This window comes from Myotis lucifugus, unplaced genomic scaffold (genome assembly GCF_000147115.1).
Source record: "Myotis lucifugus unplaced genomic scaffold, Myoluc2.0 scaffold_99, whole genome shotgun sequence".
In the NCBI taxonomy this organism is placed as follows: domain Eukaryota; kingdom Metazoa; phylum Chordata; class Mammalia; order Chiroptera; family Vespertilionidae; genus Myotis; species Myotis lucifugus.
In genome coordinates, this window is record NW_005871147.1 from 1,933,148 (window position 1) to 2,076,950 (window position 143,803).

The following is a 143,803-nucleotide window of genomic DNA, read 5'->3' on the forward strand; positions in this document are numbered from 1 at the left end:
GAAACAGCATAAGCAAAGGAGTGATGGGGGCAGACCACAGAGGGGCAGGCCTGGTTGGAAGGCCTCGTGGGGCCTCTTAAGGAGGTTGTTTTGAAGAAATACATCTGGCTGCGGGGTAGAGGAAGGGTTGGAAGCAGGGAGGTCAGTTCGGTGTTGCTTACTCTGGGCAAGAGATGTTGGTGGCTCCGACCAGGTGGTAGCAACAGAGACAGACAAATATATAGTGAAGTCGAGCTCACAGGACCTGCTGATGGATTGGAGTGGGGGTGAGGGAAAGGACGCTGTAATCATGTCAAATGCTACGAAAGGTTGAATAAGATGAGCCGATAAAAGTGACCTTGCTCATTGTAGTAGTATTGTCCATGTGGCAATAGTGGGAACATGAGGTTGGAGAAAGAGGATGGTGGAAAAGAATGGCTATAAAGACTTTGGGAATGAATGAACCTGGCCTCACACAGAGGACACAAGGGTACTGAGCCACTGACAAAGCCAGGCTGATAACCTGTGAGGCCAGGTACCTCTCAGAATGTTACTGCCAAGGGTTTTAAAAAAAGAGGCCTTCAGCTAAATATGAACAGTCTGTCTCTCTCTCCCTCCCCCCACCCTTTCTCTCTCTCTCTCTCCTTTCCCCTCTCTCCCTCTCTCTTTCCTTCCCTGCCCCTCTCAGGAAGAGATAGAGAAATAAACATCAATTGGTTGCCTCCCACATGCATCCCGACTGGGGACCAGCAACCAGGGTATGTGGAATTGAACATCACCACCTTTTGCTGTATGGAACAACACTCCAACCAATTGAGCCACACCAGCCAGGGCTCTTCATCTCTTTTTTGCCTTGTAGGGTAAATATCTGCCTGTTCTCACACACTCTCCATTAGCCTCAGCCTCTCCTCTCTGTAGATTATTCAGATGTGTACTATCATCCAAGTCAAGCAGGAAATTCTGCACTTAACCGGCTTGAGTAAATGTGTACTGAGGGGCAATTAGAGGGCTTGCTTTCAGAGAGGGAAGAAGAAACACTTTTGCTACTTTGTTTCACCCAAGACTTTGTTTTACTCTCACTTAACAACTCGGGATGTTTGACTCCTTTTTGACTGGGACGGGACATTATCAGGCTTTTTAAATATTTTGTGTTGACTGGCTGGCTAGTTCAATTGTCTCCTGATCCTACAGTCCCCTGCATACCCACATCAGGCCTGTAGGGGTCCTCAGACCTCTCTCTGAACCACTACACCAGGCTTGTCCTCTTTAGCTAACATTATCTTTTATTTAAACAGAAACAGTAGCCACCAATCTTGTTACATAACATACCAATATCCTAGGGTGTTACACTAATGTAATATCTACTGTTAGGGAGTGGTAATCTGTCAACACAAATATTCACTAGGAGAATATTTTGGAAACATTGTATTAGGTTTGACTTTCTGGCCCTACTTAGGATTTTGGAGCCGGAAGGAACTTTAGAGATCATCCTATTTCATTCTGCCTTTTATATGGTGAAAACCAAGGCCCAGAGAGACAAAAACATTTGCCCAAGAGGTGGCCCAAAAGGCTAGATAGAAATTAAGCTTTTGATAATCCAAAGAATCCATCACACATTCTTAGATTCAGGGTTTAAGTGTTAAACCTTTCTTTTTCATGATTTTTATCTCAAAAGCCTTTTTTTCTGTTTAAGACTTTGAAATTTTGTCAATTGTGAATAGTGACATGGTGCTCCTGCTTTTACTGAAGCTGCATAGTTGAGACTGATAAATATGTACAATACCGATGTATTTAAGGTAGCTTTGTTGTTTTTACTAACACTAGGGCTGGATTCACACCCAACCATGCAACTTATATTAACTGAATACAATTTGAATGCAATGTATATTAACTGAATCAAATAGATTTTAAACACAGCTGGGTGAAGTTTGAACCACCAGGGGAGCCACCCCTGTACCATTCTCATTTCTGGTCTCTGAGGAATTGCAGGAACCTCAGTGGCCAAGTGAAAAGGCTGGGCCGCTCTCTTCCCCTGACCCCTGCCAGCATTCTTTTTCAAACGGACCTGTTTTCCTGCTGGGAGGCTGCCCCACTCCACCCACCTGGTGCCTCCCCGAATTTCCTGACTGCCCTGGGCTTATTTTTTAACCTTCTGTTCCTTGAAAAGCACCACCCCACTGACCCAGAATGTGGGCTCCTCCCCTCTGGTCACTGACCCACCTACTCTCCCGGGGTTACCATCCCCGTCTCCCTCTAAAAGTCTTGGAAAATCAGCAGCAGTAGGCGGCTGAGCGCCAACCAATTTCCCTAAAGGCTCCTTCCTACTTGGAGCTCACCGAAATGGCCAGCAGAGAAGAGGGAGAACGGCTTGCTTCTGAGTAGGGCCTGGTTGGGCCGGGCTGGCACTGTCTTATTCAGCAGCCCCAGGATCTGAGGGCTCCTCAGTTACCTTCGGCTCTGGGTTAGGCATGGCTAAGGTGTAAGGAGAAAGTTACCATCTTCGGACCTCTAAGCAGAAGCACCGTAACACCTCCCTTCTCCCTACCCCAGGTTCTGGAAATCCCAGTTTTGACCTGGGGACAAATCCCAAACCCAAATAAAAGATCTCCTCCCAGGCGCTGAGAGCCCTCCCATTCTCATCACCCTCTCTCCCCGTTCCTCCGGCCAGTCGCCCGGGTTAGCCGAGTGCAGCCGCCTGAGCCTCGCGGGGCCAGACCCGTCAATCGCAACACTCCCCGCACCCAAGCCCGGCCAGGGCAGAGGGGTGGGGGGTGGGAGGTAGGGGAAGCGGGGGGCGGAGTTCCGTCCTTTCCTGATTGGCTCGGGGTGGGTGGCTGCGGCCGTGCCGAGCCAACCCGAGGCGTGTTGCTATGTGCTGAGCTGAGGGGATAGGCGCGGGGGCGCGTCCGTCATAGGGCAGCCCCCAGCCCCGACCCGGAGGGATGCAGAGTGGCGGCGGCGGCAGTGGCGGAGACTGTGGCTTTAAGAGAGCGCCCGGAGCCCGGGATCCGGCCGGGCGGTCCTTTGCTGCGGCGCATCCCCGTGGAGCCAAGCCTGGCGCGGGCCGGACGGTGCAGCTTGCAGCCGGGTAAGCAAATCGGGAGCGCGGCGCAGACCGAGCGCGCGTGGGCATGGGGCGCGCTGACAGCGTGAGCGCCGGGCACCCAGCACTGGGCACCGGTCCCGCGGCCCCTCCGGCCCCATCTCGCGGGGCGCGGCGCTCTCTGCCCAGCACGGCCGAGTCAGAATCCGGCGTGGGGTCTCCGTGGGGGCCACGGGCGCAGGGGGCGGGGAGCTGGCTGCCGGGGCCACGTGACCGGTTTGTTTACAAACACTGGCGGGCCCGCGGTGGCCCGAGGAGGGAGCCGAGGTGGCGCGGGGTCCTCGGGTCCGGGTCCGGGACGTATTCGGCGAACTGGGCATGTCTGGGGTGGCGATTGGGCCGAGGGAACCAGGAGACCCGATCGCTGCTTCTTTCTTAGCATAGTTCCGTGGGTTCGGGCTCCGTGGGGGCCAGGGCGGGGGCTTTGGACATTTCTGTCCCGGGAGAAGCTGACTGACTGCTGGAGACTCTGGGTCCTGGAGCGCCGTCCTCGGGGCCCCCGCCTTTGGGAGACTGGCCGCCTTCAAAACTCCCGGGAGGGAGCGCTCGGCCGGCCCGAGCCGAAGTGACCGCAGCCGAGTTCCTGCCTGGCCGCTTCCCGGCGCCTCCCCAGTGCCCTTGCCAAGGGGGTGGGCGCGAGTTCGCTCCTGCCCGACAGAATGTAGGGGCCTCTGCAGCGATTACCTCCCAGGAACTCCCTGCTTCAAGTTCACCCGCTGACCTCCTGTGGGTGTCTTTACCCAAGTGGTGGCTTTTCTCCTGTTGGGGGCTGGGGGAACCACCTGTTCTTTTGGACCCAGCCCAGGAGACTGCCACCTCCGACTGCACTCTCAGTTTACAATTGTTTCGAAAGGCAAGTGAGTGAGTGTCCTCTGTTTTTCTCGGGCTCTGCACGGGCTCCTGTGAATGGCAGGTGAAACTGCTTCAGGGCTCTGCTGGAGGGGGAGGGCGCTGCTTTCCGGCCTGCTGTTGGATTTGCTCTTCTGGAGTCTTAAGGCTCTTTTAAGTGAGCCCTTGCTTCGTCAGTCTGAAGGCTAACAAGACAGCTAGCTACTCGTCCTTTTTCCTTACCTTGCCTCCCTTTTTCTTCTCTTCAGATCCAGCAAGATATGCACGATGGGGCTCCCTGTCCTAGAGCAGTGGGCAAAAAGAGGAACTGCTACCCTGTACCCCACTTGCTCACAGGACATTAGCGGTTCAAGGAACCTGGGGTGGGGGTGGGGGTTGAGAAGTTAAGCGACTTGCCCAAGATAAACATGCCACTGGCTTGGGTGGGACTTGACCTCACATGCTTGATGCTAAGTGCTCTTGATTTTGAGAACTTGACCTTGTGATCAGTAGGATTGGATTCAACTTTCCCTGGCTTTCCTTTGACTTCATCACCAACACAGGACTTGCAGATGTGGGCTGAACCTGAATTGACTTCTTTCCATCGCAGTGGTTCTCAATCTTCCTAATGCCGCGACCCTTTAATACAGTTCCTCATGTTGTGGTGACCCCCAACCATAAAATTATTTTCGTTGCTACTTCATAACTGTAATTTTGCTACTGTTATGAATCGTAATGTAAATATCTGATATGCAGGATGTATTTTCATTGTTACAAATTGAACATAATTAAAGCATAGTTATTAATCACAAAAACAATATGTAATTATATATGTGTTTTCTGATGGTCTTAGGCGACCCCTGTGAAAGGGTCGTTTGACCCTCAAAGGGGTCTCGACCCACAGGTTGAGAACTGCTGGTCCATCGCTTCCCTCATTGCCTTAGCCCTTCATACTAACACTGAGTCTTGCCTTGGTGAGGAATATGTTAATTCTTCTGGACGGTGATATGAGTGGCTACAAGTTTTGTTCTTATCAAGGAACAGGCCCAGCCTGAGGAGAGTTGTGCCAACTTCCCTTTGACATTGTCCCTTGTCCCCAAGTCCATGATAAGGGTGTCCGATCTGAGTAGAAAGGGGCCTGGGCTCATCCCCCTCCCCAGTTCGGTTTTGCCTTGTCAGTTTAAGATTTGATAACGGCATTTCTGGGATCTGCCTTGGTATCTTGTCCTTGACCTGAAGTCACGCTTGGAGTTAGCGGTGGAAAATAGAAAATTAAACACCATGCACAAGAAGACCCTTTTCCTTCTAGGAGAGCGGTTTTCAAACTTTGAGTGGGGTCCACATTTTCTACATCCCAGGCTGTGATAAGTTCCAGGAAACAGTTGCCCTTACTACCTGCAGTGTACTCTACTTACAATTTTTGTCTCCTTTTTAAAAAACACACACACAAAACTGCTGGTCATGACCCATTAATTTGATTTCTTGACCAAATAGCTCAAGGCCCACAGTTTAAGAAACATTGCCCTATGGCAGAGGTCCTTAAACTTGATGTGCATAAAGATGACCTTGGTCATGTTTAAAAATGCAGTTGTCAGTCCACTCTGGTGATGTTTATTTTCAGCGGGGCACATTTTTAATAAGCGGGCCATGCGATTGTGATGCAGGTGGTTGATAAGAAACTCTGACCTAGTGGGGATTGCGGGCAGTGAACAATGAAAGGCATTAACTTGGGTGTGAAGTGTGCAACGCCTGAGTCAGAAATGTGACCCAGACTATGCAAACCTTAGTCTCTCATCTGCCTGTCTCAGAAGCCTATAGTGTTGTTTGCTTTCAGCCGCCATGAAACTTGGCCATAAGAGAAGAGATAGATGCCCCTTCCCTTCCCTTCTATCGCCACCCCACCCCATATGAGGGCTGCTGTTCTCTGTTCTGGGCCACTGGATGTTTTTAGATGCCTGGCGTTGGAGTCATGAGTAGTGAGGAGGACTTAGCTCTGCTATTCACAGATTGTGTTAAAATCATCACTGTTTTAATGGTTTTGAGTTAGCAACACAGTCATTGTGCCTTGGATGTGAACAAATGGCCGGCAGAAGAGGTTGATTTTGTTTAATATCTGGGTATTCCAGGCTCTGTAGTCTGGGGGAAGGGCAGGCTGATGGTTTTGTTTTTGTTTGGAGGTGGGGGGGTCGTGTCCCAGGCTTGTCTGTCAACAGTTGTTAATAAGAGGCACAGTTCCCCACCTCCTTGCCTTCCTTGGTCCTGGCTCTTTCCTGTGGTGACAGCTCAGGCTCCTGTCTGCATGTGGATTTGTTAGTCATTCAGTTTCTGATGCTGTGACCTCTATCTCTACCTTCGAGCACAAACATACACAGATCTGATGCATTCACATGTTGGCTGTTTCCCTCTTAGTTACTGTATCCAAACATGTTGGTAAAAGAAATTTCCTTGAATTAAAGCTGCCATTTAGCTTCAAAAAGAACTAAATTATCCAAATTTAAATTCAACTGTGGTCCTTCCTGCCAAAGGTATGCCTTATATGGGATTGCTAACTGTAGGATTGTTGACATTAATAATGCTCAGTTTTGGTCAAGCAGGCCACACTGAGAATGTTTTGAGCCAATGGAAAAACAGAAAGCAACAAAAGGCTGGCAGTGGATAGGATAGGATATCCTAGGCGAGGAAAAGCAGAGGGGAGAGATGTTCAGGTGCCATTCAAATGGAGGATCAGGATCAGTTTCCTTTCTATATCATCTTGGCACTTCCCTAGGGTCTGTGGACCAAAGCACTGGATGCTCTGAAAATTGCATTCTTAGCCAAGTGAGTATTAAGCTCTGTATTTTTGAACTTGCACCTTCAGTGATGGAAAGCCAGGGCCTGCAGGCTAAAGGTGTTTTGTTAGAGTTGATAGAGTGATATTATCCTTAACAAAATAAGGTGATGGTACTTGACTTTCATCCTAAAGAACCAAACCTACCTGAATTTCACTGGGAGTGGTGAATGTAACTTTGGGAGGTTGGGGGTGGGGGGAGGGGAGGTAAAAGTAAATTGGATTATGCTCCTCCCCTGTTTACAACTTTTCAATCGTAATCCAACTACTTTCTCTGAGGCCCTCCTCTCTCCCCTAACCTCTCCCACCTTATCTCCTACCAGCCCTCACCTGGTCGCCTCTGCTTCACTCTGGTCCAGCTGCAGGTGGTTTGTTTTTGTCATTGGGCCTTTCCTACTGGCAGTGCCTCTTTCCAGAATGCCTTTCATCCAAATTTCTGCATGATTGGCTTCTCTCCCCTGGGTCTCGGAGAGCCCTACCCTGACCAGTTATCTAGAACAGCTCCTCTCCTCCCTGCCCTTTAGCCTTTCTTAAACCCCTGGTATGGAGTAGCACTGGCTAAAATCATCTGTGTTGTTGGAGTGAATGAATGAATGACGAAAGAGCCAAGGTTGAGTCTCTAAGAGTAGGAAATAGTACTTTATTTTCAAGAGAAGAAGATATAAAACAACACAAGCATTTCTACCAGTAATCACATTTCATTGATACTAAGAGACATTATAAGTAGGGTTAAGAAGCCTGGGCTTTGGAACCAGAAAAATCTGAATAATTATCACTGTGATCTTGGGGCAGTTTGCTAAAATTCTCTAAATCTCTGTCCCTTATTTGTAAAATGGGACTAATAATAGTTACTATCACACAGGATTGAGGGGAGGATTAAATGAGAGAATGCATGGAAACCAGCTGCAGAGCCAGCCCCCTGAGCACCTGGTGTTAATAGCTAGATTCTCCCTCTCTGACTGGCAGGAGTTCCCAAAACATTGATTTGAGAATGGGCAGTAAGAGGTAAAAACTACAAAATTATCGACATAAGAATGCGTCAACCTAAGAGTTTATGTGAGCCAATCTAAGGAAGATTGCACGAAGGTGGGAGAAAGCAAGGCTGGGATTCGATTACAGGGCAGTTAACAAGATTATGTGCTCTCTTGAGGGTGGTTTTTCCAAGGTATGTTGACCTAGATGCTCAAGAACAAGGGGGCTAGGGTTTGCTTAAGGCAAACATAAACCTTTTACTAAAAAAGGTACCTGTCTGAGGTGTGACTACCTTCCATGACCTGTTAGAAATTTAAGATGAGATCACCCTGTGAGGTTACTTTTCAGAGAACCCCTTTTTCATCCACAAAAATCTTTAATCAGTGTAAGTAAATGAAGACAAAGTGTCACTTGGATCTTTCAGAACTGGAATGGAATTTAGAAATGCATAACTGTAAATAAATACCCATATGGAAGAAGTAACTTTTATAGAAGTTTTTGGAAGGAAATGTTGTCTACTTGTTCTTCTTTTATCCTTGGATTAAGGTGGGGCAACTGACAGCTGTGTTACTGGGGCCATTGATCCTCTCCCCCTTGTTTTCGCTGCGATGAGGTGTCCTCCTCTTTGCTTTGTGGAGGGACACTGTCTGAAGTAGCTGTGTATACCATGATGCTACATTTCTTATAAGGGTTTATATTGTTGATAACTTAAGCTGCAACTTTAAAAAGTTAATTGGAGAAACTTCTTTCAGAATCAAGTTCTCCGAAAAGCTTTGTCTCTTCCGAGGAACTGTTATGATTTTTTCTTTGGACAATTGGAAATTTATAGCTGATCATGTTTCTCTTTTTGCTTTGGCTGCCAGGAAGCACAAAGGCAAATTTGTGGCTTGAATTTAGTAACTAGGGGGCCCTGCATCCTAACTTTTTCTGGTGTGAAACTTGTAATTTTTATTTTCTCTACCTTCTAGTTAATGACTTAATAACTTTTTATTAATGAGGTATATACTGGATTGGGCATTAACATCTATTTTATGTATTACGTTGTAGAGATATAAATGCTGAGGCTCCAACAGGGGAGAAGGGCTTACTTAAGACACAGAGCTAATTAGGGCAAAGCACAGACTGGAAACCATACCTTTTGTTTATTAGGCCCAGGGCTCTTCCTACTCCTGTACATTCTGGAAAAACACCAGCTCCTGACTAAAACCCTAATAGCCCAGGATGTCTCAACACTAGGCAAAGCCGACGTCCTCTCTGATTGGGCCAAGGAGCATTCTGCCATTGAGGTGCTACCATGCCACCCACATTCCTATTTCCTGGTTGAGTCAGCAACGTGTTGTGTGCTCTCCCGTCTCCTGAGCTCCAGGGCCGCCAGCCCTCCCCTGAGGTCTTGAGAATGTGGTGTGTCCAGATCTGAAACTAGATTGCCAGCTCAGAGTGAAGACACCCTCTGGTGTCTGGAGCTCTATTTGTTCATCTCCAGGAAGGAAAGCTTGATGTTCCGGTGGCCCGTGGGTGCCCCCGAGGCTCAGACAGGGTCTTCTGGGTGCCAGCAGTGGCTGAGTTTGGTTGGACTGAAGAAAGTGCTTTAATTTGATCTGATACGAAATTTAGTTATAGGAAATACTGATTTTGTTTTGTTTTCCCATGGTGTTCTGGTTGGGAGTACCTGGGCAAGAGGGCGCAGACTTGGAACACATCCTGCCTGATTTCTATTTTGGGTGAGAGAAGAGAACCTCTGGCCTGGGGCTGAAACTCAACCTTGGGTTTTGTTTTATTTTCCTGGGTGATAATCATTGAACAGATATAAGACCTTGGGGAGATAAGGATGAGTTAAACGTGGCCTCTGCCCCTAAGAGCAATTAAGGCATATGTATTAGTAACTAGAGTACAAAACAAGGTAGACTTTTAAAGTCATCACAGAGATACAGCGAAAAGGGTAGGCATATTGAAGACGAGGTGGTGAAGAATAAAGAGGACTTAAACGTGTAGAAACACTCCAGGGGAAACTGTGGGTGCAAAGCCACAGAGGTGTGATCATAAGAGGCAGCGTATGGGCAACGTTCCGTAGGCGCAGGAGATGTGGAAAGGAGACTGCTGGGATATTGCCACAGTTTAGAATAACTCCATGGAAGTGAACTGTGATTTCCATTCACAGTAGCACTCGTGAGCCTGCAGCCTGTGCACAATGGCTAGTTGACATAGATAATAGGCTTCCTCAAAAGTGAGACTATCCTTAGGGCTCCTCCCTCCTGGCTGCCATTAAGAATTCCCAGCCCAGCCCTGACCGGTTTGGCTCAGTGGATACAGCCTGCGGACTGAGGGGTCCCAGGTTTGATTCCAGTCAAGGGCATGTACCTTGGTTGCAGGCACATCCCCAGTAGGGAGTGTGCAGGAGGCAGCTGAACAATGTTTCTCTCTCATTGATGTTTCTAACTCTATCCTTCTCCCTTCCTCTCTGTAAAAAAATCAATAAAATATATTTAAAAAAAAGAAAGAAAGAAAGAAATAGTTCCCAGGTTTCTCCAATGCAGCCATCCCACACATGTCTGAGGTCTGGAAATCACTAAGGCAGTTGCTCTTCCTGGCAGAAACCAGCCACCTAATTAATATCTTTGACCTTTGGCCTCCTCTCCCACTTCCCTTTCTTTTCTTTTGTTTGTATGACTCCTGTGAATGTCATCCATTCTTTCACCACTTCGGTCCCTGTCTGTTGAAAGGATTCCTCCCTAAATTGACCCACTACCAAATGGACCATAAGGTAGAAATGAATTCTCTTTCAGTATTTGCTGCTTTAATGGTATAAACGGGTACCATGTAAATGTAAATAGGGCTTTTGGTAAGTTTTGCTTATGTGGTTTTGAACTTGTTTCCTTCAGGATTTGAGGAAAGAAGTGTCCCACACATGACTGCAGCCTCAGCCAAACAGCCCATTAGCAGGAAGATACTGAAAACTAGCTTTTCTTGTGCCTAATCTCTTGATTCACCTTCTGGTTCAGGTTATTCCCTACCCTCGTATGTTTTCTCAGGTTTCTGTAATTAAAAGTTGTAGCATTGAGCCAACCCTGAGAGTCTGAAAATGTTTTAAAGAGAACTTAACATCTTTGTCTTGCATTATAATTACTTGATTTCAACTCTCCCTCTGGGAGATATTCTGCTTAGTGCTCTAGAGGCCTCAAGAGCCTAGGAGGAAAAAAAAAAAAAAAAAAGAACCTATGAGGCACAATCCCAGACCCGGCTCTGGCTTGTCTTAAGTTGAAGAATCCATGAGGGGTGGGAGGGTGAGGGCCCAGGACTCAAATGTTGGTTCTGGTACTTTCAAACAGGTAATCTTAATAATGCCCGCCTCCCTGGGTTGTTGTGAGGATTAACTGAGAAAATGCATACCAAGTGCCCCCTCCGGGGCCCACAATAGGAAATTAATAAATTGTAGAGTCCTGGAGGCTGACTGACTTGTTGCTGCAGAGCCTCAGGTGACTCCTCCCTCCCGCCTCCCCACACTTCCACCTTTTCCACCAAGGCCTTTTTGAGCTCTTACTGCCAGCCAGACTTTGGGCTGGGTATGAGGGATGATTAACCAGTCCTGGCCTCTGGCCAGCAATGGCTCACAACCCAGTAGGAAGACTGACCCGTCAACAACCAGCTTGGTGGAGGTTTCTCCAATTATATGAAAGGCTGTGCTGGCACAGTGCTCGTCCCCCCTTGATGTGCCAGGCACGAAAGAGAAAAGAGGCTGTAATTCTTACTAAAACCTGTCTGCCGTCCCCATAACAGGAGAAATCCAGAAATTTGTTCTACATGAGTCCCTCTCTTCCTCCTGACTCCGTTTCCTTTCCTTCAAGAAATGGCAACACTAGGTGACAGTTTAATAATCCTTAGAACAAAATATGACCCTCTGTGTCCTGGTGAAGGCTGGGACTTTAGACATACAGGCGTTCTTGTGAAAGTGCCTCTGCCCTTTCTTTCTCTTGAGTTTTCAGTTTAATTTCCAAATTCCAATTGTGGAAAGGCAGGGAAGGGAGCCCAGCCACAGATGTCAGAGTCTAGAGTTGTGGATTTATTTGAATTGGGAGATTAAAGTCGGGGAGCCAAAGGCATGCTGACAGCTGAACAATGAAATTGTATTGGCAGATTGGGGATGGATGGTTTGTAACTAATTGGGGCCCCAGCTGTGCCCTGGGGGAGCAGCAGTTAAAGAGGAATCGGGGTCACACAGTGCCCATAGTCCAAAGGACATTTGTTTATTTAGTAAATAATAGTTGATATTTGAGTGTGTGAGACACAGATGGCAATCAAATAATGACTTTAATAAAAAATACAACTGTGCAAAGTGCTATGCATGTGGAATAGGGGACCTGACTTGATCGGGCTTGGAGGATGCTCTGCAGAGGGCTTCCTGGGCAAGGAACTTCTGAAGATTGGCCGCATCTCTTGCCCTATTTTTAAAGATGTTTTCTTGGCAGATCTTCTACACGGTTGTCTTAGATCAGGGGTGGGAAACCTTTTGCCTGCCAAGGGCCATTTGGATATTTATAACATCATTCTCAGGTCACAGAATTATCAACTTAAAAATTAGCCTGCTATCTTTGGTCAAACATTTAATTAACTCACCCCTAATTCCTTGGCAGGGCCAGACCAAGGATTTTATAGGCCTTATATGGCCCTCAGGCTGGACGTTCCCCACCCCTGTTTTTTTTAATTACTATTTTTTAATATATATATTTTTATTGATTTCAGAGAGGAAGGGAGAGGGAGAGAGTGATAGAAACATCAATGATGAGAGAGAATCATCAATCGGCTGCCTCCTGTTTCTGCACACCCTGCACTGGGGATTAAGCTCGCAACCTGGGCATGTGCCCTGACCCAGAATTGAACTGTGGCCTCCTGGTTCATAGGTCGATGTTCAACCACCGAGCCACGCTGGCCCGGCGTTCCCCACCCCTGTTTTATAGATTATAATTCAAGGTTAGCTGTGTCTGGTCCCTCTCTGGGTCCCAGACCATGGAGAAAATGTATTTGTTTTGTTTTCACCAGGAGTGTCATCTCTGAGCATGGCCAAATACAAAACAAAGGACTAATGCTGAGGGTGGCAGTCTCCGGGGGTTGGAAGAAAAGGGCAGGTCTGGCCCTCTTTTGCATGTGGAGTAGCGAGGCAAGCTTCATGGACCCCTTTCCTTCTCGGCCTGAACCAAGCCTGACACCTCATTTTTTCCTAACTCAGTCATTTAACGCAGTAGCTCAGACCGCCCTAAGGAATTTATGGGCACCACCCCAGGAGAAAGAAGGTTCCTGTGTTGACAGTCTAAGGGTTTTTCTAGGGGTCCAGAAGCTGCCCCAGGTGATGCTAAGAGATGGTGTGAAGGGCCAGGGGAGGTGGAATGGGAAATGTTTCTGCCATCAGACAACAGCCAGTGAAACCACCAGTGGTCCCATATGGTGGGGTGGATGGGAGACATGGCTCCACAGCCCTGAGTCTTAGACTCCTGCCAGCCCGAGTGAGTTGAGGTCACAAGAGTGACCTTTTGAACTTTGTGGCATATAAATGGTGTGTGAATCCAGTCATGTCCAGCATTAGATTGATTTTTTTTAAATTGACTTGAGAGAGAGAGAGAGAGAGGGGAAGGGAGAGAGAGAAACATTGATTTGTTGATTCATTTATTTATGCATCCATTGGTTGCCTTCTGCATGTGCCCTGACCAGGGATCGAACACACAGCCTTGGGAAGACACTCTAACCCTCTGAGCTACCCGGCTAAGGCCAGAATTAGATATTTTAAATGTTCTGCATAGGGGCAAAGGTAAGGAGATTTTAAAAATATCAGCGTTATAGGGCAGCATGGTTTCATGGGTGGTCATTCATTTACTCAACACTTATCAGGAATCTCCAATGTGCTGGACACTAGGTAGGAGTCCTGGGCAAACCATGGCTCTGGGGAGGGGCTGGGTACAGACTGGACTTATGACTTCAGTAAGTTCCCCGTCTGGTGGGGAGACAGACACAGGAACGGTGTGATAAAGGGCCATGGTGGGGGTGCATGCTGAAGAAGGGGCCACCAGCTGTGCTCAGCGTCTCATTTGAGCTGGGTATTAAGGGATGAGAGACATCGGCCAGCAGAGAAGCTAGGCTCAGGCATTGCAGGAGGCTGAAACAACTTGAGAAAAGGCAGTGAGTGAGCTTGGTCTGCTGGGGAAACAGGTTTGGAGTGAGGTGGGGAGGTGATGAGAAGATAAGGCACCAGGTTCTTGGTGCCACCTGAGGTGTCGGGCTGAGTCCTGCAGGCTGCTGGGAAACTTGAGAGAGATGTGATCAGATTGTGTTGTATAAATAGAATTCTAGAATGGGCTGGCGAGGTAAGCGCTGAGTCAGGGAGCCCAGTTAGGAAGCTCTCACAGTGGTTCAGGATGAGAGAGGACAGGACTCGCTCAGCGCTGCGACTGGGAGGGTGGCTTTCAGAGGCCGCGCCAGCCATCTAGGGGACAGATAAAGAAGGAAGAGAAGAAGATCAAGAGTGTTTTCTGGCCCTAACTGGTTTGGCTCAGTGGATAGAGCGTCAGACTGCAGACTGAAGGGTCCCAGGTTCGATTCCGGTCAAGGGCATGTACCTTGGTTGCCGGCACATCCCCAGTAGGGGGTGAGCAGGAGGCAGCTGATTGATGTTTCTCTCTCATCAATGTTTCTAACTCTCTATCCCTCTCCCTTGCTCTCTTTAAAAATCAATGAAATATATTAAAAAAAAAAAAGAGTGTTTTCTGTTTGGGCAACTGGGCTTCCAGGAGGAAGGAATAGAATTTGGGATGAAGGTGATAGGAGCCAAAGGGAAGGAGAAAGATGGTGTAGTTTGAAGTGCCATCCGAGGCGCCAGATAGAGGCATCCTTTTGAAAGGGACCCAGGTTGCTGAAGACTTGAGGGTGTGGATGAGAACAGTCAGTCAGGCACATAGGGGGAGCACCTCCAAGGAGGAGGAGGATGGAAGAAGAGCAGCCAGGGAGACCTGAGAGGGGCACCATGAGGCCCAGCAGGGAGAGTTTTAGGGAAAAGCAGCCCATGAGAGAGCTGAATGCAGCAGCAGGGCCAAATAGTGTTAGCATTCAAACGTGTTAGTGTTTGGGCTTGGCACATTGGAGCTGCCCATATTTTTGTTACTCAAAAGCCTGGTTGTGATAAATGATATTCGTGGAGCATTGCCAGAAGGCGTGGCAGCTCTTCCATTCCACTGAGAGTCTGCATCGCTGAGTCCAGCCAGACCATCCGAGAGCCATGCTCTTAGGCTGCCCTGACGTGACCCTATTAGAGTCCGTTTTACTGCATTGCCCTTTGGTGTTTGTTCTGATGTCTATTTTCATGGAGGGACAGTCTTGCAAGAGGGTTACATGGTAGGAACTTTTGGGGTGCGCTGAGGTCCTTGTCCACTGGGTTACTCATCATCTCCTACTCATAGAATGTCTCTGAGAAAAATCTGTATCCTGAACAACCAAGATTCTTTTGTTTTATAGGAACTATAAACTTGTATAACTGCTATTTTCTTTTCTGCCTTGGTTACTGGGGAGCTCAAAGCCAAATTTGCAATTGAAATTCAGTAAATATTTAGCAATTTAATAACATGCATTTCTATATCCTAACTCTCCTTTTTTCTTTTATTCCTCCTACCCTAATTTCTTTACCTATTTTAATAGTATTGTATTGTTTATATTTTTGTAAGTCACTATAAATCCTTTTTGGAACTAGGAGTTGTATAAGAAAGAGAAGGAAGCCATCAATGAGTTACCTATGTCCTTGGCATCCTATCTTCAGACAAGTAAACCAGGCTTTTTACATTATTATTATTATTATTATTATTATTATTATTTTTCAATAGGAAAGTTTATTTAGAAAGCCACAGAGATAGAATAAGTGAGCTGTAGAAGAATGGGCTCAGGAACCAAGTTACAGGCAAAAGAAGGGTCCTGAGAGAGAAGGATTAAAGGTAACATCCCTGGGGGGGGGGGGGAGGACAAAAAAGGTGCAGGTGTGCTCCCAAGAGGGAGAGCACCACATTATTTTTTTATTGAATTTGTAGAAACAACCCAAAGAGATTTCTGATCTCTTCATAGCCAGCTAATAACAACAGCTATTTTTATCTGGTATCTAGTAAATTACATGCAAGTTTCAGGATTTTCTAGGGGCACTGCCTTTTCTCTATGCAGATGTTCAAACAGATGCAAGCTTCCCGTGGGGCCTCCCGGGCAAAATGCTGACCTAAGGGCCATGTGGTAAACGCATTGCTGTGTGAACAGATGTTGCAAAGGCACATCCAGCAGCCGTCTCTGAGCAGGCTCTGCGAGGCTGGCGTGTTCTGCAGTCTCGTTGAAGTCAGGGTCTTAGTAGGACGAAGGTTGGTGGGTGGATACTCTGCTCTGGGGCAGGACTCAGCTGGTAGAGACGTCATTACAACATGGAATCAGGGCTTTGAAAGCTGAAGAAATCCTAGAGATCATGGAGGATTATCATCTGACAGATAATCCCCATGAAACCAAGACTAGGCCTGGTATCCAGGATAGAGATGAATGGTTGGTTTTGTTTGTGAAAGAGAGTGGTTTCTTGAATATCCAGGCTGGTTTTTATTATCCACTGGATGGATTTGAAGTACCACCTGGGTCCAGTGCCATAAAATGGGAAACCGTGAAACACGATGACATGATTTTCCTGTGCGTCTTGCATGTCAGCTTCACGGCAGTTTTAAATGACCACAGCCCTTTCTCAACAGTGTGAAGATTGTATTTTTAAAAAAAGATTTCTTAAAATTTATTTTTAGAGGGAGGGGAAGGGAGAGGGAGAGATAGAGAGAGAAACATCCATGTGAGAGCAAGACATTGATTGGCTGCCTCCTGCACATCCCATTGGGGATTGAACCCACAACCCCAGGCATGTGCCCTGACTGGGAATCGAACCAGCAACCTTTCGATGCAGGGGACAACGTCTAACCAACTGAGCCACACCAGCCAGGGCTCATGGCAGTTTTAATAGGGGCATTTCAGCAGAGTTCTCACTAGTGGTTCCATCCTGGGATTAGTAGAGACAGCGCCGATCGCAGAGGTACCTTGTCCTCTGCACTAAGTGATGGAGTGGTCTGTTGTTTGTAACGACATAGCAATAATACCAGATCCCCAGCTAAGCCACAAAAACCCACTTAAACCACAGTGTACCTTTAAGTGGATTAAGTTAGGTCCTAACCCTCTAACCACCATGAGTCAACTCGGAGACAGGAACGCTGCTCCGAAGGGTCCTGTGAATCAGCAGTTCCTGTGCTTTTTCATGCTTGCTGGCCAGGATGGTGACAGCTAATCAAGGTGAATGAGTGCTAACCACCCAAGTGTGCTGAATGCTTCACTTGCATGATCTCATTTGATTCTTTTGTCTCCTCCATGAGGTAGGCACTGTTGTTACTCCCTTTTAGGCACCTTGTCTAATGGTGGTGCAGCTAGTGAGAGGAACCAAGACTGAATCCCAGTCCCTCTGCCTTAGATCCTGCGCTCACCACTGGACTACACTGCCACCCACTCTTCTTGCTTGGCAGCCCAGGGAGACTGGGTCTCTCTGCTTCGTGGCCTGGGTTCAGGATTCTGGTGACATTGGGAATGGGGAAGGAGATCAGTTCTCCTGGGATAAAGGCCATCCATAGCCTTTCTATTTCTCTATCTTTATTGTCTCCCAGTTCCAGAAATGGCTGGTCTGTTCCCTTCCCCTGCTGTCACCTGTTGATTGCCTCCAATCAAGGCTTCCTCACCTATGGTGGAACAGAACGGGTCTACTGGTCCTGCTCCCACACTCCTGTCCTCAAAGCTAGCAGAAAGCCTTCCTTGGGCTTTCTAAGAGTTATATATATGCTGTACATGCAAAGAATGGGCATACTAGTAGATGCCAATGACAGGCCTTTATGGGTTTTATGGAGTCTGGAGACCGAGAGTAACTTTGCCCCCTATCTCATTACTTGGGAGAAGGGAGGGGCCTCAGTCATGCCTGCTACCTACATGGGTGGGTGGACTGGTCCAGTCAGCAGCCCAGTGAGAAGCAGGGGGAGCTCAATGACGGCCTCCCCGGTGTGCTCTGCACTGCTGAGTTCAAAGGTTCAAAAATGACTGAAACATGGCCCCTGCCCTTGGAGCTTACCTCTCGGAGAGGAAACAGGCAGGAAAGGGTAATTTCACTTTCAGTGGGGTGTTAACTAGAGGTGAGCGCAGAGGAGGGGCCAATAAGCCCAACGCTGAGGTGACATTTGAGCTCAGTCTTCATGGTGAACAGTGGTGAGAAAGAACCGTGTGTCAGGCTGAGGGAATGGCATCAATGAAACTTTCCAGAGTGAAATGCAAAGGTGTATTAGGAGGGACCACAGAGAGTTTGGTTGGCAAACCTGAACACATAGGAGAGTTCCTGAGACATGACCCTTAAATGTCAGTCCAATTAGTGGAGTATAGAGTATGAGGTGGTGATGAGTCTGAAGCCATTTATGGGTGTGTGTATAAGAAAACAGAGGTAGATGGTGGTCAGTGGTCATAAACACTTAGAATTTATCGTATACTAACGACATGCCAGGCACCTATGCTGAGTACTTTATATGGATTAATTTAGTTAATCCTCACAAGAGTCCTATGAGGAAGATACTCCTATTCCTTGATGAGGAAAGTGAGGTCCAAGATCTCACAGCTTGTCAGAGATAGAACTGGGATTTGAACTATCTGAGTCTGGTTCCAGAACCTGCCTTAACTGTTGCCCCGAATTGCCTGTCTGAAGGCTGTGAAAGTGGTGACACGGTCAAGCCTGCTTTTAAAGTAGACCGTGCTGGCTGAAATGCGGAGAGTGGATATAAAGGGGAAAGGAGGCTCATGGGCCTGCTGGGGCTGTGTGCCAGCATTGTGTAGATGCACTTACATCATCTCATTTAATCCTCCTAACCCTCTGTAGGTTGGTATTATTCGAGTTGGGGAAGCTGAAGGTCAGAGTAGTTGAATAACTTGCCCCAGATCACTCAGCTAGAAAGGAGTAGAACTGGTTTGAGTCCAGAGCCCACGTCTTCTGCAGGCAGTCTTCGCCTGCCCTCTACCAAAACACCCCACAGAAACAACAAAGCACCCCACAGAAACGACAACACACCGAGGCCGTCCTGTGGTCGGAGGTGTTACTTCCCCTCTGAGTTCCACCTTCTCAGTTTCTGTGGCGCTGAGTGTGTGTCAGTAGAGCTTTGCTCCCCACGTCCTTCGAGTTCCTTCCTGGCTCACCTGAAGCATTCATCCCCCTCACCCTCCATCCTGGGGACACGCAGAAGGCTCTGTGTTGAGTCCCAGCTGCAGTCGTGGCCCCTTGGGGAGCAGGCCTGTCCGTCAGGTGGACCAGCCCATTTCGGCCTGAGCTCGCTTTCCTATGCATTTGGCTCTCAGAGTGCTGTATCGAAGGTCTTTGTTTTTAATCATAATAACAGTTCACCTATTTTCTTTCCGTGCTGATCAGCGGGAGCCAGCTGGGGGTGGTAGCAAATCTTCCTTTAATTTCAACTGTGATGGATTATCACTTCCCATAAAACGGTGTTTAATTAGTACCTGTGCACAAAGGTTTTTAACTATTGAGCTCATTTGATTATTATTGGGAATCAGTATGTTGGCGTTAGGAAGCTCCATGGAGCCTGTAGCCCCATACCCTTAATTTCTTCCTTAAAAAAACAACAACACGCACCTCAACTATGTTATATTCCTTCCTACAAACCAGCTAAAAGAAGCTTTAAAATTTTTCCCACAAGAGGGAAGAAGGTAGTTATTTTCCCGTCCCTGACCGGCATCTGTTTTCCTCTTGTTCGGCCTCTTCTTTCTTCTCAGGCACAAGGACCTTTCTTGATGCTGCTTCCTTCACCTTGCTTTGCACTCACCCCCCTCATCCCTTCTAGTTTGCCTTGTACCACTTGAACAAGATTCATATTGCAGCACCATACTTTTTCTTTCCTTCCTTCTTGGGGCAGGATTCAGCTTTCAGGTGCTGTGCCTTCTGGTGCAGGAGCGAGAAGGCAGGGACTGGAGCAGCGCAGACCAGCGGCTGCTGTCTGGGCTCCCCAGGGCCTTTCCTAGCACCGGGCAGCCTGGGACATTGCCTACATGGCTGGCTTTTCTCTTGTCTTTTCAAGTTCAGAGCTGTGGTGTGCAGTGAATGTGTGTGCGTGGGTATGTGTTTGTATGGGACATAGGTTTAATACAGGCTGTGTAAATGCCTATTGCTCAGAAGGTGGCTTTGAATACAATACGTTTTGCGATTCAGATTTAAAGCAGAGCAAAACCAGAAACCCCTGCCTACAAACTTTTTTTTTTGGTTTCCTGCAGAAGAGAAGTGAGAGAAGAAATAATTCTACTCTGGGGAAATGCATAATTTAGAAGCCGGCTGCGTGTATAAGAAAACAGACCCTGTGGCTGCTCTATAAACCCAGACTGGCAGCCTGGGCTCTTTGTTTCCTTTTCGTCCCTCAGTGTTTGTCTAAGACTGAGGAGCCCCGTGCTCTCCGTGCTCCCCACTGGGCAGCGAAGGCATGGCCTCGGGGGCGGCCGGCCCTGAGCAAGCCTCCTGTTCGCTTCTGTTCCTACCCTGCAAACACTCGAATACTCGGACTCTTCCTTTCCTGGGAATGCTGTTCTTCCTGAGAGAGGGAGAGGAGCATTGGGAAGCGCAAGGGCATTTCAGGAAACCAAGTACCCTGTGGTACTTGAACACAGAAGAGCCTTGCTATCCCATGGGCTTTGGTTCTACCCACTCCCAGAGTGGGCCCAGCGGGAGGTGAATGGGACCTGCAGCCAAGGGCCATGTCTCTTCCTGCCGCATCTCCCGCTGTGGCCAGGCCCAACACTGAGTCAATCAGTTGTCACCTCCATAGTCTTCAAGTTATTTTATAATGTTCAGTTTAACCAGATTTCACAGCTTTCAAAAGAGACTGTGCAGGGAAGACTGGGCCCCCACAGGCCTGAATTCCTTCAACAATGGGACATCTCATGGATGTGGACCCTGCTTGTCTCGGGGGTGCACAAGGGACAGGCAGGATAAGGGTAGTGACCACTGTTGTCCTTCAGGCCAGTGCCGGCGGTGGGATTGACCACTCAGGAAGATGGAGTTCCGGGTTGCAGTGGCCTTCAGTGGCTGCTGGGGCGGGGGGGGCGGGGGGGGGTGTGGTGGTGGGGTGATGATGTCAGGGGGGAGGGCAGCCTCCCTTGGGAAGATTTGATTCCAGTGAGGTTTAGAGGAAAAAGAACTATGATTTGCAGACTTTCTCTAGATAGCCAGATGGATTCCAGACATAATCCAGCCAGGAAGATTGGTTTTGTTTATCTTCCTCACCGTCTCTCTAAATAATTTTATCTTCAAAGCCTGACACAGGTGGTAATTAACACTCTGGTTCTCCTTGGAGGGAGGCAAGTGGGAACACCACCCCCGGTAGTGAAGCTCAGGGACTAGGCGGGTCCAGAAGCCTCAGGCAGGTGAGCCTGAGCAGGCAGAGGGAGGCTTAGACCTAGGGGCCCTCTGACCTTTACTTGGACACACCCTGGGAGCCATCCCACAGTCTGTGTCCTTGGTCCCCAATAGAACAAAGGAGCCGAGGTTCTGATAGAGAGATTTGGCACCGTGGGATGAGTAAGGGGAAGGTTGAGGGTTGAGGAGGAATTCTGGTACAATTCACTATCATTGTGAATTTTAGGTGCAGGAGTTTATTTCATTGGTTTCATTTATTCACTTGAGGGTTTTTTGTTTGCTTGCTGGCTTGCTTGTTTTTAATATACTAAGCATCTACTTCTGGGCAAGATAGGGCAAAGGGAATTACTTCTCCCAACAATGCTGGCCAGCCATGAGGGCCCTGGCTGGTTGGGAACTTGGTCCTTTGTATCCCATGCTTAGTGTGGGGCGTATTGGAGTTCACGTGTTGGAAATGGATGAGAAATCCAGATGTGACTGTTGATGTAGTGACTCTCTGGAGGCTGCATTTCTCCTTTCACTCCTGCCATTTATCTTAGTTGGCTTAGGAGAGGGGGGCCCTAGGAGCCCTCTCCCAGGGGCTACAGGTAGCACATTTACGCCTGGCCTGTTGCAGGGCTCCCTAGAATGGTGATCATGCCAGTTTGCTGTATGTCGGTGGAGGGACTGCTGAGAGCCCTGAACGTCCAACTCGAGGAAAGCAGCAGTTCTGGGATCTCCGGTGGCTTCTTTCTCCTTCATGGGGCATCTTGACACAGTGCAAGAAGCAGAAGGGGGTCATTTCATCCTATAACTGTTGCCCTCCTGGTGGCAGTTGGACTCACTTGCTTTGCAGGAAGCTCAGCTCCATCAGCTAATGATATTCCCTTATCTTGGTACTGCAGGCTGCTGAGCACCGGCCGGAGACCTCTGCTTGAGGGTCCTTCCTCTGAAGACATCGCCAGTGTGTGGAGCCCGCCCCACACCCACTCCCTGCCACACCACGGCCTTTACCTGTGTCTTCCGGTGTTTCCCCTGCGACCCGTCCTGTGGGAGTGCCTCGTGGGCTGCCCCAGAGTTCACCCCACGCTCAGCGGCGCCAATGGTGAAGATGACAAGATCCAAGACTTTCCAGGCCTATCTGCCTTCCTGCCACCGGACCTACAGCTGCATTCACTGCAGAGCCCACTTGGCCAATCATGATGAACTCATTTCCAAGGTACACGGTTCCCTGCAGGCCTGCCTTGCCTTCCCCGGGGGAGGGCACGTCCTGCCCCTAAAGGTGCAGAAGGTTACAAGCTCTCCAAGAGCCTGGGTATTGGTGCTGCATCTTCCATACCAGGGGAGGAGGTGTGGGAGTTAGGGAGGGGCTGACCCACATGGCTGTCTCATCCAACTGAGAAATAACTGAGTTGGGGAGGGCGTGTGCTAGTTTGTTATTTTGGAAATTGGATGCCATCCCTGTTGGAGGCTGTGGGGAATGGTGGCTCGCAGGCCAGAGGGGAAAGGGGCTAAGGAGGGATTGGAGTCTTTGGCTTGGCTTGCTTGGCGTAGGTTGGCAGACGAACATGGTCTAGAATGCTGCCTGCCTGGAAAGCAAGTTGGAAGAAAGTTGGTGGGGCCAGGATGTCTTGTAGTGGGTTCTTAGCTGAGATGAGTTGAGGATACTGCCTTTCAAGGTCATGAGACTGTTGACTTTGGGGAGGACCAGAGTGACTTGGTGAAGAGCTGACTCACTGGCCTGTGGGGACCATTAGGACCTTAACATGGCATTTGATCCCAATTAGAAGAGAAAATGGAACCCTATTTTCCAGAGGAGCCTTGGCAACTGCTTCTTAAAGTTGGGGTGGGGGTAGGAGGATATGAAAAAATAAATAAACCCAACAGCTCCATTGTACAGTCTAGGAACTGGCGCCTTCAAGCAGCACTCCCAGGGGAGCTGCTTCCCTCCTGGCCCTGAATTCCTACGGGAGGAGAAACAGGTTTTACGAGGCTACATAAAAAGGAGAAAGAGATCACGGAGGACTTTTCCCTTAAAAAAAAAACAAAAACTCCTTCCTCTGAACCTGTACTACATGCCAAAAAAAAAAAAAACTCCTTCCTCTGAACCTGTACTACATGCCATTCAAGCAAAAAAAAAGAGAAAGAAAAAAGATAAAAAGAAACAAACAAGCCTTTATGCAGACCCAGACTAAGTTTTAAAAAAAATGCTAGAAAAGGTGGCATCGTTTTCCCTGCCCCGGGCCTGGGAGCCCCAGCCAGACAGGGAGGAAGGAGCAGCAGTTCTACAACAGTCGTGTCCAGCTGGCTGACCCACCAGGACATGAGGAAGGCTGCTGAACAACCACGTGTGGTGGAGGGATTCTTAAGTCAGGACCCGGGTTGGACCTCCTCCTCCTAGGCCTATTCCAGGGTCTAGGGTTACCACAGACCTTGAACCCTGGAGCCCTCTGAGTCCTGGCACCTGGCCCACTTCCCTTCTCTGGGTTTCTTCCAGTTACTCTCCTTCCTGCTGTTTCTGCTTCAGCCAGCCCATAGCTTCCTCCTCTGTCACCTAACTCGTGTTGTCTCAGATGCCTTGGATCTTACGGGAACCCCTTGAGTGTGGAAGTTTGGATGGGGGAGGCTGTGTCAGCGAGGGAAGACAGGATTCAGTCCTTTTTGCTTTGGAAGAGTGCCTGCAAGCTTGAAGGGAAAATGTGAGTTGTCCTATTTCTGAAAACCTCCAGAGAAAGTGGAAGCCAAGACATTTTTTTTTTAATACCAGGAAGAAGTGCTCTGTATCATAAGAAATTGAGGGACCAGTGAAATGTATTTTAGCGCCTTCTCTGTCCTAAAGTCCTGCTACTTGACACTTTGTTATCTCACTTAACCTTCATAAGAAGCCTTTAAAGTAGGTGACATTATTCATATTTCATTTTTTAAAATACCTTCAGGCTTCTTTTTCCCCCTTTAAATATGTTTTTTTTTATTGATATTTTTTTTTAGGGAGAGAGAGAGAGAGAGAGGAAGGGGGGAGGGAGAGAGAGATAGACACATCAATGAGAGAGAAACATCAACATCGATCCACTGCCTCCTGCACACTCCCTGCTAGGGATTGAGCCTACAACCCAGGCATGTGTCCCAATTGGAAATCAAACCACAGACCTCTTGATGTATGGTTTGATACTCAACCACTGAGCCACACCGGTTGGGCGATACTAGTCATATTTTATGTGGATGGAGAAGTTGAGAGTTATAAATGTTGCCCAAGAACTTAAATTGGAGGCTCAAAAAAGAGAGCAATTACTTTGAGCATGTTTAAGAAGGATTTCTGGAAGAAGTAGGCCCTGTAGGATAGGCTGAAGTGACTATGGGGAGATGGCAATCAAAGTCACTCTCATCTCTGGCCTGGTATACGGGGTCTTGGATGATCTGGCAGAGCCAACCTTTTGAGTTAGGGCTCCCGCCAGTTCCTTGCTTTATGTTCCAACCACTTGGAACTAAGCAGCAATCCCTAAATATACAGACAGGATTTCAGGCTGCTGTGCCTCAGCCAAGGGCAGCCCTTTCCCCTCACCTTCCTCTCTCCCAGGAGCCCCTACACAGTCTTCTCCACCTGGGACCATTGCCTACTAGCTTTGTATCCTCTGGGTCAGAATCCCACCCAAGGCAAGAGCTCAATAAATGATCAAATACATGGATGGATGGAGCCTGACCTTTGGGAGAAGACAAGTGACGAGCAAGAGAGACTTTGTTGGCCTCATGCCCTCTCTCCTGGGCCTTCTGGGGCAAAAAGGCTCATTCACAAATCCAGGCCAAAGTCAGCACAGGCTTTAGTTTCATTGGCCACAACCGGTGCACAGATGGGGTGCATTAGAGCTTGATGATTTAAAGAGTTGGGTTAAATGCCTGGCTGTGGGTTAGGACTGAGGGAACTGTGGCTGGCACCACACAAAGTTTCCTTTATTTCACTCCCCAGCCACCCCCGGCGTTAAGTAATCTATAGATTCTTCTGCAGGTCCGCTTAACAGGAAGATCATTGCCCCAGCCCCCTCCTTGGAAAATGGGCCTTTCTTTTCATTTTGTTTCTCCCTTCCATCTAAGAAAGTCCAGGGAGAGAATGTTTCTCCTGTTCTCCCCCCTTGAGGTAATCTGTGTGGTTTCAGGGTCAGCCCCGTGGGAGTTAGGCACTGGGAAGCAGATAACTGGGGCAGCCGTGTAATTAAACGATACGTTGTGCTTGTAATAGAGCCTTTGATCTGGAAGCTTGACATTCCATTGTTTGGTCTGAAAAAAGAAAAGATGACAGAAAGGTCCAGAGAACTGCAGCCCTGAGTGTTTGGCCAGCAGAGAACAGGGGATGGTACCAAGACTTTGGGCTCCCTTCCTCCCAGTGTGACTAAGCCCACATGGAAATGCATAGTTGTCAAAGGATTTGAACAATTAGGGCCATATTGGCATGTGGGGTAAAGAATCCTGCACCGAGTGGTCCACCTTCCCAGCTTGCTCTAGATCCCCAGACGCCTGGCATCAACTGTCCAGCCTCTGATTCCCAGCCCCTCACTAATCAGAGGGGTGAGATGATATTTGTTTCTAATGCCTAGTAGCTGGCACTGTGCTCACTGTGTGCTCTCTTCCTGACAGTGCTGAGTGGTAAGTGTACCTTACTGTGGTGGAGGGGGAGCAGGTTTACCTCACTGGGTTGCTATGAGGCTGGATGAGATCATAGATGTGTGGGTGGTTTGTAAATCAAAGAAAGCTCTATGCAAGTATAAAGTGGTTCCTCTGCTTCTCTTGGCCTTGCTGTCCAAAAAAAAAAAAAAAAAAAAGAAAAGAAAAAGAAGAAAGAAAAAAGGAAAGACAAGGGGTGGGGTGGAGGGGATTGTTCCTGCTGACACCAAGCAAATTTCCATGAGCCAAGATAGTTTCCCTTTAGACCATGGAGCACAGGAGTTAGACAAGGAGGAAAAGGAAATAGAAGAAATCGACAGCAAAGATGCACGTGTCTGCAGAAAGGTAACAGCTTTCGCTCGGTGGGATGATGGCTGGGGGTGGGTAGGTGAGTCGATGAGAGAACTATCTGGGGAATGTGCTGAGGCATCATCCTACAGCTTCTTTCTTGGGGGTGTTGTGCTCTGAGTGTTTGCCTGCAGAGGTGTTTTGAGTTGGCATGAGGAATTGCTCACACTGTAGTTTCTTACTTAATGGTGCAAGCCCCAGGATAAAGTTATACCTGGGTTATAAATAATAATGGTTTCCATTGGACCCGTTAGTTGCCCTGAGTAAGAACCATCCAACGCTCATTTCAGTGGGGACTATTATGGGAACCTGGATCTTCACAAAGCTTTTCCCTGAAAACTTCCTCTGTCGTCGTCATTCCCTTCCCTCCCACCTGCTAACCCTACCGTGGCATCCTGGAGTAGGCCATTTGGGAATAGTGAGTTGGGTTCATCTATCACAATCCCACTCTAAGGACAGTGGCTTCATTTGGAGACACTGGCTGCTTTAGTTACTGCTCTGGGTCCTTGGAGGGAAGGTGTAGGAGGCTCTGGAGTGTGGGGGGTGGGGAGTCCAGTGAAGGCAACAGGAAGAAATCTTTTGCTCACTCTCTCAAACTATTTTTACTATGTCAAACCTTTAGGTCAGTTATCTTCTGGTGACAGATACAAAATTCCCAGAGTTGCAGGTCACTGATGAGCTCAGCCCCTCTTCATGAGGAAACAGGCCATGGGCCACTCAGTGACCAACTGAGGTTCCATAGCCTCAAAACCGCACCCCTCAGCTGCACTCCGTGGGAAGAGTCTGCCTCAGCTGCTTCCTTCTCAGCTGGGGAGCTCCTAGGAGGCAGGTTCTTTTTGTTCCCTCTGGGGTTCCATCAGGCTTACCGTGGTAGCATTTGGGTTTTCCCTTCGTGCCTAGACATTAGACGAAGTGTTTCTGTCATCATTCAGAGCAAGACCTTCTAAAGGCTTGTGTGGATTTGTTCCCATTTTGTTTTTTTACTTCAAAATAAGATATTTGCAGTGTGCATAGAAATTTGTTCATAGTTTTTTTTTAAACTATAGTCCGGCCCTCCAGCGGTCTGAGGGACAGTGAACTGGCCCCCTGTTTAAAAAGTTTGAGGACCTCTGCATTAGACCAAGTGTTTCTGTCATCATTCAGAGCAAGACCTTCTGAAGGCTTGTGTGGATCTCACAGTTGCTGAGAGGCCACTCTACCTCAGTTTCCCAGCTCTGCTTCTGAGCCTAGTGCTTGATACCTGTGATTCTCGAAAGACTTGTACCCCCAACACCATGGCTTAGAGGTAGTGGCATGGAGGAGGTGTCAGTCTGGAAGTACCGAGATCCGACCCATTCTGTCTATCTCGATAAGTCATCATATCCTTTCTCAATTCCCAACCTCTACCAGCTTGAACGAACTCTCCAGAATATTAATGCCATTTTTTATGTCCCGAAAATCTCACGTAGAAAACCACACAGGAACAGAATTTGTAAAAGTCTACTCATTTCATTTTCTCTAAGTACCCTGGAAAATGTTATAGTCTGCATTGGATTGTACTAGTAGTGTTAGTGACTTCTATGCCATATCAAGCAGAATAAGCCATAAAGAACATGCACAATAAGATGTGTCACTTAGATAATTCTTGCAAATTATATTTTCAATTCTAATTTTATCAATTAAGAGGTTTTTGGTATCTAGTGGGGTATATGCCAGTGATTTTTACAAAAACCATGATTCAATAAAATTAGTATTTCTATTCTAGCAAGATGATGTTATGCAAATCTGTAAATGTTTACCTCAAAAAAGTGAACTTTTTGTTTCTGAAATAGTAGGACTCAGGCTTTTCCCAGAGTGACCGATGAGCTGTCAGCAACAAAAGGCTGAGAGCAACCCCATACAATAAAGTGCCTTTGTTGCTTTTGCAGTGTTTGCAGATCATTGTTGAATGTTTGTCAGTGTTTCCTAAAGAGCATTTCTGAGGTACAGCAAAGGCAAGAGTGACAAATTATGGAAGAGTTCCAACGTAAGCCAAGAAGCCCAGTTTCAAAACAGTCCATCAGTTTAGCTTCTGTAGAGAAAATCATATATCTAACCTAAATTACTTCTTTACTTCTTTTCTACAACTACTTGACCTTTGCAAGTCCCAATCTCCTATCCAGGAAGTATCAGTTCTGGAAGAGTGCAAACAAGATGACCTGTCGACCACCGAGGAAGGAGTAGCAGGTGAACCAAGTTTATACAGAAAATCTCCCAACAGAGAGATGTCATTAGATTACAGTGTTTCTTGGTGAAAAGAAACCATGTGGAGCTTATAAGATATAGCATCTTCCCCCATCCAGACAGAGGTTGATTCAAATTCTGGGTGAGATCAGCCATAAATTAGGCTGGGATGTTTGCATGGCGTAATTGTTTCAGGACAGGACCTCCACAGCAGGATCTCAGAGGCCTCTGGCGTGTGGGGGTGATGGCAGCGGGGACTGTGCCCATACTTGCTCTTTTGTCTCATTGTCTCTGTTCTGTCACTACACAAATGCTAAACATGTACTCTGTGTGTGTATGTGTGTGTAGCCCTGTTCTAGATACCCTGCTACTACCCTTAAGGATTTTATCTTCAAGGAACTTTGTAGTTGGGGAGATAATAGGTTCATAAGTCATCCCTTCTTGGAGTTTGTACTTCACCTTGTGTTTATCTTAAAGCAATTATCACAGTGTAACGATGCACATCTCCCATTAGCTTGTGAACTACTTGAGGAGATGCTTGTGATGTCATCTTTGTGTCTTTGGCACCCGACACAGCTCCTAAAGACTGGTAGATTTTCAGCGAATATCTGAGTGAATGACTATTAGTACCTAGGATAGAGACAGAGATCAGGGGTCTTAATTTGGGGTCCGTGGACTGGCTTCAAGGGATCCCTGAAGTTGTATGTTTAATTCTGTGTGCACGTATCATTTTCTAGGGAGGTTTCCATGGCTTTCATTAGGTTTTCAAAGGAGTTGTTGGTCAAAAATGAACTTTATGGGCCAGATATTGAGGGACTGTGATGGAAGGGGTAGGTTGAAGCCAGATGGTTGGAAGAATACAAGTTCGACTTGATCCTGCTGGCAGCTGGGTACTACTGAAGACTTTTGAGCAAGTGACTAAGTGACCAGAGCTTTGCTGTGAGAAGGGAAATGTGGTTGTGAGGTGGTAGGGGAACTGCTGAAGAGACAAGAAATGGAAAAACTAGTGCATGTGCATTGCAGGGATCTGAAGGTATCCCAGGCATGTGGTGATCATGCAGTAAATGCGTGTGGACCACTGCTTGAGAAAGAAAGGCTCGCATTCTGTCCTCACGAACAAGAGGAATTGAATTCAGGAAGCCACACGCTTTGGATGGCGGCAGACCTGTCCCACTGTGTTGCCTGTTCCCTGTGAAAATGAACCAGGGCACAAGTAGAATTGCTTACCAGTTTGTTACCCAAGGAGCTGCCAGGGGCGGAGTCTGGTGCAAGCAGCAGGAGCACACGAATCTGCTCGATTGTGATCCCTTCTCTGCAGTTGCTTTAAATACCAAAAGGAAATGTCGACTGAGCTCTGAGGCGTACCCTGAAAATTAACTCTGTTTGCAAATGTCGGTAAGGATCCAATCATAAGGTTGGTTGGTACATGAATGTCTCGGCATTCGGTGAGGACGCTGGTGATGGCGAACTTGTGTTCCCAGTCAAAATCCAAGAAAATCATTTCAGTAGGAAGCTGTGAAGTGGGTGAAGGACCTCTGCCCTGTGTTTGACCACCGGTCCTCCCCCCACCTCTGCACCATTGCTGGTGTGGCTGTTCATATTCTGGGGCCTGACCAGAATCCACCGTCATACACCGCATGTCCATTCAGTATTGTTTATTATTAATTTTTTGCATTCGAAACAACATGCCAGGCCCTCGCCTGTGTACCAGGCATAGGTAGATGAAGCCAACAAGATTCCTGCACCTTTGGGTACATGGGAATGAAAGGGTCTCCGGGGAGGGCAGAAGGTTACCGATGAGGTTGTGTTGGTGACATAAACACCACAGGGTGAAAAGTCTACATTGCTGCTATTAACTACTATTTATTGAACATAGACTGTGTGCTAAGGACTCCTTTAGATGTTTTCTTTACTTCATCACTTTACAACATCTCTTCAAAGTGGGGATTAACTGACTTGCCTACGTCCATAGTTTTCCAAGAAGCTGTATGGGGTACAGATCAAGATAGGTCTATGCCCTCTTTGCCATTTAAGGACCTAGGTTATTTTCTGGTCTCTCTCAGTAAAATTGGTGGTGAATTGTACCCTGTATTCCCTCCTTCATTTTCCTTGCCTAAAGAATCCTTTCTTTCTCTATATCCAGTTTCTACCTATTCTTTTTTCTTTTTTTTGCATCTACGCATGCATTAAAAAAATTGAATATGTGGCAGAAAATTTTAAAATTTTAAATAATATAACCAGATACACTTCAAGTCCACATTAGAGAATTCATCGTGTAGAAATTTGATTGAATGCTTATTTTGCTTTTAAGCACCTTATGTGGCCAAATGTACAACATATGTGGTCATTTATATAAAAAGCTGGAAACTGCTAAACAAAGCACCAAATATACCAGCCAAATACTATAATGGTCGCTTATGCAGGATATTCGCATAAAGGAAGTAAAATCAGGTTCATGAGGCTATGCATTCTTTATTAACTACCTTAAAAAAGCTCAGACAACTATTCTTTTCCTGGTAAGAACGCGACATGAAATGCAAAAAACCTGCAATATATCTGAGGTGTTATATTAGGCAATTGCATTAAAAAGCTTGTAGAATGATATGCAAAAAGCCATTTTCATTGACTGTTAAAAAAGTGTCTTTTCTCAATAAGCATTTCCATCCAACCTTATAGAGAAATAAGTAGCCTCTACCCATTCTTTTTTTTTTTTAAATATATTTTATTGATTTTTTACAGAGAGGAAGGGAGAGGGATAGAGAGTTAGAAGCATCGATGAGAGAGAAACATTGATCAGCTGCCTCCTGCACGCCCCCTACCAGGGATGTGCCCGCAGCCAAGGTACATGCCCTTGACCGGAATCGAACCTGGGACCCTTCAGTCCACAGGCTCTATCCACTGAGCCAAACCGGTTAGGGCTCTACCCATTCTTGAATACCAGCTTCAGTGTTTTCCAGGATGTCTTCCTGGGCTAGAGGATTGTCTCCCTCCACGGAATGTCTATACACCGCGCCGATTGCGTATTCGTTTAGCAATTAATAATGACGTCTTGTAATAATAATACGGTCTGTGTTATTGTGGTTGCATGCACTTTTTATGTATAATTGCCTTGTTTCCTAACAAGAGTCTAAATGACCTGGAGTCATAGACTCTCAGAACATTAGAGCTGGAGGGGCCTGGGAACCTGGGTTTTCTAGTTCAGCTCCTGGTACAGATCAAAAAAGCACTGAGTACCTCTTGACTTTGTACCTTGCCACCTCCTCCCTGCTGCACCGCCTACTGCCTTGCACCTAACGGTTGCTTGTAAATGCTGGAGGCAGCCCGGGGAGAGGGCTGGCAGCCCGGGGAATTAAAGTATCAAGCTGTATGATCTTCGGCAAGGCTGGTCTCTCTGGCTCTCCTTTTTCTTCCTCCTTCCAAGTGAGGCGTTAGATGAAAGGTTCCTTCCACATCCCCCTGATAATAATGTAGCAGCAAAAGGTGATATGAAGCAACATAACTTCGGGTTAACAGGGTAAAGTCTGAGCCAGAACATTGCCTAGGTTTAGACTCTGGCTTCTTTACTTAGTGGTTATGCAAGTTAAGTAACCTTGTCTTAATGCCCTCATTGAGAAAATGGGAATACTATTAATATTAGATACCGGATAGAATTTTTGTGGAAATTAAATGAGGTAATCAAGCACTTCACAGTATTTGACGTATAGTAAATGCTTAGCAAATGCTGCTAGCTGTTGTTTTCTGTGACTATTTTTTTTAAGCAAAATAACAACAGAAAGTGGCACTCAAACATAACCAGGTCCTGGCACCCATAATTGTCCTGGTATATTTATTCCTTCTTTTTTTGAGAGACTCAACTTTTGCCCGGTAGCTCTACAGCTGGTCTTCTGAGGCTTCTGATCCTTGTTACTTACAATTCCAAAGGGACTGACAGGTCTCTGGAGGCAGTTAAATCACAGAAGCAGCAGCCTTCATCCTGCTTTCTGGGGCCTTACCTGCAAGCACCTGCCAGGTCTCTCTAGCATTTTAAGTGGAAAATCTGTTCCACCCCCTTCTCTCCTGTTCTGTCAGGTGGTTACTTTGCCTCTGACCACAGACCTGCAGGGTTACAGAGACCTCAAACTACTGTGACAACAGCAGCCAGGCAGCTGGGAGAGAGTTCGGGGCCTGGGTGTCAGGGCCACAGCCAAGAATTGCTTGTCAGTTTGATTAACTCTGTGATGGTCAGGTGTGTGTGGGGAGGCAGGGAGGCCGAGCTTCTTTGGAAAGAAGTAATTTTGCTTATCCTTAAAAAAAAAACAAAGAATCTCTGATACTGTTGTTTCCAAAGCACTTAGCCTATTCCCGAGGGAGGTGGGGTTTGACCTGGTGACCCAGAGCTGCCGGCTGAGGAGAGCTTCCCCACCCTCTGCCTATTGCTGGTGGCTGGACAGTGACTCAGGGGAGGAGGGAGCTGAGGAGGAGACTGGCTCTGCCAGCTGCTGCTAACAACATCTTATCAGTCCACAAGCTCCTCCCTGCAGACCACAGTGAAGTCAAGAAGCAGAGCAGGTGGCACTGGCTCCCCCTCCCCGTCTCCCCCAACACCTTTGGATCTTTAAAGGGGTAACTAATGGTCGTCAAAAGCTAAACGGCCTCTCTTTGGGGGCCCAGGAACTCCTTTTCCTCCCTGTTAGGGCTGGTCTACCACAACAGTCACTGAAGTCCAGCTCTCTCACAGGTAAATGAGGGCGCAGAAAAGCATTTCCTGACCAGAACAAAAACTCTCAGAGTGACCCCTCCTGCACCACACTCCATCATCATTTGTTCCACATTTAGGCAGCTCCTCTTACATGTTAAGTAGTGGGGACGCAGTGGCAAACAGATGCGTGTATGCCTTGCCCTCACCCAGCTTGTACCCAGTACCCTTTGGTTACTGGGAAGCCACTGTCCAAAGGAGCAGCTGGCGACAGTAGAGGTGGGGATCTCCACCCTGAGCCTGGTACCGAGTTGTCTGGGGCAGCTGAGAAGCCAACATTTCCATGTTGTTTTCCATTCCATTTGCCTGATTTCCATGCCCCAATGTGTACAGCTTTTTCCTTGACTATCCCTGTCCTCCCATCATGTCAACCGGGTTTAGTCCAGCCTCGTAAAAGTGCCAGCTGGGCCCTTGCAGCTCGAGGTGGCCCGTGACCGAGCCCTGCTGTTCCCTGATGTGTATTTGGAGGAACGTCTGTTTGCTGGAGCAGGCCTCTCACCGTTGCTGGTGGCTCCATTTTTATTTCTGAAAGCTGCTTGACTTGACCCTCAGCTGGCCCCTCCCCTTTCCATGCCAAATGTTCAAAATGACCGGGAGGGCTCTGCAGAGCCCTTTAAGGTTCGCCCCAGACAAGTTCACTTGGAAAAACCTAAGGAAAGAGGAAGCAAGAGAAACCAGATCTCCTGCAGCTCCATAAGTCACCGTATTTACTCTCCCCTCAGCAGAAGAAAGAAAAAAATAAAAGCAAAGTATGTTTGTGGGGGAGGAGAGCTCCTCCCTGTCTGTCTCCTCTGTAAAATAACAGGCGAATCTGCCCTGGGCACTGAGGGGGCAGGTGCTGGGTAAATACAGGAGGAAGGAAAGCCGATAAGATATGGTCTGACAAATCTAGGTCACCAGGCTGCTGCTAGGCACCTGTATGACTGGTCACCTTGAAACTGACAGGAGGGAGGAGGATGGACTTTTGTTCAGGGCACAGACTGGCCAACTTCCCATGCTTTTGTTTGTTTATTCAGTAAGCATTTCTTGAGCACCATTATATTCCAGGCCACGTGGTGTAGGTATTTCAGGCCCTTCTGTGTCTCCATTAGGCAAAACCTCCTCCTGGATCCCAGGCCTGTAACTAGTGCTAAAAAAAAAAAGACATGACATCATGCAAAAGCCAGTCCACTAACTCGCAGAGTGGGGGCAGCCAGTCTCTTGGTAGACGAAGGAGCTGTTGGAAGGCTTACTTCCCTGTTCCTTCAGCTAGATCAGGGGTGGGCAGAACTTTTCTGTGCAGGCCAGATAGTAAACATTTCAGGCTTTGCTGGCCATATGGTCTCAGCCACTCAATTCTGCACCCATAGAATGCATCAACAAAGGAGTGTGGCTACATTCCAGCAAAACTTTATTTGCAAAACAGGTGAGAGACCCAAGTTGGCCCTTGTGTATTGTTTGCTGACGCCTAGGCTAGATATGTGGTCAGGGTGGCCTCCGGCCAGAGACAGTCACTCTGTGTCCTCAGTTCTTGTTTCCCTGTAGGAATGAATTCAGATAGGAGAGTACAAATAGCAGCAAGAACAAGTGAGAATTTACCTGCAGAAAAGGAATACGCTCAGATATAGTCGGAGCGGGCAACTCAGCCAGCCAAAACCAAACCAAGGGCCCCCCACTCAGTTGGGGATTTGGAGAATTTATACCCCTGGCTGGAGTGTCCCTAATTAAGTCTCCCCCTCCATTATTTCTCACAAGTAAAAATATAGCTCCAAGTTGTAAGGCTCCTTGACCCAGGTGTTATGCCACTGGTTACACCACATCCTGGAGGGGCTCTAAGTCTTCTCTCTTCACATAGGGGTCTGTTGCCTTTATGATCTAACTTTCGTTTGTCACATCTCACAGGTATCCCCTCCAGGCCCTAACTGCCTTACCCAGCTCATGTCTTCCTTGCTGCCTGCTCTAACAGATGGTCGAAGTGCGTGTTGGAGAAATGGGTTCATGTGATTTCAGGAGGAATTCCAAACCAGCAGGTGGCTGCCTTTGGTGTGGACAGTGTAGGAGCTAAAGCACTGTGCTCATTGACAGGGTTGATTGACGCTCCGGTGTCAGTTTAACTGCACAGACAATGCCACTTCACAGGCCAAACTTCAGCCTCAGCCACGTCGCACGCCCAGCTTCCCACCAAAGGTTACCAGGTGACCCAGCCAGACAGCGCGCATGGTTTCATACAATCTCAACACTCCAATGGGAAAACAGTGAGGGGCGCTGCTGATGGGGAGTCAGTAGCATCATTTTAAAAGCCCTGAGTGAAGGGTCACGCCGCCTCTACTCTCAGTCTGGCTCTGCCACTAACTATTCATTGTGGCATTGATAAGTCATTTAACCTCTCTGCCCAGTCAGCAGATACTGAGTACTTATGAGGCACTGGGGATACTGAAATGGATGCAACAAAATTCTTGCTTTAAGGAGCTTATGGTCTATCGGGGAAGAGAAATAAGATGCAGTGAAACACAGGGTTTGAGTAGGTGATTGTTCAGGATTCTGGGGGGACAAAGAGCAGGATGAGTGTTTACTTAGTGAACAAAAAAGGGGAGTCCATCCCGAATAGAGTCAGAGAAACATGCTAGAGGAGATCAAGCCTAGGGAATCACAGGTGAGAGATGGAGGAGGCATGTGAGGGGGAATCAGGAGGTCAGCAGGGGTGGGTCATGGGGCCCAGACTCCCAGCGAAGGAGGTTAGACTTAGTCCTGTGTGCTGTGGGAGCCACTGGAAGGTTTTAAGCAAGGGAGTCCTAGCATCTGATTCAGGTTGGACTCAACGTCTCCCAGTTTCCATAAACCCTGTAGTTGCAAGCTTCATGTGAATAGAAATGTTGAGATTGTATAAAGTTAATAAGCATGATAATTAAACCAGTGGCTGTAATTAATAACCAGGCTCAGTCCCTTGCTGGTAGTGCCTTTAGCTAAACAGCAATCGGATAAATCATTGGCCAACACCAAGCACCCTTAGCTCTGAGAAGAGGGACTTTTAAAGTTCCCTGGGTTCCCTGGTTTGCTGGGCCATGTACTCCCTCTTATGTGACCCTTGTGGCTTCTTGAGGCTCACTGAGTCGTCATAGGCTGGCAATTGCAACTCCACACTTATGTGCTTTTCTGCTACTTTAAAGGGAGAACTGAGTTGCAGCACTCAGATGGCATTTGGTGTAGCTTTGAGGCTCAGGACAGGGCAAAGGAAAGGGGGGCGGGGGCGTGGCACGAAGTGGCTTCTGCAGTCTTCATGTATTTTAGGGCCTGCCTGAGCATAATTTAGGGCATTAGAAAATGGGGGTTCCTGGGCAGCGATTTCCAAATCTGACAGCACATCAGGGTAGCCTGGGATGAAAAGGCTGATCTACAGGTCCCACCTGCAGAGATCCCTATGGTGTAGGTCTGAATGTGACTAGGGCAACACACAAGTCATCTAGGACACAACATTTAAGGAGGCATGCATTCTTAGGGTTTGTACAAGTGCAGAGGCGGCACTTCAGAGTGAGGACCTCCTTAAATGTTGTGTTCTAGCTTTCTGGCTGGCCTCCCCCTAATCCCAGCCCTAGGAGGGAGTCTCCCCTCTCCCCCTGAGATTCTGATGCAACTAGTACTAATATTGGGAGCCACAGCTCTGGGACAAAAGTTCTCAATACTTGGGAAATAGCTACCCATGCTGCCCCTACCACCCGCTATCTACCATCTAACCCCATTCCACTGCTTGAAGGCCCACAGGGCGGTTTTGGCTAACTTTTGTCTGAAAAAAGAAACAGCTCTTTGGAAGCATTCGTCTAATAAGACAATAGTCATCATTTTACTGAGAGTATACTAGGTGCCAGGCACTGTACTGGGGACTTTTGATGGGACTCACATCTTCTGTCTTATACCAATCCAGAGAGAGATGTGCTACTATTGTTCCCATGTTCAGGCAACGAAAGTAAAGCTTAGACAAATTGAGTTGACCAATGGGACTCAGCTAGGAAATGGTAGAACCAGAATTGGAATTTAGGCAGGACCCCCGTCCATGCCCCTGAAAGTACTCCAGCGTGCGGTTTATTTTTTTTGCTCTGGATTAGCAGAGGAGACCAGCTCAACCCCCTCTCCTGGTCTTTCCCAGGCTGTCTACCTGGCTCTGAAATCTCTAGGTGACTCCCTGTTTCTAGAACCAAACATGGAGCCCCAGATTTCCTCTGCGTGTGTACGTTTTTGTAAATAGGGTTTTCTGACCCACGGACCCATGGCCCCTGGAAAGGGGTGGAAGGAGACCCTTAGCAGGGGCAGAAGAGTTACTCTTTCTTAAGCTATTTACTGATCGACTCCCTTTACTCCTGAAACCAGAAAGAAGAGGAACTCAAGAGTCAGCAGGGCTCAGAGCCCTAATTAATTTGTGGTCCAACTGGGTCAGGGGGAGTGACCCGGTGCAGTAGCCTTTTTCTTTTTTTTTTTTCTTCAGGGACACGTGTGCCCAGCTCACTAGAGCAGAGTTCCATGCACAGAGGGGAGAGATTCCAGATCCCCCCTCCCGGGGGTGGGGTTATCTCTCCCGTGAAGCATGTCTGCCTATTCAGTCCCTTCCTCCCTGGCTCTCTGGCTGGGCTCCTGCCGGTGTTAAGTTGCTCCAAATACCCAGTCTCTTATTTCACATCCTCAGGCAAAGATCCCACAGCCAAGGTGCCCTTTCAGCTTAGCTTTCCCATCGGCTGCTCACTGACAGATAAGCTCCTAAGAAGAGGGAAGAGGGAGGGTGCAGAGGTGGGGAAAACCGGAGCCCACCCCTTTGTTGTCCTCCACCCCCCAGTGTTGTGTGTGATGGGGTGGCAGCCAGCGGCCTGGCCCCAGGCCCTCATTGGCAGCTGGGACTTGACTTGGCCAAGACACAATGGCACATATGCCTGGGCTTTACCTTAGGGTGGGAATTGGAGGCCGAAAGTTTGTTAAGTGTCAAGAGACAAGGAAACTCTGTTTTGTGTGTGGGCTGGGAGAACGCAGGGTCTCCGGAGCCAGGCTCTGTTTCTGCAAAATCTGCCAGACTCCCAGTCTAGACCTCACGGAGATGGCTCATTCCCTGGGCTGGGTAGACTGAGACGAGTGCTGCTGGGAGTCTGGAGCGAGAAGGAGCCAGTGGACAGAATGTTCTTGCACCTGGATGGACCGGCCATAGCACAGGTTGGGCCCCTGCAGGTAGAGGCGAACCCTTTCTCATTTAGTCAATCCATATCTTGAGTAACAAATTTACTGCCGGATGAACTGGTTCTAATGTACCTTTCTGAAGTGATATAAATGGTTAAAATAAAAACGGGAGTGGCCAGGAAGTTTGCACAGTTAGGTCCATTGGTCTTACTGCTCTGGGGAGCGAACCTGTATCCTGGACTTAACCTTCCACCTCTGCTCCTCTCTTGCCACTCGCAACCAAAGCGAATGCCTGGAACCTGGTGATAGGGATAATTACGTGGAGTTCGTTGGTATTCCAAACAGGCTCAGCTAATTTCCCCAAGAAGAGGTCCCCAACCATGGCCTCCAAAGATAACCTTGTGGGCAGTGCCTAGGTAACAGAACCCAAGAATTGGGCCTCTGTGTGTAGGTTGATGCCCAGAATATATCGAAAATGATATCCAGAATGTCCAGAGACTATTTAAAACGTGTATAGAAAGGTAGCAATTAAATGTTTGCCTTGGAATAAGGCTGGCCTCTGCGTTCTCCCAGGAGCCCTCGCCTAGGGAAGATGATTAAAAATAGATCTGAGTAGCACTTCCTGCTTGGCAGATGGCTGATAGCAAACACTGGGGCTTGCAGCTGACCTTTCCCTTCTGAAATCTGCTCTGTTTCCATGATGCTAATTGAGTCCCTCTCTAGACCTAATCAAAGAGCTGGCTGCAAAAAAAAACAAAAAAAAACACACACCACACACACAAACCACACTTGCTGTCCTGGCTGGGCTCACTTCATGGAGCAACTTGAAAGTGCTGGAATTTGCATGGAAACACCCACTCCGTGTTCCAACTGGCTGGTCCTTGTTTGAAAATGAACAAGTTCTGCTTTCAAATTTGCTGTCCAGGGCTGTGGAGGATCCCACCCCCTCTCTGCCCCCGTCCATAAGGAGCGATTAGTGGATGGGGGAGTGATAAGAGCACCCAGTGTTTAGACCTATGCACAATAGACAATGCTCACTCTCACTTCAGAACAGAGTAGGTGTCCGAAAGAGGGGCTTCTGGAGGTTCGGCTTCTAGGGGTGGCTCCATCCTCACTTATAAAGCACAATATCAAACTATGGAAGATACAAGGCATGTGTTGTTTTTATTATTATATGTAGCAAACATCTAGGGACCCTCGCTGGCTTTTCATTGAGTTATTCTCCTCCCCAAGGAAAGAGATGAGGATATACACAGGCTGCCCTGAGTCCTCAAGGGTTCCTTCTACCTACTTCCTTTCCAAGGACAGTCCTTGCGCACCTAGAGTGCTCTCATCCCCTCCAGTCCCATCCGTGTTCTCAGAATCCTTTTAACATCCATAATGTATTATAGGGACCTCTAGGTGGTTTTGTACATATTTTATAGGTTGTAGTCCCATTGGCTAGATTGTAAGCACCTTCAGGGCAGAGCTGACTGGCTGTATTCTCATGGTGCCCAGCAACATCTGACACAGCTGCTCATTACATATTTGCTGACATATAATTACAGAGGCTCCATATTCCTTCAGACGACTGCATCACAAGATTCTGAGCCATACCCGTCTCATCGGAAATCAGGTTCCCCCTCCCCAACTGACTACTTTAATGTGACACAAAACTTTTTGGCCTGGGAGAGGATTTTCCAGGGCCTGATATTTTACAATGGACCTGAGACTTTCATGTTGGCCGGGGAGAAGGTTGAGCGCCATAAGATGTGAAGGGGATTTTAGTGCCTGTCTTGAGGATGAGAGTTACAGGGTGAAATGATCAGATAAAATAGACCAGCTGATGTTTTATGCAGATAAACAGGAAGTTTAAAAACACCAGGGAAGAGGTCTAACTCTGAGTCAGAAATGTTTGTTTAATGTGTGAGGCGTATTCTCTCTAGAGAATATGGACTCACAAAATGTTCACCCTTCTAAGAGACCTTACTCAACCCCCTCGTTTCACAGATGACACAACTCCCAGCTCAGAGGAACAGGGATCTGTCCAAGGACATCATGCTAGTTGGAGGCAGATGACCGGGCCGTGCCTGGCAGGGCTGGGAGTGGGTGGCCGGTGATTCCTACCCAGTCACATTATGCTTCTAGAGGGAATACCAGTAATCACCAGTGCACAGCTTTTGCACTTTGGCAAAAATATTTCTAATATTTATTTGTTCCCGTTTCTTTCTTAAGAGCTCTTTGGCTGTGATTTCTTCAAGCCGTACAATAATCCTCACCACTGTGACCCTTTTAAGTAACATTGGCTCTTCCTTCATAACTCTACTCCTAAACTCAGTCCCTTAGGGTATATGAGTACAGAGATTTAATGTAGGTCTTTGCTAATATGCTCACCAGAGGAAACCTGCTGGACCACTGCTACCGTGCGAACACACTGATGAACCTACTTCAGTTTGTATGCAGCCTCAAGTCCAGTTGTTTCATTAAATAAGGCCTTGCGCTTTGGTTAGCATTTCCAGGAGAGGGAAGTGTTGAAAGTATTTAGAGAATACCTAGTACGAAATGAAACGTCAGGTTCAGAAGCAAGTGGTAAACTTGGTGAGGAAATCTGAAGGAACTGGTAGAGGAAGGGTGCTACCATTTATTGAGGGCCTGGTAGATGCCAGGCATTTTACTTTCTGCGAGGTGTTACACCATTTGGCAGATGAGGAACTTGAGACCATGGAGGTCACCATATCCAATAATATACCCTACAGAGAGTTCCAGAACTGGGAATTTAACTAGTTCATCCAACTGCTTAATTCTTTCATTATACCAAGGCACTAAACTGGGACAGGTTTAGCCCATAGAAGGAAACCTTGATGTGGGCAAGAGAACAGCATTAAAGCTGTAACTTGAAGTGCTATTTGGTACCAAAGGATATAAAGACGGAGGATTTGGGGGGCTCTCAGGAGACAGAGTTCATCCAGCTCATGTAAGTAATTTTGGTTCTGTCAGAGCAACTGGGAGCGGGTTTCCGGTCCCTGGAAGTATTTAAGCAGAGGGTGGGTAGCAGTGTGGACAGGGTGCATCAGGTGAGTGGTTGGCCTTTGGAACTTCTTCACATCTCAATAGACTATGAACTTAAAATTAGGTCAAGTCATATGCATGTTTGGTTTGGTTTTGAGATCCTCCGCTGCATGAGATTCCTACAGACTGCAATTAGTTAAGTATTTCTCTTTTACCATTTCTCCAAGCATTCTTCTGGGTTCTCTGCTCAGTCTTGGCCATGAAGTTCAGGAATTTTAAGGGGCTTCTTGGTGTTCAATTATTTTTTTTCCATGGGTTGTAAAATAGGAATCATTCATTCAGTAATAAGCTGGGAAGGCTGTTTTCAGGCTGGGATTCAGAGTCTTAGGCATGGAAGGTGTACACATTTAATTGTATCCATTCATTCAAGGTGACCAAGCTCTGGTGGAGTGAGTTCTAATTTATTAATTTACAGTAGAACAGATAATCCTGAACGCTTGAAATGTGTGTTATCTTCCTGGAAGGTAGACCCACTTGAACAAGAGGATTCTCTTTAGTCAGCTGCTAAGTAAACATGGCATCAGAGCAGAGCAGAGGAAACTGAATAACCTAAGAGGTTTTCATCCGTTTTGACAGCTTGATCCATCCTCCTTCTTCAAGGAGATGGCTTTTCCAAGTGGACACGCTCTTGAAAAAATGTGAGGCTTGGAGTCAGAAGCCATCATTTAAGTTCTGACCTTGACTTCCAAGCTTTGTAAAGCTGAGTAAATCACTTGAGCCGCCCTGGGCTTCAGTTTCCTCCTGTTGTTTTGGAGGTTGATTCTGTTCATGTATGTGAAAGTGCTTTGCATGTTCTGACATCTTATATATGTGTCATGTTAGTCTAACTCTGTTAGGCTCTCCTCTTTCAGGAAGTCACTTGGACAACACCCTTGTTATCCCGTCTTCACTCTCCCCTGGACTTTGGAGCCAGACCACCTAGGTCTCTATCATGTATTGGCTATTCAACCCTGGGCACATGTCTTAACTTCTCTCTCTGCCTCACTTTTCTCATCTGTAAAATGGGGACGATGATTGTACCTACCTCATTAGATTGTTGAGAGGATTAAATGACTTTGCTTATGTAAAACTATTTGAATCCTGCCTGGCATGTGATAAACACTATGTAAAATGTGAGCCGTTATTGTTATTTCACAACTTAACGAGCCACCTCAGTTTCGTCTATATAAACTCTCTCCAATATCACTACAGGATGTGCTTGTTAGAAAATAATTTAAAAAGCAATTTCCTTCATAGCTTCAGTCTTGGAGATTAGGCTTTTCTGGCCTTTTTTGCCCGGATTGGTTGCAGAGCAAGACTTACCTAGAGAGTCTGTCGGTTTTGCCAACTGACTTCACAGACCGCCTTTGTAGTGCAGGAAACTTTCATTCCCCAGTGTCCAGTTGGCTTTGGAAACAGAAGCGTAAATTGAACCATAAATCTAAGAAATTGGTATTTGACCTTCCTAGGTATACAAATGAATAGTGAATTGTTTTCAAAGGCCTCGTGGTTTTGAGAGAAATTTGAGTACCACTGTTGCAGCTTTAGTTTTGTCTTTGAGTTGAACTGCAAAGGGCCCAGTGATTAATGCCTTGTTGCCATTACATCCTGATTCCACCATCTCTACTGTAACTCAGAAATCAGCCTCCCTGGACTGACCACGTGAGGGTGACAGGTCAGGCTTTCTGTAGAGGCCAGTGCTTGCATGACTATGGGACTCCCCTGCTCTTGATCCTTCTGGAGAAAGCGTGCTTTCCATACCTTCTCTCTAGCAAGCAAGGAGGGAATGCAGGATACTGAGAGCTGGTAGCATCTGTTTTCCCACTGGCTGTATGTTTACATTGGCATCTACTGTCCTAACTGTTTGCCACAGACTAGAGAGCGTTGGTTCTTCAGAGAACAACCACCGGGCCCCAAGCCACATCTGAGGCCCTTAGGACAGCTGGGGAGGTGTGGGAGAGGAGCTGTGGAGGTCTGTGGCTGGAGAGGGGTTTAGGAGAGCGGCTGGAGAAGCTCTGGGAAGACAGCCCAGTCCTTCCAGAGGAGTTCTACAGCTCCCATTTTAAATCCCCAAAGCCTGTGGTGGTGTGAAAGGAAACGGAATTTATAAATACTTTTTATGGGCCAGGTACTGTGCATTCATTTTACACTCACAATATACCTTTGGAAAAGGCATTCTCTTCTCCCTTTTGTAGATGGGACCTTGAGGCTCAGAAGTGGAAGTGTCTTACCCAAGGTTACACAACTAGGAAGGGCTGGATCCAAGGCCTCCCCAGCTCCAAAGCCTGCCTCTTTTCCACTGCACATCAGGCAGGCATGACACATGGGGGAGCCGAGCTTGCAGGGTCTTCTCTGGTCCATGGCTTTATTCTAGGTCCTTCCCCGAAAGCAACTCGTTTCACCTGGGTCAACAGGAAGGTGGATTTGAAAGGTCTGATTAAGTGAGGGCAGATCCCAGAATTTCCCCCTTTCACCAGTAAAATGTGACACCTCACCACCTTTTGTTTTTTGGCTTTTGGTGCTGTTTCTTGTAACTGGTATGCTCCCATGCCCTTGGAATTTTATGACTCCGCACTGCAGATATTTCCTCCTTTCCAGCCAGTCCCTTCCCTGCCCCTCCCTCCATCTGTTTTGGGAATGTGAGGTTGCCTTGAGACCTACCAAAGCTCAAAGCCAAGAAGGAGGGCTGTAGGAGACCATGCTTCTACCCCTAGGCAGCACACATGGCCTTTTACCCCATTCCAAGTTTCTAGACAGATATGTGAATGCCTTTTGTAGACCATAAACACGTACAAATGGCTTTGTCCTTTCCTAGTCTTTCCTGGTGACCTGTGTCCTAGTTGTGGAAGTCATCGAGTCGGGAAATTCTCCCTTATAATTAACCCAGGTCTCTTATTTCCATTTAAGTCCATTTCCTCTTCTTATTGCAGAGAAGATGGAAGAAATCCCCTTTAATCTTTTCCCTCTGGGCCAAATGTCCCCAGTTTCTTTTTTTAAGTTGCATTTGAGTTCTAATTCTGGAAAATTTCATAATTTTCATTGTTCTTTATTATCATCCTTTCCACTTTCTCCATATGCTTCCTTGGGGTGAAATCCAAACAGGATCCAGTATTATTTTGCTTGGGTTTCAGGTTTTTGGAATGGAGCCTGTGGCTTTCATTGACCCTAAGTAGGAAACTCCACTAGGTCTAACTATGAATGGAGAAAAGAACGAGAAAGGAAAAATACTGACCTGGTCCCCCCGAGCCTAATGCCAGTTCTGTTGAAGTGGAGGTGTTTAGCTGACCCCAATTCTCTTATCTATCTCTACCTAACACTTAGGCCACCTTTTCACTGAGATCGTATGTAGTATAGTATATAGTTCTTTGAGCATACCTATGGAGACAGAAGGTAGATTTGGGGTTGCCTGGGGTTAGGGGCAAGGAAAATGGAAGGTGACTAGTAATGATCTGAGATTTATTTTAGGGGTTGCAAATTAGATGGTGATGGTTGCACCACCTTGTGGATATACTAAGCGCCACTGAATTGCATACTTTAAAGGGGTGACTTTTATGGCAATGGGGATTACCATTCAACTAAACAAAACAGCTTTATGTTGGCACCAGTAAGTTCTTTTATAGTTATCCTAGAGGCCCGATGCACGAAGATTCGCTCAAGAATGGGCCTTCCTTCCCCTGGCTGCCAGGACCGGCTTCCCTCTGGCACCCAGGACCGGGGCTGCTTCGCTCCTGCCGCTGCCAGGCACCTGGGAACCGGGCTGCTTTGCTCTGGCCACCACTGCCACACACTGGGGGCGTGCCCCAAGCCGCGCCTCGGACACTCGGAGCACGCTCCCACCCCTGGAGTGTGTCTGCTGGGGCTGGGGGTGGCACACAGTCCCCTCTCGCCCATCTGCATGGCTCCTCCTGAGCGGTCGTGATACCTGGCTAATTTGTATATTACCACTTTATATATATAGATAGTAATGAAAGGGCGAGGGCTAGGCCCTCCACCTTGCCCCAGGGTAAAGGCTACACCCTCCATCTTGCCCCAGGGTAAGGGCTACGTCCTCCATCTTACCTTGGCCACGTGCTTGGCAAGGAGCTTCTTCCCGGAAGTCTAAGACTCTGCTAGCCACACCCAGGAACAAGACATCGACTTGCGCCTGGCCAATCGGCAGAGCACAGTCCTTTCTCCTCCCCTTACTCCAACCCCCCCTTTAAAACCCATCTCTAGGTGGGGTTCTGTCTCTTCGCCACTTGGCTTGTCGTTGTGTCGGTGAGTCTGGTGGATGGGGAGCTCAAGCTAGCTTGAAATACAGATTCTTATGCTTTTGCATCGGATTGGCTGGCTCCCTGATGTGGTTTCTTGGGGATCTTGAAATCTGGGCATAACAGTAAGACATTCTAACAACAACAACATTTATACAATTCCTTGAAGTTTAGGAAGCTCTATCTTTTATACACATTATCTTATTTTTTATACAAAACTGGTGTGAATGTGAATACTATTTTGTTGTGCCCATTTTATAGATTAGAAAATTGAGTTTGGGGGAAGTGAATTGGCTTGCCAGGGCTCAAACTCTGTCAGTCTGCCTCGTTGAAGCCCATGTAATTAAAACTGTGCCTGTGGATGGTCAATTGGAGAAACAAATACCAAGTGCTTTAAAGCAGCGGTCGCCAACCGGTGGTCCGTGGACCATTGGTGGTCCGTGAGGTCTGAAAGGTTGGCGACCGCTGCTTTAAAGGATTTGTAACTGGACAATCAGTGGGTCCCTGCTGCCTGTCACTACTTAAGCCAATAAAGCAGAGACAGGGTTGAATTATATATCAGCGTTTATTCCAGTACTGCCAGCAGTATGGGAGAGCAGCAGGTTATCCACAAAAATCTGCTCTGTAGCCCCCATAAGCCAGCTGCTTATATAGGATAAGACAAAGATTACATGGGGAAGTAGGGATTACAGATATGGGGAAGTAAGCTATGCAGGCCTGGGTGGGACTCATAATCTGTCCATGATAATAGACAGTTCTTGAATGAGAATGGCTGCATTCAAAGATTGACTCCCAGATCCAAGGCTGACTCCCTGGGCCCAGGGGTACACAACTCCCAGCCAAGTCAGAATGTCCTTTCTTTAACCAACACAAGGCAATCATGGTTAACAGAGCATGATTAATATTTCCTATAACCATAGCTAGTCCCTAATAATCTATTTTTGCCCCTAACAGAGTCACAGAGCATCGTAAGTGAAAAGAACCATGGGGAGCGTCACTCTACCTCCTCCATTTTTATGGAGACATTGAGTTGCAAAGAGTGAAAGTTTTATCTTTTGTCATAATAGTAGAGAAAGGAGGAGACCAAAGTCACCAAAGAAAAGGATGTTTATGAACCAAGTAGATGAGAAGCAGCCTTTTCATTGCGCCTCTCCGGCTCCTGAAAAGGCCCAGGGGGAGAGACAGGGAACTGACCTTTTCCCTCTGCTCTTCAGTTACCCTGTTTTACTTATCATTCTCAACAGCCCTATGAAATACAGACACGGTCTCACCTACAGATGTGAAAGATGTAGAAGCTGAGAGAGGCTAAATGATTCTCCCAAGATCAAGTAGCTTGTAAGTTGAAGTTGCAAAACCAGAATTTGGTTTGTTTGTTTGTTTTATTTTTGTTAATCCTCGCCTGAGGATATTTTTTCATTGACTTTTTTTTTTTTTTTTTAGGGAGAGAGGGAACAACAGAGAGAAACATCGATGTGAGAAACCCATCGATTGGTTGCCTCCTGCACGAGCCCTTTGGTTCGAAGGCCGGATGCTCTATCCATGACCCAAACCGGCTGGGACGCAAAACCAGAATTTTATCCGAATTTCTGGTGCCAAGACTCAGTCCTCTCATCGTGTGCAGATATGCATCCAGCTCCCGGTGGACATCTGCTTCCCCGTCCCCCTGCGCATCCCCTGAGGCACGTGCTCAGTTGAAAAGGGTTGGCCTTCCCAAGAGAGGAGGGGACCTGTGTGCGAGAGGCTCTGCTTGCTGCCAGGAGCCCTTCACGCCTGAGTCTGTCCAAGTATCCAGGACTCCAGGGCCAGGGCCTGGGCCTGTCACCACGGGGAAGGAACCACATGTTTGCTCTGTTGCCACCTCCCCATAGAAGTATTCATTTTTCAACGGTCCTCCTCCTTTTCAAAGGCATTGCTGTCTTCCAGACTTTCAAAGGGGCCAGAAATCAGTGGTTTTGGCTACTAAACAGGAAACTCAAAGCCCTTTCCGTTGCTTTGAGCTAGCTGGAAGGGCTGGGCCTGAAATGATTACTTTCCTATAAAGGACAGAAGAAAAGTTCTGTGTAACTTAAAAAACAAAAAAACTTTCCCAGAGCCCTAAATACCAGCCGTGGTTGAAACACAACATGGCAAAGAGCTGCCTTGTTGCCTGGCAGTGCTGACAGCCAACTAATGTGTCTGACCGTCTGTTTGGGATCTCCTAGCCTGAGATTCTGGTTGCTTCATCCTGATTGCTCCCTGAACCTCTTCTCAGTCTCCCCACCTTTGGTACCACCCTCACTCGGGGGAGTGCCAGGCTGTGCCTGGTTGCGCCAGGCGGGGCCGGGCCCCACAGGATACAGCGACCCAGCCGGGGCTATTCTTGTCTGTGTCTATTTGCAAGATGCCTGTTGTTCTCAGTCGCTGTTTTTCCCATCGTAACTGTGGACTTGGCAGGGGGCCCGTGTGAAAGGCCTGGTGGGAGAGCTCTGCCCCAGGAAACGCGGCTGCTCCCAAGTGCCAGGCTGAGGAAGCAGGTTCTCAGACAGCCGCTCAGGGGCCACCTGAGTGGATGCTGCCGGATGACAGCCCCGCTTGGGTCCGGTACCCTTTTGCAGAGCGCCGGCGCCTGCCAGCACGCTGTCGTGGAACAAGCCTGCGCGAACCATAGTGGCCCTGCGAGGTGCCGCTGGGGCTGGCTGGCTGGCGTTTCTCTTCTGTGTGTGTCCTCCCCTAGCCCCACTTTCTAGGAATTCTAATCTGTGTCAGGCCAGAGAACATTCCTCTTGGGCCCTACCCCAGAGCCCCAGAGCAGTGGCCTCCAGACTTTTTTAAAATCACACACCCCTGGCAGTAAAATGTTCGTGCATATACTCCTAATTTGCATACTTACAAATGGTATGCATGTGCTGCTATGTAATGTGTACATTAGAAACATATAGGCAAAGGAAATCTTAATAATTTATGTAATTTTAAAGGACGGAAGAAAAAGGAAAAAATTATAAAATTTGCTTTTAATCTGATTTAATTGAAGGTATAGGTCATTGAATATACTCTTTAAACAAAATTAAATCTTGTTCCTCACTTTCTGATTCCGTGATTCCAAGGTCCGTCCCACGCAGAGTGCATTTCGGTACTTCATTGTAAGTTTCCTTCGCTGGAAACGGACTTTCAAAGAAAGGGCGATTCCGTGGAACATGTGTAGCGTCGTCGTGCTTACCAAATCCTGACCCCATTTTCCAGCCCCTCCACCAGTTACACAAAGGCTTTTGCTGAACTTTGCAGTTGCTCTTGCGGTTTTTAACAAGGCTGCAAACCCCTCCGAAGCTCTTTGTTTGGAATTCTTTTAAATAGATAAGGAAATTGTTTACAGTTCCTCATTATACAACTATAGGAGTACAGTGTGGAGGTACAGGAAACTTTAGAGATGGCTATTCTTTAAAATTTTATTGGATTTTTAGTTTTTATTTATCTAATTGGATTTTTAAAAATGATTTTTAATTCTGTATACAGTAAAATTATAGTCCTGTGAGTGTTGACATACTCTTGTAACCATTCTCACAAGTCAGAACAGTCTCACCACCCCATCAGCCCTTTGTGGTCAAATTCTCCCCTGTTCCATAGCCTTTGGCACCGCTGGTCACCTCAGCCCAGTGCACTTCAGGTTCATCCATGTTGCTATGTGTATCCGTAGTCAGATATGTGATTTTCAGATATTTCCTCCCAGTCTTATTTTTTTAATTCTCTTACGAGTATCTTTTTCAGAGCAAATGTTAAAATTTTTTTATGAAGTTCAATTTGGCAGGTTTTAAAAATTAATTATGTTCCTGTTGAAGTATCTTAAGAAATCTTTTCTAACATTAAGTAACAAAGATTTTCTCCTGCATTTTCTTCTAAACATTGTCCATTTTGAATTAATTTGTGCATAGGCATTTCCATTGTAGACTACAAAGATCACACAAAATGAAAATACTGCCAAATGCCAGTTCTCTTCATAGCAAAAGTTTCTTTTGAAAAGGAATTATATTTCCATTCCCTGTTAAAATGTCACCTTTACTTTGAAGGGACAGATTTAGTGTGTTTATGTTTTTGGAAAATCTGGCAAAATAGCTTACTTTTTACCACAAAAGGCAGCTAGTTTGGAGTGCTCGTCTTTTTGCAAAAGAAAAATGTATAACTTATATTTACATTTTAAAGATTTTTTTATGTAAATGAGCCTCTTTGTGGTCCTTTATCTCATTACAAAAAATTACAAGGATCCTACTGTTTCAAGATCTGCTTTTATGAGCTCAGTCTCCTTATTGACATCCTAGAGCACAGAAATAGTGGTATTCATGACGTGCTGAAAGCAAAGGCAGAAGAGTATCCCCCCAAAAAAACAACACACACACAGCGAGAGCCCCATACTTCCTGTTAGATACCTGTACACATGACACATACTAGCCCAGGAAGATCCCAGAGGCAATCCATGTCTTATGTCTGTTTAGCGAAACTTTAAAGATGAAAGAGAATAGATAAAATTTCCAGTATTCTTGTCCTACTCTGGGGGGTTGTCATGTGTACCTTCTGGGGATACCGCTGCCCTGGAAAGTCTTAGAAAGCTGCCTCGCTTCCTGCTTTCCACTTGTGCCAAACAGATAGTGGGTGACCTGTGAGTGTTTGAGAAACAGATGACTTTTCCTGTCATAAATGGTAAAGCTGTGGTGCCGTTTTCCTGCCTGCTTTCTTCTAGAATTTATTTTCCCATTACCACCTTCATCTAAGCTCTGAACTTAAAGGTCTTAACAAATGTTTTTTACTTACTTTTTAAATATATCTTTATTGATTTCAGAGAGGAAGGCAGAGGGAGAGATAGAAACATCAATGATGAGAATCATTGATCGGCTGCCTACTGCACGCCCCCTACTGGGAATTGAGCCCGCAACCCGGGCATGTGCCCTTGACTGGAATTGAACCCAGGACCCTTCAGCCTGCAGGCCGACGCGCTATCCACTGGGCAAAACCAGCTAGAGCTTGACAAACGTTTTTTAGAGGATGACACTCCTGATTATTCATAATGTATGGCCATTGAACTATAAGTGAATATAATTTTGGAGCTGGCAGGGGACTTGGAGGTCAGCTAATCCAAATTCGTTCTTAAAATCAAATAAAAAAATTGACAGGGAACAGGAGGCGTCCAGAACACAGGTGCCAGTGGGACACCTCTTCCTGGGGAGGTCAGAGGAAGCCGAGCGGAGACTTAGCATTGGTGGGTGAAGAGCCTCCCCCCCGGGGCAACATTGTGGGCAAAGTTGGTGAAGTGCAAGTTCCAGGAACTTCATGGGGTTGGGCCCGACTAGAGCAAAGGCTACCATGGGAAAGGAGCAGGAGAAGAGGCTGCAGAGGTGGTGGGGCCAGATCCTGAGGCCCTTGCTATCCTGGCTGGGCTCAGGTGTCTTCGTGCTCTAAGGTTGAGCCAATAGGTTGGCCAAATCTGTGCTCTGTGTCCCTGGGACATCATCTCATCCAAACACTTCCCGGCTTCAAGGCTGTGACACTCATCTTCATGCTCAATTCTAGTCTGAGAGCTCCTGTGTTCCTCAGGGATGTTTCAAGACCCAGGAGAGTTGGTTTAGGTTTGAGCAGCAGCTGGGGAACATCTGGAGCTACACACCTGGGAGCAAAGGCTTCTGGTGTGTTTGTATGTTGGAGGCAACCAACGGTTCAGCTGCCCCAGAGGCAACTTTCCCACAAGTCAAGCATTCTGCCTTTCTCTCTGGCTGGCTGCACTGATCCCTGAAGTCCTGTGCTTCTGACAGCGACTGTCTCGTGGGCACCGATCTGCATCCGGTCTGGTTAACCAGTCACTCCCAGGTTTCTCCAGCCACTGAGTAACAGAGGTCATGGGAGAGCCCCTTTTGCGTTGGTTTGTTTTCAGAGTGGATTTCAGAGCAGACTGAGATATTTAATTCAGGGTACAACCGTCAGACCATTAAAAATGCAGGCAGCAATGCAGAACACGGCTGGCTCATGTCAACCAGACATTTCAGGGTAACCGGAGGAGGCAGACATGGGTAGGGCCGGTGTTAGTGGGAGTAGACGCCAAATGGCATGGCAGGCCCTGGCTCCTGTTTCTCCTGTTCCCTGCCACCCTCCAGCCGGAAGAGAAGAAAGCTCACATTTAAGCTAGACGTTTAAATGGGAGTGCTGCTTAGTGAGCACTCCTGTGACCTGGAGATCAAGTTGCTCACACCTCAAAGGGAGACGTCCCATGTAAGAGGGTTGTAACTGTCATGGAGGTTAGACTCTACACCAGTGGTTCTCAACCTTCCTAATGCCGCGACCCTCTAATACAGTTCCTCATGTTGTGGTGACCCCCAATTTCATTGTTACAAATTGAACATAATTAAAACATAGTGATTAATCACAAAAACAATATGTAATTATATATGTGTTTTCCGATGGTAGTTAGGCGACCCCTGTGAAAGGGTCGTCCACAGGTTGAGAACCACTGCTCTACACGAAGGCACGGCACATGAGAAGAAGGTGGGTTTGATGGTTTCTTCTTGCCTCAGGGACTCTTCGCTGTCTCTGTAGAGTTGGACCAAGAGGGTGAGCAAAAGTACCGGTGCTGGTTTCCATGCCCTAGACTACTCGAGGAAAGCCGTGGCCAGCACACAGGGCTGAAATCAAGTGGGTCTCGGAAAGGCCAGTGTGGATCAGTGATCTCAGGTGGATCAGGAGGGAATTGGGAGTTTGCGTTTTTAAATACCTTCTCACCTGGGCTACTGGAAATGAGACAGTCCTGGTGTGGGCTGGCCAGGCTCCTTAGCTCTGTCTGTTCTGCCTTCTCCTGGAATGCTAACTGGCTCACTGCTCCCTTTTTTCTTTGTCAGTCCTGGAAGGTCATGATCACTGTGATTTGGGCTGATTTTCCTGAATGGGTGAGGGAAAGAGACGTCTAACCATCGATTTGTCTTCTTGCATTTCAGTCGTTCCAAGGAAGTCAAGGACGTGCATACCTCTTTAACTCCGTGTGAGTGTCTCTTAACAGTACATCCATTGTTTGGTGCAAATTTGAGGGTTGGGGGGAAAACACAACACTCCATAATTAAACAGTGGACCCTGCCCTCTGTGCCACAATAAAAAAACCCGTGGCATGTTGTGCTCCACAAGTGGTCGCCAGTTATCTTTGGGGGATTTTTTGGCAGCATCTTTGGCTACAAACAATATATTCCCTAGCCCCAGGAAGCACCTCAGAGAGCTGTGGTCTCATAGGGAAGAAGCTGAAGTGCCTCTTAGAAAGCCTCCATGTGAGGGCTTATAACAAGGTCTGAGACATGTTGGGAAAAGGAAGAGATTTCACAGAAGACACCAGCATCTACTGGAGGACCTAAGGCTGGAGAGAAGGCCCAGTTAGGGAAAGCCCTCCAGTTCTCCGGCAGATGCACAGTCTGCCCCAGGCCTCAGTCATTAACCAGGCACTCATTTACGGCCTCTTCCCGGCAAAGGAAGGTGAAGCGCACGCAAGCCGAGGAGCTGTGACAGTGGAAACCCTGCGTGCACAGTTGAGGTGGTGCGTGCTCTGTGGAGGAGCAGAGTGTATTTGATACCCAGGGCTCGCTCACCCTTATGCTCAGGGCAAGACTGGGCTGTCATGTTTCACATTTCCGGCTGCAGCCAGCCCCCAGGAAGCTCCGAGGAGCTGTGCCCACGGCTGAGAACTTTTACAGTGTGGCCGTCAGTTTGTCCCTTTATATCACAAGATTGAGAGCACCTCTTAGGAACATTCCAAGCAAAATCTCCACCACCGAGACTATTTTTAGTCACCTTGTTGAATCAGAACTTGCAGACCTAAAATTCACTTCAGTGGAGATTTTCCACGTGGCTGTCCTTTGGGGGTTGTTATGATTTCAGTTATGGGGGCACCCTCCTTGGTGTGGGCTTCCCCCGAGGCCGCTGTGCTCAGTGAATTTTTTGCTGGGAGCTCAGCTTGAGCAACTGATGCTGAACAGGTGACTGACTACCCGTTCTCTCTTTCTGTCTCTTGGCATAGAGTTAATGTGGGCTGCGGGCCTGCGGAGGAGCGAGTGTTGCTAACAGGACTGCACGCAGTCGCAGACATTTACTGTGAAAACTGCAAAACCACTCTGGGCTGGAAATATGTAAGTATTGAGAAGTCTGGTGGAGAGAGGGACATGCAGGGGAAGCCGAGAGCCTCGCTCTAGAAGTAACCTTTCTGTGGCCTGGGGGTACTGTCTTTGACCAGGACGGGAACCTGACCCCAAAGAGCAGCTCATGGCACACTCCTGTTTGCCACAGGCATTCTTCCCTTTTTACTACTCATTCCCTCACACCACCCCTGAGACAGACAGACACATACACACACACCCTTTGCCTTTAAATAAATAATAATTACACTGGCACGGAGCATTTCCTGACAGCTTACTGTGTTCCAGGCATACATTATTTTATTTAGTCTTCACAGTATCCCGAGAGCAGCGGTTCTCAACCTGTGGGTCGCGACCCCTTTGGAGGTCGAACGACCCTTTCACAGGGGTCGCCTAAGACCACCGGAAAACACATATATAATTACATATTGTTTTTGTGATTAATCACTATGCTTTAATTATGTTGAATTTGTAACAATGAAATTGGGGGTCACCACAACATGAGGAACTGTATTAAAGGGTCGAGGCATTAGGAAGGTTGAGAACCACTGCCCTAGAGGATAGGTCATATGTTAATCCCTATTTTTAAAAAATAAGTTTTTATTGATCCGAGAGGAAGAGAGAGATAGAAACATCGTTGAGAGAGAGTCATTGATCGGCTGCCTCCTGCACGACCCCCCACTGGAGATTGAGCCCACAACCCCTTCATGTGCCCTGACCAGGAATTGGACTCTGACCTCCGGATTCACAGGTCGATGCTCAAACTCTGAGCCACACCAGCCGGCTTAACCCCTATTAAGGATGAGGACACTGAGGCTTAGGGAGGTTAGTAGTACGTACAATGTTATCTAACCATTACATGAATGGGGTCCAGGTCGTGGTCTGACTGCAGCGCCCATGCTTTCATGCCCCAGTAAATGCCCCCAGAGCAACTCTAGTCCTGGGCCCTGTGCTCGGCATCATCAAGTATTGGTAGTGCATGCCCACTGTCAGCCATAGTCACGGCTGGACTTTGCCAACCAGACATTCATCCCTTCGTTGCTTAACTCAGCAAGTATTTTCCACACCTTCTCGGTACCTAGGAAAGTCAGCAGTCCTTTGCCAGGGTGGGAGGAGGTATATGTGTTCTATGAAAATACTTGTATTATTGTTGTTGTTTTTACTGGGTGATCTTTCACAGTGCTTTTCTCTGCCCTTGCGGTCACTGTGGCGGAATTGAACAAATGAGTCTTCCTATCTCTGGGAGGGCAGCTTATCCCATAAGATCCCTTACATTCCGCCCCATCAGTTGCCTAGGGCCATGTCACCTGCGTCAGGTAGGAGGAACCTGCAGGATTCCAAGCTGCTGGCAGAAGGATAATGACGTGTGGATGTGGGTTTGTTGTTGTAACACATGTACCACTCTACGGGGTCTGCTGGTGGGGGAGGTTGTGTGTCTGTGGGAGCAGGAGAGTAGAGGGGAAATCTCTGTGCCTTCTGCTCCTTTTTTGCTGTGAGTCTAAAACTGTTCTGAAAATAGGACTTCTATTTAAAAAGGATGTTGAACAATGGAAGCCAGGCATAAAAGTATGCTTGCATTTAAATAAAGTTTAAAAATATGCAAATCTTGAAACCGGCTGCAGGTGGAGTCTGTAATGAGCAGCATTTGCATCTCCCTTGAAAGGTTTGGATTAGAAAGGAAAAAGCCTAGACGCTGTGTTTCACGACACCAAGGTGGTTTGGCCCGAGCTCCCTATGGTTCCCTTGGTGGTTTCTTCTGGGGAAAAACTGGCCTTGACCATTCGCCCCGCTCCCACCCCCCTGTGTGGCCACTGGCCCTGCTGGGTGATCTGGGGGCCACGGTTCTGGATTGATTATCCAGTAACGTTCTCCCCCTTCTCTGGGCTGTCTGATTCCTTTCAGGCGGTGCTGGGTTACAGACAGAAGATAAGTCTGAGTTGGTTGGTTTTGCTCCTAAATTACTTCAGGGCAAATGACTCACCGCTTGACAGAGCTTTATTGAGAGCCTTTGTGTTTGTTGGATACAAAAGAGAAGGAAGCTATGTAGTCCTTGCCCCTGGGTGTTCGCAGTCCTGGCCGGGGAGCAAAGCCACAGGTAAACGGAGGAGGTAGTGGGGCCGGTAGAATGTATGCATCCATCTCCCCAAATATCTGTGGATCGCCTCTGTGTACCGGGCCAGTGCTCCAGCCTTCACCCCATGATTTCTTCTGACCCGCACAGTAATCCTGTGAAATGCTTTAATTGTCCCAGTTTTGTAAATGGAAAGTTTATCATTTTGTACATTGTAAACCGTTAAGTGGCGCTTCTGACACTGGGAAGCAGAGTGGAGCTCTCCGCTGGGGTGGAGTTCAGACTCCAGATGTGGTGCTCCGCCCACTGGAGCCCAGTGGTGACATTGTGCAAATGCCCTGTGACTTCGGGAGTGTTGATTTTTTTTGTATTTTGTTTTGTGTGTGTGTGTTTTTTTAATAAGGATACACTCCCACTTTCCTAGTTTTGTTTTTTCCTCTCCCCACCCTGAACACACTACTATGGGACAATAGGTCTTATTTCTGAACCACATTCTCTGCTGTATGCACCTCTTTCTCTCTCTCTCTCTCTCTCTCTCTCTCTCACACACACACACACACACACACACACACACACAGATGGGGAATAATGAAGTGTCAGGAATATCACTGCTGAGCCCACAGCTCTTGTGTGTGGTGTTAGTGCATTCTCTGTTGGAGCCCGTCCCTCTCTACTCTGTGGAATGAGTCCTCTCAACCAAAGACTGAAGGCTGAACTCTCCTCCTGCAGCCCAGAGCCCTGAGCTCTAGGCCAGAAGAACCTCTCGTCAGTAGGATTTAGATACTAATATGGGGACTCAGGAGGAAGAGCTGATGTCCACTGCTTCTCTGCACTGACCTTAGCCGTCCAATGACTGCTCATCCACCAGGATGTTTTAGGTATCTATGCCTGCAAATAACAGCCCCCTGACCTCACTCCTGTGAAGGACTTCTCTCTGTGTGGGGCTTATCACAAGCTGGAAAGTCCGCAGTGCTGCAAGGTTAGTGCGGGGAGCTGCCAGGTACTTTGTGCTTTGTAGTGAGCGCCCCCCCCCCGCCCCCCGGAGGCCTGGCAGCTGGGTGGGCTCATACAGCTCCTGTGTCTCTGGAGAAAGGCAGAGAAGGAAAAACAGACGTAACACATCTGACATAGAAACAGCAAGGTAAGAAATGAAAAGACCTGTTTGGCCTCACCATACTTTGTTTCTCTCCCTGTCTTTTCTCTAAGCCTAACAAAGTCTAGTTTTAAAATATAACACAGACATTGTACGAACACATCCATAGGGCAGATTTCTGGTTAGCGTCAGACACCAAGTTCCCCAAGACAAAATATAGGGTGTCCCCCAAAAGGCATACACATTCGTATACACAGATGAATGAAATGCATTCATTCATTCGGCAGTTATTTATCGAAGACCCGTTATGTGCCGAGCAGTCTTCTTGGCGCTAGGGATAGGCCCGTGAACAGAACAAAGGAAATGTCTGCCTCCCACGAAGTTGATGTCGTCGTAGTGGGAGGCAAGACAACGCACAAAATAGACGCGCAGGTTACAGCGCACATTGGAAAGTGATACTCTGCTGTGGGGAGGGATTGCGGTGGAAGCTCTGGTCTTAAGTCGCTGAGTTTTGGCAAGAGCCTACTGAGATGGTGACATTTGGGCAAAGACCTGAATGAGCAGAGATCCTAAGGCAATTCTGTTGTAAATGTGGAGGAAGCCCTGGGGTCGCCCCAGTGCCCTAGTGCATTGAAAGGGACACAGTGTCCTTACGTGGCGGAGCGGGAGTTCCCTCCGTGAGTCTGGGTACAGCGGGGCAAAGGCTTCTCTGCCTGCCACGGGCCCCGCCTTTGCACCTGTGCCACCAACGTCACCTGCTTGTCTTCGGTCACTGAGCACCTTTTCTCTTCCTTGTGTTTCCTAGGAGCACGCCTTTGAAAGCAGCCAGAAATATAAAGAAGGGAAATACATCATTGAGCTGGCACACATGATCAAGGACAATGGCTGGGACTGAGCCGGGAGCCGCCGCCGCCAGCCGTGTCCGCGTGAACGCCACCCAACTGAACATTCTACCCAAGCGTGAGAGAGTGACTGGACACTTGGTTCCATCCATGTAGGGGCCTGGCCCCCTGGGGCATCCGCCCACCCCGACGCCGTCTTTCTGGTGACCGGCCTCTAAATCGCTGTCTCTCTGTCTCTATGCTTTGTATCTGTTTGTGAGTTGATCCTGGCTTCTCTCTCTGTTCTCGTGTTGGCTGAAAACAAAACAGCAAAAGGAACAGACGCCTGACCGCATGGCGGCAGCCCACGCTGATCAGGGCCTGGGGCCCACGTGAGAGCTGCCTGACGGCCTCTGGTCGGGGGAGCAGTGCACGGCGGGGTGTGAGCAAGGGGGAACTTTGAGGGTTCCAGGGTGGGCAGGGGACGGGAGGGGAGAGGTAGGGACACAATTGTGCTACTCCCGGAGACCTGGTAACTTAGGCTTGAAGTAACCAAGTTGTCTAAAAGGACAAAGAGAAAAAAAATACCTCATGGCCGTGCTCTCTCTGATCAGAAGTTTCTGCTCCTGACACCACAGGGGCCAGGTGAGCAGGTGGGCCCCAGAGTGGCCCTAATCCTAGCTGGCGGGGCAGCGGCCTGCTTCTCCTGGGCCAGTCGGGGTGTCTGGAGGCTGTGAGTGATTGTGGGGGAAGCCCAGCTGGGTTTGGATGACTCTGGAGCCCCACCGCTCCTCTGGGTAATCTTCGTTTCCTCTCCAGCCACCAGAGGTGAGAGGAGGGGGACTGCCATTTGCAATGGGTGCAAAATCCAAACATCCCAAAGGCTGTGACCAGGAACCAGGTAAAAATCAGTAATTGAGGAGAACAGGGAACAAGGAGCTGCAGTTCGCGGGAGCTCTTGCAGAAATGGCTCAGATATTGGGCTCGGAAAAAACTCCATGTAAAACCAATTAGCATTTCTGCGTGTCTGACCGTTTCCCTGGCCCTCAGTGAGAGGAGAGAGCGCCGTGGCGAGGAACGGGGTGTGGGGGGCGAAGCTGGGAGGAGCCTAGCTTTGAACCACTGCAGGTGCGGTGCCTCTTCCTTCCGTCTCTGGTGTGCAGCAGCTTCAGGGAGGTCAGCAGTTCTCCGTACATAGAGTTTTGGGGTGGTTTTCTCCAGTTCTATCGTCATAGTTTGTGGAAAACAAAGTCCCAAGGGTTTGAGCTTAGTGATAGCTTGAATGTGAAGAAAACTGTCCGAATGGTCCAGTAGGGGGAGGGATCAGACTTGATGTCAGATGTCAAATTTTACTATTACCCAACACCCCCGCTCCTCTCCTCCTTATCAAAGTTCATTATCTTAGGTGAAGTGGAGAACAAATCCCTGTGAGGCTCCTGAGAGAGGGAGGAGTCTGTTACATTTAATCAACACTGTGAAGTCTGTTCCACAGCAGTTTAGCCAGTACACAGCGCATGACAGAAACTCGTTGAGCTGAGTTCATTTCATTGCTTGGACTGAAAATATTATTGTTCAGATATGTGTAAGTTGTGTCAGGTAATCCTCAGTATCTCATTCTCCAGGTAGGCTGATCCTACAGGAATATTCACCTTAGAAATCACAAAAGAGTGTGTTCATGGAGACAAGAGTCTATAAAATTGATTAACCAAGATTCAAGCAGCCAACCCAGGATTTTTCAGAATTGAACCAAATTCCCCTAGGGCAGTGGTTCTCAACCTTCTGGCCCTTTAAATACAGTTCCTCATGTTGTGACCCAACCATAAAATTATTTTCATTGCTACTTCATAACTGTAATGTCGCTACTGTTATGAATCGTCATGTAAATATCTGATATGCAGGATGGTCTTAGGCGACCCCTGTGAAAGGGTCGTTCGACCGCCAAAGGGGTGGCGCCCCACAGGTTGAGAACCGCTGCCTAGGGAATGGGTCGGCGGTGGAAATGCCTTTTTGTGTCTCTGTGTGCTGACTGCAGGATGGGGGGCCTGAGATGGCGTGGTCCTGCCGGCCGAGGTGGACAGCAGGACAGAAGGCAGGGGGCTCCAGGCTCACAGTAGACTGCCTCTGTAAGACTTCTGAGTTTTAGAAATGGAACTTTGTTCCCAAAGGCTTCTCGCCCACATCTTCGGTGCTTTAGTAGCCCTGGGAGATTTTGTTCTCCTCACATTACTGAAAAGCAGACTGAAGTTTTTTTTAAAAAAAAAAAAGTATTGCGTTTTTCCTCCCAGAGAAATAGTTCCTCTGGTTCCCAGGCACTCCCAGGCCCAAGATCTCAAAAAATAAATTTTTTACGACTTTCACATTCCTCAGCGGGCTTGCCAGCCCAGAAGTCATAGATTCCCTTCCAGCCCCCTGAAGGTAGTGGCCTTCAGTTACGAATTTTGATTAGCCCCCTTGCTCAGGGAATGTCCTGGCAATTGATACTCCTTCCCATAATAAGAAAACGGGGCTAAACATGGGTAAGTGTTTTGTCTTTGAAAGTAAGAATGGAGTATGACAACAGAGAAACCAGACATGAGGTGCCCTGGAATTTTCAACAGAAGGAGACCGATGTGTCCCTCTTCTTCCTTGGGGGTGGGGCCTGCACGGATCAGCCCAGGCTCCAATAAGACCCTGGTTTTGGTGTTTTGGTTTTTTTGTTTGTTTTTTAAATTAATATTATCCATTGAGCATCCAGGGGTGGAGGGCACCATACGTGGTGCAAAAAGACCTGAGTAAAATGTTGTTTTTTTCCATAAATATAGAAAAACAAAAACCCAACTCATTAGGCTTTCCCTTCATGTCAATGAAACCAAAAGTGCTTCTTAAACCTTCAGCTCCATTCATGGCTTGTCTGCCTGACGTCTGGTGGTATCAGAGAGCCCTCGGCTGAGCAGTGGAGATGCATCAACGCATGGCCTCAGTCACTTCATTCTTTAATTTTCCTCACCAAATCATTGACTCAGCATAACCAAAGACCTCGTCCACTCACCCCTGGTAGGTTCAGGGAATTGGGGTTGAGGGAGTAAGGAAGGGGAGGCGAGGAGTGAGAAAGGAATCGGCCCAGAGTTCTGTGCCTCCAGCAGCTGCCTTCATTGTCCGCTCAAGTCCAGCCACAGACGCTCCAGTTCCATCCCAGGTCACATGGCCTTGGTGGCCCTGGCTGACACCCACCCCAGCCCAGCCCATCCTTGCTGTTCGTCTCAGGCTGCTGATGGGCTGAATTGGCACGAATCAAATTCAGCCGAAGTTAAAAGCCACAGATTGTCATCTGGGCCTGACTGAGTGGTGCCCCGACTCCGTGGACAGTAGTAAGATCAGGGACATAGGATGGAGGACATCTTTCCTGGCAGGTCAGTGTGTGAAATAGAGGCATCCCCTTTATACAAAGATTTTCAAGTGGGTATATATAAAAGAAACAGTTGCTTGTGAATATATACTTTTGTAAATAATATTTAATTTTTTAAATAATATATTTGGTGCTGTTTTCTCAGATCCCCTGAGAGCACTTTTTATTTTTCATTTTTAAATTTTATGGTTTTTCTCTGCATTTCTTGAAGTATATTTTAAGGGAAACAGTGATCACCAATGTATTCTTTTTTAAAAAAATAAAAAAAGATCTCCGTCACATTAGTCTGGAGGCAATAAAGCAATGCCTTGCTGTATTTTTCCCCATTGGAATGGACTCTACATTAGCAGGTTGAGAATCCAAGTATTTCCTTGCACCAGTATTGGCTAGAAAAGAAATAAATATAATCAAATAAATTTAGTAACAGAGTGAAACAAATTGGAAAATTGGAATCGTGTGTGTGTGCGTGTAAAGTACTTTGGATTGTGCCTCCTGTTTTTTTTATTGGGGACACTATACCTATAGTTTACACCTTGGGCACATAATGATTTCCCTTCTCTTTCTCTCTGGTGGTAGTTTTGTTCCTGAGTGGACCAACAGCACAAACCTCGGGTCTTGTTTTCCTGAGCGTGGCACTGTTGCCGGTTTACTCCCGTTTCTTTCCTTGTGTGCTCAACTTTTCCAGACCTTAAAGGAAACCTGTTTGTGAAGATCAGGCAGAGTCAGATCTGTGGTTTTCTGAGATGTGAGTGTCTGCATCACACATCCCAGGGCTCCAGTTGTAGAAGCCACATCATGGTAAAACATGGACTGGTTTGGGTTGAAAGAACAGTAAGAAAATAATGCACGTACCTTGTTAATAGCAGCTTTTTATTAAAAAAAAAAAAAAGTTCAGATTGACCCAGGAAGAGGCTGAGAAATCAAATCTTGAACACAGTCAACTCACATGTTTTTTAAGTCTGCCTCAAGTGAGAAAATGTGCTAATAATGGTCTAGGTAGAGGAAAGAGATGTTTAATTTTAAAAATTAAAATACAGGCATGAACTCTGCCAGTAATATAAGGTAAAGCAAGAATAAACAAGCTATTCTCATTTTTCCAAATTCTATCTGCCCATACGTTTTGTATAAAATTTCAGCGAGAGTGAGAGTTCCCTTCTCCAACCTGCAGAGGCGATCTTTGAATACAGAGTCTATTTATGCTCGTGTTTACAAACTACGTGTTGGGTTTGGGTTTTGTTACTTTCTTTTGTTTATCTTTTTGTTGTTGTTGTTGTTGTTGGCATTTTTCAGGTCACTTTGCTTTAATAACAAAGATGATTATTTTCAAATAATTTGTCATCACCTTTTCCTGTATTTGTACATAGTGGTTCAGTATTAGAGAAAAGTGCATTGTTTCTGTCATATTTCCAATCTGTGTTGGTGCTCATTTGAGAAAATAAAGTTTTCAAATATGAATTCTCTGGAGAGCTCATCTGTCTTAATTGACCCAGCCAGTTTTATCTTAACATTTAATATTTAAAGTAACTGAAAGGCCTGGGGGAGGTCACCCCACTCACAGATCTGTTGACTGAGGCGTTATTTTCTCCAAGGACGGTTTGCCCATTAATGAATAAAAATCAGGTCTCCTCCTTATCTATCGGCAAATGCTTCTCCTGGCTTCGGGTATCAGAAATGCATGAGTGACCATTATCCTTTCTGTCTACTCAGCCCATATTCTTAGCTTTTCTGTTTATACCGGTTTCCTTGGAAATAGGAATGCATTAGGTAAGCGGGTGGGGTGGGGGGAGTACAAAAGAACAAAATTATGTCAAAAAGAGGCGGCAGGATCTCTGAATTGACGATTCAAGTCTTCTCAGTCACCGAACACATTTATTAAACACCTTCTGTTAGATTCCAGACAAGGTGAGGCAAGTTAACATCCTACCAGTCAGCTGGTTTTGTTTCCCAAGTGCCTTCCCTGCAGCCTCGTCCGCAGGCACACAGTCTCCCAGAGCCAGTTGTAAGTACAGTTTTATATTCTGGTACCTTCGTGTTGCAGTGCAGACGATTTTGCCTAGACGTCATCCGTTTATATCATACTTTAAGCACTTTTTCCACAGTTGGCCTCCCTAAATCACATGGAAAGAAAATAGTAAAGCCACACAAGTCTGGTAAAATCTTCCTGTTACCCAACACCATTCTGGTTTTGTTTTGTTTTTTAACTTTTCAATTTATTACAGAGAGGAAGGGAGAGGAATAGAGAGATAGAAACATCGATGAGAGAGAAACATCGGATCAGCTGCCTCCTGCACACCCCCTACTGGGGATGTGCCCGCAACCAAGGTACATGCCCTTGACTGGAATCGAACCTGGGACCCTTCAGTCTGCAGGCCGTTGCTCTATCCACTGAGCCAAACCGGTTAGGGCGGTGGTACTATTTTAAGAGCCGATTCCCCATAAAATAAAAAATCCTTTCTCTACTTCCCTTGAGTTTTCACCTATCCCTCTGGGCCCAGCCGCTGTTGGCTTTTAGTTATCCTTGGGTGTGTTATTTTCCTGTGACCTGATTTGCCTCAGTGGATGTGCCTGTTACATTTCATTCTTGTTTGCCTTTGGCAGACCGGGAGGAGAGGAGATAACGTGCAGGAGTCAACCAGTCTCAAACCAGCAATCCCTGGGTCCTCCCCCTTCCCAGCTCTTCTACCCCCAGCAGCTATCCTGTTCCAATGACACTGGGAGAAAGTGCAGAGAGCACCAGGGCCCAATGAGTGCCTGGTCTGTGCCGGACCCTGTGCTTTGCCTACAGGACCTCACTGAGGATCCTTACGATGAGCTACTTCCTCTCATCATCCCAGGAATCCTCACCATCCTGCGGGAAAGCTGATTGGAAATTAAATGTTGACTATTCCTGTTCTATAGATGATGAAATTGAAGTTTTGCAAGGTTTCTTTGCTAGCCACAGGGTCTTTCCCTATGCTGTGTTCCCAATTTCATCCTCTTTCTTCCTCCAACCTTAACTCTAGTGAGGCTCACAGGACACTTTCCCAGTCTGTCCACATGACTGCTTCATAGGTAGGGGTTCAGGGAATGAACGTTAGAACATTAAAGTAAACAAAGCCACCAAAGTCAGTGCTACCTGAATAAGATTGTATATTCCGTAGCTGAACATAATTGGGGCTTTGTTGTTTTCTAATACTCAGTAATGGATTACATATGTAATCCTTGGCCCCTCGATTAATAATAGTAGGTACTTAATATGGTTTGGTGAACATTGAATTAATGTGGATGGGGGAGAATGAACAGCTTTAAACAAAATCTTTTCAACGTGTTAGATTCCCTAAGAGGAGAATGGCGATGAGGTTAGCATTAAATGTTTTCTATGTGAGCTCATGGTTACACCATGGGCGATCAAATTATTATTTGCATGTATTTATTCACCAAGCATTTTTTTGACATAATATGTGCCCCGTCTAGTCAGGAAACTTAACCCCAGGGAGCAGAAAATCAGAGGCACTAATTGTGCAGAGTGGGAAACAAAGGGCTATGATGCATGGCCCTCCCTACTGTTGGCCAAATATCCAGCCACGACCCTCACAGGCAGCTGTTTCCTGCAGAAGCAATTGCTCATAAATCCTTTTATCTGGACCCAATAAATGGCTCACATCCTGGAGCAGGGCACAGGGCAAGCTCTTAGAGTTAGAGCACAGGGCTAGCCTCAAGCACTTGCTTCCCTTAGTAAAAAGGAAATCTATGGAAAGGGCTCAGCCCGGTGCCTGGTATATAGTGAGGAGTCCATCATAAAGTAATTGTTATTATAACAGCTTGTTCAAATGTGTTTTGAATTGGAAGTGGGATAAAGAAGGCTATTGTATTCTTAATATACATTATATGTTTAATTTTGCAACAATCCTATGAAGCAAATATCACTGTTTTACAGAAGAGAAACTAAGACTCGGAGTGTAGGTAACATGCCCGTGGAAGAGCTGGGACTTTTTAACTCTTGTTCTGATTCTAAGCCTACACCCTATCTGTGGCCCTGGCTTGCCTCTCAGGAAAGGGAGTAACTACCAAATAGGAAACTTTCTGGCAGATCTAAGCACACACCCAAAATTTCATGGTTACTTTGTGTTTTTAATGTTTTCTTCCTTTTTTATGAAATGGAAATTCTGGCTTTTCCAGTGGAAACCAAGAGCTTAGAATTGAGACTAGGGTTGAATTGTATTATACCTTTATTTTACAGGGTTTCAGGCCTGTTAATTGCAGTGCCTGTTGATTTTATATTTCTCAGGAGGGGGAAAAAGTGTTGCTTTCAGTTGTTGACTGCTTTAAATGATAAAAATCCAAAAACTTGCCCACAGAGAAGTGACTCAAGTATCCTAACATATGACAACATCTTCATGGGGCCATATGGGACCAACTCTCCAGACCAGCTTGGAACAAGCCAAGGATTAGAAGTTCATGTCACATGAAGATACTTCTAATTCCCAAGTGACGTGGGATCGTTTTAATGAGAAATTGGCCAGAGATGCTGAATCTCTGAAGGCATTAGCGAATTATTTGAAAACTCTCACAGAACAGTTCTACTTAATTTTAAATTAAAATCACGTTAATGACTTATCCCAAGCTCAAGCTTGAGCAGGGTCAAGTAGAAGGAAGGTTGGATCTGCCTTTGGACAGGTGGGGGTTTAAGCCTGATTGCACACTGCTCCATCCATCACTTAGAGGAAGTCACAGCAATCCTCAGGACCAGCTCCCATCATCTGTGTAAAACGTAAGTTACTGTGGGAATCCCAGAACTGCCCAGCACCCAGCACATTGCCCGATCAAAGAGGCTTTAGCAAGTGTCATTGTCTTTTTTGTTGTGTTGAGTGACAGGAGCTCACTGTGATGGGCACTGCTGGTGCATAGGATTTTAGGATCTCACATTCACCATCTAACCAACCTCTACGAAGGAGAGTAGGAAACCAGCACCCAGTCGCGGACCAGGTAAGTACCAGAGCTGGACCTGAACCCCAGAGCACCTTGCTGGTCAGGTAAGGGGTCCCCGCACCACAGGACTTGCTTCCACTTCTAGAGGAGAGAGTGTACAGTTATAGGAAGAAGAAGAAACGCATCAGCTAGAAGAACATCCTTGAAGTTTAGGACCTTGCTTGAAATGTTTGTAGTAACCATCATTGGCGGCCTTCAGTACAGCAAGATTTGCTCATTATCCTGGCATCGTGGTCTGATGTGCAGGCAACAGAGGGGAGAGGGAGCCGAATGCTCCTCGACGCGCTCGCATCCCTGGCCTCCCCTGGCCTCCCCGCCTCTGATTCCAAGCCACTCTCCAGGGCAAGGCCATGCAAGCACAGCAACCCAGCAGTCGCATCCAGGGATGTTTTATTTATGGCTTTAATAATGGAGTCTCTTGGGAAATGTTTGGTTTCCCATTCCCAGAAGCAAAAATGCATCTGCAGAATGTTCTTGAAATTTATTACTGTTTATGTGTTTTTCCTACCACCACAGTCTCTGAGCCACCTTAATCGAGTTTAAACTGTCCCTTGGCAAAAATAGCATCACTTAAGTGATCACTCGTTTGGCTGACACGTTCTATACCTGATCCACACAGTGTAGAGCGTTGAGAAAAGAGGTTGGTAGCGCTGCTGATCGTAATATGAACATAATCCTGTGTTGAACTTGCCGTGTTTATTACCAAACTGCCACGAATCCCATGGGAGTTTGTTTCAGCCTTGTCCCCTTCCCAGTCCCTTATTCCCAGTCTTTGGGAAACAGAACCCACGTGTCCTGGAGGCACTCAGGCTTGACGTTGTTTCCATGGTGACGGGACATGCCCAAGGTTCACATTTCATTTCATTTTATACCTAAGTGATCTTACAGAGAAATGGTGCCATCTGAGGCTGGAGGATTGCAGAAAGGGAGTGGCCCCTGATCTGGGGCGGCCTTAGTTATCGGAGGGACTCTGGGAGTTTCTGTTAAAGAGAGGGCGTGGGTATTCATCTTACAAAGAAGAGGTTGGAATTTCCGCAGAGATGACTGGTTTGGACCTGTTGTGTCCAGTGCATCAGAGATTTCATCTTGCCTCGGGTAGACCTAGGTTTCACCTGAGGGACAGACTCTCCTGAGAAAGCAATGCCATGAGCATAAGGCAGGCAGACCCACCATGAGAATCCTAAAATCCTTCCTGCCTGTGGGAGGAGACTACCAGGCTCTAGTTACTGTGTGACCTTGAATAGGTCGCTTATCTCCCAAGGCTCAGCTGACTTACCTGTGAAAGAGGCTTTAAGGACTGAGTAAGACGATGCTTGTAGAAGTGCCTAGAATGAAGCCTGGCCATCTAGAGCTAGAGATTCTCTGACTGGCTTATTTCGCTTAGCGTAATTTATAGATGGCAAAATTCACAGTTGTACAGTTCTGTGAGGTTTGACAAAACTCAGCAGTATAGAGTCATGTAACTAATCAAGATACAGATTATTTCCATCACCTTTTTCAAAAATTTCCTTCATGTCCCTTTTATAATGAACCCCTCCCCCACCTCCCAACAATGACTCATCTATTTCTGTTCCTATAGTTTTGCCTTTTCCAGGATGCCATGTGTTATGTAGCCTTTGAGTCTGGCTTCTTCAGCATGTTTTAACAATGCTTTAGAGCAAGCATGTCAAACTCAAAGGCTAACATGGGCCAAATAAACAAGGTTTAGGTTTATGTGGGCCGCAAAAAAACAAAAGCTTCAATTTTCATAGAAACATAGGTTTATTTCGATAGAGACATGCTGAATACAAAGAGCTGAAATAAATGAGTAATCGTTAACATAAAAGAACATTTTAATAAAAATTAATATTTTTTTCTTGAACATTAACTTACCAGACACAGAATAACTGCACAAATGAATAAGCGTAACACAAATAAACCTATTTTTTCTTGTTCTCCGAAAGAGAAATATTTCCTGTTGCGCACAACAAACAAGTCAGTACAAGACTAATGACGTGGCAATCGTCTGCTAAAATATTCGCTGCTGGTGTTAGTGGAGAGAAATGGTGCGCCTGTGCGTAGGCACATAAGGGAAATGAATGCAACATGATCATAGTAATCAGTCATTAGCAAACGTTGTAGTTATTAATTATGAATAACAGGATATTGTAAAAATTAAGTAACAAAATTTTTTTTAAAATATATTTTATTGATTTTTTACAGAGAGGAAGGGAGAGAGATAGAGAGTTAGAAACATCGATGAGAGAGAAACATCGATCAGCTGCCTCTTGCACATCTCCTACTGGGGATATGCCCGCAACCCAGGTACATGCCCCTGACCGGAATCGAACCTGGGACCCCTCAGTCCGCAGGCCGACGCTCTATCCGCTGAGCCAAACCGGTTTCGGCAAGTAACAAAATTTTTATTAAAACGTTTCTTACATACCGTTCTATTGGCTGGGCCGCAAAAATATTTGTTGTGGGCCACATGCGGGCCGCGAATTTGACATGCCTGCTGTAGAGACTCATCCATGTTGTTGCATGAATCAGTAGGCCATTCCCCTTTTTTTTTTTTTTAAATATATTTTTATTGATTTTTTACAGAGAGGAAGGGAGAGAGATAGAGAGTTAGAAACATCGATCAGCTGCCTCCTGCACATCTCCTACTGGGGATGTGCCCGCAACCCAGGTACAAGCCCTTGACTGGAATCGAACCTAGGACCTTTCAGTCCGCAGGCCGACGCTCTATCCACTGAGCCAAACCGGTTTCGGCCCCTTTTATCTTTGAAAAGTATTCTATTGTATGGATATACTGAAGTATGTTCATCAATTGGTGGACATTTGTGTTGTTCCCAGTTTCTGGCTATTATGAAAAAGCTGGTACAAACATTTGTGGACAGATTTGTGTGTGTATTTTCACTGCTCTTGAGTAAATTACTAGAAGTGAGATTGCTGGGTCATATGGCCAAAGTATTTTGCATCCCTACCAGCAGTGCCTGAGCATTCCAGTTGCTCCACACCCTTGTCAGCACTTGGAATGGTCTATCTGTCAATTTATTTATTCTGATATATGTGGATACTCATTTTTTCTTTTTTTAAAATAATTTTTCCCCAAATATGTTTTTATTGATTTTAAAGAGCAAGGGTAAGGGGTAGAGAGATAGAAACGTGGAGAGAGAAGCATCAATCAGTGGCCTCCTGCATGTCCCCTACCTGAGCATGTGCCCTGACTTGGAATGATAGGATGCCCAATCACTGAGCCACACCGGCCGGGCCTCATTTTTTCTTTGATTTCTATTGTCACCATTCCTCCCTTGGGATAAATGTATAGGAAATCCTATCTGACCAAACAAGGTAAAGAGCCAAGAGGAAATTTAAGAGTGACTTCACATAATAAACAAAAATATCCTTTGCTTCATAAGAAAACATAAAGACAAGAATGAAAAATAAATGAGAGAGCAGGTGGGTGTTGGGAAGAGGGACCCAGGTATGGGATCTCCTGATCTTTCCAATGTGATTCCTTTTTGTCACCCATCTAGGTGGGAAGCATACCCTTTGGCCACATATTCTGATTAATTCATTTGGAAAAATCCACTTTGCTCTTGGCACAGATTACGAAACTGACCTCTTTTTGTTAACTCCCATTTTCCAACCTAGTCTCCTTTAAACCAGAAATGCCGGTTCTTGTGGAAAGATGACTGGGATGATAACATTGCTAAAATAGCCACATGTAAAGTGATTATAAAAAATTGCACATTCAAGGGAAAACCTCACCCTTGACCCAGAATTATGTTATTCCTTAGTTCTTTAGTAAGTCATTTGACATGAAGAGTCTTTGAATTCCTCTGAGGAATCATCTTGTTCTTCTCCTTGTCACTCCTCATTCACTTCCTTGGCACACACAGTTGCAGAATAATCTTGCAATTTATAATCTTAGCCATTTGGTTCAAGACTCTCTTGAGACGATTATGACCTCTAAACGTGACTGCGTGAACCCAGACCTAGAAAAATCAGGTCTGAACTAAAGACTACAGCCCCCTCCTTGGGCATGAGATTAGAAAGGAAGGCATTTCTTTCAGCTGGGCACACTGGGGCTCTTTCCCAGGGTTGCTCCTCACACACCTCTGTGCAACCAACAGAAGGAGCCAAACAGCCCACAGCCTACCCTGAGAGTCTGCATGTCCCCCTTCCTTTCCTCCAAGGAGAAATTGCTGCTTGTATCCAATCAGTGGCCTCCCGCATGCCCCCTACCCAAGCATGTGCCCTGACTTGGAATGGAACCGGCGCCTGCCTATACCAATCACCTCTCTTTCACCAAGTGCAAGTGAGAACACGGGACCAGAGGCGTGAAAACTGAAGAATTCAGGTCATCTGCTGACTGGTTGGCAATGCTTGCTTTTGGTTTCTAGGCAATAAATCATGACTCCCAAGCAAAAGGCTATTCCTGGTTTCAGCCATTATCTGCATCCATATTCCCCAAGGCCCGGTATCCAGGGCGACCCAATACTATGGCAAATGCAGAATCTGCTAAAATTGAGCATCCAGGCTTGAGACCTGGACTCTAGACATTTGGTTCAAAAAGTGATGGTGACACAATGGGGTCAAGTGAAGCTGTCAGGGAAATAGCTATTAATAATAGCTCACATGTATTGAGCGGTAGCTCTGTGCCAGCCACCTTCACACTAGTCCTATAAGGTAGGTCCTGTTATCAACCTGGTTTTACAGTAAAGATGAGTGAGATGGTGACTTCCGAAGGGCCCACAGCTGGCTGGATGGTAGAGCCGAGTTTTAAACCCAGGTAATGTGTCTCTAGAGTCTACCTTCTGAACTGCTCTATGTCTACCTACAACTGGAACCCTGTTGCAACAAAAATCTCCAGATAGATAAGTCTGACGGTGGGAAAATGTGAGGACAAAAATGTCTCCCAGATTTCGAAATCTACCCCCCAAAAAACAAATTCAACAGGTCATTCATTTCACAGAGATTTATGAACATGCACAGATGCTGGGGATGTAGCCGTAACAAGATAAGTATGGTCCCTGCCCTCTTGGATCTTACAATCTTAAAGTTGGTAAAGAGAAAATTACCCTTAAAAAAATGATGTATTCCCTAGGAAGTATGAAGGGGCAGTACCAAGGAGGAAGAGGTGCCTAAGTCTGATTGTGAGAGTGAGAAGTCTTCACAGAGGAGGCATCTTAGGGGTTGAGTCTCAAAGAATAAAGAGTAATCACTGGGTGGATAAGGTATATGTGCACACTTGCGTGTTTGTGTGTGCTTGTGCACACGTGCTCATGGGTATGGGGTGGGGGTGTTGCACAGAGGAGAAAAGGAAGAAGCATTCTGGGCTCAGCAACAGCCCAGCCCGTCTGGTAATTCAAACAGCACACCTGGTAATGCCTAGAACACGGGACTCAAGGGAAACAGCAGGAGAGGAGGGGGAGGCTGCACAAGGAGGTCGGGTCTTGAAGGGCCTTGTAGGGAGTTTGGGCTTTAACTCCCAAGCAACAAGAAGCCATTAAAGGATTTTGAGCAGAATCAGGGCATGGTCAGATGAACATCAAATTTCAACTTGGCCAGTTATGGAAGGTAAGATTAGAGAGGCAGAGGGGCTAGGTGAGGGCAGGGAGGTAATTGAGGAGGATGTTGCAATATTGTAGATGCCTAAATAAGGGCTGTGTCCACGGGGATAGAGTGGAAGAGACAGATGAGTATGATTAAGAAGACAGGATCCCTGGGATTTGAAGACAGTCCCATCATGAGGTGGCATAGTGGTTAACTACACAGGCTGTGGTTCCAGACTGCATTGGTTCCATACTAACTAGCAGTGTGACTTGGCCAAGCTACTTGAATCCATTGGCTTCAGTTTCCTTATATAAAATGAAGATAATAACAGCACTATGTCATTTGGCAAAGATCAAATGAGATCCATGTGCCTAGAACAGTATCTGACACAGTAAGTGCTCAACACGTTTTCTATTTGTGTCATTTTAGTGAGAGGCGGGGATTGATCTAGGCTGGGTCCCGGGTCCTTACCGGAGTCACCATGGCGCCATGAACTAGGTGCACGGTCCTCTATGAGAAGGCTGCGGTCTGGTAGAGCACCCACTGAAGACCTTGCCAAGCTGATCCTAAGGTAAGCCGAGGAAGTGGTAAGCCACACTCCTGAGTAGCTCCAGGTTCTGGGCTGCCTGACTCACAGCAATATTTTCTTCCTTTGTTTTGATTAAAGTTCTCAAAAGATAGTTTTCAAACATCAAAAAGACTTCGTGTGGCCCTAGCCAGTTTGGCTCAGTGGATAGAGCGCAGGCCTGCGGACTGAAGGGTCCCAGATACAATTCCCGTCAAGGGCACATGCCTGGTTGCAGTCTCCATCCCCAGTAGGGGTCATGCAGGAGGCAGCCGATCAATGATTGTCTCTCATCATTGATGTTTGTCTCTCTCTCTCTCTCTCTCTCTCTCTCTCTCTCTTTCTCTCTCTCTCTCACCCTCCCTTCCTATCTGAAATTAATCTAACAAAGCTTGGGATCCTAAGACTCTAAAATAAATCCCAGTCCACATAGCCAGGGGGGGGGGGGGGGGGGGGGCGGCTAGGGAAGATACTAAGAAATGCTCCTTGGAAAATATAATTTTTTCAAATTTCTAAACTTTTTTTTTTTTAATCTAACAAAGCTTTCTGGTACTTTCTATGTTTCCTCCCAAGCGAATTCTAGTTCCTTTGAATTCCTGGGAATAACCCTAGTGGGAATTTGTGTTTGGCTCTTCTACTTTTTCCCTTTCAGGCATAAATCTTTCCATTTTGAAAATGTGCCGCTTTCAGAGAGACACTTTGATACAAATGATTTTCATTATGTGATGCTTCCTTCTACCAAGTAATCCATTCATGTATCCTTTGATCCATCTACCCACCCAACCACCCATCTACCCTCCCACCCACCCATCTACCATCTGGATGTGACTGTCTTGTGTAGTAGTGAGGAGCATAGGAGTTGGAGCCAGACACACCACTGTTAAGCTTTACCACTTAATAGCTATGAGGCTGTGAGGCTGTCCTATATCCTCTCTGAACCCAACTCCCTGTTTGTAAAATGAGGATTCAAACAAGTATCTCCTCACAGTTCTCTTGTGAAGATTAAATGAGAAAGAATATAAATTACGGTAGCACAGTGCTGGGTATGTATTAAACAATCAATTATTGGTAGTTGCTTTTATTGTTCTGCAAGCTGGACATTGAGCATACAACAGTGAACGAGAGTCAGGGGCCCAGCTCTCAGGGAACTTACAGTCTAGAGGAGGATAAAGACGTGGAATAAATTATCTCCCAAACAACCCCAACTACTAAACAGCACTACTGTCCTCCCAGTTTAGTCGGTTCAAAAATTGAGAAGTCATCTTTGATTCCTCTTTTTCTATCACTCCCCCCTCTCCCCATATCTAACCCACAGGCAATTCTTGTTGACTCTGTCCCCAAAATATATTTCCCACCTGGCCAGTCTTCACCATCTCCAATGCTGCAACCTGGTTCCAGCCACCATCTGCCCTTGCCTGGACTCCTGCAGCAACCTCCTTAACCGGTCTCCTTACTTTCACTCATGCCACTTACAGCACATTTCCAAGAAGAGCTGCAGGGATCTTTTCAAAGCATAAAGCAGACCTTGCTGGGCCTCAGCTCAAAACGCTGCAATTACAATAAAATTTAACCTTCAAGGCCTCATACTCTGCCACCTGCAGTTTCTCTACCCACAACCACCTGGAAATTATTTCTGAGCCTTGAGCACTCCAAGCTTGTTTCTGCTCGGAGACTGTGCCCTGATGTCTCTGCTGCATAGGATGCTGTCTCCCATCCTCCCATGTCTGGCTCATCCATCAGGTCTACACTCAGATGTCACCTCTTCAGAGAGGACTTCTCTGGCCACCCTACCTCATTACCCCCCCACCATTACTTACTATACTGTGGTACCTTGTTTTGATTATATATATATAATTGATTTCAGAGAGGAAGGGAGAGGAAGAAAGAGATAGAAACATCAATGAGAGAATCATTGATTGGCTGCCTCCTGTATGTCCCCATACTGGGGATTGAGCCCGCAACCCAGGCATGTGCCCTTGACCAGAATTGAACCCGGGACCTTCCAGTCTGCAGGCCGATGCTCTATCCATGGAGTCAAATCGGCTAGGGCTTGTTTTAGTTTCTTCTTATCGCTTCTTTCTTCTTCTCTTTTCTTTTCTTTTCTTTTCTTCTTCTTCTTCTTCTTCTTCTTCTTCTTCTTCTTCTTCTTCTCTCTCTCTCTCTCTCTCTCTCTCTCTCTCTCTCTCTCTTTCCTTCCTTCCTTCCTTCCTTCCTTCCTTCCTTCCTTCCTTCCTTCCTCCCTCCCTCCCTCCTTCCTCTCTCTACTCTCTCTTCCTGCCCTCCCTCTCTCCTATATGCCTTGAATGGTACTCAGCACATAGTAGGTGCTCCATAAACATTTATTGGATTAATGATTGAATGAATGACATAAATACAATGAACTGTGTGAGATCCCTGAAGCAGTACTGCTGGGGCAGTGTTGGTGACGGCTGGTCAGCTCTGTATTGGAGAAGATTTCCATCTGTCTGAGAGTCAGATTCAGTCATGTCCGAGAGCAAAAACTTGGACTAGAGTTTTCTCAGAATTCTTTCCAACTGGAGATTCTGGGATCCATGCCCTTTGCCATGTCCTGAAGTGTCCTCCTTTCACGGTTCTTAGCAATACACAAATTAAAGAGCTACAAATAGTGAAATGTAGACCTGGCCACCATTCTTTTTTTTTTTTTTTTTAATGTTTTTATTGGTTTTTAGAGAGGAAGAGAGAGAGAGAGAGAGAGAGAGAGAGAGAGAGAGAGAGAGAGAGAGAGATGAGAGATAGAAACATCAATGAGAGAGAAATATCGGTCAGCTGCCTCCTGCAAGCCTCCTACTGGGGATCAGACCCAAAACCTGGGCATTTGTCCCGACCAGGAATCAACCCAGTGACCTCTTGGTTCATGGGTCAACATTTAACCACTGAGCCACACCGCCCGGGCTTGGCCACCATTGTTAACAGAGCAATCATTCACCTTCCTAAAAGGCACTGCCAAAATTCGTCAGGTTATTTATATCTGATATAATAACAAAGACTCCCATTTACAGGGTATCTATTACATTCCATCATTTTGCCTCCCTCCTGGCTAATTCTTACACAAACTGCAGACTAGGTATTATCCTCCTCATCTTGCATATGAGGAACCCGAGGCCCAGAAGAGACTCTTGACTTGCCGAAGGTCACAAAGTTGGTAAAGGTGGGAGCTGTGATTCCAACCAGGTCTGTCTGTCTCCAATGCCTGTACTGGTTCCAAAGTGTCTAGAGGGCCAACTCCTTAAAGCAGGGGGTAGATGGCATTGATATCAACCTCACTAATGCTAATTTAGGAAAACAACCTTGAGATAAAGAGTTCTAGAAAGAAGACACTATAATTAGCCTGCTGGCCCAGCAGGAATGGTGAGTTTTTATTTATTGCAGGTCAAAGCTATTGGCTTCTGGAGATTCAAGGGCAGGATTGTGGGGACCTTGGAGAAAACTCTTTTCAAAGACTGAGCCCATGAAGGCCTTCTCTGGGCTGTGCCAGGTAGGGCAATGTCCTCACAGTGACGAGAACATGCTGGGGAACAGGAACAAGGAAGAGCTTGTAGAGAAACAAGTGTGCCAGAAAGGCCCTAGACAGAGTCCAGATGGGTGTCTGGGAGTGGAGGGTGGGGGTTGGGGAGAATGGAAAGAAAAGTAAATATATCCACAGAAGAAGACTTGGAAGAAAGATCTTGTATCCCCCTTTCTTCTCCCAGAATCTTCTTCACAGCATCCCTGGCTGAGGTACCCTTTCCTTCTTCTTAGAGCTGTTAACAAAAATTCCCAATTTGTGGTGTGGAAAAGGGAATATTACATTCAGGTGAACAGTTTGCAAATGGGAAAATGCAGCTAGTGGAATACCAAGAGTGCACTCCTGAAACACAGGGGAGGCAGCCTTTTATAAAGTCACCTCCCATTCTGATTGGTCCAATTTTATGCAAATGAAGTTTCAAACAAATACTGTTCTGATTGGTCAGTTTAGATGCAAATGAGGATATAATTGTACAGTTCTGATTGGACAGGGCAAGTCTCAGTTCATTGGTCGAAAGACAAAACCAGGAATTCCCTCATGATAGTTGACTCAGACGGCAGGAGGCTGAGAGCTCAATCTGTGGCTCTCCCCTGAAATGAAGGGTGTGTGCGCGAGCAGCTTCTGACGCACACAATGGCTGCTAGACTCTGGTTATGAGTTTGGGCCCAGTTAACCACAAGGAGTCCTTCTTGGAGGATGTATTTCTTCTCCAGGTTCACAGAGCTTTGCATTAGGAGAGAAGGGAACTTTGCAGAGCAGTGAGGGGAGACCTTCATGGGCAACTGGCACCGAAGTCCCCCCCAAGTCCTTAAATGTCACCTCCCTGACCCTCTCATCTACATCAGACACCTTCCCCACCACCGCATTCTCTACTACCATACTTGCATTTCTCACAATATGCAATTACATATTAGTTGTCATATTCATTGGCTGACTCTCCTCCTAGGGCAGAGACCATCTTTGTTTGATTCAGCAATTCAGAGCCCAGCACTGTACTGGTGTGAATACATGTTCAAAAAGTATTTGTTCAGGGACTGGAGGAGTGAGTGGTGTCAGATGACTGATGCTTAAATGGGGTGGTCTCTGTTGCATGTAAGTGAACCCCAGTGTGCTCACCCCTCTCAACATTCGCATAGAGATACAGTCATGTGGAGTGTTAATAACAGGGGTCCTCAAACTACGGCCCGCGGGCCACATGCAAATACAAATATTGTACTTGTTCCCGTTTTGTTTTTTTTACTTCAAAATAAGATATGTGCAGTGTGCATAGGAATTTGTTCATAGTTTTTTTTTAAACTATAGTCCGGCCCTCCAACGGTCTGAGGGACAGTGAACTGGCCCCCTGTTTAAAAAGTTTGAGGACCCCTGGTTAATAACAAGGTTAGGTCCCAGGGGGAAATAAGGACCATCCCGAAGAGGTGTCCTGGGAAGTCCTGCTCCTTTGCCTACTGGGGTGAGGGGAATTGGAGGCTACTTTCATGAACATGAGCCTAAGTCAGTTCAGCCCCAGCCCCAGTCAGTGCCCAGCTGGGGGCAGGTCATGCTGGGACTTGCCCCACTTTGTGCTGCCAGGAGCGCTGGCTGGCTCCCATCAGATATGTGCCTGCTGTTGGTAACCACGGAGGAAGCAAGCTGTAGCAGGAACAAAGTTTGGCACCCCACCCTCCCCCACAGCCCATCCAGACTTGAGGTAGTCAGCTGGGTTAAAGAGACCCAACTCTTTGCCATCGAATAAGCAGGTGTTTGGGGAGCACGTTACTTCTCAGCAGGTTGGAATACAGGGCATGTGTGATATTTGGTTTCTCCTTTGGCCTTGCTGATGGGGTTCACCCTAAGGTCAGGCCGACCTGCTCCTCTTACGGGGGACCTTGAAATGTAGATAAGCGCACAGTAATGGAACAGACGGATACCCTTCCCTAACCTTCGCCTACCCATTCTTCCTCTTTTTTTGCCCCCGTCCAGCAGTCATGATCTTTTATTTTTTAAATTTAATTTTTTCCATCACCATTTATCCCCTCTTCCACCTCCACCCATCCTCCCCACCCCCACAATTACCACACTGTTGTCCACATCCATGAGTTTTCTTTTTCTTTTTTGCTCAATTTAAAATATATATATATTTTAAATTAATTTTAGAGAGAGAGGAAAGGAAAGGAAGAGAAACATTGATCAGAGAGAAACATCAATTGGCTGCCTCCTGTATGCCCCCTACTGGGAAATGAGCCCACAACCCAGGCATATGCCCTGACCTGGAATTGAACTGTCGACCTCCTGGTGATTGGGTTGACACTCAACCACTGAGCCACACTGGCCAGGCCCACCTATTCTTCTTAATGCCAATACTGGTTTATGAACTGAGACTTCTGATAAATGGACCTAGGAGACTTCTCACTGTGGCCTTAGCAAAGCACATTACAGTCCAGATCGGCCTCTTATTATGACTTTTCAATGGAATGAAATCTAGAGAAGGGAAGCCAAGTTCTACATGTTCCCACCAGCCTTTACTATATCTGAGATGTTGATATCATAGTTCTGCACGCTTGGAGATGCTATCTTTTTTTTTTTTTTTCACTAGTGCGGCCTGGATGGCCTTGGTTTGCACTCACATTTCCCTCCCTTTTATTTTCTGGACCATTTATTGAGCATGTACTATATTCCAGGCACTATACTAGCATATTTTCCAAAGCTGGTCTCGCCTAATTTATATTAACACCATTTCAGGAGAGATTATTACGTCTTTTACATACATGAGAAGATGGAGGCTCCAGGTTCTAGAAAGGTAGGAAATGTACTAGCCCTCTCAGCTAAGAGACTGAGTCAGAATTTGAACCCGGGTTTCTGGCTCCTGAACGTGAGCGTTTTCCCCATCCAGGTCCACAAAGAACAGGAATGCTGAAACTATTACAGGGTGACATTGCTTATCGGCATAAATCTAACACTAAGGATTGTTTAGCGTGTCTGCTTCTACTGGGGAGACAGAGGAGGGGAGGTGGCTTGAATTTTTCTGGATCGGACAGTTAGCTCTTGGCAGCCTGTCCCATCCAGAAACCCAAGCCTCTCTAAGTAGGCCACCTTGTTACTGTAGTGTCACAGAAAAGTTGACCTTGGTAGGGACTAACTCCAGCTTGGCCCACAACTTCCATCCAGGGTAGCTGCGGGATCTGCATTCTTGCATAAGGAACACACTTTTTCAGCCTTGCCCAGGATTATCTGTGGTAATAAAAGCTCCAATAACATAAAGTGATCCTGCATGCTTGTCTCTTGCCCTAAACCAGGGAGAGCTCAGCAGGACAGAAACCCCAAAGCAGTGACTTGTCTCAAAGGCCATCACCCCAACCTCTCCCCAGCTACAACTGCTGCAGAAAGCCAGCCCCGGCCTCTGCCTTCTGGACTGAGCGTGCGCTCTGAGGCCCTCGGGAACCCAGCTCCAGGAAGTTTGCTGCTTCCTTATTTGAGATGTATTATTAAACTGTAATCATACTGTGAGGGGAGCCAGCCAAAGCAGTGGCTATTAATAGGAAGGTGAAGAGAGCTGACTCAGGAGCAAGCTGACTTAGGCTGGAGGGGAGAGCGAGCCTGGCCACCTTGGCCTACAATCCTCCGGGCGAGGTCAGCGAGCGACAGACCTGAGCTCATTTCGTTCCTGGGCTAGAGTCAGCACTATCTGGATTTCTCAACTTGGGAAATAGAAACCTGGAGAGGACCAATCAAGGGGATCTACAGCCGTCTTTCCCAGGTCCCCGGGGAGTCTCTGAGCCTGAGAACAAACAGCTTAAAGAGCTCTGACCCAGCAAAGCAGCAGCTCTTCCCCCACACGATGTCATCGGTTGATGAGACTTGGAAAGGGGCTCCCTCCACTGAGAAGCAGTGCTGACCCAGCCTGCCGCTGGCCAGAGCTCCCCGTTGGCAGAGACCTCTGAGTGGGGAGAGTCTATTTCTGGCTTCTTGATAAGGCTGGGGGAAGTGGGTGGAAGCAGAGAGGTGAAGGTCCGCAGCGAGTGAAGGGCATGGTGCAGCAAGGCCTAATAACGTGGGAGGAAGTTTTCAGTACCTTCCTGTAAATGCCATGCATTTCTCACGGACTAAGACTTCATTCATCTGGTCGACTTGCCGTCATCTGGCAGCTAGAAGCAGGATAGATTGCAGAGTCTGGCCCGTGGTCCATGACGTGCCGGAGGAAAAACAGCACTGCTCCTGGACGCTGGGCTCACAGCATCCCTTCCTCTGTATCGGGCACTGAACACATGCTCTGCATATGCTGCTACCTCCGGTCCTCACCACCCCCAGGCGGGTTTCACCTCTCCTCTCCAAGGTTAAAGTGAGATTTTACAAGGTCATGTGACTTAGTCACACCGCTAGGAGGTTGCAAAGATAAGACTAAAACCTAGGCCTGTCTGAGAGGCCAGAGGAAAAGCCAGGCCCAAGGTCTGTCCAGTCTTTCCCGTCTCTTCCACCTACACCCAGCGGCCCCTCCCTCTTGTCGCTACTCCAGTGCTCACAGCCACGTCAGGGGGATGAGGTCTCTGCCTGTGTTGCTGGCAGGTGCTGAGAAGTTGGGGAGTGATACATTGCCATCTTCTCCCCTTGTTTGTTAGGTGGTTAGCTGCGCCTAGGTATGTTTCCTCAAAGGAGAAGATCCGTTTTGGTTCCTGGATATTTGAAGAAGGAGGTTCAGGTGGAGGTAGGATTTCGGGTATTTCCCCCTTCCTTTCTGAAAATACTGGGCTTAGCTCTGGGTGCCTGGGCACTTGCAGACCGTAGAGCCATTTAATAACACTATTAATCTGGTGTTTTTTTCTCCACTGTTTTTCACATATCCCAGCAACTGTCTACATGCCTATGTCTCTCTAGAGTTGCACAAGTATTATCATTGACATACTTACATGCATCTAAAAATACCTTTTCACTGAAAAGAAAGCAGTGGCTGTCCTGCATCCGATTGTTGCCTGGGTCACTTCCGGAACCTGAAAGAGATCCCAGGACCCTGACCCCAAGTCCACGAGGTAAGAGTTTCAGGCCCCAGCTGTCAGGAGGCCCCAGATACAGAATTGGAACTGGACCAGGCTTATGGGAATTTTGTTCATCATGTGATAGCCATATTGATTTATAGCCAAACTAATTTCCAGGCTCTCAAGCAGTAGATCAGCTAAGCTGTTGTTTTGGGGTCTCATGTACTCACTTGGCAACTTTTTCCTTCCTGTTTTGAAAGGCAAACAAATAGCTTAACAGTAATAATAAACAGGATGGTGGCAGCATCCAGGCTCGGACATCTGCCTCCTCTCACTGTGGTCAAAGTTCATCAATTCCCACTGTACCTTGAACTAGGCCACCTGCAGGTCTGTGCTGGGCCTGGCCTGGCTGTCAGGGGAAGGCATTTCCAGTCTGGGCAGGGGTGTGGAGAAGGGGATAGCTGTGGCCTTTGCGTGGGAGTGTCTCCCCTCTCCTCCTCCGGGGAGGTGACCATTTTCAGATCTGTGGGTGGGGAGGAAAATCTTCTCTTCCAAAAATAACCTCTTTCTGCAGTGGGGTTTGAAGCTGGACCAAGCTGCTAGCACTATTTTTACCCAGCTTGCACTTCAGGGTGTGAATAGCAACTCTGGCTGTTTTTCCCCACAGCTGACCAACGGGTCTACCTCTTCCAGGCGGAGCATCCTGGCAGTTTGCACAGAGGAAACAGAACCCAAGTTGCCCTCCGGCCCAGGGGATGGTATTGACCCTCAGGTCAGTATACAAGCAGGGGTGGCATCGCCCTGGTTCTGTTATCTCGGTCTCTGCTGCGAACACTAGGCCCCGTGAGAGCTGCTCGGCTAAGGCTGATTTAAAGAAGCACCATGTGGGATCCTGAGGCAAAGGCAGGCCTGTGACCCTCTGCCTGAGCAGGCTGGGGCTCCCGGGAGCTTGAGCAGCTCTAGGCTGCGCCGGCTGCCCCCTCGCCCTCTCTCTTGCATGAACAAGCATCTCCTCCAAGGTTGCTGCCCTTGGAGGGTTTCTTGCCCCAAACGCACCAGATCGGGATACTGAGGAAAAGAAAACATCCACTCGAGGCTGCCCCAGTGACAGAATGTCTCTAAGTAGATACAGACAGTCCATTTATTTATTTAAAAAAAGTTCCGTTATTTTGACGTATGTACATACGTGCTTTATGTTTTTTATTATTTATTTACCACAAGTAAAGGTCAGGAATTGTTATCTTTCTTTTAAATTTTTTTTACTGTTTCACTTCATTACTGCTGTGTCTGTGCTCCATGTGAGTGATGTAGGTGCTTATGTAGGTGGGTTCCAACTTACAGCGAAAATCGTGTTACGTCGCGCCGTCGTAGGAACAGATCTCCGACGTAACCGGAGGACCTACTGTACTTCCTGGTGCTCAAGTGACTGGAGGCCCCACAGACTTCAGTATTGGAGAATGTCACTGAGAGGTCACGGTGAGAGGACCGACTGGCTCCTTCCGTGCTGCGTGTGAGCAGGAGCCTTGGGTTATGTCTCCACTTGGCTTGGAGGAGGGGGAATTCAGCTTCACAGAGGGCCCCTGGTTGGTGCTGTGGATGAGCAAGATAAACCAGCAAAGACTGAGATGTGCCCTCCTCATAGCCAGTTCCCTATTTGCTTCTCTTAGAGAAGACTTTAGCGGCTTTTCCCTGCGGCCAAGTTTCTTACCCAAATCTCTCCCTGGGGACTTTGTTCTGAAATTAGAAAGGAGAGCTATGAGTCAGCAGGAAAACCCGCTCCTCATTGCGAATTACACAGCAACTCCTCACGGACTGCTCATTCCCTCTAGGTACACATCAGTCAATCATCAATCAATCAGAGAATTTCGCAAATATCTACCATGTGCTCAGAACTGGCATTTGAGGACGTGGCTCAGGTTTCAGGTTCTTCCAGCCGATGACGTTAGGGCAAGAAAAGGATTGGAGGACAGGTAAGCAGCTGAGCAGTCCCTGGATCTGCTGTTTTTGGATGTGGTTCCTGTGCAATTCCACGGAATTGACTCTGAGCAGTTGTTCATTGCAAAACTCACTGCCAATTATTGACAGCCCAAGTGGCGCGGAGAGCTCCTGATGGTAAAAATAGGGGCAGGTAATAGATGAGAAAATAGCTTTGCATTTGCGGAGAGCGGGATGGGAACACATTGTCTCCATCTGCTGTGTTGTGGGTTTCCATCGTCAGCTTGGGATCTTTCCCAGGACTGGCCAGCCAAGTCTACTTAGTGGCTTCCAGCAAAAAGTCCACCAGGGAGCTGCTCAGGGTAAGATCAAAGCTCAAGGCTCTGTCTTAGCAGCCAGACCAGAGGAGATCCATGCTGGGTTCGAGGCATGCTGGTTCACACTGTGCTTAGAGTCACATTAAACAGCCAGCAGTCCAGCTGCTGTGGATCAGTGGTTGAGGCTCGAGCTATGAACCAGGAGGTTACGGTTCGATTCCCGGTCAGCGCATGTGCCCAAGTTGCTGGCTTGATCCCCAGTGTGGGGCATGCAGGAGGCAGCCAATCAATGATTCTCTCTCATCATTGATGTTTCTATTGCTCTCTCCTTCACCCTTTCTCTCTGAACTCAATAAAAATATATTTAAAAAAAAATAGCCAACACCACAGTTTCCAGTAAAACCTACTGAATTTTAAATGTGTTGTTGGCTAATTTGGGGGGTGGGGTTATTACTGCCCAGTTGATCTGGTCATTCATTACCCGCCAAACGTCACATTTACAAAACAATGGTTTTTTTGAGAAAGCCTCTTAAAGCCTGATGGTCAGTGTTTACCTTGAAAACAAACACACTCAAAAACCTGAAGCAGGAGAAAGGTTCCAGGTAAATAAAACCAAAAGCATGTGGCAGACCGTCACATTGCTCCACTGACCATTTGTTTTGAAAAACGCTCTCAGCCCCAGCCTTGACGTTGGGGAAATTGGGAACCTGGTCATACACTTCCTGTCTAGTGTGACCCTACATTTCCTGGAATTTGCCGTGAAGTGCCATTTCCCCTGTCCCTGTGCCACCAAGGAGTTAAACTGGCTGTGCTCTCCTGGTGACTAAATGGATGCAGTGTGGCTCTGAGATCATCCAGAGAGAAAGGGGCAGGTGTGAGGCTTCAGTGCTCTTGAAATGCCTTTGATGCGCACGGTGAGTGATGAGCCAGCGCCAGGGTTATTGCCCCTGGTTGTGTAAGTGTAGCGTGAATCCTTGTTTCTTCCTTTGAATTTCGCATGATTTTAAAGGGTTTCTAACTCCTTTGGGAGCTCGATGTTACTGTGGTGTGTCAGTGATTCCATGGAGAATACTTTAGACAGCAAATTCCACCCTTTGAAAAACAAGCCGTTAAGATGGAAAACAAAGCAGAATCCATTGACCTGACCAAAGCACCCTTGATGTGTGTTCGGGAGACCTCATCTTCCCACTCTGGCTGCTTCCTTCCTTGTGAAAGAGCCCAGTTAGCACGCCACTCCTGCCTTCTCTCCTCCCCCTCGTTCCTCTCTGGGAGGAAGTGGTTTAATGTGACTGATGAGTTTGGAAGGAGAAACTGTGCCTCCCACCATCTTCTCTTTCTTCTTGGGAGTCAACACTGCTGCCTCGGGGTGAGAAGGGGGGGCCCGTTCTGGACAAGTCCGTCTAATTCTGAGGCTGGGTACTGAGACGCTCATTAGCTTGATACTATAAGCCACGTCCTCTCATCTCAGCTTTATTAGTCATAAAGGTTATTTTTATAAGTAATAAAAGCTTTATTAGTAATAAAGGATCTTTGTGGTCCTCATCTAGCTTACTGCTATCTTCTAATTCAGTTCAAGATTCGCAGGAAAGTGGGGGGAGCTGCTACTTTGGGGCCTTCTCAGAGGCGCCACCTATTTTGAGGGAGACTTCCTGGTGGTTAGCAGAAGCCTTGAGTTGGGGTGAGATCCTGGCCTCTAGAGCCACATCACTTCCCTGTAGAACACCAGGCTCCTTGCAGTCACGTTGGTAAAGGGGATTTACAGAACGTGCGCCTTCCAGCTGATGTGTATTCACTCAACACTCATTTATTGTGTGCCTACTAATGTGCCAGGGGGTGGGTGCTGTAGTGATCAAGATAGACACAGTATCTTTTGTCACATAGTTTATAATCTAAGGTGTACCAACTAGAAAGTTTAATGTTCCAAATGAAATAAAAAAACAACTGCAAACTAGCTTAAGCAATAAAGAGAATGTATTGGCTCATGAGGGATCAGGCACCATGTGATCCAGGACTCAAACTACAGGTTTCCAGGTCTCGGCTCTGCTTCCTTGGTGGATTCATTCTTTTGTCACCACGTGATGCAACCCCTCCTCGCTCCTGGCAGCTTCTGGCTTCCCACTATGGCAGCAGCAGAACTAAGATGCACCACTGGCCAGGCTGAGAAGAGTCCGAGTCCCTACATGCCCTGCAGACTCCTGAGGTCACTCCGATTAGACCGATTTAGGTCGTGGGCCATCCCTATAGCAGTCACTGGACTCAGTGGGATAGGACACACCGACGGGCTTAAACCTGGAGGTCCACGCCTGGATGGAGAAAGTCCGGCCCTTTGCATATGGCTCGGAAGTGTGGGGACCTATTAGGAAGAGAGAAGGGCAGCGAGCATCGCTGTCTATGATGGAGGGAGAAGACAATAGATAAAAGGATAATTCTGCTAGAAGGCAACACTTTACCCTGCAGAAAACACAGACATCCCATTATTGCCTGGTAAGTCAAGCCCTGACCTGGGAACCCAGAGATTGGGTTCCACGTTCCGTGCAGGGTCCTGTACACAAGAGGCTCTCAGGAAAGTTCCGGAGGGGGGTGGACTTTGCTCTTTGATTGGGCCCCTCAGGAACTGCCTTTGGGCTGGATTTTTCTGTGCTGCGAACCCTCTCTTTTTGGGAAGGAGGCGAACATGTGCCTGAGAGGACGCCAGTTACAGAGCACCTGTCACTAAATAGACCCGAGCCATCTATTGATGTGTGCTTGTTTATTCGTTCAGACTTAAGGACATTCAGCCAGTGGTTGAGACGGTAAACATTAACCACATTGGGGCATATCGGCACCACGGGTGCTGAGCTGTGAAGATAACACAGGCCTTCGGTGTTCTAAGTTCAAAAGATCCGTGTGCAACAAGGTATAATCCCAATGAATTGAAAATGGAAAGAAATGCAGCCCCACACAGTTTGGCTCAGTGGATAGAGCATCGGCCTGCAGACTGGAGAGTCCCGGATTCGATTCTGGTCAAGGGCACATGCCCAGGTTGCAGATTTGATCCTCAGTAGGGGGCGTGCAGGAGGCAGCTGATGATTCTCTCTCTCCCTCTCCCTTCCTCTCTGAAATCAATAAATTTTTTTTTTTTTTTTAAAGAAAGAAATGCAGTCAAACACACAGTGTAGGGAGAGCGCTTTGGCCAAGTACCTAGGAGTCCTCAAGGGAGATGAGTGCTCGCCAAGCAACTCAAACTCCCACTGGGGCCTGAGCAATCCTGTACTTCATCCAACAAATGTGTATTGGGTCCTTCTATATTAGAGGCAAGAGTAGGAACACATGATCAGTTCTAAGGCCGCCACTTAAATCCTTTTTTAAAAAAAGAAGAGATCTTTTATAAGTAGGTAAATTATTATAAGAAACTAAATGACTATAGGCAAAGCTAAAACAAATTAAAGATCTAATGTGATACCAGAGATGGAAGGTAAAACTAATTTCATTTTGAGGTAGAAGTTGGAAAAGGAGTGGGCCATGCCTGGATCTCAGGGAGTCTTGCATTAAGGCACAAACAAATATATAGGATTCAGTTGAAAGATTGCAATCAATTATGCAGTCTTTTTTTTGGCATGTATTTCTTTTTTTTTCCAGTTTATATTCAGTATTATTCTTTATTCATTTCAGATGTACAGCAGAGTGGCTAGACATTCATGGTTAGATCACCTTACAGAGGGGTTCCTCCAATGTTTCAAGTACCCACCTGGCCCCATGCATAGTTATTACGATATTATTGACTATATTCCTTGTGCTGTACTTTACATCCTGTGACTATCTTATAAATACAGTTTGTACTCCTTAGTTCTTTCACCTTTTCACCCAGCCCCCAACGCCCCTCTCTGCACAGTCTTTTTTGGTGTCCCCAATAAATATGACTCAGTCCTCTGAACATCCTAAAGCAGCCGTTCAGTTGCACCTTTCTTACTGCTCTTATTCTGACTCATATCAGGTCAATTATTTATTTATGTTTATTTTTAAAATATTTTAAAAATATTTTTATTGATTTCAGACAGGAAGGGAGAGGGAGAGAGAGAAACATCAATGAGAGAGAATCATTGATCGGCTGCCTCCTGTACGCCCCCTACTAGGGGTTGAGCCTGCAACCTGGGTATGTGCCCTTGACCAGAATTGAACCCAGAACCCTTTAGTCTGCAGGCCAAAGCTCTATCCTCTGAGCCAAACCGGCTGGGGCACGGTAAATTATTCATTCATTCAATTATTTGCTCAGTCACTCATTGAACATGTATGGCAAACTGGAGATGCACCCAGCACTGGGTCAAAAGCCAAGATACAAAACAGACTGATATGTGGTCCCTACATTCTAGGAGCTCAATCCAGTAGGGAAGGAGGCATATGAAAAATGAGTATAGCCCAGCTGGTGTGGATCAGTGGTTGAGCATTGACCTATGAACCAGGAGGTCACAGTTAGATTCCTGGTCAGGGCACATGGCCGGGTTTCAGGCTCAATTCCCAGTGTGGGGTGTGCAGGAGGCAGCCAATCAATGATTCTCTCTCATCATTGATGTTTCTATCTCTCTCCCTCTCCTTTCCTCTCTGAAATCAATAAAAAATATATTTAAAAAAATAAGTATCGTGTGAGAGGTGCTATAATAGAAGTACGTATGGAGTGCCCAGAGGTAATGGCTTCACAAAAGAGGTGGCATTTCAGTGCAGCTTGGGGACAAACAGGACTTTTCTAGGCTGAAATTTCCAGCGTCTGGAAGGTCCCTGACGAAAGAGCCAGCATGGTGTGCTGAGGGAATGGTAGAGTTAAGGTCTGTAGGGAGAATGTCACAGAGGAGGTTGAAAAGATAAGGGAGGTAAAAGCTAAGTCACCCTGAGCTTTGTAGGCCTTGCCATGGTCTTTGGACTTTATGATAGAAGGGATTTGTTGAAGGGCTTTAACTAAAGGAGGAACAATATTAGGTTTTGGCTTTAGAAAGACATTCTGGCAGCAGTCTGAGAGCAGAGTTATCCTGAGGAGGGACTGGAGGCAAAGAAATCACAGGAAGGTCATTTCAGTAATCTAGGGGAGAAGTGGTAAGGTCTTGATCGTTGAAAAGGGGAACAGCGCCCCATCCCACACCCTGGGCATGGGAGCTTCGCAAGTGGGCGGCCGGGAGCAGGACTTGGTGCTGGGTGAGAACCACTGGTCTGAGCCTGGCGGAGATGACTGAAGGTTGAAGAAGAAAAAAAAGAAAGCACGAATCTAGTGAAATGCAAGTAACAGAAAACAGTTAATGCTGCTGCTACTGATGACAGTGATGGATTAATTCAACAAAGAAAGAGCAAACAAACCAATAACCAGCAATTCCCTATTATGGAGAACGAAGATTCTGATAGGTCTGCAAAGGAAATATCTAATGAAGAGAACAAGGTATATACCTGGGAGTGGAATTGCTGGGCCACGTTGAGAATAACTCTATAATTAAGCTTTTGAGAAACTGCCAGACTGTTTTCCAAAGCAGCTGCAACAAACAGTGCAGGTTTAAAGAATAGGAATAAGTCAACTAAAGGGAAGTGAGTATGTGCAACACCCGAGAATAGCTTTATCCTGGGTTAGCTGGAGGGCACGAGAGAATGGTTAGATTTTAAAGAGTTGAGCTGAGACCCAATTATTCTAGATAATCCTGTTTTCAAATCAAGGGTCCTTTTGAAAATTGCCAGGTGACAGCTTTTGTTTCATCTGAAAAGCGATGAGACGATGAGATTGATAAACTGTCACTGTTAGTCCTGAAGCCACAAGGCTTTCAAGTGATACCTGGTCAGCTAAAGCTGTCATTTTTTACCCTTTTTTAAAAAATATATATTTTATTGATTTTTTACAGAAAGGAAGGGAGAGGTATAGAGAGTTAGAAACATCAATGATGAGAGAGAAACATCAATCAGCTGCCTCCTGCACGCCCCCCACTGGGGATGTGCCCCCAAACAAGGTACATGCCCTTGACTGGAATTGAACCTGGGACCCTTCAGTCCGAAGGCCGACACTCTATCCACTGAGCCAAACGGGTTAGGGCTCTGCCCTTTTCTTCTGATATTTAGAAACCTTTCCCATCCCAAGGTTATACAAATATCCATGTTTTCTTCCTTGATTTCTAGGCTTTCATTTTAAAAATGTAAATCTTTAAGCCACATGGAATTCATTTTAGAATAAACATTTTGGGATTTATTGAAAAAAAGAAATGAAAAGAAAAAGGAGACAAGAATGAGTTGAAGGAAGAATTGAGAGATTGGGTCAACAAGACTTCATCATTGATTGATGGGAGATGATGGGAGAAAGGAAGAAGCTAAGAATGACTTAGAAATCATTGGCCTGCACAAGCTGAGGAAATGAGGGTTCCATTAACCACAGCAGGTAATGGGTTTGGGAGGACGGGTGATGTCCTGGATTTAAGATGCCCACATGACATTCAGGTGGGCAAGCCCCACTGGGTGTTAGAAATATGTGTCTCGAGTTGATGAGACAGATGGAAGCTAGAGATTGACAGGGAATTAGGTTAAGTGCTGAAGCCATGGAATTAGGTGCACAGACCAGACAACTAAAGGGCAAAGCTTTTGACAGTAGGAGTTTGGTAACCCATAGGCCCTGGAACAGTACTTTGCATAAAGCAGGCAGTGTCTATGTAAGAATTTACAGATACACATATGGATATACCAATTTGGAGGTTGTTAGTAATATCTAGATGTTCCAAGACCTCAAATGTGGAACCATTGCAATTTAAAAGACTTATTTTGGGTCAAATTGTCCAATAAGAAGAGTACAATTAGCATCCTAATATTCAAAGAGATTCTAGCCTTCTGCTAACTTTTATTTAAAACCTACTCTTATCACCTTGTAGTTTTTTGTTTTGTTTTGTTTGCATTTGGTTTTCCAGAGAAGATGCTATAAAATGAGGAAGCTGGGGAAATACAGTTTATCAGAATTAGGGGAGTTCAGTCCCAGTTGCTGGAACTCAGAAATTGGTGTCAATATGTTTGACCTTTAGAAGAGTCATTCTGAGGGCAACTTCATGGTGATTCAGGAACTAAGCAATGTCTCCTTCAAATGTCAAACACGTACAGTTTGCCTTTGCTCATTGTTTCAACAAACATTGTTCAAGCACTTCATATGTCCTTTTTTTAAAAAATTAAATCTTTATTGTTCAGATTATTACAGTTGTTCTTCTTTTTTTCCCCCATAGCTCCCCTCCACCCGGTTCCCACCCCACCCTCTGCCCTTCCCCGCTTCCCCCACTGTCCTCATCCATAGGTGTACGATTTTTGTCCAGTCTCTTCCTGCACCCCCCACACCCCTTTCCCCCAAGAATTGTCAGTCCACTCCCTTTCTATGCCCCTGATTCTATTATATTCACCAGTTTATTCTGTTCATCAGATTTTTTATTCACTTGATTTTTAGATTCACTTGTTGATAGATATGTACTTGTTGTTCATAATTTGTATCTTTACCTTTTTCTTCTTCTTCCTCTTCTTAAAGAATACCTTTCAGTATTTCATATAATACTGGTTTGGTGGTGATGAACTCCTTTAGCTTTTTCTTATCTGTGAAGCTCTTTATCTGACCTTCAATTTTGAATGATAGCTTTGCTGGATAAAGTAATCTTGGTTATAGGTTCTTGCTATACATCACTTTGAATATTTCTTGCCACTCCCTTCTGGCCTGCATAGTTTCTGTTGAGAAATCAGCTGACAATCTTATGTGTACTGCCTTGTAAGTAACTGTTTTTCTCTTGCTGCTTTTAAGATTCTCTCTTTGTCTTTTGCTCTTGGCATTTTAATTATGATGTGTCTTGGTGTGGTCCTTTTTGGATTCCTTTTGTTTGGGGTTCTCTGCGCTTCCTGGACTTGTAAGTCTATTTCTTTCACCAGGTAGGGGAAGTTTTCTGTCATTATTTCTTCAAATAGGTTTTCAATATCTTGCTCTCTCTTCTTCTGGCACCCCCATAATTCGGATGTTGGTTCGCTTGAAGTTGTCCCGGAGGCTCCTTACACTATCTTCATATTTTTGGATTCTTTTTTCTTTTTCGGTTGGGTGTTTTTTACTTCTTCGTATTTCAAATCTTTGACTTGTTTCTTGTGATCCTCTAGTCTGCTGTTTTATCTCTGTATAATATTCTTTATTTCAGTCAGTGTATGCTTAATTTCTGTTTGGTCCTTTTTCATATCCTCGAGGGTCTCACTAGATTTATTGAAGGTCTCACTAAATTTATCAGCAGTTTCTAAAAAATTCTTGAAAAACTTTATAACCGTGGCTTTGAACTCTATATCCAGTAGTTTGCTTTCCTCCATTTCTGTCATTTGTGACCTGTTTTTTTGTCTCCGCATTGGCTGCTTCCCTGTGTTGATAGAGTGGCTTTCTGTGCTAGGTGTCCTATAGGGCCCAGTGGTTCAGCCTCCCCAATTACCTGAGGTGGACACTCTTGGTGCACCCCTTTGTGGGCTGTGTGCACAGTCTTGATGTAGTTAAGCCTTGATTGTAGTTGGTATCACTAGGAGGAATTGACCTCCAGGCCAATTGGCTGTGAGAATCAGCTGTGTCTAAGGTGGGAGAACTTCTGTGCTGGAGACACCCTTCTGGGGCAAGACTTGCTTCAGTGGGGCTTTGGTGCTCACTAAGTCTGCCCCCTGAGTGTGTCTCTTATGGATCTGAGGAGTTGTAATCTGGATGGTCCCACTCTGACCACTGGGTACACTGGCTCTTGGATCTAAGGAGGTGCTAATCTAGCCTCTGCCTGAGGCTACCCAGCAGGAGCTACAGAGAGATCTGCAGATTCCTCTTCTTTGTTTAGGGTTTGGAGGTGCCCAGATGAGGCCCAGCTGTGAAGCAATGCAAGCTGTTGTGGGGCCTTGGGCTTTCTTTTGGAAGTTCTGGTTCTCTCTGACCCAGCTGCAGTTTGTTAGGTAATTTTCAGATTGCAAAGGGCCAGGTCATTCATATGCAAAAGCCTCTGTGCACAGCTTGGGTGGGCGGGGTCTCAGGGAATCAACAGGGCGGAGCAAACAGCTATGGCTGATCCTCAGTCCTGCCCTAAGAGGCCCCAGGTCTCAGTGTCCCATTGTAATCGCTACAAGCACCTCTGAGAGAAAGCCGCCCTCGAGTTCTGCCCATTGCCAGACAGTCCAGTTTCTCCCCGTATGAGTCTGGGTCCCCAGAGACTCGCCCGGAACTGGAGTTCAGAGCGGGATCGTGTGTCTCCCTCCCGATTGAAAAAGACAACCGTCTCCTCAGTTGCCAGCCCCTTCCGCACACCTCTGTACCTCTGCATTTCACTTCCGCACCTCCTCTGAGTCTCTGTGTGCTTTTCTCTTTCCTTTTAGTTGTAGAATTTCCACTCAGCCAGCCTTCCTCTGGTTCTGGATGATGTCCGTTTTGTCTTTTAGTTGTATTTTTGAAGTGGTTGTGCAAGGCAGCAATTTCAGGTGTTTACGTATGCTGCCATCTTGGTGTCTCCACTTCATATGTTCTTGCCATTGTGGTGACAAAAGACATTGTCCCATCCCTCAAAGAGCTCATAGCCCAGCAGGGAATGTAGACAAGGGAATAAAATTAAAATATAACTGTGAGTGCTCTGCTTGAGGTGAGCACTGTGTGCAACTGAAGGCAGAGAAGGACACCCCAACAGAGGGAGAAGATGAGGGCGGCAACATGGTTAACGTCTTTCCAGAAAAGACAATGTCTGAGTCAGTGATACAAGGAGGGGATGAGGTTCCAGGTCAAGGAGAGCAACTTCAAAGGCAAGGAAGAACAGGATTCATTATGGCTGAATATGGAGGGGAATGGCAAGAGGTGGGCAGGGACCTCATCCTATAAGCCTTTCTATGGAGTCTGAACTTTTAGCTTGAAAGCAATGGAAGGCCACACAGGATTCTTATAGAAGACTTAAAAGGAAGCCTTTTGTCTTTGGCCTCTCTCTCTCTCTCTCTCTCTCCCTCTCTCTCTCTCTCTCTCTCTCTCTCTTGTTTGTCTTCCACACACCCACTTCCCTCCTTTCTTGCTTCTTGAAAGCATGATTTTGGAAAATACGTATTTTATCTGACCTGCACCTAATGGGCAAGGGATTTATTTATGGTTTGTCCATGCTTGGGCTGGAGGAAAAAAAGGAGTTGTAGATCCCATGAGACCTGACTTTTGATGGCAGTAAGGATCAAAGTGAGAGGATTCCAGAGTAACTCCTATCACCCAGAGACTCTCCCTCCACTGAAACCTGAACATGCCTGTGTTCAGTGTTAATGAGGGCGCCATTACTTACAAGACGTGGACAAGAATCCTGACTGGAGAGGTCTACACTCTTGGTACTAAAATGGGGTCCCTGGACCTGGAGAATCAGCAATGCCTGGGAGCTGCTTAGCGAAGCAGAATCTCAAGCTCCACCCAAAACCTACTGAACCAGAGTCTGTGTTTTAACCAGATGCCTGGGTGATTCCCAGGCACATTCAGGTTTGAAAGGCCCTGATTCACAAGATAGGAAAACTGCTTAGCTGGCAAACGGTGTGTCACCATGTTGCAATCATAGCTGATATGTAATCAGTGTGTCAACCTCTGTGATTACAAATTTATGTCCCAAAGTAAACTCAGGGGTTAAACCTTTTGTCCCCTACTGAATATTTCCATGAGTCTCCTTGGAACCAATGATGTTAAGATCTCTTTAAATGAAGGGTTTGATCTCTGGCTGATGGATGAACGATTCTTTTTTTACCCCTGTTGTAGCAAAATATACATAACATAAACTGATCATTGAACCATTTTTAAGTGCAGTTCAGTAGCAAAAGGTACGTTCACATAGTTGTGCAACCATCGCCACCATCCATCTCCAGAACTTTTTCACCTTCTCAAGCGGAAACTCTGTCCCCATTAAACAATAACTCCCATTGTCCCCTCCCCGCAGCCCTGATAACCACCATTCTGCCTTCTGTCTCTATGGACTTAACTACTTTAGGGACTTCAGATAAGTGGGAACATGCAGTACCTTTCCTCTTGTGCCTGGCTTATTTCACTTAGCATGATGTCTTCGAGTTTCATCCATGTTGTAGCATGCGTCAGAATTTCCTTCCTTTTTAAGGCTGAATAACATTCCGTTGTACATATCACTCTTTGTCTACCATTCATTTGTCAGCGGACACTTGGGTTGCTTCTGTGCTGTAGCTACTGTGAGTGATCTGCTGCGGACATGGGTGTAGGAAGACTTGCTCTTAGAACCAGCCTTCCCGCCAGGCATGCAGCTCCCCTCTCCCAGCTTCTCCGCATCCTTTCCTAGGGGCGCGCCACAATAAACATCGTTCCATTCCCAGTTCGTGGATGTTCTCGATGAATTTTCTTTAACGTATCGAGTCTCTAGTTGACTCCTCATTAAGAAAAGGGAATGTGCTGTTGTTGGGAGCGAAATGTCTGTTCCATTTAGTGTCTCTGCCTGGGAGCCACGGCCTCCCGAACATAAACCCAGAGCCAGAGCCAGGACATTAATTTGTGCAGCTCAAGTATTGATTTGGTGCCGCCATTGCCTCCCCCCGATGCTATTCCTATCAACCCAAATTACCTCTGCGAATACAGAAACCGTCTCCTCCGGGGGCGCTGGGCAGCGGGTGACTAGCTGTTTGCTGATCGGCTCTGACAGAGGAGCGGTCATCTCAGCTCTGGGCCACGGAGGCCCTCCCACCAGTGTTGCTGGGCAAAGAAACAGCTCTGAAGCCAAGGGCAGATGCCCACGGAGACAGACTCAGGGCTCTGTTCTGATTTCAGCGACCCGCCACGGGGCTCAGAAGGGGAAGAGTCCCTGAGCGCATGGTGGAATTATTCTGAAGAATCATGTATGCTCTCTCCTCAAAATGATCCAGTTTCGCAGTAACTGGTTTGGCTCAGTGGATAGAGCGTCGGCCTGCGGACTGAAAGGTCCCAGGCATCTGGTCGATGTTTCTCTCTCATTGATGTTTCTGGCTCTCTATCTCTCTCCCTTCCTCTCTGTAAAAAAATCAATAAAATATATTTTTTAAAAAAACATTAAATTAAAAAAAAAATGATCCAGTTTCTCTTCTAAAGCTTCCAATGTACTGGTACTGCTTTCGGGAAGCTGTGGGGACAGGCTCTTCTCATGTGCTTTCCCTCCGGCGTCCAGCGGAGGCGCTCTCACACTCTCCACTTCGCACCCATTATTTCATGCCTATCCTTGGTCAGCAAACTGCGGCTCGCGAGCCACATGCGGCTCTTTGGCCCCTTGAGTGTGGCTCTTCCTAAGCCTTAGGAGTACCCTAATTAAGTTAATAACAATGTACCTACCTATATAGTTTAAGTTTAAAAAATTTGGCTCTCAAAAGAAATTTCAGTCGTTGTACTGTTGATATTTGGCTCTGTTGACTAATGAGTTTGCCGACCACTGGATCAGCTCTGTGTGTGAGGAGAGGGTTACAATCACACCAGCTCATTGCGGAAATCAACACTGAAACCCTGGGTTTCATCTGTGCAGTCACTTTTGTTTTGTAAACTAAATCTAGACATTACGAGAGGGGAACCAGCAAGTTCCCCATTTTCATCTTGATTGCTGGCCCTCAAGGGTGATTAACTTTATCTAGAAACTGAAAATGCATTGGGCTGGTCGTGTATGAGAGCTGATTAAGAGCTTTCCAGAGAAGATCTGCCCTGCACTGGAAAGGCTCTAGCCATTTAGGAGAGTCCACAGGTCAGGCATTTCCTTTTACCTGATTATAAAAGAAGAGCTAGAAATCACAGCCAATTGCACAAGAAAGGGCAGGGCGACCTGCCTGTTTCAATCCAAAGAAGAAAGTTTGCATGTTAAGTGAACCCATTTGAGGAATTCCCAGGAGAACCACTGACTAAACCAAGATAATGTAAAATGTGATGAGGTTATATAAATGTAAAGCCACAATAACATCGTGCTGGAAAGATCCAACGAAAATCTGGGGTCATGCATAAGACAATGAAATATCTGTAAGCCACCGCCTAGACTGTCCGATTTGCCTGATCTGTCCACTCGAAATGCCCTTCCCTGTCCTTTCCCTCTCCATTTACATACGTGCTTATCAGAACCTCCCCACCTGTGGGAACACTGCCCAGACTGACCCCACTTGACTGGAATCATGCTTTTGCACCCTCTCAAAATACGTGTTCTGTTTGTTCTGGGCCAGCCCACGTGGCATTAATGACACAGTTCTTTGTGGCCATTTTTGTGACATTTTTCACAAACTCTCTTCTGGAGCCTCCTAAGCCAGTCTATAAACGCTTTGAGGTAGGGGCTGTTCGGGGAGGGGCAGCGGGGTGTTGTTTGTCTTTTGCTGGTTTGGGCCTTTACTCTAGAGCAGCGGTTCTCAACCTGTGGGTCGCGACCCCTTTGGGGGTCAAACGACCCTTTCACAGGGGTCGCCTAAGACCATCGGAAAACACATATATAATTACATATTGTTTTTGTGATTAATCTGTAACAATGAAAATACATCCTGCACATCAGATATTTACATTATGAGTCATAACAGTAGCAAAATTACAGTTATGAAGTAGCAACGAAAATAATTTTATAGTTGGGGGTCACCACAACATGAGGAACTGTATTAAAGGGTTGCGGCATTAGGAAGGTTGAGAACCACTGCCCTAGAGTGTCCTAAAGCAGTGCTTCTCACACTGTAAGGTACGGAGGGATCAACAGGGGATCTTGCTAAAATGAAGATGCTGATTCAGTAGGAATAGGTTGGGCCGAGAGTCTGCTTTTCTTTTTCGCAAGATAAAATAACCACATGTAATACATACATATGTATGGGAACCCCGCATACCTGAGAGAGTCAGAGATCCCATGTGCGTGAGAGGCTCAGAGGCAGAAAGGGAACATGGGGATACAGGACATGCTGAGCTGGGGATGCGGTGAGGTGCCTGCGGGCTTCAAAGGGTCATAGCAGAATAAAAGAGCGAGGTTTTGCTTCGCTAACCAGTGGCTGCTTGGAGGAGCCCAATTTGAGCCTCTAACGCCCAGCATGGAGCTTTAACATAAACAACTAAGACTTTATCACGATAGTAGTTCCCAGGAAAGTTTCTCTTCTGAGGCCTGACCCCTTGAAGCACATGCTACCTCACAAGAAGGCCTTTCCCTTTTGATCACTAGACTATCCTCTCAACTAATTGGAGCTCGAGGACGTATTTTTTTTTATACTGCAGTCGTTTGAATCAGTGTTTAAGTTCTAGCGTTGTGAGTGGTTTTACTAATGTAATTTGAGAGGATTGCGAGTTATTTGGGTGTGCACGGCCCGCCCTGTCATGCTAGGCCAGTCTTGCTTGATAAGAGCCACAATGATACTAGCTGCTCCCATTCATGGGTGCTGAGAGCCATAACCCCCTTCCCGACCAGGGCCCTCACTTTTCTCCAGGTGGGTTAGGTAAGTGGAGGCAGAAACTTTTGTTTACCTCTGGCCAGTAAGTCTCTGTTTCCTGTGTGAGGTCCTGCTCTGTTAGCTTCACCTTGAAACATAGGAAAGTCAGTCTTTATAATAAGCAGACTTGAATACATTTTTAAAAAATATGTTTTTATTGATTTTGGAGAGAGGGGGAGAGATAGAAACATCAATGATGAGAGAGAATCATTGATCAATCTACTGCCTTCTGCACGCCCCCTACTGGGGATCGAGCTCGAAATCTGGGCAAGTCCCCTGACCGGGAATCGACCTGTGACCTCCTTGTTGATGAGTCAATGCTCAACCACTGAGCCACACTGGCCGGGCTCAGTAAATGCCTTTTAACCAGGAGGGCAGACCAGAAGGATAAGCGGGCACTAGTGAAGCTACAAAGGCATCCGACTGGACCCATGGCATGGGGGCAACAGGACCAGTCACGTCTCTCAGGCCCTTGGTTTACCTGCCTGTGAAATCCAGGTGTTAGATGGGAAGATTCATATCAGCCCTAAGAGTGTGCGATTCTCGTCGACAGGTCAGGGAAAGGCTCTGGAGACAGTTCCACACCTGGCTCCGTGACAACAGTGCGACTGGGAGCCTCTGGGCTGACTCGTATCCTCCCGCTGGTCTCAGCCCGAATGCTTGCCCTGGTAACGGTACTAGGTTATCCCTTCTAGACAGTTTGGTGCCTCACATCCGCCAGCCCATTGTAGCAAGACTTGAAAAGATATGCCCTGTGCTGCCACCTAATGTTAATGTTCTACCAAGGCGATTCTTCTTTGTTTAGTGTAGAATCTCTAGGCCCTTTTATACAGAACCTGCCAGTGATCAGGATCTAGCAGGAGAGGGCAAACAGGGGACTTCCAGGTGCCACTTCGTTAGGGGAATCGGGGACTATGACTGTAAGAGCTATAAGGTTTTTGTAAACTTTGTAATTTCCTCCTTACTGTTATTTCCTGCCGGGTTCCCTGTAGTGATTAGCAGTAAGACTCTAAAAACAAAAAGGGCCAAGGTGTTTGTTTTCAAGGGCAGCAAGGAAACAGGGAACTGGGAGACAGTACTCCAGAGTGTGAGGTAAACAAGTCCAGGAGATGGAGTGGGTGGAGGGGGCCGGGAAGAGGGGCAAGGAAAGCAGGCTGTGTTCGGGCTTGTTTGAAAAAGGAAAGAGGGGGTGGGAGAACGAGGTTGCATTCTAGTTGAAGTGAAGGTAGCAGTTGGAATAGCATTGTCATTCTTTCCTGTTTTGTCTTCAATTGTACCCGTCTGTTTTCAAGCCAGGAAAACGAAGTGAATGTATAGCTATCAAACTACTGTGTAGCAAATGATACTCTCTAGAGCTGTGGTCAGCAAACTGCGGCTCTCGAGCCACATGCGGCTCTTTGGCCCCTTGAGTGTGGCTCTTCCACAAAATACTACGTGCAGGCACGCACGTACAGTGCGATTGAAACTTCATGGCCCATGCGCAGAAGTCGGTATTTTGTGGAAGAGCTGGTATTTTGTGGAAGAGCCACACTCAAGGGGCCAAAGAGCCGCATGTGGCTCGCGAGCCGCAGTTTGCCGATCACTGCTCTAGAGTAAGGATCTCAAATACAAAGGTCTACAGAAGGGCCAGGCAGATAAGGTACCTGGATGGGGTGGCAAGGGGTAAGACTGTAGGGAGTGGTGGGGACTGTGGTAAACTGGAGAGCTTGCCCCTCCTAAAGAGGCAACAGCTACTCAGCCCCAGGTGGTTATACCCTCACCAAGTTGTGTTCTCACGTTGCCTGATCTTTCAAGTTTTCAAGAGAAGCTGGAAATTTAGTTTATTATGTGAAGTCTCCTTATTTTTATTTTTAGAATGCAAAGCATTTTATTTTTAAACTTCTAAGTTTGAAAACAAGACAGCCTAGGTTAAATAAATAATATAGTTTTCCAAAGCTGAGGGTGCTCATTGGAGCTCAGTTTTTTGTGCTTAAAGTACAAAACAACTTTCTGAAACTCCTAGGCAGGAACACTACTGTTTCGATGATCTGTGATTAGATAAACTGATCCATCTCAGTCGGTAACATTCCTTTTTCTCCCTTTGGTAAGAGTTTAAAAAATTCTAGAGCAGACGCACTTTTCTTGTCTTATACGGACAATTTCATTCCAGATGTCCCCCGAGAGACATACCACATACAGGAATCCATCTTCGTCCTTCTCACTTGCGCGCGCTTCTGAAATCGGTGTGCACACGCTCGCCGTGCAGTGCCCATTCACTAACAGGAAGAAGGCCTCGTCAGTGTTGAGCTGCAAGCACCTTGTCATTATCTCGATGACTTCACTCATGCTGACATGACCAGGCACAAGGGACTTGGTTTTGTCCAGGGCAGGAAGCTGCTTCTCACCCTTGTATCGCTGTATTACCACTGGGATTTCGATCGGATGCTGCTCTCAGATGAGTTGGGCATCGTCTACTCTTTGTTCCAAGGTGCAGCGCTGTGTGAAGGTCTTCTCTGAGGCCAGGGCGCAGGAGGCCGGACGGGGCATCAAGGCAGGGAGTGCCGGCAGCTTTGGGTGGCGGCGGGTCCAAGTCAAGTCTCCTTATTTTTATTTGTTGGCAGCTAATGCTGCTTTAAAAATAAACAACAGCAGCATTGCGTGAGTCAAATAAAACATGTGTGAAGATGAATAAACAGAATCCTCATGTGCTTTGGAGTTGGGAGGTCCTGTAGGGAGAGCTGTCACGCTCCACCACTCATCATCAATTACCCCAAATAGGAAGAGAAGTATTTTCTGCCTCGAACAGAAAGATGTTTTTCTACTCCACGACTCCAGCAGGAAGAGGGAGGATCTTCTCCTCAACCAGCAACCACTCAGCTAATGAAAGACTGTTATCAGCAGCCAATGAAAGGCCATTACAACTCAGCCAAGGAAAGGCCATTACAACTCAGCCAATGAAAGGCCATTACAACTCAGCCAATGAAAGGCCATTACAACTCAGCCAATGAAAGGCCAATACAACTCAGCCAAGGAAAGGCCATTACAACTCAGCCAATGAAAGGCCATTACAACTCAGCCAATGAAAGGCCATTACAACTCAGCCAATGAAAGGCCATTACATTTTGAATCCCTAGTTTCCTCCAATGGATTTGTTTACAACAGCCCCTCTGAACCCCCCTTTCCTCTATGAAAGAACTTTCTCCTTTGTTCTCTGGACTTGCCCGTGGTTTGCTATTCAATTGGATGTTTTGAATTGCAGTTTCTAGAATCTCAAACTTCTAACATGATAATTGCCAGGTGTGTGTGGACAATAGCAAACTATAATCAAACAAGCAAATACCAGAGAAACGGTGGAAGTAAAATGCGTTGTGTTTAGGTTTGTTGATTTGTTCATTGTTCCTCTCTAGCTGGAAAGCCTTGAATGCATTCATTCCATAAATCAAGATGCATTTATTGGATACCTAGTATGTGCTAAGTAATGAGAAATTTAGAAATTTTCCGTAAAGGGCCACATAGTAAATATAGACATTGAAAACCATACAGTCTCCATCACAACTACTCTGTTCTGCCAATTGTAGTTTCAAAACAGCTTTAGATTCTGCGTTAACGAGTATGGCTGTGTTCCAATAAAAATTTATTTACAATGGGCAGCAGTCCATGGGCCACAGTTTGCCAATCCCTGATCTAGAAGATGTAAGAGAGTTTGCAGCCTAATGCAATAGTTTTCTTTAAGGAAAACTACATGTTTATGCTTTGCTTATAAAGGCAAAGAATTAGGTGCTTTCTCTATAATTTTAAAGTTATATTTGTCCGTAGGATATCCAAAGTAGCTCTCTCTAATTATTTAGTATAATACATCCTGTAAACATAAACAGGTCACTACAAACATTGGAAATGATGCCCGTGCTACCTAGCTACTGAAGTTAGCTTGGCAGGGCTGTCTGAATATGAATTTAATTTACAATAATTTTTCACAAAGGAAACTATTACACAGGAGAACATTGAGTATTTGACTGAGCTAGTTATCTCAGTGGCGTGATTCAGTTCCTGTTTTGATTGGATTTGAAACTGTTGTGAAGAGGCAACATAAAATTGAATACAACTGTTTGTTTCCTGAATCCTAAGACTTACTACTTGGAACTTTCAAAAATATATGTCTTAAAGAGAACAAACAAAGCAGCATATCACTTTCATCTTTTATATTCTCAATGAAGTAACAGTACAGAGAAGATGCTAAAAAAATATTTTTGCTTTATGGGTGGAAGGCGGACAGACTATAACCATGTTAACTTCTTTAGATGTAACTTTTATGAAATATCACCTAAAGAAGCCCAGCTACTTACATGGCTGTGGATACTGTTGATTGGGTACCAACAGCGATCGGCAGCCCCCTTCTCCTTTGCTTTCTTCTAACATAGACGCCCTTGCAGGTGAGAGGTCCACGTTTTCTAATCTGGCCAACAGACATAAACACTTGTTTCTATCCTGGGGCTTGTTAGTACATTTCCTAATAGGGACTGATTCGGTTTGGTCTCTATTTCTCCATATATATATATATATATATATACATATATATATATATATTAATTATTGATTTTTTACAGAGAGGAAGGGAGAGGGATAGAGAGTTAGAAACATTGATGAGAGAGAAACATCGATCAGCTGCCTCCTGCACACCCCCAACTGGGGATGTGCCCGCAACCAAGGTACATGCCCTTGACCAGAATCAAACCTGGGACCTTTCAGTCCGCAGGCCGACACTCTATCCACTGAGCCAAACCGGTTAGGGCTATTCCTCCTCTCTTCTGCCTGGCCTAGAACACAGGGGTGCAATGCCTTGCAGGGGTTCTCAACCTTCCTAATGCCACGACCCTTTAATACAGTTCCTCATGCTGTGGTGACCCCCAACCATAAAATTATTTTTGTTGCTACTTCATAACTGTAATTTTGCTACCGTTATGAATCGTAATGTAAATATCTGATATGTAGGATGTATTTTTCAGGGTCGCGACCCACAGGTTGAGAACCGCTGCTTAGAGGTTCAGTAGCATTGTGTAATCATGAGGACAAAGGAGACAGACTGCGGATGGTGGCCTGCAAAGAAAGAGGAAGGCCTGGTGAGGTCACCGAACTAACCACCTTTGGGTTTCTCATTGCAAGAGACAAAATTTAGTCCCTGCGGCGGGAAGCCATTACTATCTGGTTTTCTATGACTTGCAACCCAACCCAATCCTATCCATTTGGGGCTATTTCGAGTTTTCTTTTATTCTCACAGTCCTCAGCACTGCTCAGGAAATGAAATTTCTGGCATCCAATGCAGTTGTATTAATTCTCCAACTCTTCAAATTGTGCCACTTTAAAAAGTTGGGTTAAAGACACTTAAAATCTTGTTTCAGACTCAAATCATATCTAAAGATTAAAATTCACTGGTGTTCTTTGGGAGAAGTCCTATTACAATACATCAACATCAAGTTTAAAAAAAATGTTCTACCGTATAACTTCTAAGGCAGTGGTCCTCAACCTTCTGGCCTTTTAAATACAGTTCCTCATGTTGTGACCCAACCATAAAATTATTTTCGTTGCTACTTCATAACTGTAATGTTGCTACTGTTATGAATCGTAATGTAAATATCTGATATGCAGGATGGTCTTAGGCGACCCCTGTGAAAAGGTCGTTCGACCGCCAAAGGGGTCTCGACCCACAGGTTGAGAACCGCTGTTCTAAGGAAATCAAAGGTATTGTCAACAGATTCTGAACTTGTTTCAGGTAGCAAACATTTTATGCCAACAAACTGTCCAAAAAGTATGTGAATATAGTCTACATTTTATTTTTTAAAATATTTTATTGATTTTTTTACAGAGAGAAAGGGAGAGGGATAGAGAGTTAGAAACATCGATGAGAGAAACATCAACCAGCTGCCTCCTTCACACCCCCTACTGGGGATGTGCCCGCAACCAAGGTACATGCCCTTGACTAGAATCGAACCTGGGACCCTTCAGTCCAAAGGCCTACGTTCTATCCACTGAGCCAAACCGGTTAGGGATACATTTTAGAGTTTCATAGGCCTCCAACCTATCATATTTTGTGACATATAGATTATTATAAAGACCTTTCAAATTATTTTAAGAGCTCCCAGTTGCCAAATTTTGGACAATTTGGGCATCAAAAAGTTAATGATGGTAATGGATTATAGCACATTAAGTAAAATGTAAAAAAAATTTATAAGTTCACAGTGATTCACAAGCATGCCAGCTAATACATGTAGGCAAATGACAGAATTAGACTTTGCAACTGCCAATGCAATGATTGATTGAGGGTAGCCTCATTCATGGGCGCTAAAGCCATTGAGGGAAAGGATGTTGGGAAACAAGACAACCATATGGTTTCAGAGTAGCATCCCACAGATCAATTAATAATTCCGAAGGGAAATGAATTTTTACCATTGAGAGATCTGTTAGACACTGTCTTAAAACCAAACAATCAAACTTGGTACCGCCAATGATAAGATGGCTTAGTGCCATGGTCGGCAAACTGTGGCTCACGCGAGCCACATGCGGCTCTTTGGCCCCTTGAGTGTGGCTCTTCCTAAGCCTTAGGAGTACCCTAATTAAGTTAATAACAATGTACCTACCTATATAGTTTAAGTTTAAAAAATTTGGCTCTCAAAAGAAATTTCAATCGTTGTCCTGTTGATATTTGGCTCTGTTGACTAATGAGTTTGCCGACCACTGGCTTAGTGTGTGACTTTGTACAAATCATTTAGCTTCCCAGAGTCTTGGTTCCTCCTCTACAAACAGAAGATCATCTATATGCCACAATGTGGATAGGCCTGGAAAACATTATGCTAAGTGAGAGAAGCCAGACACAGAAGCCACGTACTGTATGATTCCATTTATATGAAATGTCCGACCGAATAGGCAAATCCGTAGGAGGGAGGGGTCGTGGGGAAGGACTTCTAAGCGCTGTGAGATTTCTTTTAGGGGTGATGAAAATGTTCCAGAATTTAGATAATAATAGTCACACAACTCTGTGAATATACAAAAACCACTGAATTGTACATGTTAAGAGGGTAAATTTTATGGTATAGGAATTGTATCTCAATAACGCTGTTTAAAAAATGCAGTAACATGCAATTACCACAGAACCTAGCAATTCCACTCCTAAGAATAGGCAAGTGGGAAAGAGACAAAAAGAAGATTAGTAGCTGCCTAGACTGGGAGGGGCGGGGGACAATGGGGAGTGACTGCTAATAGGAATGAGATTTCTTTTCGGAGTGATGGAAATGTTCTAAAATTGATTGTGGTGATGGTTGCGAATCTTTATCAATATACTAAAACTTCGAAATGGTACACTTTCAATGGGTGAATCAAATAGTATGATATGTGAATGTATCTAAAAGCTGTTAAACAGGTAAAACATTAAAATATTTTAGTTAAGAAAAGGAGATAACAATACTGGTATGAGGTCTAAATGAGTCTTTGTTCTCCTAATACCTCATGCCACTCCCCCCTCACCCAACACATACGATTATTTATCACACCAAATCATCGCTGTGAATGCTTTTGTCTTGCCCACTGAGGTGAGAGCCCTCTGATAACAGAAACGTTTTTTAAATGTATTTTTATTTCTTTCGGAAGGGAAGGGAGAGGGAGAGAGAGAGAGAAACATCAATAAGAGAGAATCATTGATCGGCTGCCTCCTGCACGCCCCCTACGGGGGATTCAGCCCACAAGCCAGGCATGTGCCCTGACTGGGAATCAAACCATGACCCTCTGGTTCATAGGTTGATGCTCAACCACTGAACCACACCAGTGAAGCTGATAACAGAAACTTTCTAATCCACCCAGGGCCGGCTTCCTGGGCATGTGACCTGTGCATCCACACAAGAATCCATCCTCAGAAGGGTCCCACGTTTGCTTTAATACTCTGCTATCACCATCTTGAAATTCCCAATTTTTAAACAAGGTGCAGGTGCGCCTCATTTATCTCGCACTGAGCCCTGCACGTTTTGTAACAGTCCTGGATCCACCTTTGGGCCCCCGCACAGCTCGGCGCAGTCCTGATGCTCAGTGGGTGTCCAATCAAGGTTCCTTCTCTTTCCCAGTCCCAGTACTGAGACTTCCCCCAGAACAGTGCCTCGACCTTCAACATAGATCCACCCAGAGCCTCCTGGGTGCCAGGTAATGTGTCAGCAGCTGGGGCTACAGTGAGGCGCCAAAGCCACAGCTGAGGTCTCTTCCCCTTCCCAGCAGGGGAGCTGCTGAGAAGGAGGCTGTGCCAGCAGCACAGCTGCCCCCTCCTCGCTTGCCTCCACAGCCACCACCGCGTGGGACTCATTTCGACTTAGAGACAAATGCATCACCTTGGGATCCTGACTTTGTGAGTTCTGCTTTGTAATAGGAAATAGAAGGCTCCGATGAGTGAGGGTGAGCCTGCAGTTCTTTCTTACAGCGTGAGAGAAAAAGTCGCCTCTGCCTTTCTCAGTATGTTTGCGGTCCATCACGTTGACATCTATTATTAAAGAGATCTGTCAGCACCTCTTTTTAAAAATATTTTTTTATTGATTTCAGAGAGAAAGGACGAGGGAGATAGAAACATCAGTGATGAGAGAGAATCATTGATCGGCTGCCTCCTGCACGCCCCAAGCTGGGGATCGAGCCCGCAACCCGGGCCTGTGCCCTGACGGAATCAAACCGTGACCTCCTGGTTCATAGGTCGACGCTCAACCACCGAGCTATGCCAGTCGGGCTGTCAGCACCTCTTAATTCAATGCAGTTTCTAAGGACAAAACACTATGGTAGGCACTGCTGCTAGGAAGAGAGTAGCTGCGTCTTTTTAAGCGTGTCGCACGAGCTCCTTGGATAAAGATTGCAGTGGGCTGCAACTCTATGGGGAGTCAGCAGAGAGCAGTCGTTGTTGAAATTCCTGATAGACCTGGCTTCCGCTTGATCGATGTGCTTTACTAGGGGCGGGTCCCAGGGGCAATTCCTTAATCTCTGTAGCCTTCAGTTTCCTAATCAGTTAATACAACCCTGGTGTCAAAGGGCTGTTGTAAAGATTAAATGGGATAAAGCATGCACAACAGTGGCACGGTCTCTAGCACTTAGTAGGAAAGTCACACACACAAAAACAAAACCTAAAACATCCTATAAAACTGTGCTGTTTTGCCCCCAAATGGCTAAATCGTTCTGTTCCTGGCCCATAGCCACATGTTATAAAATACCTCTGCCTGTAATTTCTATTTCTCCAGCTGGAGGTGAAGGCAAACAGCGCCAGCCAACGTCACCTGGTGCCGTGACGCGACGTCAGTGAGCTCCGCTTTCTCCCTCTCAGTCTTGGTAGCGAAGCCCACACCTGCTCCCACACCCCAGGCACACAGTGTTGTGCGAGGAAGGGTAAGCGAAGGAGCTGGGATGGGGATGCTGGGAAAAGAGGGTTTGACTTATCTGGCACTTTTTGCTTCTTTAGGATTTGGAGCCACTCCTCCCTAGCACAGCCTGCCCATTGAGCACCTAAGTTGGGCTCTCCCCCAGCCCCAGCCCCCATCACTGGACAGTCATGGGAAGTGGCTGCTACCAGGGAGAAGAACCGCATGACCTTGAGCAAGACAGCTTTCTTCAGTGGAGGGGAGGCAATTCTCCAAGAGACACCCATCTGAGAGCTGTCAGCCAACTCCCCCAGCAGGTGGGCGAATGGGTGCCTCAGTCCTGAAGGGGGGACTCTAGGTGGGCAGCTCAGCACAGAATCAATGACAAGAACTAAATGGTAGGAATGGCTGTGCTAAGTTTCAGCCATTCCTAGGAGTGTTGGAACAGGGACGGGCTGGGGGAGGATAGAGGGGATGCCACCGGCTACACTTCATAGTGGATTATGGGGGCAAATGCATTGAAAAGCGACACAGATTGTGGTTTTATGTGCATTTAACCAAACTTAGGGTCAATCCCAGCAAAAAAATTTCTCAGCAGATCCACAAAAAGTACAAAGAATGCCTCGATCATAAAATATTCACCATTTATAAGATTCTGCTTGCTTTATAAAGTCTTCATTGTCGTAGAAATATGATGCTTATAGTCAAAATCACAAAACTTGGGCTCTGGAAATAGGACTGGATTGGAGTTCCAGCTCCATGACGTATAATGAGTGACCTTTACTTAGGAACCAGTGTAATGAACATAATATTACAAACCTCACTGGACTGAGATGATGTCCCCAGCACATACAAATTGCTAAATAATATTTCTTTTTCTTCTTTTCCTTCTCCTCCTCATTATTATTATTTGTACTGCATTTCCCTATCTGAGCACAGGAAAAAAAAATGCTGGGTTCTCACTCTTCAACTCCTGCTCTAACAATCCTCATTAATAGTCCATTCTGCAGCATTTTGATGTTTTGCTTAATTTTTAAAGTTTTGCTTTTTATTGAATCTATTGGGGTGTCGTCACACTGGTTAACGAAATTATACAGGTTCCAGGTGCAAAATTCTGCAAGACATCATCTGTCCACTGTATTGTGTGTTCACCAACCCAAGTCAAATCCTTGTCCATCACCATTTACCCCCTACACCCTCCCCCACCCCCCGGCCATCACTGCACTGTTGTCTGTGTCCACGATTAATTCATTTGTTTTAGAGAGACGGGCTGTAGTCAGATCATGGTATGCTCTAGGTGCCAGGCTAAGAGATATGGACATATGCTATTGACGGTGGGAGCCACTAAAGGTTTTAGAGCAGATATTATTAGGAAATAAAAGAGAAGAATCAAGATTACTTAGCTAGGAGGGCCTGAAGACCCCCTGAAATTTTGAGTAAATATTTGTGTGAATAGCCATGTGTTTCTTTTTTCTGGGGAGAGAGTCCATAACTTTCATCCACACTCAGTGGTGTCTGAGACTTCACAAAGGCTAAGAACCACTGTCTCAGCAGTTTCCAGCTTAGATGACCAGCAGCAGGGTAGTCGCATCCAAAAGAAAAGGGGTCCCAGGGCAAGAAGTTAGGAGGGGGGTTGGCTGGAGGAGAGTAGAAACGGTCACTCGCCTCTGAGGTCGATCGCTTTCACGATGCTGCTGTAGGTGGATTTTCCAGGGGCACCGGCCACCGGAACCCCTGCCGCCTCCCGCGACTGCAAGGCCACAGCCACCGGCGCGGGAGTGACCTCCGTCGCAGGCTGGCATTTGAATGACGTTGTCAAGAGAACCAGCCAAGTGGGCCGAGGACAGGTCTTTGAACATATTTGATCTGCCTGCTGTGCCTTTTCCGAAGTGCTTTCTGACCGATTATTTTTCTCCGCACAGGAAAGTCACATTTTGAACTTCACTTCCTAAAATACATTCAATCACGCTTCGGCTTCTGAGAAGGGGCCGGAGGGAGGCACATAATGACTGCTTACGTGCTTCCCTTCTCATCTGAGGAAATGATCTTTTCAAAATGACTGCGTGCTCCTGACCCTGTCTGAGAGCAGGTGGGTATTTAGGGGCCACTTTAGGAAGTGTGTAGGATAATTGTCAGCACTCAGACGACCTAGTTCTAGCCGCTGTGGAAATCCTGGCCTCCTGAGGCATGCCTCCTCTCCCTGGAGAGGAAGACGAAGTACCTGTTACCCCTTCCTACTCATGCCAGGAAAGCTACTTAACGATATGTGGGTAGAGAGGTGGTCTTTCCCCAACAATACTCCCTTAGGGTTCGTTAAGGGTTGAATGGTGTCTCCCTAAAATTCCTATGTTTGAATCCTAAGCCCCTGTACTTCAGATTATGATCTTATTTGCAAACTAGAGGCCCAGGGCACAAAATTCATGCACTGGGGGAGGGGGGTGGCCCCTTAGCCAGGCCTGCGCCCTCTCGGGGGATGTCTGCCTAAGCCAGCAGTTGGACATCCCTCTGCTACATGCCAAGAACATCAAAGAAATTGCCAGGAAACCCCCAGAAACGAGGGGGGAGGCATGGAGCTGCATCGTCCTCACAGCTGTCAGAAAGAACCGGTTTTGCTCAGTGGATAGAGCATCGGCCTGCGGACTCAAGGGTCCAAGGTTCGATTCCGGTCAAGGGCATGTACCTTGGTTGCGGGCACATCCCCATTAGGGAGTGCGCAGGAGGCAGCTGGTTGATGTTTCTCTCATCGATGTTTCTAACTCTCTATCTCTCTCCCTTCCTCTCTGTAAGAAATCAATAAAATATATTTTTTTAAAAAGAAAGAAAGCAAGCTAGCTGCCCACACCGTGGTCTCGGACTTGCAGCCTCCAGAACTGGGAGACAGCAGATGTCTGTTGATGAAACCACCCAGTTTGTGGTACTTTGTTACTGTACTAGTAGCTCTTGAAAACTAATACACTCCCTTTCTCTGGAATTGTAGAGCTGTTCCATCCCTCTTCTGGCTAATCCAGTCCTGGTTTCCTGAACTGAAGTCTCAGAGCAGGTGGGCGGGGCTGTGGCGACCTTGTCAATCAAAATGGCTCCTGCAGAGCTTGCCAGGTATGCAGAGCTCATTGGAGGTCAGCAGGGAGAGTGGCTTGGGGACCTCCCACCCTGCCTTGCACTGTCGGGATACTCTTTCCTGAGTGTACTGTGGCTTAAGGAAGGGGGGTCCCCACTGTAGTGCTGACTCTCTTGAAGGATAAAAATATTCAACCCCAAGTCTGGAGCATGGATTTTGCTTAACCTGGCTCCTAAAGGTGTTTGTTCTCAGCCTCTCTCTCTCCCCCATCATCAAGCTGTGACAAACTTGTCTTTAGTCACCTGATGACGCGGTTTCCATGGTTACCGACAAACATGCAGCAAAGTGTCATTCCTAGGAGGCCTCAGGATAAAACAAGTAACAAGACCAGGCCTTGGCACAATGAGAATGACCTGGATCCAATGACCAGGATGGAGCACTGAGGGCAACTGGGCCTCAAAAGCAAGCCAGGAGCCCAGTTACAGAGCTGGGCTTAAAGGCAGAGGCGGAGCAGCGCGACTGTCTGCCGGATACCGAGCCCTTACTCCGAACTAGGAGACACACCAAGCGCGCCCTGTGATCACCTCCTTTGGTCTTTGTTTTCCGTTTTCTCCGAGAAGGAACTGAGCCTCGGTGGCATGTTGAAGATCACACAGCTGCTAGGTACAGAAAGAGCAAGGGTTTGAACCCAAATGCTAATAATCTCCCATCTGTCCCCTCAGATCTGCTCTTCTCCACCCCAGAGGCTGACCTGCCTGGGCTGCAATCAACAGCCTCCCTTGTCCCCAGCTCCACTGTGTCTGTTACTGTAAGCCCAGCACATAAGGGGGAAGAAAATAGAGGCTGCTTTTGGCTGGCTGTGCCACGGAATGGCTCCTCTATGGAATCCTCTCCTTCCCAGCCAGTGTGAGGGGCCCGTACTCTTTAACCCCTGCGATCTAAGGTCAGGACGGGTCTCTGAGACCTGGGGCTGCAGGAAAGAGGTGCTGGACCTGCTGTAGGTCCCCAGTGATTATAGGTTTGGGGTGAGGGTCACGGCACAACCTAGAGAATGAAGCAGGATCTGCTACTCACCTGTGAGGACTTTCAGGTCTCCCGTGGTCTTTCCTGTCCTGGCAACTCCCCAGTGTTTAGCCAATGCAATTACTTTAGTTCACTGTCCATTTGTTTTCCCACTGATTTTTAGACAGAGTGAAAGGGAAGGAGAGGAGAGAGAGACAGAGAAGAGAAACAATGATGTGAGAGAGACACATCGATCTGTTGCCTCCCATACTGGAGTATTGGGGCTCAAACCTGCCACCCAGATACATGCCCTTGATCAGGAATCAAATCTGCAACCCTTCAGTGCGCAGGCCAAAGCTCTAACCACTGAGAACACCTGCCTTTTGAATCTGGGTGAACTTGTAATTCCTCTGTCCCATAGAGTTCAGAAGAAGTGATAGATATGACGTCTGAGCCTGGGCCATAAAAGATGCTGAGCTTTCTCCGGGGAGCTGGCTCTGTGGGAAGTCCGTCCACGTAAGAAGTCTGACAACCCTGAACCCACCTGCTGGAGAGACCACGGGAAACAGTTCAGGAGGCAGCCCAAGCTGAGCTCCCAGCCAACTGCCCAGCATCAACTGCCAGCCACGTGGATGAGCCAGCTTGGACGTCTGGCCCAATCATGCCTTCAGATGACTGCAGCCTCCGCCAACATCTAAATGTAGCCTCGTGAGAGATCCCAAGGCTCACCAGAGCTCCTTAATTTCCTGACTCAGAAAATCACAAGCAAAAGAAAATGATTGTGTTTTGTTTTTTTAGTGTTTTTATTGATTTCGGAAAGAGGAAGGGAGAGAGGAATAGAAGCATCAATGATGAGCTGTTCTGGCGTGGCTCAGTGGTTGAACATTGACCTATGCACCAGGAGGTCATAGTTCAATTCCCAGTCAGGGTACATGCCTGGGTTGTGGGCTCAGTCCCCAGTGTTGGGTGTGCAGGAGGCAGCAGGTCAATGATTCTCTCATTATTGATGTTTCTATCTCTCTCTCCCTCTCCCTTCCTCCCTGAAATAAAAAAGAAAAGAAACATCAATAAGCTATATACATGTAGCTTATTATTTCTATAAGATTGTATCTCACTTAAATTTTTTTAAAAAATTCAGTTTGTTTTAACAACAAAAAAAGTTCATCTATATCTACCATTCTCCAACTCTAGCTCTTGCAACCACCAATCTATTCTCTAAGTCTGTGAGGTTGTTTTTGTTGTTTTGTTTTAGATTCCACAATATAAGCAAGATCATAAGGTATTTGTTTTTCTCTGTCTGACATTTCACTTTGCATAATGCTCTCAAGGTCCATCCACCCAGGCTGTTGCAAATGGCAAGATTTCATTATTTTTTATGAGTGAATCTATAATAATAAAAGGGCAATATGCTAATTAGACCAGACATTTTCCATACGTCCTTCCTGACTAAGCCGGGGCGGCGGGAAGCCAGCCCAGGTGCCTGCCAGGGGCCCCAAGTGCTGGCCGGGGGCCGGAGGCAGGAAGCAGCCCAGATCCCGGCAGCCGGGGGAAGGAAGGCCTACTCTTGCACAAATTTTTGTGCATTGGGCCTCTAGTAATATATATAATTTCATGACCTATTCATCCACCTATGGACATTTAGATTGTTTCCATAGCTTGACTATTGTAAATAATGCTGCAATAAACATGGGGTGCATATATATTTTCAAATTAGTGTTTTTGTTCTCTTCAGAAGTAGAATTGCTGAATTATATGGTAGTTCTATTTAAAAAAAAATTTTTTTCTGCAAAATGTTTTATTGTTTCCATTTGGTCCAATGCATGGGTGAGGACTTCAGGGTGGTTAAAAGAATGACTAGTAGTTTAGGGAGAGGCTCAGGCAAAAGCCAGACACCAGGGGGATGCAGAGGGCCCCTCACAGGCCTCTGGGCTCCAAAGGCTCCTGTCCGTGCTTGAGGGTGAGCCTTTCAAACAGGTACTTGCCCAGCCCAGCCTGGGGACCGGCAGCCTCGGGAGGTGTCGCCAGTCTTCTTGATGAGTTTCACCTCCTCACCCCGGAAGTGCTTCTGCAGGAAGTCAAGGAGCTGAGGGTCTGCACAGGTAAAACGCAGGTAGAACCCAGGGCCTGCAGCTCCAAAGGGCCTGGTTTTCCTCTCCTAGGCCATGGCAGCTTCCATGGCGTCCTGAGTTTTGCCCACTCATCTGGGGAGGCTTCAGCACGTCCTGGAAGAGAATGCGGCCGCCACGCTGGTTTTGCATCTTTAAGAGACGCTCAACGCCCTGGCAGGGCCCACGCCCTCGAGAGCCACATCCTCGCGGTGGCAACAGAAGCCCAGAGAGAGGTAGGTGCGGGAGGCCCCAGAGGCAGGCTGGCCAGGCTGTTGACCTCAGCCTGCACCTCGGTGGAATAATTCTGACGAATTTGGGAGGTCATGGTTGTTTGGCAATAAGGAGTTAGGGTAGAGAGAAAACAGGTGTGTTTCCGGAGTTGGTTCCGGAGGTGGTCCCGAAGGTGGTGACCCGATAAGACGCTTCAGAGTGGCTGGAGGCTGGAAGAAGGGGTGTCGCTAGGTCTGTTCTGTGCAAACACTGCTGCAGCAAGAGGCAGATCCGGGACCGCCGAGCGCACTATCTATTTTGAATTTTTTGAGGAACAACCATATTTTTTTTCCCCATAGGGTTTGCACCAACTTACTTTCTCACCAAGAGCGCACAAGGGTTCCCTTTTCTTCACATCCTCACCAACACTTGATAATAGCCACTAACAGGTATGAGGTGAGATCTCATTGTGGGTTTGATTTGCATTTCCCTGATAATTAATGGTGTTGAACATCTTTTTATGTACCGTTGGCCACTTGTATGTCTTCTTTAGACAAAAACAATCTATTCAGATCCTATACCCATTTGTAAATCAGACTGTTGGGGTTTTGTATTGAATTGTATGAGTTTTTTTATCAGACTGTTGGGGTTTTGTATTGAATTGTATGAGTTTTTTGATCAGACTGTTGGGGTTTTGTATTGAATTGTATAAGTTTTTTTTATCAGACTGTTGGTGTTTTTGCTATTGAATTGTATGAGTTTTTTGAATATTTTGGATATTATCCCTTATCAGATATGTGATTTGCAAATATTTTCTCCGAAAATGACCTTTTCACTTTTTAAAAAAAATGGCTTCCTTGGCTGTGCAGAAACTCTTTTGTCTGATGTAGTTCCACTTGTTTATTTTTGCTTTTGTTGCTTCTGCTTTTGGTGTCAGACTCCAGAAGTCATCACTAAGACCTATGTCAGGGAGCTTCTTGCCTATGTTTTCTGCTAGGAGTTTTAGGTATCTTACTTTTAACTTCAGCCTGCAAGATTTTAAAAATATATTTTATTGATTTTTTACAGAGAGGAAGGGAGAGAGATAGATAGTTAGAAACATCGATGGGAGAGAAACATCGATCAGCTACCTCCTGCACATCTCCCACTGGGGATGTGTCCGCAACCCAGGTACATGCCCTTGACCGGAATCGAACCTGGGACCTTTCAGTCCGCAGGCCGAGGCTCTATCCACTGAGCCAAACCGGTTTCAGCAGCCTGCAAGATTTTAATTTAAAAAACAAAATTAAAAAAACAGCTATCGCCCGGCCAGTGTGGCTCAGTGGTTGAGCATTGACCTATGAACCAGAAGGTCACAGTTTGATTCCGGTCAGGGCACATGCCCAGGGTTGTGGGCTCAATCCCCAGTGTGGGGCGGGCAGGAGAAAGCTGATCAATGATTCTTTCTCATCATTGATATTTCTGTCTCTCTCTCCCTCTCCCTGCCTCTCTGAAATCAATAAAAATATATTTATATATTAAAAAAAACCGACATCAAGGGATAATAATAGTTCACATTTATGAAGTGCCAGGCACTGTGTTAAAAGCTTTCTATGCATTACCTCATTCATTGCTCAACACAACCTTATGAGGTTAATATTATAATTGGCCCTATTTCATAAATGAGGAAACTAAGGCCTTATTATCAAGTCAGTGGAAAGTCCCGGACTCCCACCCAAGTCCAAAGTCTGTCTGTGCTTTTAACCTCTTAAGCTGTCTTTCCTCTCTAATTAAGAAGTTAAGTCTGAGCAAGATCATGTGCTTATTTATACCATTGCCTTATGCCAGGAAGGGTTTCAGGCTTTGGTTACGTACCTTGTCCAAGATCACCCAGACTGTAAGTGGCAGAGCCAGGAGTCAAATCTCTATCTCTCAGGCGCTGTACAAACAGAGTGAGATAGCGCAGACGTGGACCCACATCATATATTTCCTCACAAACACGAGAAAGGGAGACGGGGGCATTTTCTTTGGCTGGTTTCCATTTTCATTCTGGTTGGATATATTCTCGGCATTAGCGTTCCTTGCTCTATCTTTTGAGAAGGGATGGGTAGGACAAGAGAGAGTCAGGACTAACAGGACTGGGCGGTAAATGCACGGGCTCCGGTGTTGAGCAGATGAAAGGAAAAGAAAGAGTAAAATGAGGTGACAAAGGAAGAGCATTATGGGAAGTGGAGGGAAGGCAGGGGTCGGAGGAGACACTGATACCTACTCAAGAGTGAGAATAAAAATAGTTTCCTTTGGTTGTGCAAGGTTTCAGAGAAGAAGCGTTTAAAAGGTAAACACCACCAGAACAGCTATGCTTTGTTTTGTTTTTTAAACCACATATCCTACAGTATCTCAAATCAGGGACAGTCCCTCCACGTCTCAGCAGTGAACAGCTGTCAGGCCCTCTCAGGTACTTCTCCGTGGGTCTGTAGCATCACCCTTCTTAAGACAAATACTTAGTCCATCTTTGTACTTCTAAGGCCCAACCCCAGCAGGCTTGTGTAAAGCACTGTCTTTCCTTGGCAATAACTTGGAAAATAAATAGAATGAAATATATACTCATTCCTTTTTTGTGTGCCTTAAAAGCGGGACAGTCATTTGCTCTCCGTTTGGATTCTTATGAAAACATTGCAGAATAGGCTCTTAATCTTTTTTTGTTTTATTTTATTTTTATGAAGGAGCCTGTCTCCATTTAGTATCCTTAACCAAACATGCTTTAGTCTCCAGGCAAGAACTGGCCATAAAGAAAATACAGTTCTTTTAATAGCAGCTCTTTAGCCCTGGCTGTGCACTAGCTATAAAGGCAAGATGCATTTGAAACCCTTCTCGTTAAAAACCACGATGCTTTACTTATGTTGGACTTGGCCACTCCGGATAATGCAAAACAGAAGTCGCTTATTGAGAGGCAAGGACAGGAAGAGGAAACGGCTGACCTGTAACTAGAGTTCTCCAAAGGTGATAGGTACATTTATTGATCTCCTGGGACCTATATTTAGTTAGCAACTTGAGCTGACTAGCACGTGCGTTGAGTGATGTTTAAATCGTTAGAGTGCACATACACAAACTTAACATCACAGGAATTTATTTCCTTCCCCATCCCACCTTTCTAGACATTTCCTTTTTCTTTTTGTAACCTACACTATGCAAATAACATTTTTTTTAAAAAAATAAGCAACTTAATTCAGGCTTGTTGGATGGCCTCCTGTGAAACATTGATCATCAGAACTTCTCTTTTTGCCAGCAGAACTGGACAAAGAGTTCCCTGTTGTAAATAAGTGAATCTAGGGCAAAGAAATTTCCACATCTGCTTGAGTTTAGTTTGGAACTATTCCTTCTTCCTCTAAGGGTGGCATAATGCATATATTTATGTTTTAAATATATGCATTATATTTTTTAAATGCAAGCAATTTAATCTTTTTTAAGGAGTGCAAAAACCTCCCTGAGATCATTGAAGAAGTTGCAAATTCTACAAAATAAACAGCAACACCAGGATGTTCTGGAGATACATCGAAATGCGCACACAGTAGAAAATGTATCATTCTGATAACCAGTGGCTAAATGCCTGACCTAAATTAAATTTAATCCCCCAGAGACTACTTTGTAAAAACTCAGGTCCAGTGCCAACCACAGCCCTGACACAAATGTAACAGAGGCACAGATGTATGAGACTTAAATGCCCAATAAAATCATTGGAGACCTACAAGATCTGTGCCCTGATACTATTTTTAAAAGTTATGACTGATGAGATGTTTTCAGCTCGGAGAAGCCCTGAAGAAGGGAAAAGAAATGACTCATCCCACAAAGGCATTTTTACAAGGGAAGTAGATTTCGAATTTAATGGTGAAACTTAGTCATTATAAAGCAGCTAATTTCATGAAGAGTAATTTGATATATGTAGCAGCATCACTGTCAATTAAATTTGTAAAGAGTAAAAGTAAATCTAAGGTCCTTGAGCAAAACAAAGTGGGAGCTCTGTAATAGGGCAGTTAGCTGTTGGGAGAAAGAGCAGGGAGGTCGTCATCGTTGTAGCTGTTACTGTTTCTAATTCCACTGCCCTGTACATCTGCATCGTAACAGGATCAAGGCCCTGAGTATTATTACTTAAATGTGTGTAAATTCAGATCTCTTCGTCCAAATCTTGTGGATTTCACTGTCTCCTTTATTTTCCTCTCTCTGGATTACTCATCTAATGTTGCTAGTTTCTCTTCTGCTTCCTTGAGATTTTGTTTTGTTTCGGTTTTCATCGGGGACCCGTCCTTAAAAAGACAGTTGTTTACTACATTCTAGAAAAGCCGCAGACTAGGAGTGTCCCCACTGTTCCTTGGTTACACATCCAATCTCTTCCAATGATGAGCCAATGTGTGCTTCTGTTGTTTGTAGCACGGAATAGCCTCGTGTTGTCTGTATTACCTTCTGAGGACAATGCAGGTTTTGTAAACGTCAGAAACATATGGAAGTCATCAGACTCCGTCGTATAATATATTGGGCCAAGAATGTCTTTTTCACACATGGTGTGTTAGTGAAGAAATAAAATCTTGAAGGTAAAGTGTTTTCTATTAGGCTACTTAATATAGAAACAAGTTGGTGCCCCCGGGCAAAAATTAATTGATGTTTAGGCATAACCTATTGACTTTTCATTGAAACCTTGCTTACTTTACAGGCGTAAATCTATGAGCTAAATCACATTTTGAGTCTAAGGATTTATGACTGGAATAAGTTGAATGCTGAATTAGTTCTTATGAAATGTGCTTTCTTAGAATAATAGCATTCACCCCAATATATAATTTCCTTGGCTGCTTTATTGCAACCAAGACAAAATTATTGAAATTTGGCAATAGCACAAAACATTTTCCTTAATTAATAATAGCACATATTTTAGAATAAAGTCTGTTCAATAATTGCTTTCTAAGATCCCGCATCTGGAAATACATTCACATCACCTGACCAGCAAACAAACATTTCATTTTTAGGACCAAAAGATGAAGCTCTAACCCTTTATAAAGGCCATTTTACAGAAACTATAGTATATTGTTAGAAGGCTTATTTCTTTGTGAATGTCTACTATGAATTTGTCTAGATATTTAGAAAACATTTTTTTTTCTCATGGCGCTTCTAATTCACCAATTGGAATTTTAGAAGATCAAAAGGAAAGTAAGCAATAAATACTAATTATTTAAAGACTACAATAACAATGCCTGGCTCATTTACTTCTAATTTAGTCCTGCATGAAACCATAAAAATGAAAAAGTGTTTATGTAACCCATTTAAAATCCAACCAATCCAGAGAAAACATCAGCCCTCCCTGGGTGTGTCAATAGACAGTTTTGTAATAGAAGAAAGAAGAAAAGTGACCAAAAAAATAACATCCAATGGTAATTTCCTTTTTACGAAATTGTTTTCCCCTTACCAAATATAGCTAAGAAACCTTAGCATAAGAAGCCAAATGAACTCCATCATCTGCAGATGCGTGGTTTGCCTCTAGGTATGAGGGCAAAACAATGATAAACACATTTGTTCGTTCACCCACAAAGTTAGTTATTCCGCAGCCAGTGCCTGCCACGCACTGGGCTCCGTCTATCCAAGTGCCAAATGTCTGGTAAAATAGGGTGAATCATCAAGTCTTTCTGCAGTGAAATTATAAGTCTATCTTAGATTGCCTTTCATTTTCAGTCCACTGCCTCATTGAAATCCATATCATTTAGACATTTTCCTCATATTGAGGGCTAAAGGTGGTTTTCAAAGAAAACCGTTAGTTTTAGCTCGTCCACCGTGTAGACTCCGTTTGAAAATGTTCTCTTTCATGTTGCCCCAAGGGAACCATCCCACGGTGTCAGCTCTGAGTTCTGAAGCTGTCAGGCCCCCGTCCAAGCCCTACTTAAGCCGCTGTCTGGGGAAAGGGTCAGTAAGATCTCTCTGAGAGATAAAGAGCATGTGGGCCAGTGTACTACTTTGATCACAGATTGCTGCCAACCTAGAGGACTGAATTGGACATCTATTCAAAACCATGGGTCATTTGGTGACAATATACCTTTTTTTTTTTTCTGAGATATTTACCTAGAGTACTTGTCATTGCTAAACTCTCTTTTTGGTCTAAAAATTTAGACTTCTTGGCATTTTTTTCTAAAGACGTGTTCTTTTGACTGTTTTTGATTTATTGATTGATTTTAGAGAGAGAGGAAGAGAGAGAGAGAAACATCGATTTGTTTTTTCACTGATTTTTGCATTCATTGGATACTTCTTGTACGTGCCCTGATGGGGATCGGAACCACAACCTTGGTGTAGGGGGACAACACTCTAACCACCTGACTACCTGCCGGGGCCGACTTCTTGACATTTTTATTTGCGTAGCTGTTTTCTTTCTCCCCACCCCCAAAATAGTCTCTGTTGGTTGGTATTCAGATTAGACTCTCTAGATGTATTCCTTTTTTAGCTTTAGTAGTGTCAGACCTCATTTTAGCGCCTCGATTTGAATTCTCCGGTTCTGGTGAAATAGAATTCTCCAGTATTAAATCAAGATGTCTCCAGAGTAATAGAGGAGAGAAGTGGTGGGATACACTTAAAAAGGCTCCAAGCCATTTCTAACATTATGTAGAAAGCAACCAGGAATAATCAAAGGCACTATAGAATTCCAAATAAGGGTACTCTTTGAATGAGCATATATCGAAGAAATTAAATGCATGTAGAACAGAGCCAAGCATACTATCTTTTGTCTAAACAAAAAGGGGGGAAATACCCTGACTGGTTTGGCTCAGTGGATAGAACGTCGGCCTGCAGACTGAGTAATCAAGCCAACAAAACAAGTCAAGGGCGTGTACCTTGGTTTATTTCCCATGAAGTAAAAGAGCTAGAGGGGGCCAAGGAGAGGAATCCTATATAATAAAGAGGTAATATGCAAATTGACTGTCACTCCATCACAAGATGGCTGCCTATGACCTGGCCGGCAGGGGGGTTAGTGAGCGACGACCAAACGCCTGAACAGCAGGCTGCATGGGGTGCCCAGGCTGGCAGGGGGGGCAGTGAGGGGCAACTAGACCGGTGGGGGGGGGCAGTTGGGGGCGACCAGGCCAGCAGGGAGGGGGCAGTTGGGGCAACTTGGCCGGCAGCGGGGGGCAGTTAGGGGTGACCAGGCTGGCAGGGGGGGCAGTTAGGGGCGACCAGGCAGGCAGGCAGGCAGGTGAGCGATTAGGAGCCAGTGGTCCAGGATTGTGAAAGGGATGTCCGCCTGCTGGTTTAGGCCTAATCCCCAGGACATCCCACAGGGGGTCCCGGATTGGAGAAGGTTCAGGCTGGGCTGAGGGGACAACCCCCCCACACATGCATTTATTTTGTGCACTGGGCCTCTAGTAGAATATATTTGTGTGTACCTTTTTATTTAGCTTTGACTTTGGATCATGAAATGCAAAATTAAATTAAAATAAAATTTACTTGGAAGATCAGGATTCCCAATCAGTAGATTGAGTTCTATAAAGTTATTGTTAGGTCTTTCCAGGTAGATCCTCTCACCTGTTCTGTAGTTGCCAGTGGCCCCTGGCAGCTACAGTTATCAACATCACAATGACCAATTATAGAAGAAAGACCCACTTTTTCTCTAATAGGTCCAGTAAAAGTCCCAGAATTGAATCTTAGGGGTTTTGATTGGCCTATTTTGAATCATGTGCTCATCTCTCAACCAACCACTGTAACCAAAGAGATAGCATCCATCATTGGTTGAGTCTAGGTCACATGCTCTGCTCGGCAGGAGTGAAGTCAGCTTCATCTGAAGTGCATAGGTAGAAGGAAGGACGAATCCCCCGTTGTCAGGAAGGATGTTCAATGCTGGGCAGTAAAAACGCTAACCATTTCCTACACGAGCCCCTCAGAAAGACCCCTGTTCACTCCCAGGCTTTAAGAGAGATTTGAGACTCCTGAACTAAAATGAGTTTTGCAGCCTGAAATAGGCTGTTTAGAGAACATTTTACTTTTTAAAAGTAAGTCAGAAACATTGCTATTTGAAAGAAAAAAGAGCAGAAGTTAAGTGAAAATGGCTTATATCCCCTAAACTGAAATTTATGGAACAGTGGATGAGTAGTTGAATAGAACTTTGAGTTAGACACTAAACTATTTTTCGTGTTATTCTTTTGTTATAAAGGCTGGGTAATTACTTGGGCCTTTAACCCCTCTTTTAGCGTGTATTATTTCTGAACCATGACCATAGCCAGGTTTTAAATAAATACTCCACAAGGAAAAGACTGAAAGGAGGCATTCTTTCCAGGGGAGGTTCTGCTCTGTGATTCTGTGGCTGGTCTCAATTAGCTTTCTGCCGCCGCCACGGATTAGGGGAAATGGGCCCGGGCGCACAGGACATGCCCGTAGGTCCGTGGAAGACTTGGTTTCCTCTTCATTTCTGGCACCGCTGGACCACTCCAGGCCAGCACGCATCATCAGATCGAGTGCACGAATAAAACGCTACTATATATAGTATGAGCGAATTCCAGGATGCAAACTATATATAGTCGAGCTAAATCACAAGTTCTGTCTCATGTAATCCGGCTCGGCAACGTGTAAGACATGAACCAGTTCTTTCCAGTCACTCCTTGCTGGACGTTGGTCCCTGCTGGTGCCTCCTGGATGCACCCTTACTTTCACTGGGTCTGTTTTCAGGTCTCTTTTTGGAATTTTGTTTCTGTCTGTTTTTTTTTTTTTTTTTTTTTAATATATTTTATTGATTTTTTACAGAGAGGAATGGAAAGGGATAGAGAGTCAGAAACATTGATGAGAGAGAAACATTGATCAGCTGCCTCCTGCACATTCCCTATTGGGGATGCGCCCGCAACCAAGGTACATGCCCTTGACCGGAATCGAACCCGGGACCCTTGAGTCCGCAGGCCGACGCTCTATCCATTGAGCCAAACCGGTTCGGCGTGTCTGTTTTGTTTTTGGCTGTTTCTGTCTGACTTCCATGTACAGAGATGGAGCTGGCATTTCCAGGCAGGAAGAGTTCCCAGCAGCAATGTGGTTGGGGAATTGCCTGGAATCTTTTTGGAGGTTACTTGGGGGTGCTGACGGAACTACAGAGGATGGAAGATATACATAGCATCCTCACTAAGGACTCACTCTAGCCTGGCAGGTGTGGCTCAGTGATGAGCATTGACCCATGAACCAAGAGGTCACTGGTTTGATTCCAGGTCAGGGCACATGCCGGGTTTTGGGCTCGATCCCCAGTAGGGGGCGTGCAGGAGGCAGCCGATCGATTTTTCTTATCTCTCTATCCCTTTCCCTTCCTCTCTGAAATTAATTAAAATATATATTTTTAAAGAGAACCTAATCCAACACCTATTATTACAATGGATTATTATATGGGAAGTGTATAATTAAATAATAGCTCATCCATGGTTCATGAAAATCATCAGGATCAACCCCAACGAGTAAGACTTCCTGACTTTGGTCCTTTGGTTTGGGGTGAATCTTCCTTTCAGGCTTGTCACCCCATACTCACTGCCCACAAGATGAATATGATTTTGATGTAAAATAGAATCTTTACCCAAAGGATCTGTTTGCTTAGCAACTTTAGAATCCCTGTAATATAAGTAGAGTAGTGATTCTTCTTTGGGGACCTCATTTGCTCATTCATTCTCATGCATGGAGCCCCAGGCAGTGCAATGGGCACAGTGAATGAAACAGATCCATGATGTGCTCCTAGCCCCCAAGTCTGATAAAACTGTCATGTTTATCTCTTGTCTTAAAATCAACAAATTGTCCACTTACAAACTGTACACTTGCAATTGCCCTGGGTTTACAGGGTGTGTTCTCCATGCAGCTTGCAAATGTCTGTCTAATTATCTTCCAAAGACTAACAGCAACCACAGCTCTGGTTTCTCCGCTCCTCCCTCTTCTTCCTACCGCCAGAGCTCTTGCTGCTGTTGCCATGACAACTGGAATGAAAAGCCTTGGAACCTTATCTCTTACTATGGGTACATGTCTCCCCATAAGGACATTATTGTACATCAGCCACACCGGACTCCGGGAGCTGTTCTTTAAATACACCATTAAGTCATGTGGAAATTGGAACTCTAGAGGTGAGATTATGATGGCATTTAGCCAGGGACCTAGGAATTCTCCAATTCATCTCTTGCTTTGAGGTCTTAAAAAAAAACCCACACAAAACAGTGGCTAATGACAAAGCAAGGTATAGGAAAGCTTGTCACTAACTAGGGCTTCACATCTAAACCTCAGGTAGAGTTCTAGGGAGTACATGGGGGCCTGGAGGGGATCCCGTTCAGCCTAAGCCAGGTTGGCCTGAGAAACCTGCTTGACCACCAAGAGACTGGAAGAAAGACCCCCTCCCCCAGCCCACCCCCCCGCCCCAGCTCAAATCTGTCCACTGCGTCCCATGCTCTGATAGCCATCTGCCTGCTTGACATTTTCTCTTGGATGACTCAGACATCATCTCATTAAACTTTCCATCCCTATCCTTCCCATAGCCTTCCTCCTCTCCCATAAACAGCTTCACCATGGCCAGTGGCCCAGGCCAGACACCTGGGAGTCACCCTTGATTCGTCCCTTTCCCTTAACCCCTGCCCCACACCTAATCCTTATCGAGTCCTGTGAGCTCCACCTCCAACAAAACACTTGAGGAGGTCTGCGTCTCCGTCTCCACTCCCAAAGCCTCGTCCTTTTCTGCCCGGATTATTTTAATAGTATTCTGACCCTTCTCCCTGATCCCGCTTGTTTTTCCCCGAAGCCCTTCTCCACAGAGCAGCTAGAGTGATCGTTGACAAAGACGGGTAAACTCTTCTCACTTTGCTTTTTAAAACTCTTCATGGCTTTCCATTACACTTGGAATAAAATCCACACTCATCACCATGGCCTACACGGCTCTGCCTCAAGTCCTCTGAACACCCCATCCAGCCTCATCTTGACCACCCTCCACCTGGCCGCTACTCTAGGCACGCTTTTCCCTGTGCAGCTTGCAAATGTCTATCTTTAATTTCCTCCGAAGTCAGACAGCTGCCTTAGCTCTTTTCCCACCCCTAAGCCTTTTTCACTTTCCGCTCCTTGTGCCTGGAACACATTTCCCCCGACCTTTGCCAGCCCTTCACACTGTGGCTGTTTCTTTCTCAACCTGGAGAAAGTCAGGGTCTTGCTGGGTGGAGTTCCACTCAGATAGTACAAATGAAGAAACTTTAATGAAGGGATTATTAACTGAGGTGTGGGTGAGGTTAAGAGAACCAACACAGGATGTGGAGATACTAAGGACCAGCAAGAGCAGTGAGCAGTTGTACCCCCAAGACTGAGGCCCAAGAGGAGTGAATGGGGTTCAGAGAGCCCAGTAAGAGGGAGGGCTGCCTAGCTACGGACGGAGCCACGGAAGGATGTTACCGCCACGGCCAGGTCAAAAAATACCCCATCCTCTCTCTCCTCTTACTGTCCCATCCCTGATCAATGCCCCTCCTTGGCTAAAGCCAGCAGAACGCCAGGCAGCAATGGAACCAAGGGCATGAATCTGCTCCTAAGAGGCCAGCCCTCCAGCGCGCACGGCGGTGATACGTGCAGAACAATCAGCACAGATGTTGACTCCTAACAGCTGGAGCTCAGGCTCCTATGGGACTTGCTCCAGTTTCTTAGAGGAGGTCAATCCCATTTGGAGTTTATGCTTGAAATGTAACTACCACTTATATACCCTTATGCCTAAAGGAAAACCATTTGGATTTCTAAGCAACCAGCTTACTAATAAGCTTGGGAACACAATTCACTAGGGCGTTGGCGTGAACGAGTGGGTGAGGTGTTCTTGTTATTAAGAAGCACAGCGCGGCCTCCTCGAGAAAAGGAAAACTCCCATAATCTTATTTGGCCACCTCATCAATTGAATTATGGAGCATTTGAATGATATACATAGCATCCTCACAAAATCCATGAGGCCAGTATTTGGCAAATTAGATTTCTAGGTTGGGTCAGACCAGTTACAGAGAAAATAGAGCTAGAATTTTTTTTTTTTCCCCCAAAATCTTTGAGTGCCCATTTTCAAACTACTCTGCACAGCTGCTATGTGAGAATGTCCATTTATGACTCATTTCACTCTACAAATACAGAATTGCACCCAGCTGATTTCAGGGAAATTGGTCATCTTGGAGTTTTGCAAGGTTTTTACAGACATATGCTGAGGGGAAAAAGAAGTGAGATACAAGTTTTCCTAAAATCTGATAATGAAGCTTGGAGGGAAAAAAAAGTCATTTCATTTTTGTAACTGTAGCAGTAGGACATGGGCAGGGTTGTGGGGCTGGGGAAATCACAATATCCATGTCCAACTCGTCTTCAAAAATCTTCATTTTAGAATATGACTGGAATGCTGGGACAGCTACATTGAGCATCTCAATAGGAGCAGAGGAGCCTCAGGACAGAGAGGCAGCTGCCCAGTGTATTGTATCTTTGTTAATTAAGTGCTAGGCCTGTGAATGGTGCTCCATGGTAGCAAGCAGCAACCTCATTTCCAATTCATTTTCCTCTTTGCTTAAAATGTCCTAAATATTGGAAACAAGAAATACCCATATTTCGTTAGAATGCCACCCCCCCCTTTGCCTACTTTCTGAATTGTGTAATAAGAAAGCATACAACATATTTATTGTGTTTGTAGATTTATTTATACTTAGAAAACAATAGAGGCCCTGGCCGGGGAGCTCAGCTGCTTGGAGCGTCATCCCAATATGCCAAAATTGCAGGTTTGACTCCTGGTCAGGGCACATGCACCAAATGAATCAACGAATGACTGCATGAGTAAGTGGAACAACAAATCGATGTTTCTCTCTTCTCTCCAAAATAAATAAGTACGTGTTTTTTTTTTTAAAAGAAAGTAATAGCCCTGGCCGGTTTGGCTCAGTGGATGGGGCGTCGGCCTGCGGACTGAAGGGTCCTGGGTTCGATTCCGGTCAAGGACATGTACCTTGGTTGCGGGCACATCCCCAGTGGGGGGTGTGCAGGAGGCAGCTGATCGGTGTTTCTCTCTCATCGATGTTTCTAACTCTCTATCCCTCTCCCTTCCTCTCTGTAAAAAATCAATAAAATATATATTTTTTAAAAAGTAATAGAATGCTCATTTAAAAGAGAAGCTGGATTTTTATTTTTTAAAGATATATTAATTGATTTCAGAGAGGGAGGGAGGGAGGGAGGAAGGGAGGGAGGGAGAGAGAGATCAATAATGAGAGAGAATCATGGATCGGCTGTTTCCTGCACGCCCCCTACTGGGGATCGAGCCTGCAACCCGGGCATGCATGTGCCTGATTGGGCATTGAATCGTGACCTCCTGGTTCATAGATCGATGCTCAACCACTAAGCCATACCAGCCGGGCAAGAGAAGCTGGAATTTTATCCTCCCACTGTGTTGCTCAAAGGCCTCAAATGTTTGAAACAGAGAGACTTGTAAGGAAAATTATAACCTGCTTCTGATTTGCCTGTGTTCTGAGATTGTTCTGAGATTCCACAGACACACACACAAAAAATCTCTCCTACAAGAACCTGGCACATATTCTAAGAGCAAAGCAGGTGGATGATGAAATGAAATGTAAGCTCAGTAGAAAAATACTTGGAAAACCCCTGTGTGACAACAAAGATCTTCATTAACTCACCCAGGACCTTGTTTCATAATGATATGCACCAGGTGTTTCTGCTTCCATTTAGTCAGCTCAGCATGATTCCCTTTTTTAGAAATGACACATGCTGTTGGGGTGTATCCTGCTGAAACATGCATTGACATAAAGTGCAATGCTTTTTAAATATGGGGCTTTTTTCAAAACTTTATTTATTTTTTGGTTAATTCTTACCAGAGGATATTTTTTCCATTGATTTTTAAAGAGAGTGGAAAGTGGGGAGGGGGTGGGGAAGAAAGAGAGAGAGAAGCATCAATGTGAGACCCATTGATTGGTTGCCTCCCAAATGGACCCCAGTGGGGCTGGGGATTGAACCTGCAACCCAGGTATGTGCCCTTGACTGGGAGTCGAACCTTCGACCCTTGGGTTTGAGGGCCACCACTCCAAACCACTGAGCAATACCAGCCAGGGCTTCGGTGTATATGTTAGCATGGCCTCATTTCTTTCACTATCTGTGGACTGACCTCAATGGGTCACCGAGGGTAAAGGATGACGTAGAAATAAGTCCTTTTCATATTTAGAGACACAAAAATACGGTAACTGTAGTTTTATGGAAACCAAGATTATGAAATGCAAGGCATTCACTGGTTTCTCAGAAACCATTCATATGTGGGAGGGATATGTGTGGAGAAATATGAGGAATGTGTCTGCTAGAGTCAATTGCCTGACAGCGGATGGAAAGGATTAGTGCGGGTCCTATTTGGCAGGCGTCTCAGAAACCCATGTGCTCTCTGACATTGATTATAATGATGTTCCCGTCATCCCCAGGTTACGTTCTTAGCAGGAATGGGGGCCAATGCTCTCCCTGCGAAGATGCGTGCTGTGAAACCATCTTTGGCAATGCATCGTTAGCAAAGGACCAGGCACTTGACATTTGTTTTTAAGCACGAGAAGAAAATGTGTGCAATGTTGGAAGCACATAAGGGGGGAGGAAGAGCTTCTAACCGGTTGCAGAGAGGAGCGGTGCAACGGGAAGAAGCATTGCATGACATGCCAGTGGCTTTCCTTTTGTGAAACAGCAACGAATGACTAGGTACGGAATATGTAGACTACAGCACGTTAGGCTGTGATGTCTTTTTAAAGGAGCAGGGCGGAAGCACTGTGTTTAATTATTATTTTGGACCCTGTGTGTCTTATGCTTTTATATTCAACTAATCACCAAGGAGATTGTTCAGACAGTGGTTGAAACATAAGTTTAGGATGATATTCTAAGAGACAGAAAAGGAATCATTTTTGTTCTAATTGACAGACCAGCAGAGTTTGTTTTGTTTTGAATTCCCCCTCCCCCCAAAAGAGCATGTGCATTCAAATTAGTGAATTCATTCATCTGACTTGGGGGTGAGTTCTCGGTGGAAAGGTGAAAGTACTCTGGATGTTTCCACGGGGTGAGAATGTTTTCATCTTCACGCTGTCCACTTACAGGAAGGATATTTCTTCAAAATTAATCTGAAAAGCAACAGGTGCAGAAAATGGCATGGCTGTCGGAAAATTACCAAGTTAAACATAAAAGGGTGTCAGCTTCTCTCCCGAAGCATGGTTATTCAGTGCGCTGTAATGATCGGTTTCTCCGTTAAAATCAAACGCAGAATATAATTAAGTAAGCCCTCCAGGTTACATGTCTTTTAAAATTCCCCTAGCTGAAGGACTCGCCAGAGGAAGGAATAAGTACTTTAATAAATGCCGGGTACCATAAATTGAGTTCAGATGTGACGGCGGCGCACACCTCGTCGTTGACAGTTGATGGCCACTGGACGGCTACTTTTTATTTATTTGTTTCTTTGCTGAGTTAGACTCTTCTAACCTTTTGGATAAAGTTCCTAATGGTATTCCTCTTTCTTTGCTTTTGTTTTTTTAATATTTTCTTAAATTGATTGTAGAGAGAGAGGAAGGGAGAGGGAGAGAGAGAAAAACATCAATGTGAGAAACACCTATCACGCTCCCTACTGGGGATTGAGCCTGCAACCCAGGCCTGTACCCCGACATAATCGAACCAGCGACCTTCTGGTGCATATGGGTTTTTGAGATGCCTGCCTTCCCATTCCGTGGCAAAGTTGGGGACAATGCTCAATCAACTTGGCCGTGAAATGTGAGAAGAAAGACTGACTCGGAAATGGTATTGAAATGTGGGAACAGGAGAAAGTGTTCTTAAGTCTTAAAGTAAACCCTTCAAAGGAAATGACTCAAAGCGTCACATTGTGAATTCCTTTTTTATACTTGGGCTTCACAGGGCAATATCATCTCCCAAATTACTAAGTCTGACTGCTCCTCATCATGATTATTACCTCATTTATTAGCACTTTCTAATATTAGACAATTGTGCTAAGTGTTTTGCATATATTATTCCATTTACTTCTCGCACAGAACCTCTGAGATAGGCCCTGTTAACATTCTCATTTCATACAGAGGAAACTGAGGCTTAATGCCAGCATCAGGAAGACCTTGGTGATGTGTAGCATCTGGATAGTGGGGAATAAGTGACTACCTGGGGCACCTAGAAGGGAGAAGAAACAGTTAAGAGCAACCTGCAAACCCTAACCTGTGGTTCTCATGGAATAGGAGAATGAGGAACTCAGAAAAGTGCTTTCCCAATATTTCCAGGACTCTCATATTTTTTTAATTGGTTAGTGTTTTATTTGTTTATGTATTTATTTTGTTTATCCTCACTCGAGGACATTTTTTCCATTGATTTTTAGGGAGAGTGGGAGAAAGAGGGAAAGACAAAGAGAAACATCGATGTGAGAGAAACACATCGATTGGTTGCCTCCTGCACGAGCCCTGAGCAGGGCCTGGGCCGGGGAGGGGCCTGCAGCTGAGGTATGTGCCCTGGACCAGAGTCGCACCCGGGACCCTTTGGTCTCCAGGCTGATGCTCTATCCACTGAGCCAAACCGGCTAGGGCTCCAGAGCTCTTAACGATAAGAAACGTACACATCAGATTTTTTATTCATTCCTATTTCACTTCCTCCCATGAACTGGGCACTGTATTGGAGAAGGAATGCACTGATGAGCACTCACCACGGGCAGGCTGTTGGAAGACAGATCATTCAAATACTGGTAATATGAGAAGTTCTATAATATAGAGCAATGTTTCCTAAACTCCTCTGAAAACGGGCATCTCCTGGTGACCTGTTAAATATACAGATTACCAAGCTTCTCCCATGGAAATTCTAAGATCTTGGAATATGCTTGTTAGCAAACAACATAGTTGATTGAGGCTTATATACAGGAAAGTTTGGGTGTGTGCCCAAAGGGTGTGAGAGATCTCAGCGGGGGTGTCTACACGGCCCCGGCGGTTAATGTTGGCTTCACAGAGGTGGTGACAGCTGAAGAGGAGGTATAGGGGCAGGGGGTGTTCCAACCCCCAGAAAGAGGACTCTCGTGTTCCAAGGCGTGGAAGTGTGGGCAAGCACTGACCTCTTTAGGATGCTGAGAGCATGTAGACACTGTTGGAGCACAACAGATACAGAGGGAAATGGAAAAAGGTAGGATTGGAGAGAAAGTTGGGGGCCAGATCCTCGAAGGCCTTGTATATTTAATTTCGACTCTTGTGTGTCTATTTAATTTCAATTAAAGAAGAAATTTAGCTTGTCAAGGGCGGGGGGGAAAAAAGGACACTTATGTAATACCCTTTGTAATACTTTTAGCGAAAAAAAAAAAAAAGAAATTTAGATTGTGGGAGATGCTTTTTAGACTGCCTAGGCCTCTATATGATTTATGTTTTTGTATATTTGCATTACATTTGTTGTATTTATATGTTGTTAATATAGTAACTGCATGGATTTTTATATGTAGATATTTGTATTAAATATTATTTATATATTATTATACTACGACATATTATTGTATTTATATCATTTCTGTTTATTGCAATTAATCATTTAAATAAATTTTTAGAATGACTTGGTGATATATGACAGAGGAGCAAGACTAATTTGTGTGGTCCTCCACCAAGGGTGTTGGCCAGGCTGCTGGGAGCAGGTGTGGTCGTGCTAGTGAAGGGGATCAAAATGACAGGACCTAGTCCTAGGTGGAGAGGCAGCGAAGCCTGGAGTAGCCATCGCCTCCTGTTCAAACTCAGAGAGGATCTTCCACTCTCCCTAAACAGCAATGGGAAAATATCCTCTGGGCTGGGCTGGGCTGGGCTGGGCTGTTCTGAACTAGGCTCCCCTCTTTGGGACTTGGCTTTGCCCTTGGGGATTAGGCCGGCTCTTGAGGGCTACTCGGCTCTCAGGAAATACGGCTATCCCTTCGGGGCTACCTTCAGCTCTTCTGAGTTAGGCTCAGCTCTAGAGACAAAAAGAAAAAGAAAAAATAGGCCCGAGGCCATGAAATTATAACCTTATTTTAAAGTATATAATAGCAATGCCCTTTACCTGTATTCATTGTGTAATAAAAACCAGCCAATAAAGTCCAAAAATATTTTTTTTAAAAAAAGAAAAATATTTCCTATGTCTTTAAAGTTAAAACAATGAATCCATTTTATGGGATTTTTTTTTTTTGGTAAAATGTTTTCATGTCTGTTCTTATTGTGGCAAAACATACATGGCATAAAATTTACCATTTTATTTTATTATTTATTTTTTAAATATATATATTTTTTTTATTTCAGAGAGGAAGGGAGAAGGTGAGAGAGATAGAAACATCAATGATGAGAGAGAATCATTGATTGGCTGCCTCCTGTATGCCCCCCACTGGGGCTCAAGCCCCCAACCCAGGCATGTACTCTGACCAGAAATGGAATTGTGACCTCCTGGTTCATAGGTTGATGTTCAACCACTGAGCCACCAAGGCTGGGCAAATTTACCATTCTAACCATTTTTAAATGTACAATTCAATGGTATTAAGTACATTCACAATGTTGTGTAACCATCACCATGATCTATTTTCAGAACTTTTTCATCATTCCAGACAGAAATTGTATACCCATTAAACAATAACTTCCCATTCCCCCCAGTCCCTGGTAACCTCTTATAATTTCTGTCTCTACGAATTTGCCTATTCTGGGTACCTCCTGTGAATGGAATCACACAGTATATGTCCTCTGTTTCTGGCTTATTTCATTTAGCATAATGTTCTCAAGGTTCACTCATGTTGTAGCCTGTGTCAGTATATCCTTCCTTTTTAAGACTGAATAATATTCTTTTGTATGCATATATGACATTCTGTTTATTCATTCATTTGCTGATGGACATTTGGATTATTTCTATTTTTTGGCTATTATGAATAATGCTGCTATGAATGTGTGTGTAAATATGTATGTTTGAATCCCTGCATTTGACTCTTTGGGGCCTAGATGTGAAATTACTGGATCATATGGTAATTCTATGTTACATTTTTTTAGGAACTGCCATACAGTTTTTCACAGCAGCTGCACCATTTTACATTCCCATTGGCAATGCATAAGGGTCCCAGTTTTTCAACATCCTCCCCAACTTAAGTAAACTTTTAGCCTTTATTTATATAATCCTTGATCTTAAAATTCTTTCTAACCCCTCATCTTTAATTATTCTGCATTTTTAGGCTGCATGGACCTTTCTCAGTTCGATATACATGTTTAAGTTCTTATTCTATCTTAAACATATACCCTCTCTGATTATAAAAGCAATATGTTTTCATTGAAAACTTACAATACATGTAATCCATAGTTCTCCAGTTTTCACCAAGTTGAGTGCTGATGCAGTCACAGTAACAGTAAGATATGGCATGTTACTGCCTTTTGTTGCCTCTTGTTCCCAGGCAAATCTGTCTCCCTCCTACCCTGTCTGAGATGTTGGTTCCTGGAAGTCTTCAAGGAAGTCTCTGCATGAGCTGGGGTACAGTCACTGTTGTAGTTACCAGGGAACACCACTTGAGGGCAGCAGCTCTCTTTCACCCCTGTCCCCAGCCCTGGAGAGGATGCTGCCCTGTGGCCAAGAGCATTTCTGAAGGAGCAAACTCTCAAAAGTGCTGCATGGCATGCCCTAACTGGTTTGGCTCGGTGGATAGAGCATCGGACTGCGGATTGAGGGGTCCCAGGTTCGATTCCGGTCAAGGGCATGTACCTTGGTTGCAGGCACATCCCCAGTGGGGAGTGTGCAGGAGGCAGCTGATCAATGTTTCTACCTCTCTATCCCTCTCCCTTCCTCTCTGTAAAAGGCATGTACCTTGGTTGCGGGCACATCCCCAGTGGGGAGTGTGCAGGAGGCAGCTGATCAATGTTTCTACCTCTCTATCCCTCTCCCTTCCTCTCTGTAAAAGATCAATAAAATATATATATATATAAAAGTGCTGCATGGCAACTATACGGACATGAAACTAGCCCTCTTCCAAACTCTTGCCCACACTTCGTCACCTGGCATTTGTAGAGTCCCATGTGGAAACTCCAGCACAAGTCTGAATCCAAGATGAATAACTGATTGAGGAAGTGGGAAAAAAAAAAAAGGCCATAGAGCAGTGGTTCCCAACATGGGGCACATGCCCCATAGGGGGGCAATTTGATTTTTAAGGGGAACAATTCAAAAATGAGTTATTAATAGTGAATTTTTTACATTTCTTATGGTTCTAGGGGCCTCATATACAGTCTATAAATATATATTGTGACATATTTATGCATTTCAGTTCTCTAGTATATGTTTTGAAACTTTATTTGCTATTTTTTCATATCACTTCATATTATTTTTTTTTAACAATTTCTTAGTGATTTCTTCCCCAGTACTTCCATTGTCCTTTCGTTCTTTTATTTTTCTCTTTCATGGATGCCATGTTCTTTGGAAGCTTGCTTAGACCAAGTTAATGGCCTTTTAGGCTTCCTCCACATGAATAGGAGTTCACTTTTTGAATAATAAGAATTACATGTCACAGGGGGGCATCAGGATTTCAGAGATGCTTAGGTGGGGCATGACCAAAAAAAGTTTGGGAACCACTGCCATAGAGTGTGCGGCCAGAATCCTGTGGAGCAGGAGAGTGAGCGCTTTCCAAAGGAAGGGATGGGAGAAGACTCCTATACACTCTCCCCTCCCCCCTCCAGAAGTAACAGATGGCCACTTACGTGAGATTTTCCCCCATGAGTCAAAATTTCTCCTGCCATAGGAAACCAAATACAATTCAATGGTTTTAAGGAGCATTGGTCTTAAGGACTTGAAAAAATTGTCACCTTGAAGTGATGGATGGCTTAATTAGAATTTTAAAAAAAGAAAGAGAGAGGGGAAAAAAACACCTCAATTCACGGCATTATCCAAATTGCTGGAGGTATAATATTCTTGGTTTCTAGGAGATATGTAAATGATTCACTGGTATTTTTAATTTGCACGGAGATGGTGCCAGGTCTCTAGTTTGAAACTGAAGCTACATCTTTATCCATATAACTTCATACGGAGAGGTGCATCTTGGAGATGAATACAAATCTCAAATTATTCTTATCCAAATGTGCCCAACATTGTACCTAATATGTAGTAGTCACGATATTTTCACAGCCGTGGGTGCTTCAGATCAGATGTGGACTCTTCCTCTTTCATTTTTTTTAAATTTTTTTTTTAATTGAGAGAGAAAAAGAAACATTGATTTGTTGTTCCACTTGTTCACACATTTATTGGTTGACTTGTGGCCCGGTGCACGGATTCGTGCACATTGAAAGGCAATTCATTAAAAGGAATATTTTAATATCGCTATTCACTTTCTCTATAATAGAAGTGCCAGAGATGAAAGAAAATTGCATATGAAACTAATATATAAATTGATTAATAAATAAACAATAATACCATGACATAACAACAACAAAGAAATGATATAAAAACAACAAAAACATGATATAAAAACAACATTGATTAAAAACAATGACTGATAAATTGATTAAGCTTATTCTAATATCTCCCTGTACACCACATTGAGTAAAAACACTCTCAGAGTGCTTAACTAATTTCCCTTGTGATGAAGTATTTACAACTTTAACTTTAATGTCACATGCTCTTTGAACTTGAGAGAAAGCAACATATAACTGACCATGTTTGAAAACGGGTTCAGGTAGGAATGTTCTTACTCTGTCTAGAGTTTGTCCTTGTGATTTATTAATGGTCTTCAGACATATTCTGTCGATGCCGCCGCTTTCTTTAAGCTTCAGAATGTCAACAAAGGCAATCAAATTCATGATTGACAATAACAGAGATAGAAACACACAAGTGTGATTGGTGCCAGCGAGAGCTTTATATGTATCGTGCATGCGCGAGTCAACACTTATTTTTAAGTTGCCAGAGCATGTCATATGTACAGGCTGGTCACTTAGCCTTTTATATAGAAGACTAGAGGCCCGGTGCACAAAAATTTGTGCACTCGGAGGGGTCCCTCAGCCGGGCCTGTGCCCTCTCGCAGTCTGGGACCCCTCGGCGGATGTCCACCTGTTGGCTTAGGCCCGCTCCCTGGGGAATCGGGCCTAAGCTGGCAGTCAGACATCCCTCTGACAGCCCCGGAGCCCTTGGGGGATGTCCACTTGCCAGTGGGGAACAGGCCTAAGCTGGAGTCGGACATCCTTAGGGCTGCTGAGGAGGCGGGAGAGGCTCCCGCCACCACTGCTGTGCTGGCAGCCGTCAGCCTGGCTTGTGGCTGAGCAGAGCTCCCCCTGTGGGAGTGCACTGACCACCAGGGAGCAGCTCCTGCATTGAGCGTCCGCCCCCTGGTGGTCAGTGTGTGTCATAGTGACCAGTCATTCCCAGTCATTCTGCTGTTAGGGTCAATTTGCATATTACCCTTTTATTATATAGGATAGAGGTCTGGTGCACTGGTGGGGGCCAGTTGGTTTGCCCTGAAGGGTGTCCCGGATCAGGGTGGGGGTCCCGTTGGGGTGCCTGGCCAGCCTGGGTGAGGGGCTGATGGTTGTTTTCAGGCTGGCCACGCCCCCCGGCAACTCAAGCTCCCAGCCTCTCCTTTTTTTCTTTCTTTTTTTTCCCTGGGATTTATTTATCTTCTATAATTGAAACTTTGTAGCCTTGAGCAGAGCTGAGGGCCAGCCAGGGCAGGCGGGAAGCTTGGCTTCCTCCATCGCCGGGGGCAGCCCAAGCCTCCTGCTCGCTCCAGCTCCATGGCCACGGCCATCTTAGTTGGGTTAGTTTGCATACTCGCTCCTGATTGGCTGATGGGCGTGGTTGGTGGGCATGGCTTGAGCATAGCAGAGGGGTGGTTAATTTGCATGTTTCTTTTTTATTAGATAGGATTCTTATATGTGTCCTGACTAGGAATCAAACCAGCAACCTTTTGGTACTGAGGATGACATCAAATCAACTGAGCTATGCTGGCCATGTTTGTTTGTTTTTGACTTACAAGAGTTTGAGTTGAATTTTTGTCTTTATAATAAAAAGTCCTGACTAATAGAACACTATTTCAAGATATTCTCATATCTAACCAAAATCCATCTGCTGGAGGTCTGGGGCTAATCTCTTCTATCTCCCCCTTCAAATTCTAAGCCATTTAGAAAGTAGATCTAGGGAGGGTTTCCTTATAAACTGTGGTTAGAGTAATGTGGTTTTAGCCTGAGGCTAAATTAGGGCTACTATATATTTTATTGAACTGTATTTTTTTTTTTTCATTGAATTCAGAGAGGAAAGGCGAGGGAGAGAGAGACAGAAACATCAGTGATGAGAGAGAATCATCGATCGGCTGGGTGCTGCACACACCCCTACTGGGGATGAGCCTGCAATTCAGGCATGTGCCCTGACAGGGAATCGCACCGTGACCTCCTGGTTCATAGGTTGATGCTCAACCACTGAGCCATGCTGGCCGGGCCCTAATTCCTCTCTTATCTACTTCTTTCAACCTGTCTTTAGAGAGTCGGGTCTGCAAGAAGACATTCTCTCAGCCAGTGTACATAGGCTCAGGACCTGTCACCAGCAGAACAGAGCATATCACCTAGAGTTGGTGGTGTAAGCCCAGGACTCCCTTCGCCAGTGCAGTGCTCCTGCTTCCCAAGGCTGGTCCTGACGTCACTAATCACAAAAGTCACTCTGACTGGTGTGCAGAAAAGGATGATGACCTCAGTTTTTACAAAGGTCTTTCTTCTATGGGGATGTGAGTCACCCTCCCCTTCCTTTCTTGGGTTCTTATCTCCCTTCCTCTGGTCTTAGCATCTCACCCTAGTTCCTCCCACATTATTCATAGTACCTGACCCACGGGATTGGCATTTGGCTCTGAATGGACCAATCAGTGTCCATCTTTCAACTTTCTGAATTGGATTCAAATCTTCTCTGTCCCCTTCCTCAGGTATTGCCACCTTCAAGTTACTCTCCTTTCTCAGAGCCTTCAAGCAAGCTGTTCCCCAAAATGGAAGGCTTTTCCCTGTCATTTCGCTTGACCAGCTTTTTGTCTTCCTTTGGACCTCAAGTATGACTTCCTCAACTTAAATATTAGCCCCAGCGACACCGTTCCTGCCAGTTCTATTAAACTAGGACTCCCACCATGACCGCCATCTCCGCCACCGATTTCACAACAAACAGGAACAACCATTGTGTTTTAAATGTGGACGGATACTAGATGACAGAATGTGTTTACAGCTAAAAACTGAAACGAGGAAGTACATTGAAATGTCTCTTACAAAAATATACTGTTAGAATGCCCGAGCCCTAGCTGGTTTGGCTCCGTGAATAGAGCGTCGGCCTGCGGACTAAAGGGTCCTGGGTTTGATTCTGATCAAGGGCACATGCCCGGGTTGCGGATCCAATCTCTGGTAGGAGATGTGCAGGAAGCAGCCAATCAATGATCTCTCTCTACCTCTCCCTTCCTCTCCGAAATAAATAAAAATATATTTAAAAAAATAAAAATATACTGTAAGAGAAAAATTGTCCCAAACCTGGACTGGGAAGAAATGAGCATTCCTAATGAAATGCATAAGGAGTTTTCTGAATTTTAACTGGTTTATTTTGAGACAATGGATCACCCACCCACGTAACTGACTAGAGTGACCTTAAACAAACATTCTTTTATATGCAATCAAAAAAGATCACCTTTTTAATTTTCCTATAAAATATTTCTACCAAGAAGGAATCTTTGGTCTGCCAGAAGCCTTTCCCTTGTGGTCAAATTGTCATGAAACTACAGTGTGCTTATAACTAAATTGTCTAAAAATTTTGCTTTTGTTTTAACCAAAAAAAACCTCTTATAATACCTTTATTTGCTATTATTTGTTCATAACTTGTTTTGGGTCTTTTCCTTAAAAGTAAACTGCAAGCTATTAAACTATGAGCCCCAGTAGGACAGGGACCAGGTTTACATTGCTGGGTGCTCATCCCCAGGAACAGCTAGCACAGTCCCTGGCAAATAGTAGGCGCTGCCATGATATTTTTTAAATTAACAAGTAATTACTGAACAAGTGAAATTTAAATGTGCGCACATTTACAGTCTAGACACAAAAATTAGTGTGAGTCTCCTCTTTGCTGTGTGGGGGGAGGGGGGGTAATTGAGTGTGCAATACAGCAGAGAATACACCAGAACATGAAGCCTGCACCAACGGGGTCTGCAGGGGCAACCCTTTGTAGGTAGACAGATTGTCTGCGAGGGCACTAAAAGGACCGAGTGATTTGCCTTGGCTCTTGTACTCCATTAGTGCCAAAATGACGCGTTATAAGTCATTAATCGCTCAGCTTAAGGCTTCTCTGTGTAACTTCTAAGAGAATGCATTGCAAATACCCTCTGTATAATTTTTTGACTCAATGCTCTCACATTAAAGGGGTCTTTTGTTGTCTTCCAGATGCAACCTTTCTTCAATTTAGAGGGGAAAAAAGAGTATTGCTGAATCCTTCCTTGAACTGGTGCTCAGGATGCAATCGGCCTCCTGCAGGTCTTCCTTCCCTGTGCTGGTGCAGCCTGTCAAGTGTATGAATGTAAGTCTGAGGAGACCGGAGGAGAAATTTTTAGCATTGCGCCATTCAAGCAAATGTTCAGGGTCCAACCAAAGCTAATTCTAGAGGGGACAAAAATAGATGGAAATATGGTATTTGTGGTTCAGCTTGGCTTGCTTTCTTCACTTAGCCAAGAACTGATTTCATTTTTATATTTTGCTATAGTCTTTACAGTGACTTAATAACATAACATACAATTTTTAAAAAAGAGTATCTGTTATGCCCAGTGGCCCAAGATGGATATTTAAAAGGCTTTAAAACCAAAATATAATGCAATTCACTGTAGTGCTGCCTTCAGCATTAGTTTTTTTTAAAGACATACTATTTTTTCACTGATTATAAAATATATGTCTATTGTGAAAATTGGTAAAATGCATGAAATAAAAGTCATCATTAATCCCTAAGCCCAAAAGTAATGGCTGTTGACATTTTGGGATCTATTCCTTCAGTCTTTTTTCTATAGTCAGGGACAATTTCAAGGGCATGGGACATGTGCAGTCACACAGGACTCGCGTTCAGAAGGGCCCTGCAGTTGGTATGAGGCTCTACGATTGCTGCCTTGGCATTATTGATAATTTTTGAACAAGAGGTACTGTGTTTCATTTTGCACTGGGCCCTACAAATTATGTAGCTAGTTCTGTCAACAGATGTTCATACACACACACATACTGATTATATATGCATATACATACGTTACATACATAAACATGTATTATATACAACCGTAATCTTTATAACCTGTGCCATTAAAATCCTAAATGTCTTTATAAAGTTATTTTTAGTACTCTATAGTATTTCATCATATGGAAACATAATCAGTTATTTATGTTCCTATTTTTGCAACCTAGATTATTTAAAATTATGTATTGTTATAAATAATGAGAAACATCTTTTTGCATTATTTTTAAAATGTATGTCTCATCATTTCCTGAAAATAACATCCCAGAAGTAAAACGGAAGGGATAAAGGACATAAACTTTTTTGAATTTTGCCAAAGAGCTTTGCAGAAGGATTGCTATTATCAACAGAGGGTAAGAAACTCCCTCTTCATACTCTCAGCAGCAAAAAATATAACTGGAAAAAATATTTGATAATTGAATAAGTTAAAATATGCCCTGGCTGGGTAGCTCAGTTGGTTAGAGCATCATCACGATATGCCAAGGCTATGGGTTTGATCCCTGGTCAGGACACACATAAGAATTACCCAATGAATGCGTAAATAAACAGAACAACCAATCAATGTTTCTCTCTTTCTCCCTTCCTTTCTCTCTCTCTCTCTCTCTCTCTCTCTCTCTCCAATCAATAAAAAGAAGTTAAAATATTATTCAATTACCTTAATTTCCATTTCTTTGCTAATAAAAGGATTTTTAATTTTTTAAAATTTTTATTGATTTCAGAGAGGAAGGCAGAGGGAGAGAGAGATAGAAACATCAACGATGAGAGAGAATCATTGATCGACTGCTTCCTGCACGTCCCCTACTGGGCATCAAGCCAGCCTACAACCTGGGCATGCACCCTGACCAAGAGTCAAACTGTGACCTCCTTGTTCATAGGTCGACGTTCAATCATTGAGCCACACCCGCAGGGCAGAAGTTTTAAAATATATATTTATTATTCAGGGAAAAGAATATTTTCTTTTTCTCGTGACAGGGAAGAGGTGGCAGCAAGTGCCTACAAAAGGGTGTATCGAGGTTTGACAAGCACAGCAGGTAGTCGGTGGGTCCAGGTGTCCCTCACATTTGCTTCCTCCGTTAGGAGGCCTGGGGGTGGGGTGGGGGCTTCCCTGCCTACGAGGGAATTCCAGATTCCAAAGCAAAGCTGGAACACGGGAGAGAGGTGAATGCATATCATCTGTGGAAAGTGTTGCCGGACCCCAGGAGCACAAGGCGTGGAATTTGAGGCAGAGGCAGACCCTGGAAAAAAACAAAACTCAGATCACTGGAGAGCGAGTTGGCTGCTGCAGGGCAGGAGGCAGGAGGGAAGGTTGGAGAGGGCACAGAGGGCACAGAAGATGTGAGGTGCCCATAACCCCAGGCAGACTGCCTCCTAAAACCACGGCTCGCTCTTAAGACGTGGGTAGGTGACAGAGTGAGGAAGGAGGAGGGAGAATGAAGGTGAGAAAAAGGTCAGAGCAGAGGAGAAACCTTCACCAGAAAGGGAGTGATACTGAATTAAGAATTTAGAGAGTTGAGGGGAAGCTTTATTATTAGTGCAGTCAGCAGCGAAGCAGCACCGATAACAACCTGCAACCTGCAGAGCCGCTGGTGGGAAGCGGGGAGCCTGAGCTGAGCTTCCTGGCTCCTCTGAGGATGCGGACAGGCCAGGCGGGGCTAGGCCTGGATAAGGCAGGAGGGGCCACCGGGAGCAGGAGAAACGTAGTAACCAGACCAAGTATAGCAACGTTTTCAAATTCCTGAGCTCAGGGTCCTGGAGCTGGAACATATGACTGCTCCCTACACCCTTCAAGCTGTATCCCTCCACTCCACTCCCAGTGGAGTCTTTTTTCTTTTTTTAATATATTTTTTATTGCCTGGCCAGCATGGCTTAGTGGTTGAGCATCGCCCTATGAACCAGGAGATCATGGTTCAATTCCCGGTAAAAGACATATGCCTGGGTTTTTATTGATTTCAGAGAGGAAGGGAGAGGAAGAGAGAGAGAGAAAACATTAATACATCAATGATGAGAGAGAATCATTGATCGATCGGCTGTCTCCTGCATGCCCTCTACTGGGGATCAAGCCTCCAACCCAGGCATGTGCCCTGATTGGGAATCTAACTATGACCTCGTGGCTCATAGGTCAAGGCTCAACCACGAAGTCAGGCCAGCCAGGCCCAGTGGAGTCCTGACCCAACTACCCAGACCTACAGCACGCTGGCCTGGAATACACTCCATAAAGAGAAGCAGCTGTTACAGGGCCATCTCTCTTTTAACCCCACTCCCACCTGCATATAAAAATGATCACACCCTCTATCCCTCCCCTTGTCTTACTCTGCCAGTCACCTAGGGGTCAAGGGTAGCCTGAAATGGAGCTGAGGTCCTTCAGGGGCATGGGTGAGAGAGGGTACAGCCCTCACTCAGAGACAAAGACAGAATGTGTATCCCACCTTGCCTGGTGAAGCTGAGAGCCTGGCTATAATCTCCAAGGAAATGGGGGGGGGGGTTCCCTCAAAATGAATGCTCTATTCCAGAGGGGCCGGGAGCAAAGTTCTCGGGGGGCCCGGGCATCAGTGCAGGACTGTCACATCCCTCGGGGACTAGAGGCAGCTCCTCGTCTCAGGTGGGGTTACGGAGGGTTGGAGCAGACATAAGGGCTCCCTTGGCCCTTCCTCAATTGAAGCCAGCGGTTGTGCTGGGAAGGAAACGTATAAAACAGACCCCACCCCTGTCCCACCCTGTCCAGAACCCCCATCATAGGAACGCCTAAAGAAAAGTTTCAAGCTTTGTTAATTTTTTTCTTTTTCCTTTCTTAAAAAAAAAGTAAATTTGCTGAAACCGGTTTGGCTCAGTGGATAGAGCGTCGGCCTGCGGACTGAAGGGTCCCGGGTTCGATTCCGGTCAAGGGCATGTACCTGGGTTGCGGGCACATCCCCAGTAGGAGTGTGCAGGAGGCAGCTGATCGATGTTTCTCTCTCATCCATGTTTCTAACTCTCTATCCCTCTCCCTTCCTCTCTGTAAAAAATCAATAAAATATATTTTAAAAAAAAAGTAAATTAAACTGCCAACAATGTGGCTGGGCTGGAAAAGTGGGGTAGCCACGACCAGGCCATTCAAAAAATAAAAAAGTGGGAGGGAGTGAACTGTAAACAGCAATCACCGCGCCAGAGAGGGGGCTAGGGAGGTATTAGTGCCTGTGCCACAGAGGCAGCGGCCGACCTGATTTCAGCAAAAACCAGGGAGCTGCTGCCTGCTGAGCATAGTCACCCCAACAGACGTACCCCCTGCCCCCACTCCTGCCTCTCCCTAATGAAGAGGAGGTGTAGGAAAGAAGAGCTCATCTAGAAATTTCCAGTATCCCAACCCACACACCTGCAGGCCCAGGGGGCGCCCGCACCTTTAAGGTGGGCTCAGCAAGGTGTTGGTTGGCACGGAGGCCCAGTCTTCCCCAGGGACCTCGGTGACGGCCAGTTATTGGCTCGCTGTTTCTAGGGTTTGGGTCCCACCCTTACTTTTTCTTTAGGATGTCACCTCCCCGAAGCTGCCCTCTCCAGGTTTAGGGCAGCAGGCCTGCCTGCTCAGGGTTCCTGGTTTTGGAGGCGGGGAAGGAGGACAGATTTCTCCCTCCAGGCTGATCCTCTAGAGAAGGTGAATATGTTGGTGCTTTCTGCAAATGTCTGCAACCAGAGACCCCGGGCAGGAAATTAGATACAGGGATGGGGACTTTCCCAACAGACATCGTAGGGGGAGAAATCAGGCAAAAGAAGGGAATCTGGGTTTCCCACCTGACAGGCTCCTGACAGCCCGCCGAGACCTACATCTCTTCCACGCCGTGCGAGAAGATCATGACAAGGCCCGGCTGCTGCACCATGTCATCGCCCATGTGCTGGTTCTCACAGGCCATCACCACAACAGCCTGCTTGCCAGGGATGCGCTTGGCCACGTAGTTCTTATAGCACCGCCGGTTCATCTGTCTGGTCTCTAGCGTGGCCAGACCCTGGGGCCAGCTGCGCTCGTGGGCGTTTTCGATCAGCTCGGGGACGATGGAGGCGGGGCAGCCACTCTCCACCAGGGAGCGCTCGATGGCCGCCTGGAGGGCAGTGTCCGGGGTGGAGATCATCCCGCCCCAGCGGGTCACTCTGGCCGGCTGCAGGGAGTTCACCCACTGTAGGACCTCACTGTCCCCACGGGTCTCCTCCAGGTGTTGCGGGTCGGGGCTGGCGCTGCGCCTGGCAGCCAGGTGTGCCTTCAGCTGCCGGATGGCTCGCTTCTGCTCCGCCAGCTGGTGCGCGTGGTCGGCCGAGGTCTTCTCCAGCTCGGCGATGCGCGCCTGCTGCTGCTGGACCACCGCGCGCAGGTGCGCGATGCGGCGGTGGCTGGGCAGCTCGTCCTTGGGCATCTCCAGGCCGTCGCCCTGTTCGCAGGTCACAGGCCGCCTTGGGTTGTGCTCGCAGTCGCTGAGGTGAGACCGGAGGTTGTCAAGCCGGACCACAGCACTGCAGCCAAAGACCGCGTTGTCGCAGGTGATCTGCAGCTTGGACAGCATGTTCTGCAGGATCCGAGGTACCGGGCTCAGGTCGGCAGCCGTCACGACGCTGCGGTCCACCGGACACGTGTGCTGCTGAGAGAACCATTGGGTGATGCACGCGTTGCAGAAGGCATGCTCACAGCGCGGGGCCTGCACGGGCTCCTCCAGGACTCCGCTGCAGATAGGACAGATCAGGTCTT

At 46.0% G+C, this 143,803-nt stretch overlaps 1 protein-coding gene, 1 long non-coding RNA gene and 2 pseudogenes across 3 annotated transcripts; 2 read left to right on the top strand and 2 right to left on the bottom strand.

Annotated features, from left to right (window-relative positions):
* The first annotated feature begins 2,938 nt into the window (after positions 1 to 2,938).
* YPEL2 (yippee like 2) lies at positions 2,939 to 62,461 on the top strand. 2 transcript variants are annotated; one of them, XR_002830091.1, is made up of 6 exons: positions 2,939 to 3,067; positions 22,068 to 22,381; positions 52,458 to 52,501; positions 53,522 to 53,630; positions 57,606 to 58,418; positions 58,450 to 62,461. XR_002830091.1 is itself a non-coding variant. In XM_006092214.3 (5 exons), exons 2-5 carry the CDS (start codon positions 22,265 to 22,267, stop codon positions 57,693 to 57,695), a joined length of 360 nt encoding a protein of 119 aa, XP_006092276.1. In that variant the 5' UTR covers positions 2,939 to 3,067; positions 22,068 to 22,264; the 3' UTR covers positions 57,696 to 62,461. The 2 variants fall into 2 exon arrangements, 1 of the variants encoding a protein (XP_006092276.1); XM_006092214.3 differs by having other exon boundaries at positions 57,606 to 62,461.
* Positions 62,462 to 80,401: 17,940 nt separating this feature from the next.
* Positions 80,402 to 106,925, top strand: LOC106697727. Its single transcript, XR_002830089.1, has 5 exons — positions 80,402 to 80,609; positions 81,223 to 81,327; positions 82,385 to 82,525; positions 106,426 to 106,570; positions 106,644 to 106,925. It is a non-coding gene; the product is annotated as an uncharacterized LOC106697727 (long non-coding RNA).
* Positions 99,322 to 100,334, bottom strand: LOC102418256 (annotated as a pseudogene).
* Positions 106,926 to 142,889: 35,964 nt separating the features above from the next.
* The window catches only part of LOC102430743, a 954-nt pseudogene continuing 40 nt past the window's right edge, over positions 142,890 to 143,803 (bottom strand).

Coding starts and splice junctions, on each gene's coding strand:
- YPEL2 (XM_006092214.3), top strand. CDS start 22,265: ATGGTGAAGATGACAAGATCCAAGACTTTCCAGGCCTATCTGCCTTCC. Junction 52,502..53,521: donor GCATACCTCTTTAACTCCGT/GTGAGTGTCTCT, acceptor CTCTTGGCATAG/AGTTAATGTGGGCTGCGGGC. Junction 53,631..57,605: donor CCACTCTGGGCTGGAAATAT/GTAAGTATTGAG, acceptor TGTGTTTCCTAG/GAGCACGCCTTTGAAAGCAG.